Source organism: Bos taurus, chromosome 14 (assembly GCF_002263795.3).
Source record: "Bos taurus isolate L1 Dominette 01449 registration number 42190680 breed Hereford chromosome 14, ARS-UCD2.0, whole genome shotgun sequence".
In the NCBI taxonomy this organism is placed as follows: Eukaryota; Metazoa; Chordata; class Mammalia; order Artiodactyla; family Bovidae; genus Bos; species Bos taurus.
The window spans coordinates 80,684,978-80,823,630 of NC_037341.1; the positions used below are offsets into that span (position 1 = coordinate 80,684,978).

Below are 138,653 nucleotides of genomic sequence, written 5' to 3' on the forward strand. Positions count from 1 at the left end.
ATCATAAATGACAAGAAAAGAGGAGCAGAGGAACAAAAAATAGAAGTGGCAAAGAGAAAATAAATAACAAATTGACAGACTAAATCCAACAAAACCAATAATTACATTAAATATTAATAGACTGAACATGCCAATTAACAGAATTAAAATATCAAATTCAATTTTAAAAAAGGAAATCCCAACTACATGCTGGCTATTGCATACATAAACTTTAAAGATAAAGAACATGTAGACTGAAAGTAAATAGGTGGGAAACATAATAGATTGCTAACAGTGAGCAAGAAAAGACTGAGGTAATGTTATATCAGACAAAATATATTTCAAGCCAAAGTGTACCCTCTCTATGACCTGAGTGATAATAAAAATACATTATATGAAATAAGTAGGATGCAAATATTGCTGTTGTTGCTTAGTTGTGTCCAACTCTTTGTAACCCAATGGACTACAGCAAACCAGGCTTCCCTGTCCTTCACTATCTCCCAGAGGTTGCTCAAACTCATGTCCACTGAGTTGATGATGCCAACCAACCATCTCATCCTCTGTTGCCCCCTTCTCCTCCTGCCCTCAATATTTCACAGAATCAAAGTCTTTTCCAGTGAGTCAGTTCTTCGCATCAGGTTGCCAAAGGATTAGAGCTTCAGCTTCAGCATCAGTCCTTCCAATGAATAGTCAGGGTTGATTTCCTTTAGGATTGACTGGTTGGATCTCCTTGCAGTCCAAGGGACTCTCAAGAGTCTTCTCCAACACCACAGTTCAAAAGCATCAATTCTTCAGCTCTCAGCCTTCTTTATGGTTCAACTTTCACATTCATACATGATTACTAGAAAAATCATAGCTTTGACTATACAGACCTTTGTCAGCAAAGTGATGTCTCTCCTTTTCAATATGCTGTCAAGGTTTGCCATAGCTTTTCCTCCAAGGAGCAAGAGACTCTTCAGTTTCTCTTTGCTTTCTGTCATTAGGGTAGTGTTATCTGCATATCTGAGGTTATTGATATTTCTCCTGGAAATGTTGATTCCAGCTTGTGCTTCATCCAGTCCAACATTTCTCATGATGTACTCTGCATATAAGTTAAATAAGCAGGGTGACAATATGCAGCCTTGAGGTACTCCTTTCCCAATTTGAAACCAGTCTGTTGTTCCATGTCTGGTTCTAACTGTTGCTTCTTGACCAGCACAGAGCATACAGTTTTCTCAGGAGGCAGGTAAGGTGATCTGGTATTTCCAACTCTTTAAGAGTTTTCCACATGCAAATGAAATCATCCATATAAAGAAATGTTTAACTTTAATGCTTAATTTAAATCTAGTTTCTTAAACTTCTGCCAGAAGAAGCTAGAAACAGTTCAATAAACCAAGAATAAACAGAAAAAAGGAAAAAACAAACATAAGAGTGGAAATCAAAGAAACAGAAAACTGGCAATTGAGAAATCTCAAAATGCCAAAAATTGTTTCTTTGAAAAGATCAAAGAAATCTATCAACCCCGGGCTATACTGATTCAGAGAAAGAGAGACAGAATGCAAATTATCATGATCAGCTTTGAAAGAAGGCTTGTCACTACAGATCTAGAAGACATTAAAAGGGCAATAAGGAAATATTTTGGCTCAGCAAGTAAAGAATCCACCTGAAATGCAGTATATTAGGTTAGATTCCTGGGTCAGGAAGATTCCCCTGGAGGAGGAAATGGCAACCCACTCCAGTATTCTTGCCTGAAAAAATCCCACGGACTGTGGCCTGGAGGGCTACAATCCAAAGAGTCACAGTCAGACATGACTGAGTGACTGAGCCCTCAAGGGAAATATTTTGAATAAATGAATGCCAACAATTTGGACTAGTTGATAATATCTACTGTGAGAAGCTGTTGAAAAGAATAATGCATATAAGAAAATGTAATTTGGCAAAACTAATACAATTATGCAAAGTATAAAAATAAAATTAAAAAAAAATATATAGGAAAATGTATATAAAAGGCTTAGGTTACATTGGTGCCAACAATAACTCTCACACAGCCTCTTAACTCCATGGGCAGGAGTAATTCACTTAATAAGTGAGAAAAGAGGAACTTAAAAATAATAACTAATTTTCAGGTTTACACAGAAAATAAAGAAGAGTTGTTATTTGAACTCATTGTCTACTTGGCTCTAAAGTTTATGCCTTCTTTTCTTCCAGAAACATTTTAGTAAAACTTGGCTGTTTCCAAGAAACACCCACTACATGCCCATGAATAAAAGGGAACCATAACACAGCAGAAAATTTACCATATGTCTATGGGCTTCCTTGATAGCTCAGCTGGTAAAAACTTCACTTGCAATGCAGGAGACCTGGGTTTGATCCCTAGGTCAGGAAGATCCCCTGGAGAAAGGATAGGCTGCCCAGTCCAGTATTCTTGGGCATCCCTTGTGGCTCATCTGGTAAAGAATCTGCCTGCAATGCAGGAGACCTGGGTTCAATCCCTGGGTTGGTAGGATCCCCTGGAGAAATGAAAGGATACCTACTCCAGTATCCTGGCCTGGAGAATTCCAAGGACTCTATAGTCCATGGGGTCAAAAAAAGTCGGACGCGACTGAGTGTCTTTCGCTTTTCACTTTCACTATGGTTTAAAGAAAAGGAACTAGTGAACGCTCAAGCACCCCAGCAAACTCCAATATTAAAGTCACATTCTTTCTTAGGGGCTATTATTAGAATGCAAAAGTAGGAAGTCAAGAGAAGCCTGGAGTAACAGGCAAATTTGGCCTTGGAGTACACAGTGAAGCAGGGCAGAGGCTATAGAGTTCTGCCAAGAGAACGCACTGGTCACAGAAAACGCCCTCTTCCAACAACACAAGAGAAGACTCTACACATGGACATCACCAGATGGTCAATACCAAAATCATATTGATTATATTCTTTGCAGCCAAAGATGGAGAAGCTCTACACAGTCAGCAAAAACAAGACCAGGAGCTGACTGTGGCTCAGATCATGAACTCCTTATTGCCAAATTCAGACTTATTGAAGAAAGTAGGGAAAACCACTAGACCATTCAGGTATGACCTAAATCAAATCCCTTATGATTATACAGTAGAAGTGACAAATAAATTCAAGGGATTAGATCTGATAGAGTGCCTGAGGAACTATGGATGGAGGTTCATGACATTGTACAGGAGGCAGTGATCAAGACCATCCCCAAGAAAAAGAAATGCAAAAAGGCAAAACTGTTGTCTGAGGAAGCCTTACAAATAGCTGAGAAAAGAAGAGAAGCAAAAGACAAAGGAGAAAAGGAAAGATATTATACCCGTTTGAATGCAGAGTTCCAAAGAATAGCAAGGAGAGATAAGAAAGCCTTCCTCAGAGATCAGTGCAAAGAAATAGAGGAAAACAATAGAATGGGAAAAACTAGAGATCTCCTCAAGAAAATTAGAGATAAAAAGGGAGCATTTCATGCAAAGATGGGCACAATAAAGGATAGAAATGGTATGGACCTAACATAAGCAGAAGATATTAAGAAGAGGTGGCAAGAATACACAGAAGAACTGTACAAAAAAGATCTTCACGACCCAGATAATCATGATGGTGTGATCACTTACCTAGAGCCAGACACCCTGGAATGTGAAGTCAAGCGGGCCTTAGGAAGCATCACTATGAACAAAGCTAGTGGAGGTGATGGAATTCCAGTTGAGCTATTTCAAATCCTAAAAGATGATGCTGCAAAAGTGTTACACTCAATATGCCAGCAAATTTGGAAAACTCAGCAGTAGCCACGGGACTGGAAAAGGTCAGTTTTCATTCCAATCCCAAAGAAAGGCAATGCCAAAGAAGGTTCAAACTACCGCACAACTGCACTCATCTCATATGCTAGCAAAGTAATGCTCCAAATTCTCCAAGCCAGGCTTCAAGAGTACGTTAACCATGAATTTCCAGATGCTCAAGCTGGATTTAGAAAAGGCAGAGGAACCAGAGATCAAATTGCCAACATCCATCCTAAAGGAAAGCATTCCTGAATATCCATTGGAAGGACTGATGCTGAAGCTGAAACTCCAATACTTTGGCCAACTGAACCGATTGGATCATCGAAAAAGCAAGAGAATTCCAGAAAAACATCAACTTCTGCTTTATTGACTATGTCAAAGCCTTTGACTGTGTTCAGTTCAGTTCCAATCAGTTCAGTCGCTCAGTCATGTCCAACTTTTTGCAACCCCATGGACTGCAGCATGCCAGGCTTCCCTGTCCATTGCCAACTCCCGTAATTTATTCAAACTCATGTCCATTGAGTTGGATCACTACAAACTGTGGAAAACGCTTAAAGAGATGGGAATACCAGACCACCTGACCTGCCCCCTGAGAAATCTGTATGCAGGTCAAGAAGCAACAGTTAGAACTGGACATGGAACAACAGACTAGTTCCAAATCAGGAAAGGAGAACATCTAAGCTGTATACTGTCACCCTGCTTATTTATTTAATTTATATGCAGAGTACATCATGTGAAATGCCAGGCTGGATGAAGCAAAAGCTGGACGAAATATCAATAACCTCAGATATGCAGATGACACCACCATTATGGCTGAAAGCAAAGAACTAAAGATCCTCTTGAAGAAAGTGAAAGAGGTGAGTGAAAGAGTTGGCTTAAAGCTCAACATTCAGAAAACGAAGATCATGGCATCCAGTCCCATCACTTCATGGAAAATAGATGGGGAAATGGAAATAGCGAGACTTTATCTTTTTGGCTCCAAAATCACTGCAGATGGTAACTGCTGCCATGAAATTAAAAGACACTTTCTCCTTAGAAGAAAAGCTATGACCAACCTAGACAGCATATTAAAAAGCAGAGACATTACTTTGCCAACAAAGGTCCATCTAGTCAAAGCTATGGTTTTTCCAGTAGTCGTGAATGGATGTGAGAGTTTGAATATAAAGAAAGCTGAGCGCTGTAGAACTGATACTTTTGAACTGTGGAGTTGGAGAAGATAAGAGAGTCCCTTGGACTGCAAGGAGATCCAACCAGTCCATCCTAAAGGAAATCAGTCCTGAATATTCATTGGAAGGACTGATACTGAAGCTGAAACTCCAATACTTTGGCCACCTGATACGAAGAACTGACTCATTGGAAAAGACCCTGATGCTGGGAAAAACTGAAGGCAGGAGGAGAAGGGGACAACAGAGGATGAGATGGTTGGGTGGCATCACCGACTCAATGGGTATGACTTTGGGTAAACTCTGGGAGTTGGTGATGGACAGGGAAGCCTGGTGTGTTGCAGTCCATGGGTCGCAAAGAGTCAGACACTACTGAGCAAATGAACTTAAGGTTAGGGTCCTGAATGGACACTGACATAAAGCTTAATATGGACACTGAACTATTAAAGTCGAAGGACCTCTATGGAAGAACCTGTCCTCAAAGGCATTCCAGTTTGAGACTGTCGACTGAAAATTACAGCTGCAATCTAAAAGTAGAGAGTTATTTTATTTGGTGGGAATTTTTAGGACTCCAAGCCAGGGAGACAGTATCTCAGTAGCTCTGAGAAAAGTGCTCCAAGGAGGCTGGAGGGGGAGTCAGGCAATATACAAGTTTGCCACGAAGGGAGCAGGCAGTCTGGACATCAAAGATCAGGTATGGGGGAAGGAATTTAGTGTTCTCTGTGGGGGAAGATGCAAGCCGCTGGGCTTACTGGTTTCATTCCTTTCGTATGCACCACAGCTCAAATCCTGTTTCCCTGTTCACCCTAAGGAGTGGCCCAAGGCTGCTTCCTGCATTCCCCGGCTCCTCCGCAATCACCGTGCGGGTGGGATGCCAGCGTCCTCTGGATAGCAGTTTGGGGAGCCTGCATTCACAGTTGGAGACCAGACGTCCTGATAGCTGCGACATTTCTTATCTACTGATATGGCAGGAGATAGTTTCATTTCACAAGACTCAATTTCAGAACAATAAAGCCTATGCCTTTTAAATGATGTAACATGATGCTTTAGTAATAGATACAGTTTACCTTAGTGGATGCCTGTAAAAAATTACATCTAAATATTATTCTGTTTTCTTATTACCCCTAACGTTCTAGTTGTCAAAATTGTATATTGTGAAAATTTTTTTTAATTTTACTTTTAAATTTAAAAATACAGGATAATAATTTGCACTTTAAAATTCTAAAATTACAATTAAATTTTAAGTACTATGAACATAATAAAATAACCATAATCATAGTAACTTCTCTAGGTCAGGAAGTAGGTTTCATACAGCTTAATACTTGCTATTAGATAGTTAGAATAGGAAACAGGAATCCAGAATGGCGGTGGCTAAAAGACAAGGAAGGGAACAGCCCTCGAAAATAGAACAAATGAAGGTCGGAGGACCTAGTGCAGACCTCAGGGAGAACCAGCAGCACTCCTGGGTAGCCCCGTTTACACAGCGCAGGCCTAGCGGGGGAGGAAAAAACAGGCAGAAAGAGGCGCCACAGGGCCGGGGTCCCTCTCTCTCTCTTTCTCCCACGCTCTGTTTCTCTCTCTCTTCTCTTCTCTTTGCGTCTTTTGGGTCGGCACATGCCTCGAGGATGTATTTTCCTTTATTTTCTAAATAACACTGAGCTGTAACACGGAGCCATAACACTGGTCCATCCAAGGGCTGTAACGCTGGTCCGTCGCTTCCAATTTTTGTTGTGACGAGACAGAACCGAGGAAATTACATCCTCCCCTGACACTTGCCATAAAAATTCAGTGCCATCCAAATTACTTATTTATTTTTACTGGCATATAATTCCTTTACAGTGTTGTGTTAGCTTCTGCCGAACGACAAAGTGAATCAACCGTCTGTACGCACATAGCCCCTCCCTGGTGAGTGTCCCTGCCGCCCCCGCCCCATTCCACCCCCCCACCCGCCTCCCCCCTCCCCCCTCTTCCCCTCTCCCCCCTCCCCCTCCCCGGCATCACAGAGCCCGCGGCTCCCTGTGCCTCCAGCAGCTCCCCACCCGCTGTCTATTCACGCATGCTGGCATACACGTCAGTGCGGCTCTCTCACCCCACCCTTCCCCAGCTGTGTCCACAGATGCACCCTCTCTGTCTGCATCTCTATTCCTGCCCTGCAGATAGGTTCACCTGCACCATTTTTCTGGATTCCATAGATATGCTTTAATATATTACATTCAGTTTCCTCTGACTTACTTCACTCTGCATGGCAGACTAGGTTCTTCTACATCACTGCAAGTGACCAGTTTTGCTCCTTTTTATTACTGAGTAATATTCCATTGTGTATATGTACCACATCTTTTTCATCCATTCATCTGTCAATGGACATTTAGGCTGCTTCCAAGTCCTGACTACTGCAAATAATGTTGCAGTGAAAACTGAGGTGCATGTTTCTTTTTGAATTATGGTGTTCTTAAGGTACATGCACGGTAGTGGGATTGCTGAGTCTTTTTTAGTTTTTTAAGTAACCTCCATACTGTTCTCTAAAGTGAGTGTATCCAAATTATTTTTAACCAAATTACTTTTAAATTGTTAACTGCTATATATCTATACCCCAATGTATAGAATATAAATTTAATTCATAAATTTATAATTTGTATATAAATTAAATGGATTTAACAGACTAACAATGAATTTAACAGATTTAAATTATGTTTAATGGATTTAACAGACAAATCATGCTGAAAATGTAATTAATTACTTAGTTAAATTAATTACATTTCTAAAACATCAACCAAAAATCATCTGGGCTCAGATTTCTTATCATCAAAATTCTAAATGACAGTGGAGAAAATTTTCCATTTTCCATGTAAAATTGAAATATACCCTTACTTCTGAGGGTGAACCTAGAGCCTATTATACAGAGCGAAGTAAGTCAGAAAGAGAAAGAAAAATATTGTATACTAACACATATATATGGAATCTAGAAAAATGGTACTGATGAATTTATTTGCAAGGCAGCAATGGAGAAACAGACATAGAGAACAGACTTATGGACATGGGGAGAGAGGAGGAAAGGGTGAGACGTATGGGAAGAATAACATGGAAACTTACATTACCACATGTAAAATAGATAGCCAACAGGAATTTGCTATATATCTCAGGGAACTCAAACAGGGGTCTGTATCAACCTAGAGGGGTGGGATGCGGAGGGGGATGGAGGGAGGTTCAAGAAGGAGGGGCTATATGTGTACCTATGGCTAATTCATGTTGAGGTTTGACAGAAAACAACAAAATACTATAAAGCAACTATCCTTCAATTATTAATTTTAAAAATGCTAAATGATAATGGAGCAAATTTCCAATTTCTATGTGAAATTATATGCTCACTTCTGTACCATGGCAAATTATAAATCCAATGTGAATACAAATCCAAAATATTTTCAGATATTCAAGAACTTAAAACATCAATTGACTATTCTTTCCAAGCATGTGTGCATGCATATTCAGTCGTGTCCAACTCTGTGCGACCCCATGGACTACAGCCCAGCAGTCTTCTCTGTCCATGCGGATTCTCCAGGCAAGAATACTGGGGTGGGTTGCCATTTCCTCCTCCAGGGGATCTTCCCGATCCAGGGATAGAAGTGGAGTCTCTTAGGTCTCCTGCATTGGCAGGCGGGTTCTTCACCACTAGTGCTGCCTGGGAAGCCCCCAGATTTCTTTCCAAGAAACCCACTTAAATAAGAGTGGAAAATAAGAAAAAAGACTTGGGATATGAAATAAAAGCTTTCCCAGGATTCTGATAGAATGAAGTGCGAAAATAACAGCTGTGCAGCAGGTCTAGGAAATAAGAGGTCCAAATGAGAACAGGAACTTAGTGGGCTCTAGGAAGAAATTTGGATGTGAGAGTTGCACTGTGAAGAAAGCTAAGTGCCGAAGAATTGATGCTTTTGAACTGTGGTGTTGGAGAAGACTCTTGAAAGTCCCTTGGACTGCAAGGAGGTCCAACCAGTCCATCCTAAAGGAGATCAGCCCTGGATATTCATTGGAAGGACTGATGTTGGAGCTGAAACTCCGATACTTTGGCCACCTCATGCAAAGAGTTGACTCATTGGAAAAGACCCTGATCCTGGGAGGGATTGGGGGCAGGAGGAGAAGGGGATGACAGAGGATGAGATGGCTAGATGGCATCACCAACTCGATGGACATGAGTTTGAGTAGACTCCGGGAGTTGGTGATGGACAGGGAGGCCTGGCATGCTGCGATTCATGGGGTCGCAAAGAGTCGGACACAACTGAGCAACTGAATGGAACTGAACTGAACTGAGGAAGAAATTCCTCCTAAAGAAAGCCATAAGAAACAACACAGAAATGCAGTTTATGAAAAACTCATCTTTGTTATGTGAAGTCAATGACAGTGTGGTGTGATTTACAGAAATTTATGAAGGGTTGGAAAAGCTAACCCAGGGACTTCCCTGGCAGCCCAGTGGTTGACTCTGAAATTCCACTGCAGGGGCATGAGTTCAGTCTCTGGTCAGGGACCTGAGATCTCACATGCTGCTGTGGTACATCCAAAAAAAAGTGAATCCATTTGTCCTTAATCTTGGTGATATTCTTTTTCTAACCATGAAGTATTAACAGTGGACCTTTAGGAAGGAATTCTAGCAAGTGGTAATGATTCTAAAACCAAAAATATTAAAACAAAATTTATTTACAATCAATATATGAAAGATCCTAAAGTATTTATTTAAATATAGACAATACATGAAATATTTATCCAGATGTAGGCAAAGGATAGGGTAGTTACCTCAAGTCAACCTCTAGATTAACAGTGAAAGACCCCATTATGCTTGCAAAATCAAATATAAATATTATTAGTAATAATAATGTGTAAGTAAAACTATAGATGGCACAATTAGGAGAGGAATGATAAGGGTACTGACAATTATGTCTTATATTAGTGCAAAACCAAGAAGAATTACTGCCTGATTTTGCTGAAATAATAAGTGTAAGTTGATAAATAATGCTTAATGTTATGAAAGTGAAAGTGTTAGTTACTCAGTCATGTCTGACTCTTTGCAACCCCATGGACTTCAGCCTGTGGGGCAACTCTGCCATGGGATTCTCCAGGCAAGAACACTGGAGTGGGGGCAGCCGTTCCCTTTGCCAAGGGGGTCTTCCTGACACAGGAACTGAGCCCAGATCTCCAGCGTTACAGGCAGATTCTTTACCGTCTGAGTCACCAGAGGAGAGTTACTGTCTGGATTTGAGGAATAGTAAGGATAAGTTGACAAATAATGCTTAAAGTTGTAAAAGGAGCTAATAATACCAATAACAATGATTGAGAAAAGAGGAAGGGATGGAAAAATATGAGTTAAATACCAATCTTTCCTAGTAGAGGCAATAGAGTTGATATTTCAAGAAATACCTTATTATTTAGATGCATGGGATTATCCAACAAAAGATCTAATAACAGTTGAAAATGATTGTTTCTGACAAGGGAGTATAAAGGATAGAGCTTTTCATTATAAGCTTTTCTGTACTGCTGGAATTTTTAGCATACCCATTCTGTTTTGATTGCAACAAATAATTTTAAATAAAATATAAAACAAAGAGAAAGAGTATTTCACAGATAATAGCATATAACCTTGACTAACAAATGAATACTCTGAATATATTGCCATTGACATGAGCAAAAGAAGCCTATAAAGGCAAGAATAGAACAAATTTCTTTAAGAGGTAGACAATGGCTATAATTCATATAAATTATTCTAGATGCAATTTCATTAGCAATAAAACAAAAATTGATACAGCAAGAATAATTCTACTTCTAGAAGTTCTGCAAGCAATGCTCTTGTACAAGCTACAGGAAATGTCGAGTCACAACACTGCAGGGCAGCTTCCGGGCTAAGTCAGCCCTGAAAAGATCCAGGTCATCAGTAAATCAAGGACTGCAACAAATTCTTAATGGCATAAGAAGGTTTAACTCTATCCCAATAATGAGATATATAAATAATGAAAAATGTCGGCCAGAACAGTCTCCAGCAGAATTTCTGAGCCATCCACAACACTTTCATTAAAGTCTGACTGTCACCAACTAATATAACAGAGAAAACGTCTCCTTCAAAGCCAAGACCTTAGGCTCCAGAGGCCTTTCTCTTCACTTGCAGTCTTTCAGTCTATGTCACCTAAATGCCCAGACTATTTTAACAGTTTCAGAAACCTCAGACCCCAAACTACATAAGGAAGATGCAATGTAAAAGTTCACGATTTTATATTCAACAAGCGTAAATACTGAAAACACCAATTGTCTTACAGTCTTCTCAGCTTCAAACGAGTTTCAGCCAGCTCTGGGAGTTGGCGATGGGTTGGGAGGCCTGGCGTGCTGCAGTCCATGGGGTCACAGAGAGTCAAACACAACTGAGCGACTGGACTTCTCAGCTTCACCCCTTCTCCACGTGAACTGGATTCAGCTGTGAACACATCCATGACGCATCAGGTGCTTATCAGGACACACTTGTTCCCACCTGCTTCCTAAGAGTAGGTATTCTATTTCTGACCACAACCTTGAAAAATAAGCACATTTTCTGTACTCCACATCTGCAACTTGATTTCAGGGAAAATCTACTATTCTCACACAGTCATCTAGGTGCTACTCAATATCTTATGGTGAGTAGTATGGTCCAAAGAATCTTTCTGCTCTGAAATGCATTCAAGTAGATTCTGTTATGTTAGTTACTACAGGACTGCATGACCGGGTGGATCACACTGCTTGTGCCAAGACGGGGAAATGGGGCGGGAGATCTGTGTGTGTGTCTTTTGTTCATGGTCCTGGGAGGCCAGGCGTTATTAAAGTTACTAGAAGGAGGGAGCGGGAGGAGATCGTAAGTCATATTATGTAACATAACAGTTATAGTAACTGGTACTCCAAACAGATTCGTAACTTCTTATAAAGCACTGTAGTATGACTCAACTGCAAAGCTCCAACAAGAAACACGATGCAAAACCCAAGAAAGCCCGAGAAACACAGGCAGTAACAGTTAACAGTATCAACAATTAAACGACAAGTATGAGTACTTATGAATCATAGTTTACCTCTACTTACGTTTATCTATATTATCTTATTTAAGCTCAAAAAATCCTATGCACTGAGTGCTGTCACAACCCTTATTTCATTGATGAGGAAACAGAGACTTGGAAAGGATATCTAACTTGCCCATACCTCGCAAATGGTGTAACAGCGATTCAAATCCAGACAGTAGAATTCCAAATCTGACATGATTAAGCACTCAGCTCCTGCATAGCTCAAGGGGGCTTCCCTGGTGGTTCGGTGGTAAAGAATCTGCCTAAAATGCAGGAGACAGAGATTCGATCCTTGGGTTGAGAAGATCCCCTGGAGAAGGAAATAGCAACCCACTCCAGTATTCTTGCCTGGGAAACCACATGGACAGAGGAGCCTGGTGGGTGACAGTCCATGGGGTCAAAGAAGACTTAGCGACTGAACAACAACATGGGTCAAGACAAAGACTTACACATAAAGAGTAGACGACTGATTTTACTGAAGCTGAGCTAAAAGATACGCATTAGGGATCCAAAAAAAGGGTTATAAAGTAAAATAAGAAAAGGGGGGTTAACAACCTGTTGAGCTAGTACTAAGAAAAATTTAAAAGTGCCTTAATCTCTTTTGTAAATATATCCCAAAACTCAAGACCGATACAGGAAGTAGTTAGGTATAAATCACAATTAACAAAATATGAGAAAGGCAGAGGTAAGGTGAACATATTTTAAGAGTTTATTTGTAAGCAGTTTTAATTTAATAGCATATTTTAATAAGGGCTTCCCTGGTGGATCAGGCAGTAAAGAATCTGTCTGCAATACAGGAGACCTGACTTTGATCCCTGGGTCAAGAAGATCCCCTGAAGAAGGAACTGGCAACCTGCTCCAGTATTCTTGCCTGGAAAACTGCATGGACAGAGGAGCCTGGTGGGCTACAGTCCATAGGGTAACCAAGAGTCGGACACGACTAAGTGACTAATACTTTCACTTTTTAATAAAACAAGTTCAATTTATTTCTATGCATAAACAAAGTATTATGAAAGGAAAAGAAAGTATATTTAAAAAACTAACGGGTCTAATCTTATTTTAAAAAGACTGATATACAGCGATTTGTATGGTAAAGGGAGGTGATGAAATTATGAGGTTCAGTATTACAGAGGTTTAATAGGTCATTAATATCTATTTCTGTGTTCAATCTGACATTCGTTTTTCTCTTTTTCTGTAAGCGTTATGGCTGCAACTACGTTTTCCCTATTTGCTGAACTTTGAACCTGATACCCATAAGACCCTCAGTAGTCTTTCAGAAGAAGGAATTATCTAGCCTTTTGGAGAATAGAGTAAGCCCAACCTAATTGAAAAGACTCAAGATTCTATAACTCTGGATCTACTTTGGGACAGAAATTTTTTCAAGACCATTTGGAGTTGAAATATTCTTTGAGAATTTTGTTTTCTAAGAGTTATAAATACATTTAAATATTAGATTAATAGATGAATAGGTGAAAAGATAGGTAGGTAGGTAGGTAGAGAGATGGACTGACTTGATTTCTAAGAAAACTTGTGAACATAGAATGTAAACTATGATGTAAAAAAAAAAAACCCAAAAAACAGTGTAGTCAAAAGGAAAGAATTAAACTCAAAATTCTATCCAAAATAATTCACTTTTGAGATTTCTCCAATAAATTATTTACTCAAGTTACACAGACCAAATGTAATATTCTATGTCAGTGGGACACTTCATGGCTTGTCACCTTCATATGTAAAAACAACTTTTTAACTCTTTTTTCTCGAGTTGGCTCAGGTTCCCACAAGTTTCTCTCAGATACTGCCAGTTAGCACAGTGTGATTGCTACATGTAATACAATATGACAAGACTTCCCGTTAATGTGTTCTCTACAACACCCTGAAGTAACTGGCTTAATACAATATTTAGAATGGTGCAGTCAGCTGGGAAATCATGCTCTTGACTGTAGTGACTGCTGAGCACAGATTGTGGCATTTCCCTCCAGGCTTTCATCCCTGAGCTTGCAGGGGCAATTTGTTCCCCCTGGAATCAAGTGCTCCAAATCAAATAAAAGTTTTAAAACAATGTTTTCTTCTCTAGAGCACAGACTTTAAAAGAGAATAAAGAGGATTCTCCTGCTAAATTTACTGTTTTCTTCCTTTCTCTACAAAAACACTGGTCACACTCAGTCCCCATTAATTGCTCAACTACAAAGGTTATTCAGAACTTCAATGTAATTTATGTGGATTCATTACAACAGGAGAGGTTTTTCTAAACGTTACTTTTCCAAGCCTCATTTTTTTCCTTATCTAGTCAAAATACAAATGTAGGATCCACTGTTAAACTGCATTTCTCTAGCCATGGAACATAAATGTCTGTTTCTCTCCAGAAATCATCTATCACTTAAAACAGAATCTCCTGGGGAGTTCTCTTTATTTCAGATTTACTGGATCAGAATCTCTGAAAAGGAGGCAAGATAAATTGCATTTTAACAAGCTTCACAAAAGCTTTTTGGACATATTAAAATTTGAAAGTATTAAATTATAAATTCCATAATTCCTCATCTTGATTGTAGACTTATTAATCGAAGCTTTATTAAGAAGTGAAAAAATAAACATTATGTATATATATATAAAAATGTATGTGCACATATATATATAATACGTTAGTAAAATATTATAATCAAACTTCAAGACTTCAAACTCAGACCCATTAATGATATTTTTTTAATTTTCAAATAAAAAGGTAAGCCATACTAAATGAAACTTAAAGGGATTGAGATTCTTATTCTTTTTAACATGGATATGAAAATATCGAATTCAGGACCAAAAGTTAGGTCAATGAACTCATTGCTCATTCATTCTTTAGCTGATCCGTGTCAATCCTTCTCCTAAGTGCTGGAGATAGAAACACGAATTAGATATACTCCGGCTAGTAGAATAAACACAAAAAACAGATCTCTGTAACATAATGCAGTAAATATAGGCAAAGGTATATCAGAAGCACCAAAGAGTACAGCTATCTCTGGTTGGGTAATGAAGGGATAGTGACAAGAAGGCTTCTTGGACATGACTCATGGGTTGAGACTTCAAATAGAAGAATGAGTTAGATTGCTCAGGAGTATGAGTTAAGAGGATTGTAGGCAGAGACACCAGAATGAACAAAGATATGGAGACAAGAAAAAGCATGCTTTGTGAGATAAACTGTGAGTAACTCAGTGACCTGAAGAGAAAAACCAGTGTCAGGAATTGGTTTAGATTTGAAACTTGAAGACAGGCAAAAGTCAGATCATTAAATGCCTGGTAAGACATGTGAACTGCCTTGGATTTTAAATACTTTTTACTTTGCTCTTCCCTTCTCCCGGGACTCCAGTTACAGGTTTGCTAGACCGCTTGGTAATACCCCCACAGTCACTGAGATCACACACGTTTCAGTTTCCTCTCCCCAGGCCTCGCTGTCTGTGCTCTCTACATCCATATACTCAGGCTCACTGACCCCTTCTGCAGTGTCTCACCTGCTATAAAGTCAATCCAGGGGATAGTTTTCTGATTTTATTTTTATCTCTAAAACTTCCACCTCACTTTGTATCCTTTACTTCTCTTTATGCTCATTTCCTTTTTTCCGCTTTTTAAGCCTTTTTTGTATTGAAGCATAGTTGACTTGGGCTTGCCTAGTGGCTCAGATGGTAGAGAACCCGCCTGCAGTGCAGGAGGCCCAGGTTCACTCCCTGGGTGGGGAAGATCCCTGGAGGAGGGAATGGCTGCCCACTTCCTGCCTGGAGAATCTCATGGACAGAGCAACCTGGCAGGCTACAGTCCATGAGGTCACAAAGAGCTGGACATGACTGAGAGACTCAGCAGAGTTAATTTACAATATTACATTGGCATTAGGTGTGCAACAGAGTTATCAGAGTTTTTATAAATGTCAGGCAGAGAGAGACAAATAGTGCATATTTTCACTTGTAGAATCTAAAGAATAAAACGAATGAATGTAACAAAACAGAAACAGACACAGAGAACAGACTAGTGGTCACCACTGGGCAGAGGAGGAGGGGTGGGGCAAGATCGGAGAAGGAGAGTAAGGAGAACAAACTAATACGCATAACATAGATAAAATAAGAGCAGGTAATGCACAGCACTGGGAATATAGCCAATATTTTGTTCACATTTTGTTTTAAATCTCTGAGTGTATTTATAATATGATATCATTTGCTAATGTTATAATATTCATCCTTTTGTGCATGTTTTTATAGCCTGATTTTTCTCCTAGCTATGCTCACAATTTCCTTCTTCATAAGTCTGGTAATTTTTTATTTATTGATAGATATTGTGTGTGTTTTCCCATTTTTGGAGATTAGCTTTTGATCTGACAGGCAGTTAACTTACACGATACTTTTGAAATTTTTTTTTAAACTCTGCAGAGTGGATATAAAATACTCCTTCTCAGTTAGGTTTCTGCAAGAAAATTAAACCCTAGTGCCTAAGGCAATATTGAACATAATGAATTAATTTATATCTAATGTATTTAGAATGGTATTATATCAACCCTGAAAGAAACAAGAAAAGAGTTATTCAAACTTTTTTTCCACAGAATGCCAGTTGAGAAACACCAACGGTTCAGCGGCACCACCAAGGCATGACCCTTTCGAAGTTTCTCGGAAGGTCCAGGTGTTTAAGGAGGACTCCTCATTCGAACTAAAACTCAAATGTTTCCCAACCATGTGTGAATTCTGGAAACTTTTCAGCTTACAGCTTCATGGCTCTTCTTTGCCTGACCTCAAGCAGTTTCGTCATACACATGTACAACTTAGTATTTAGCAACAAATTCAAGCCCCTAAACAAATTTCTGACATTCTTTTCTCCATGCAGCCTCTATCTTCCTGCTATTTTGCTCCATAAATTCCAGATGCCTCAAGGTTCCTGGACAACAGTTCTGTCTACTCAGCTCAGTAATACCACTGTGCTCTGTTCAAGACCCCCTCTCTACACTGTAGTCCGGAAAGCGTTTGAAGACAGAATAACCGTAGGCTCATCTGGTTTCCCTTCTTTCATTATTGTGCCAACTATTTGACCAATGTCCAAAAATTGTTACAGCATATATATTGTCCGGTTTTATCATTATTTATGGGAGGAAGGTAAGTCCAGCCCCAGAACGAAAGCTTTATCTTGGACCTTAAATTACAGTTGATGGAGAGCCAACAGAGGATTTTAATCAGAAGACTGACATGGTTAGCTTTGTATCTCAGATGACTGTAGCCGTCCTGTGGAAGGAGAAGGTGAAAAAGATTAGACTGATAAAGGGAGAAGCTCCAGACATATTTAGCAGCTGAAACCATCAGGATGAGATGGTTCATTTTTTTTTAAATGTGAGAGGAAGGAGTCAGAAATACCTGTTAAGAACTTAAGCTTGGGCGTCTGAGTGCCATCAACTCATATGAGAAAGGGGACCTAGTTGATGGCGGTTTTGTTGTTCATATTGTCTAGGAGGCATCTTTGGAACACCCAAATGGAGAGAACCTTTGAAGACTTGAATACACAAACCTGAAACTCAGGGGATAAGATTTTGGTTGGAAGAAGTAAAATCATGAGAATGAGCACATAGTATACAGAAACTGTAGAGGAAATACTAGTGTTCAGGAAGAATATATGGACCCCTAAGACAACACAGGGGAAATAAGCACACTAACATTTAAGGATGAAAGGGATAAGGTGGAGCTGGAGAAGTCCTCTGAAATGAAGAGAACCAGGAGACTGCAGAGTTATCAAGGTAACGAAGACTACGATTTCAAATGAGAGCTCTAGCTAAGTAAAAGCTAAGAGAATGGTCATTTGCTTATGCAATTAAAGAAGCAGAGGACCATTACTCACTCAGTAGGTGAGTGTAGCCGAAAGCCAAATGCCAACAGGCAAAGAACATGAGGGGGAACAGAGAACAAGTAAAGCCGACTCCTTTAAAGGCTGAAGAAAGCTCAGGAAGACATGTGTGGGTCAGGAGAGAATAATACCTTTAGTATATGAGACTTGAATTCCTGAAAGCTGAAGAGAGGAACTTAAAAATACAGGAGAGGGCAGAGAAAATGGATTAAGGTCACAGAAGAGAGAGGCCAAGATGAAGTCAAGAACACAGAAGGATAGATTAGCCTTGATCAAGAGTCTTAATCTCCACTGGTGTCAGAGGAAAGAACATATAAATTAGCAACGAAGCCCATAAAGGTTTGTTCTGACCGAGGGTTCCCACCTGTTTCCAGAGCAGTGACAAGACCTTGATCTAAGGATAGACTGCTATAGAGGTTGGGAAGAGAGAGCAAGGGTGTCGGAAACTGAGGGCAAGGGCCTTATTCTGAGAGACAGCTTTCATTCAAAGCCTTTACAGTGCTTTCTTGTTGACTCAGTCAGTAAAGAATCTGCTTGCAATGCAGGAGACTGCCTGCAATGCAGGAGACCCAAGGTCAATCCCTGGGTGGAGAAGATCCCCTGGAAGAGGAAATGGCAACCAACTCCAGTATTCTTGCCTGGAGAATCCCATGGACACTACAGCCCATGGGATCTCAAGAGTCGGACACACTTAGAGACTAAACCACCACCAACAGCAGTGACAAAGACCCTGGTCAGGGACAGTCACTGACGGCTGTTGATGCGAGCTGTCACATAGCATGCCGAGAGTTCACATGCGGGCTGTCACATAGCATGCAGAGAGTTTACGTGCGAGCTGTCACATAGCATGCCGAGAGTTCACATGCGAGCTGTCACATAGCATGCCGAGAGTTTACATGCGGGCTGTCACATAGCATGCTGAGAGTTTACATGCGGGCTGTCACATAGCATGCCGAGAGTTCACATGCGAGCTGTCACATAGCATGCCGAGAGTTCACATGCGGGGATACACACGAGAATGTTAGTCACAATGATGACGATGAAAACATATGTCCTGACAGATACCTCTCCACCCCCACCCTAACCCACCCGCCCTGCGCCCCTACACACAGGAACTCCCTTCAGAACCGCAGTCCCCTGGCTGCCGAGAAGGCAGCGAACCCTCAAGGCAAGGGAATCTCTGCAGAAGAGAGGTGCCGTCCCCAAGGTGACGCTTCATTCCCTGCTATGGTCTGTATCCCATGACTGGTCAATGCAAGGACCCAGAAATCCGGCCTCTGTGCCCCACGGGCAGGCTGAACTGCCATTCCAGTTCCAGGTCCCTGGAGAGCCGTTGGAGGCCGTGGTCGCTGAGGACCAGCAGTCGGACCTCTCTGTCAACCCCCTCCCCTTCCTCCTCACACAGGGGCTTCACACACAGGACAGGCCTGAATTTCAGACAATCACGTTCTGAAGATTGCGTTTCTAATTAAAAAGTACTCATTGCTTGCCAGAAATTTTTAACTGCGCATCCTTTATTTTTACTTGCTAAATCTGGCAACCTTATCCACAGGTATTAATCCTGAGAGCACTTCCTAGTCAACTTCCTTCACACCAATTCCATTTCAGGGTTGGCCTCCCAGGGAATGCAACCTGCAATCGTCAGTGGATTCTGGAACTAGTTACCTACTGGACGGCTGGCCGTGAGGAACCCATATCTGGGCGTAGGCAGAGTATAAACAGTTCCCAGAAGTAGAGTGATGCATGCGTGCTAAGTCGCTTCAGTCGTGTCTGACTCTTTGTGACTCCATGGACTGTAGCCCGCCAGGCTCCTTTGTCCATGGAATTTTCCAGGCAAGAATACTGGAGTGAGTTTACGTTTCCTCCTCCAGGGGGATCTTTCCAACCCAGGGATCGAACCAGAGTCTCCTTCATCTCTTGAATGGGCAGGCAGATTCTTTACCACTGAGCCACCTGGAAAGCCGGAAATAAGAGACAGTGTTACTTATATCCTCCCAGGGAAGAACTTGGAGAATTTTTGCTTTGGGGCTCTATGGGTTGAGAAGTCCTGACTCCCAAAGCAGGAATTCTACCAGAGGAAACGACAAAAATCTCACTAAACGTTAAGCTCTGGTTATCTCTCTAGCACCTTAAGCTTCACATGACAAAGGACCAGCAGGCAAGAAGTTACCAGACTGGGCAGAGGCAGTTGGTCATTAGAAAGAGATAAAGCTACTATCATGTCCTGGAGGCAGGGGGAAATACGTTTGGCGCCCTTAGACATTGCTTGTTCCTCCCTTGCTCAGTTTTGATGGTAAGCAGACAAGTATAGAAATCATGACTAGAGAAGGCATAAATGACTAGGTACTTGACTATACGCCCTAAAACGTACTGTGGCAGGACAAGAAAAAATTAAAAGACAAAAGAATCACAGAGGAGTGTTATATAGAGGTCAGAACAGGCTTTCTCTAAATTCAGAGTATATTGATTTCTCCTATCATCTTCTCCTGATTTTCCAAGAATACAGATCTATTATCACTGAAAAAATTACTACATTATAGAGAATACAAATTAGTGTTTACTGAGAATCTGCTATATGTCAGGCAGTTTTCTTACATTATTTTCACATTAATTCTTACGACAACCCTACAGGTTAAGTCTTACTCTCCACAGATTGGAAATTGAGTTTTAAGAAGTGAACAGTGAAAGATATTTCTCTTACAGGATGCCCACCTGGGAAACTAATAGACCCTTGGGCTTCAGACAGACTGAACAGGACCATGGAGATTGAAAACAACACTGATATGGCCAGTATAAATGCTCAAAAGCATGACTCTGCAATGGAACTTTCTAGAATGATGGAAATGTTCAATATCTATGTGTTTTCTACCTCACATGGTAGCCGCTAGCCACCAGCAGCTAGTGAGCAATTGGAATGTAACTAATGCAACTGAGGGATTTTCCTATTTTATTTAAGTTTAATTAGCTTAAATTCTCATTTAAATATCCATTTGTATTTGTTAGTACAGATCTAAAGTACCCCAGGAATTTTCTTTGTGCTTCTAATAAAATATACCCAGGGGTTAAGATGGTTGTTACATCAACGCAACCCTGAATTTCCAGCATACGATTTCTGCTTTATTGACCATACTTTTCCTCTCCCTCAAGTTCTGACAAAATTGCACTCACGGCACTCCAAGCTCTAATTCTTAATACAGCAAATGTATCATACATATTATGGGCTTCCCTGGTAGCTCAGCAGTAAAGAATCCACCTGCAATGCAGAAGCCACAGGGGAGACTAGTTTGATCTCCAGGTAAGAAAGATCCCCTGGAGGAAGGCATGACCACTCACTCCAGTATTCTTGCCTAGAGAATCCCATGAACAGAGGAGCCTGGCGTGCTACCGTTCATAGGGTTGCAAAGAGTCAGACACGACTGAGTGACTTAGCATGCACACACGCATCACAGACATCAAATAAAGATTTTTTAGCAGCTACTGCTAATTTCAGAGAGACCCTATTATACAGAGGCTTCTCTGGTGGCTCAGACTGTAAGAATCTGCCGGCAATGCGGGAGACCTGGGTTCAATCTCTGCTTTGGGAAGATACCCTAGAGAGGGAAATGGCTACCCACTGCAGTATTCCTGCCTGGAGAATTCCATGGACAGAGGAGCCTGGTGGACTATAGTCCATGGGATCGCAAAGAGTCAGACACGAGCTACTTTTTCCTTCTTCATAATTCCTTAGCTAGATAAAGTCTAATTTTTCTTTCTCAAAAATAATGTAGATCTATATTAAGTTAAACAGCTGTTTTCTATTTTTTGTTGTTGTTTTTATGCCTGGTTTTGTTGAGAGGGGCCGGTTTTGTTTCGTTTTTCACCGTGTGACTAATCTTTAAATGTCTCCAATTTACTGTTTACTGTCTGTTCAACCTCCTTCTCTAGAGATTTAGACCAAATAGATTTTTCCTGATTAGGTTGCTCATCATTATTTTCTGAGCTTCCAATTAAGTATCATCTGGCAATCTGGCAATTTTGTGAAACATTAAGGCAGGCTGTATTCAGTTCTGCCTTTTAACGTTTAACTCTCATTAAAGAGAATCTATTTTGAGACCACTGCAGAACTGAGACCTCCAAATATTAATAAGTTTTGACACTCTGCCAAACCTACAAAAAGCTACACTCTGCTTAAAAGGATTTTTTAAAATCAAATCCTGACAGACCATTTACCAAATTGAGTATCTTTAATTTTCTGGCTTCTCTCATTCAATCTAGCGAGTCACATTGAAATTCTTAAGTTCTGGTGATTTCACAACTCCCACAAATGTTTTGCAATTAACACTGCCTTTCTACAGGTAAAGTATGAGGTGAGAGAAACACGTCCTTGAGAGTGTTAGCAAGGTATCTCTCCTGCCTTCATGTGAGTACTCACTTTTAGCACCTGCTTTTTTGCTGAGGTGAAAAAGGAGATGTAGATTTTTAAAACCTAGAGTGTACTACACATTAAAAAACCAAAAAGAAACACCAAACTTTTCCCCTCAAGTTCTTATGGCTTTCAAGTACCTGGCTAGATGATAGAGGCCACACAAGGAGAATCTAAGCGAATGCTCAGCTCTCTAAAGCCAGAGAACCTGAGTTTGAATCTTGATTCTATTGTTGAACATTAGACAATTATTGAACATGTCTGTACCTCTGCTTCTTCATCTAAAAAATAGGGATAACAATACAACCTACCCTATAATGTTGTTTTGAAAATTAAATAAGTTAACATCTGTAAAGCACTTAAAAACCATGCCTGGCATAAAGAAACCTAGCCTGAGTACATGGAACCATAGTATGCAACTGTTGCCTAGAGCTCTAGGTATTGTAAACTTTATGTGTATATTTAACACTTGCATGATCTTAGAAACACTTCTTACACATACCTTTGAGACTGTAGTATTTAGATTCTAGAAATAGCAGTAAAATTTTAAATGTTCATCGTAATTTTATACAAAGAGAATTCACAGAAAAGGGGTTTTCACTCAAATTGGAGATTGGTGTTGTGATACTTCTGTAATGGATACAGACAAGAGCTTTGTCTTCCTAATGGAAATGATGCCTACGATTCTCGTAGTGATAACAGTTATGGGCAGTGATGTATCTATGGGCACTGCACTGCATTATTCATTCTGAGCAAACTTGCTTATTCAACCAACCAATGCTCCTAAGTCACCTCCATTTCACCTCTTTCTTTTATTTTATTCACCTTTATTACTAAGTATGAGCAGTAACATTAGCACCAAAATGGCTTTCATGACATTTTATCCTTTACTCTAGTAAAGGATAAAGACATTAATAAAAAAAAATCACAGAAATGTGAAACTTCAACTGATTTATATGAATGTATTTGAGCATATTAATTGAAGATGTGATCTAGTCAGGAGATTAAGGAATTTTCCCTAGAGAAGAGAGGACTGAACAGATGCCTGAAGGTGTAAGGAAGTTAACCACCCTAGAAACAGCATGAGCAAAGTTTCATGGGACGAAGTGAAGAGAACAAGGCAAACGAGATCATCAATAAAGCTGGAATGGCAGGTAGAGAACAGACCATACTGCGAGATTAGGCTACGCTAAGGAAGCTTACCCACATCATACAGCCATAAAATCCACTGAAGGATTCTAACCAGGAGACGAGGAGGGAACAAACGTGATCAGGTTTGACTTCACAGCAAATTAGTAGGCCTTCAAGGAGAAGAAGACAGACAGCGAGAGAAGGAGGTAAAGTTAAGTCAGTCGGTAGGGAGACTATTTAAATATGCTGCCTTGAGCTCCCAGGTGGAGATGGAAAGAGGTATAAATTCAAGAGACACTTAGGAATCTTGATTCATTGGATGTGGAAGGTGAGGAAAAAGAGGGGTCAAAAGTAATTTCTAACTCTCTGACTTGCATAACTAGACCAGATTTAGGGAGGGAAAAATCATGAATTTTGAGGAGCGGGGGGATTACTGCATTTGAAATGCTTTTCTGTGTGTGTTGGTTTTTTCTGTTTTTTTTTTTTTAATTTGAAATACAGTTGATTTACAATATTGTATTAGTTTCAGGTGTACAACAGAGTGATTCAACATTTTTGTAGATTATAGTCCATTTAAAGTTATTATAAAATATTGGTTATATTTCCAATATTTTGTGCTAAACAATATATCCTTTGGCTTTACTTTTTTAATTTATTATTTTTAAATTAATTTTTGTTGGAGAATAGTTGCTTTACAATGCTATGTTAGTTTCTGCCGTACAGCAGAATGACTCAGCCATACATATACATAGACACATGCCCTCTCCCTTTTGGATTTCTTCTGTTCGGGTCAGTACAGCACATTAGGTGCGTTCTCACTCGATATCTACTCCAGACATATACCAGCAGTGCACGCGTGTCAGTCTCCAGCTCCCAGTTCCACCCCCTTTCCAAACCCTTCAGTTCAGTTCAGTTGCTCAGTCATGTCCGACTCTTTGCGACCCCATGAATCGCAGCACGCCAGGCCTCCCTGTCCATCACCAACTCCCGGAGTTCACTCAAACTTATGTCCATCAAGTCAGTGATGCCATCCAGTCATCTCACCCTCTGTCGTCCCCTTCTCCTTCTGCCCCTTGGTGTCCATATATTTGGCCTTCCCTGGTGGCACAGACAGTAGAGAATCTGCCTGCAATCCAGGAGACCTGGGTTCCATCCCTGAGTCGAGAAGATCCCCTGTAGAAGGGAACAGTGACCCACTCCAGTGTTCTTGGGGCTTCCCTGGGGGTGTTCTCTATGCCTGTGTCTCTATCTCTGCTTTGCAAATGAGATCATTTATGCTATTTGTACCTCTCAATTCCTACCTTATTTTGCCCCTCTCTCTTTCCCTCTCTTAAAATATTCAAATAAAAATATCAAGTTCACAGTGAGAAAATGTCTAATTTTAAGTTTAACAAATTAACTGGTACCAGTCTACTCTTCCCATAGTAAATGATTATAAAACTGACAAAATATATGAAATAGTATTTTCAGATCTTGGTCAAAAAGGCAGCACTGAACTCTAATCCCTGAGAAAGGAAATACACAAAAGAAGTCCCATGCTGCTGCTGCTGCGAAGTCGCTGCAGTCGTGTCCGACTCTGCGCGGCCCCACAGACGGCATCCCACCAGGCTCCCCCGTCCCTGGGATTCTCCAGGCAAGAACACTGGCGTGGGGTGCCATTTCCTTCTCCAGTGCATGAAGGTGAAAAGTGAACATGAAGTCGCTCAGTCGTGCCCGACTTCTTAGCGACCCCATGGACTGCGGCCTAGCAGGCTCCTCCGTCCCTGGGATTCTCCAGGCAAGAGTACTGGAGTGGGTGCCATAAGAAGTCCCATAACTGCCCTGAATTTCTGCCCCGGGGAAAACTTCCAGATTACACTGCAGGGAGGTGGAGTCCAGCAGAGCACGGCAATACCGCCGAGCTGGGGGATCGAAGCCTGAAGCTGCCGAAGAAACTAAAGTCCGTGGAGGTGGACATTGTAGACTAGGAAGCTGCATGGGAAAAGAGCTCACAAACTGACATAAGGATCATCTGTTATCTAGATATCTGAATGTATTACAAACTTTTGCTCTAAATATTTAGCAGGTCTTCAGAACAGACAAGCATTCAGATGCATCTTGTTTTCCCGTTTCTGGTGGCTACCAGTATTCTTTGTTTCGTAGCTACATCACTCCCATCATAAACACAGTCAGTAATGTTGTGTTGGTTTTTTTTTTTAATAAGAAACAAATTAACTCAAAATGACTGAGAAAAATGTTTTAACATTTTAGCCAATGAAATGCCAAGAAAATGCAAATTCCAGAATCTAAAAAGTACACTGGTGCCTCATGGACTGTCTCAAAGAGGAAAGCGGTATGTTTCCTCAGTCATTTCTTAAGGACAGAAATGAGCTCTGACTTTTACTCACACCTGGAGGTAAAGGTCTGTAAGTCACATCTCCAAGCCAACAACCGCCATAAAAGAAAAATAAAATAGGAATTGCACTTTAACATGATTTTATACCTACTCCCAGAGAAGGCGATGGCACCCCACTCCAGCACTCATGCCTGGAAAATCCCATGGATGGAGGAACCTGGTAGGCCACAGTCCATGGGGTCGAGAAGAGTTGGACACGACTGAGCGACTTCACTTTCACTTTCCACTTTCATGCATTGGAGAAGGAAATGGCAACCCACTCCAGTGTTCTTGCCTGGAGAATCCCAGGGACGGGGGAGCCTGGTGGGCTGCCGTCTACGGGGTTGCACAGAGTCGGACACGACTGAAGCGATTTAGCGGCAGCAGCAGCAGCATACCTACTCCCAAACCCTCAAAATTAACAGTAAAGGATGAAAAATATAATTCCACAAGAACACGGAGAACTGGAAGGTACAGACAGCAAATGAGAGACGTCAGAACTATCGCAAAATGTAGAAAACACAATCACGGTACAAAACGTGGTACAACTCAGCAGTCAAAGTATCGTGGATACCGACAGGGTAGGAAAACCAAGGACAGCGACAAACTACACCGAGAGACACTGGGAAGGAGAGGTCTTAGGTAACTAAGGTCAGTCCTTAATATCGACTGGCCGGAAAGTTTGTTTGGTTTTCCATACCACCTTACGGAAAAACCCAAACCAACTTTTCAGCCAACCTGACAGTAACAAGGTGCAGTAGAAATCTAAAATCAATAAACGAATAGAAGCAGCTTCTTTGGACGTATGAAGGAAATGACAGGAAATGCACAGAGAGAAGGACGCGCAGTCCCCCTTGAAGGGACAGGATCTGGAGTAGAGAGGAGGGATGTAGAAAACGGCTGCACTCAGTCGTAAGCTTTTAAACTGTGTGATTTTGAACCTACATATATTGGACTGATGAAAATTCAGATTGCTTTTCTAAAGTTCAATAAGGCTCAAAATAAGTTCAGTAAGTTTATCAAAGACGTCTTTTTTCAAATGTCACACTTTATTAAAAAGGACTCCAGTTTTCTCAGAAGATCAATCCTGTCGTTTTCTGACAGTCAGTCTCCTCTGTGTGTTACTGTTGAAGGTTGATGTGTATTAACCACTGGCACACGGCCCTAGAAAGAACCTTCATCTTACGGTAGAGAACTGTAAAGGATTACCACTTTACTTCTACATTTCTTCCATATATTAATCAATTTGCGAAATCTTCCCACTACGAACCTCCACTTGCTCACCGTCTGACGTGATATTTGAGGAGACGTAAGGACTGTTGCCTGGAAAATCCCACGGATGGAGGAGCCTGGTGGGCTGCAGTCCATGGGGCAGCACACAGTCGAACACGACTGAAGCGACTTAGCAGCAGCAGTAGCAGCAAACTGGAAAGAGAATGGAATTCGAAGCCAGATAGACTTAACTTTGAACTCTTGTTTTCTAACTTTCTAGCTTAAGTATATTTATTAATTTCTCTAACCTATATTTTCTCATCTATAAAATGATAGCAATTCCATTAATGTATAAAATAATGCACATAAACATCTTGTGGTGTGCATAGCATGCAGTAGGTATTCAATAAATGATGGATATTTTATTACATCCATTACATGATGGATTTCTATGGTGTCTTCATCAGAATTTTGTAATCCAAGTGCCCATAAATTCAAAGGCCTACAAAACAAGGCCATGTATCCTTTTAAAGTTTAAATTATCATGATCCAACTGTCCACAAGCTTTATTAACCAAAAAATGGTACCCCTAAATGTCCCCAGTTATTTGGGTCATCCAAAGAGCCCTGACAATTGTCCAGAAACCATCACTCCTCACTGCTCCTCAAGGTCCTGCCCGTGAGGTGCCTGAGAACCCTCCAGACCAGCTCCACCACCACTTCCCGTGACCTACAGGGCCTGAGGGAAGACTCGGGGTGAAGAGGCAATGGGGTGAGAGCGCAGAGGGAAAGGGGAGCCCTGTCCCACATCAGACTACAGACAAGATCTGCGAGAGTTATCTGGGGGCAGGGGAGGGGGATAATTTAAGTTAGGAAACTGAGAGTCAACTTTTTTTTTTAATGAGGCAGGTTTTTAGTCTGTGTATAGGAATTACTGCAGCTAGTTTATCTGCCTTTGGTAAAAAAGAGGAGCTAAAGCCATTCTAAATGCTTAAGACTCAAGTAGTGGGCATGTTTAGAATCAAAAAAGTTTCTTGAATCAAAGTAACTTTGTACCCATCTGAAAAACACAGTAAATCTTCATCATTCGCAGATTCTGTAGCTGCAAATTTGCCCACTTGCTTACAATTTATTTGTAGCCCCCAAATCCATACATACGGTGCTTCCGAGGTAATTCTCCAACATGGAGATGCTGAGAGTGGTGAAAAATACATCATCTGTGCACGTTCCTGGTGGGAGGCAGAGACGCTGTGCCTCCCTGATCTCACAGTGTAAACCGTGTCCTTTTAAACAAGTGTCCCTCTCAAGGGTACTTAGTGCCACATTTTTTACACATCGTGCTTTCTGTTGGTCATTTCCCTGTGGACCTGACCGCAGTGCTGAAGGGCTGGCTAGTGCTTCCAACCAAGCACAGGCGGGCTGTGATACATCTTATGGAGAAAACACACGCACTAGACAAGCTTCCTTTAGGCAGGGCTTACAGAGCTACTGGCTGCAAGTTCGCTGCTGATGAATCAAGAATATATATTAAATAAGGTTTTTTTAAAAACAGAAACACATATAAAAGAAGGTTACGTACTGATTGGTTGATGAAAATGCTGTGACTATAGGCTCACTGGCATCTAACCCTGTATTTCCCCCAGGGCAATGATTCCTCTTCTCTAATTCAGTGTTCCTGAAAACACCTCAATAACAGAAACGAATCTTAAGAATCTACCAGAGTCTGATTGATTATAGTTGAGGGGCCTCTTCTTTGGGCACTAGGGGAAAATAAGCCAGGGAGACGTAAGCTCACTGGGACAGGCTGGGGAGACAAGAACTAGTGAGGTTCTGACTCTGCTGTGACAGAAGTTCTTGAGAACGCAATGGGGGAAAGCTCCAAAGGTCTGAGCCGTAGGCTGCTACCGGTGGTATCGTCCATACCTCAGACGGACCCTTCTCCAACTCTCCTAGGACTAGAAGACGACGGTCAAGGCCATTCAGCAATGGTCCAGGGGAAGCCATCCGCACTGCAGCCACCCAGCTCATCTCTGCCCAGGGATAGGACGCCTTATTCCCGAGAATCAGCGCCGGAGCCAGAGGGGCAGAACGGGGCCTGGGAAGGACTCATTCCTAGGTTTTTCTGTTTGGGGCCTACACTTACTAAATGGGTTTCTTTTTCGTTTGTTTGTTTAAGTGCCCAGTGTTAAAAGGGTATTGATTTACTTGAACTAGGCAAGTAGACTAGAGTGAAATGGAAAAGAGATGGTAAATCAATAAAGTCAACCTTTAGAAGCTCTTCTGAAACACTCCAAAGTAACTCTGTTTGCTGTTCACAAGGTCCTGCTCGAGAGTCCTCTCAGCTTCTGACCATCGCCTCTTCCTGGCACCTCCCCACATCTTACTTAGAGCAGCAGTTCTGTTAAGTCTTTAAACACGGCTAATTCAAACCCAGGAAATCAGTCCTGAATATTCAATGGAAGGACTGATGTTGAAGCTGAAACTCCAATACTTTAGCCACCTGATGCAAAGAACTGACTCATTTGAAAAGACCCTGATGCTGGGAAAGATTGAAGACAGGAGGAGAAGGGGACGACAGAGGATGAGATGGTTGGATGGCATCACCAACTCAATGGACATGAGTTTGAGTACACTCCCGGAGTTGATGATGGACAGGGAGGCCTGGTGTGCTGTAGTCCATGGGGTCACAAAGAGTCGGACACGACTGAGTGATTGAACTGAACTGAACTGAATTCAATTCAAACCCAGTTTGTTTGCCTGCTTGGAAACAGATTCCAAACACTGGCTTCATTCTCAGCTCCTTTTCTTTCATATGCAACACACACACACAGAAGCATACCAACTGGTACAAATAAATACTGGTGGAGGCAGGTCTTACATTATTATTTTTGTAGTTTAGCTCAGTGAGCCCCAAATGGAGAAAAGAGCAGACAAAGAAATGCCCTGCCAACTAAAGACAACAGCAAGAACACAGTGCTTACCAAGAACTAGGGACAAAGTCTTACCTACAGTAATTCATTTAATTCTCACAACTCCATGAGATGGTGATTTTCATAACCCTCATTTGAGACTTATGGCAATCAAGGGGTAGAACAGCTGAGTAACTTGCCCAGAGTTGCACAGTGACGGCCTTGAACTCGGGCAGTGTGGCTCTACAACCTGCTTTCTGAACCAAAGCACAGCACTGCCTCCCCAGTTATCTGGACACTCCTAAAATGAGAGAACTTGTTTGGTTTTTCTCTAGCAGTTCCTAGCATGATGCGGTTACACCATTAGCTCACAAATACAAGTATCTACATGAGAACTTCTCTGAAGCTTGGGCAAGTTTTATAGTATGAAACTACCTTGAATGCTTTCAAGGATGTGTGATGTCCCGTGTAATGTTACCAAGGGCAAAACTGTTCCAGTTAGCAGGTGGTGCTGTTTTTCCCTTTCTAGAAAAACACAAGCTAATCTGAGGAGCAGCAGGCCTTTCCCCAGTTTCCCGTAGATAATCCAGTTCAGATCCAAGAGCATGGAGGTCTTGGTTAAAAACTAGGGTTATGGGCTTCCCTGGTGGCTCAGAGGTAAAGAATCCACCTTCCAACGCAAGAGACGTGGGTTTGACCCCTGGTCCAGGAAGAACCCACATACTGCAGAGCAACTAAGCCCGGGTGCCACAACCACTGAGCTGTGCTCTGGAGCCTGGCAGCCACGACTAAGGAGCCCGCGTGCCACAGCCACTGAAGCTCAGCACCCTAGAAGCCGTGCTCTACGACAGGAGAAGTACCGCCGTGAGGAGCACACGCCACAACTGGAGAAGGGCCCCTGCTTGCTGAGACTAGAGGAAAGCCACCAACAGAGAGCCAGCAGAGTCAGGAAGTAAAATAATAAATAAAAGTAAATTTAAAAAAACACAAAAATACAGTCATGGTTCTGTGGAGTAGGGAAATAATAACTTTTCTTGATTCTACAACAGCTGGAATATGAGATGAGAAAAAGGTGAGGTGAATCGGAGTTCACATACTCAGAGGAGATGGTACAGCGTTTATGACTAAGGATGACAAAAAAGCTGAGGAAGCGAGGAAAGCCTGTAAACCATGACAAGCAAGGCAGCTTCTGCTCTACTGAGACTGCCAACAGAAACATCTGTCAGCCTGCGAGCTCGGTGTCCTGTCAGTCAAATGTTCATCGACTGCTTCTCAGGAAGATGCTCAGTGGTAAACATTCTGCAGAGACAAACACATTATATAAATGCCGTAAAATGTGTTGGAGAGATTTCCAGCCACCGCTAACCTCATCTGAGCAAATCTGAACAGTTCATTAACATCCAGAGAACCATCCACATCTGACACTCCAGTCATTTTAAACCTTTCAAAAGTGAAAAGATTCAATAAAAATCACCAAAACAAAGTCTGTTTCCTACTGTTTGATAAATCAACAGTATTGTGTTTTTCACAAATATCTGACTGTAGACAGAACTTCAGTGTAGTGATCTGAACAGACTCACAAGCAATATCTTATTTCATTTATTTGAAGATACCTGTTGATTTCTTACATATAAACTCCCTAGTTGATTTGATTACCTCTAGGTAGTCCGGAACACCTTGTTAAAGTTGACCACTCTCCTTTCAGGCTTCCCCGGTGGTGCTAGTGGTAAAGAACCCACCGACCAATGCAGGTCAGACCTAAGAGACACGGGTCTGGCCCCTGGTTCGCGTAGATGCCCTGGAGGAGAGAATGGCAACCCACTCCTCGTCGGAAGAATCCCAGGGACAGAAGAGCCTGGCGGGCTATAGTCTGTAGGTTCACAAAGAGCCAGACACAACTGAAGTGACTTATCATGCATGCACACTCCCTTCTTTCACATGCCAATCTCTTTGAGATATAAAGATTTAATATCTATTAATAAGGCAACAATCATCTGAATTCTATATACATAAAAGAAGACATTTCCACAATAATGTCTCATTCTTAAATACTGGTCATGTTGTAACAGGATAATGTTGCCATTTATGTACTAACACAGAATTACTTTACACAGTAGGTATTGATTTTCAAACTGCTCTCCTGAAGCCCAGGGTTCTGGGATGTGTAAGGAGTCTATTTGAGTGAGAAAGATGAAGAGAACGAAATGGCCAAGGGAACTGGGTCCACAAGCATCATTGTAATCAATTTTTAAATCTATCATAAATTACAGTCTTATATAAAATATTTTGGGGAGAAAAATAATTTCTAGCTAAAAAAATAGGTAAATTACCTCTAATGGAATTCTGTTCTGCCAAAGGAAAATACTCCAAATCTAATTCTAGTCTTCACCCTGTAAAAATGATCATTATTTTTAGTGGTTTCCAAGATAATGTGCTTCAATTATGCTCAGCTATTGGTTTAGGTAATTTCATATTAAGTGAATCTCAAATGTAGTCAAATATCACAAAACATTTAAGTCACACTTTTAATCTAAAAAAAATCTAGATATTTAGACACCTTTTCCTAAAACAAATATATTACCTTTCACAATAACCATCAAAATGAGGTAAATTTTTCTTTTGTTTTTCATACCTATCAATAATGTTTCTTAGTTATTTGCACTTAAACTGACTATTTTCTCTCCAAAGTATTCTACTGTCTCCACTAGTTTATTTTTCTATTATTCTATGTGAATAAAAATGAGGCATTCCTATCATACAACAAAATTAAATTATGTTATATGCCTGAAGTTCAAGGATAATTTAATTTTACATTTATTCACTTGTGGTATTTCTAAATTTATTTGAAGTGCTATCTTATTGTACAGAAAAATGTTTCCATCTTTATAATGAAAAATACCTCAGTAATTTCATCAAGATTCCATTTAAAGTTATAGAGATAAGAAATAGTCAAAATCTCATCAACACAATTCCTTCATAAATGTCAATAGGTGATCAACATGTGTGAGTTGTGAGAAATGTTTTATACAGAATTAAACTGCATGTAGATCTTTTTTTATTCTTCATCACCTCCTTAAAATACGGGAAATTAATAGATTGACAACACTGGATAGAAACTTTGAAATTAGTTTATCTAACACATTGTTATATTGGTTAACATGGTGAATTTAAAGTCCCCCAAAACTCTTCCATCTAAAGCCCTTCCAATTACATCATCATAAAACAGAATACTATAGACAGTGGCATGCACTGAATGCAGCTGCATGTCAAGACAGCCTCCATGAATTCCTATCCTCCAACAGAAATTATAACAATAACCAAAGCACACAAGACATGTTCTATTTAAATATATTTACCAGAAGACTATAGGAATAGCTATTAACATAAAAATATAGATCAGTTCAGTTCAGTTCAGTTGCTCAGTCATATCCGACCCTTTGCAACCCCATGAATCACAGCACACCAGGCCTCCTTGGCCATCACCAACTCCCAGAGTTCACTCAAACTCAAATCTATCAAGCCAGTGATGCCATCCAGCCATCTCATCCTCTGTCGTCCCCTTCTCCTCCTGCCCCCAATCCCTCCCAGCATCAGAGTCTTTTCCAATGAGTCAACTCTTCGCATGAGGTGGCCCAAGTACTGGAGTTTCAGCTTCAGCATCAGTCCCTCCAATAACACCCAGGACTGATCTCCTTTAGGATGGACTGGTTGGATCTCCTTGCAGTCCAAGGGACTCTCAAGAGTCTTCTCCAACACCACAGTTCAAAAGCATCAATTCTTCAGGGCTCAGCTTTCTTCACAGTCCAACTCTCACATCCATACGTGACCACTGGAAAAACCATGGCCTCGACTAGACTGACCTTTGTTGGCAAAGTAATGTCTCTGCTTTTGAATATGCTATCTAGGTTGGTCATAACTTTCCTTCCAAGGAGTAAGCCTCTTTTAATTTCATGGCTGCAGACACCATCTGCAGTGATTTTGGAGCCCAAAAAATTAAAGTCTGACACTGTTTCCACTGTTTCTCCATCTATTTCCCATGAAGTGATGGGATCGGATGCCATGATCTTCGTTTTCTGAATGTTGAGCTTTAAGCCAACTTCTTCACTCTCCTCTTTCACTTTCATCAAGAGGTTTTTCAGTTCCTCTTCACTTTCTGCTATAAGGGTGGTGTCATCTGCATATCTGAGGTTATTGATATTTCTCCTGGCAATCTTGATTCCAGCTTGTGTTTCTTCCAGCCCAGCATTTCTCATGATATACTCTGCATAGAAGTTAAATAAGCAGGGTGACAATATACAGCCTTGACGTACTCCTTTTCCTATTTAGAACCAGTCTGTTGTTCCATGTCCAGTTCTAACTGTTGCTTCCTGACCTGCATAGAGGTTTCTCAAAAGGCAGGTCAGGTGGTCTGGTATTCCCATCTCTTTCAGAATTTCCCACAGTTTATTGTGATCCACACAGTCAAAGGCTTTGGCATAGTCAATAAAGCAGAAATAGATGTTTTTCTGGAACTCTCTTGCTTTTTCCATGATCCAGCGGATGTTGGCAATTTGATCTCTGGTTCCTCTGCCTTTTCTAAAACCAGCTTGAACATTTGGAAGTTCACGGTTCACGTATTGCTGAAGCCTGGCTTGGAGAATTTTGAGCATTACTTTACTAGCATGTGAGATGAGTGCAATTGTGCGGTAGTTTGAGCATTCTTTGGCATTGCCTTTCTTTGGGATTGGAATGAAAACTGACCTTTTCCAGTCCTGTGGCCACTGCTGAGTTTTCCAAATTTGCTGGCATATTTAGTGCAACACTTTCACAGCATCATCTTTCAGGATTTGAAATAGCTCAACTCGAATTCCATCACCTCCACTAGCTTTGTTCATAGTGATGCTTTCTAAGGTCCACTTGAAATATAGATAGCAAGCATTAAATGAGAAAATGACACACAAATACTAAGCCAACTGCTTAGCTATTTATCACAACTTTCCCATCTTTGGAACGTTTCTCTGCTCAGGCACGACCAAGGGGCAGATGGCTCCTCGGCGTCCCTCCCACTCTGGCCGAGGAGGCCTGAGCTCTCCCATCAAGCACTGGCACGCTGGCACCTTTACCATTTCCAGGGTTTGTTATAGGAAGCATCTCTAACTTTCAGAGAATGGTTTTCAGCAGACTGATGGAAAGTCACTCTCCTCCTCTCAGGCATGCTCAGCCGTGTTCACTCTTTGCAACCCTATGGACTGTAGACCACCAGGCTCCTCAGTCCATGGAATATTCCAGGCAACAATACTAGAGTGGGTTGCCGTCTCCTCCTTCAAGGGATCTTCCTGACTCAGGGATCAAACACACATCTCCTGCGTTTCCTGCACTGGCAGACAAGTTCGTCACCACTGTGCTCCCTGGGAAGCCCCCAGGGACAATCAGAAAGTCTAGCAAACAGACAAGATAGCACACGCAAAATTCACCCGGGACCGCAGGCAGGGCGTGGTGAGGGAAAACCACCTGGAAACTAGTAAAGAAAGAAATCAGTTTTAAAAGGGAATAAAAGGCTGTTTAATCAGAATTTGCTGACAACTGAAAAGAGACATGTATTCTCAAAAATATCATAGACTGTTATTTAAGGTGAAGAACTTTCGAGCACCCTAAGAAATAGGCAATCATTTGCAGGTACTCAAAAGACTGACTGTGTAGCTCAAGAGGGAAACGTTTGTTCATGGACAGTTGAAACTGATATTAGGCACTAGAGATATAGGCTAGCTATCAAAATGTCATTGACAGAGAACATAGCGGTTTCAAAATTAAACCCAAATCAATTAGGCTAACATAGTGGGATTACAAAATAAATCTCTATTACTACAATATGGGGAAATGAAAGCAAATCTAATCTTTCCAGTGAACCACATTCCACTGAGTAACAAGGAAATTTATACTTTCCAATTAATACTATCTCAGTCATTTCAAGTTTAACTTGTCTCCTTTTCATATACAACATTTCCTTTCAACTAACTGTGGTTCAAGGATTCTCCCTGTACTTTCCAAAGACTACCAGAATATCTCCCATTTCACCTTCTCTTCTACAATGTGACCTTACCACATACTATCAAGAAATGGGGTCTAATTTCTCCAAAGAAGATATACAGATGGCACATGAAATGATGTTCAACACTGCTTAGTGTTAGAGTAATGCAAATTAAAATTACAATAACTCGCACCACTTAGAACAGCCATCATCAAAAAAAAAAAAATCTACAAACAATAAATGCTAGAGAGGGTGTGGGGAAAATGGAACTCTCTTTTGCTGTTGCTGGGAATGTAAATTGGTACAGCTACTATGCAGAATAGTATGGAGGTTCCTTAAAAAACTAAAAACGGGACTACATTATGATCCAACAATCCCACTTCTGGGCCTATACCTGGAGAAAACCATAATTTGAAAAGATACATATACCAAAACGTTCACAGCAGCACAATTTACCAAAGCCAGGACATGGAAACAACCTAAACATCCATCAACAGAGGAATGGACAGAGAAGATGTGCTGTATACACACACACACACACACACATATACACACATGTACACACCCACATATACACACACACACATATACACACACACACATATACACACACACACATACACACACACATACACACACATACATACACACACATACACACACATAACATACGCACACATACACACATACACACACGTGTACACACTTACCCGTACACACACATATACACACTTACCCATACACACACATATAACACATACACACACGTGCACACACATACAGACAGACACACACACACATACACACATATACACACACATACACACACACATAACACACTCACACATACACATGCATACACAGACATACACATACATACACACACATACACACATACACATACACACATATACACATACATACACACACACGTATGCATACACACACATACACACACACACATATAATGGAATATCACTCAGCTACAAAAAAAGAACAAAATAATGAAGTGAGGCCATTTGCAGCAACGTGGCTGGACCTAGAGGTTGTCATACTGAGTGAAAAGAGTCAGACACACAAGGACAGATGTCATATGATATCCCTTATATGCGAAATCTGAAAAGGGGTACAAATGAGCTTAGTTACAAAACAGATGTAGAAATTAAATTTATGGTTACCAGGGAATAAGGGAGGGGGCCTAAACTGGGAGATGGGAGACTAGGATTGACACATAACACTACTATAGATAAAACACATAACTAATAAGAACCTACTGTATAGGACAGGGAACTCTACTCAATATTCTGTAATAGTTGATATGGGAAAAGAATCCAAAAAATGAGTGGCTATATGCATAAGTCATCCACTACGCTGTACCCCTGAAACTAACACAACACGGTAAATCAACTATACCAAAAAAAAATTAGTTTTGGAAACTGCACAAGGTGCCACCACACACCACCAGAATGGCTATCACCAAAGAGTCTACCAGTGACAAATGCTGAAGAGGGTGCGGAGAATAACGAACCGGCTCACACTGTTGGTAGGAACGCCAGTTTGTACAGCTAGTGTGGGAAACAGTATGGAGGCTTCTCAAAAAAATAAATCAATAAAAGTAGAGTTGCCATACGATCCTGCAATCCCATTCCTGGGCATATAGTCAGAAAAAACTATAATGTGAAACGATATTTTCACCCCAGTGTTCATAGGGGCACTGTTTACCATAACCAGGACATGAAAGCAAAATAATGTCCATTGACAAGTGACTGGATAAAGAAATGTGTGTGTAATGGAATACTGCTGCTGCTGCTGCTGCTACATCGCTTCAGTTCTCATTAGAAGACAAGTCTTAATGGCTGCTGCTGTTGCTTCTAAGTCGCTTCAGTCGTGTCCGACTCTGTGCAACCCCATGGACTGCAGCCCACCAGGCTCCCCCATCCCTAGGATTCTCCAGGCAAGAACACTGGAGTGGGTTGCCATTTCCTTCTTCAATGCATGAAAGTGAAAAGTGAAAGTGAAGTCACTCAGTCGTGTCCAACTCTTGGTGACCCTATGGACTGCAGCCCACCAGGTTCCTCCGTCCATGGGATTTTCCAGGCGAGAGGACTACTCAGCCATAAAAAAACGAAATAATGTCATTTCTGGCAACATGGATGGACCTACAGATTATTAGAGTAAATATAGTAAGTCAGGAAGAGAAAGATACCATATGGTATCACATCTATGTGGAATCTCAGATCGAAGAAACAAGAGCTACAGTCCACAGACTCCAGAGTGAAATAGTAAGTCAGAAAGAGAAAGATACCATATGATATCACATCTACGTGGAATCTCAGATAGAAGAAACAAGAACTACAGTCCCACAGACCCCAGAGTGAAAAACACAATCACAGAGAGCTAACCACACGATCACAAGGATCACAGCCTTCTGTGACACAATGAAGCTACGAGCCATGCCATGCAGGGCCACCCAAGACGGACGGGTCACGGTGGAGAGAGTTCTGACAACACGCGGTCCACTGGAGTAGGCAATGGCAAACCACTCCAGGATTCTGCCTCAAGAATCCCATTAACAGTATGAAAAGGCAAAAAAGATATGACACCAAAAGCTGAGCCCCGCAAGTCAGGAGGGATCCAATATGCTACTGGGGAAGAGTGGAGAAATGATTCCAGACAGAATGAATGAAGAGGCTGGGCCAAAGCGGAAATGACGCTCAGTTGTGGCGGTGTCTGATGAAAGTGAAGTCTGATGCTGTAAACCATATTGCATAGAAACCTGGAATGCAAGGTCCATGAATCAAGGTAAATTGGATGTGGTCCAGCAGGAGATGGCAAGAGTGAACATCAATATTTTAGGAATCAGTGAACTAAAATGGATAAGAAGGGGGGAATTTAATTTATGGCCATTATATCTACTACTGTAGGCAAGAATCCCTTAGAAGAAATGGAGTAGCCCTCAAAGTCAACAGAAAAGTTCAAAATGTAGTACTTGGGTGCAGTCTCAAAAACAAAAGAATAATCTCAGCTCCTTTCCAAGGCAAACACGCAATATCACAGTAATCCAAGTCTCTGCCCCAACCACTAATGCCAAAGAAGTTGACACTGAACGGTTCTATGAAGACCTACAACACCTTCTAGAACTAACACCAAAAAAAGGTATCTTTTCATCATAGGGAATTGGAATTCAAAAGTAGGAAGTCAAGAGCTACCTGGAATAACAGGCAAGTTTGGCCTTGGAGTACAATATGAAACAGGGCAAAGGCTAACAAGATTTTGCCAAGAGAACACACTGGTCATAGCAAACACCCTCTTCCAACAACACAAGAGATGACAGTGCATATGGACATCACTGGATCATCAATAATGAAATCAAACTGATTATATATTCTTTGCAAATGAAGATGGAGAAGCTCTATAAAGTCAGCAAAAACAAGACCTACAGCTGACTATGGCTCAAATAATGAACGCCTATTTCAAAATTCAGGCTTAAATTGAAGAAAGTAAGGGAAACCACTAGACCATTAAGGTGTGATCTAAATCAAATCCCTTATGATTACACAGTAGAGGTGACAAATAGATGTAAGGGATTAGATCTGATAGACAGAATGTCTGAAGAACCATGGATGGAGGCTCATGTACAGGAGGTGGTGACTAAAGCCATCCTCAAGAAAGAGAAATACAGGAAGGCAAGTGGTTAACTGAGGAGGCCTTACAAATAGCTGAGAAAAGAAGAGAAAGGCAAAGGAGAAAAGGAAAGACATACCCAACTGAATGCAGAGTTCCAAAGATAGAAAGCCTTATTAAACAAACAAGGTGAAGAAATAGAGGAAAACAATAAAATGGGAAAGGCTAGAGATCACTTCAAGAAAACTGGCGATACCAAGGGACCATTGCAAGCAAAGATGGGCACAATAAAGGACAGAAACAGCAAGGACCTAACAGAAGCAGTAGAGGTCAAGAAAAGGTGGCAAGAATACACAGAGAAACTGTATAAAAAAGATCTTAATGACTTGAATAACCATGACAGTGTGGTCATTAACCTACAGGCAGACACCCTGGAATTTGAAGTCAGGTGGGCCTTAGGAAGCATCACAACAAACAAATCTAGTGGAGGTGATGGAATTTCAGCTGAGCTATTTCAGATCCTAAAAGACAATGCTGTGAAAGTGCTGCACTCAGTATGCAAGCAAATTTGGAAAACTAAGCAATGGCCACAGGACTGGGAAAGTTCAGTTTTCATTTCAATCTCAAAGAAAGGCAATACCAAGGAATGTTCAAAGTACCATACAACTGCATTCATTTCACATGCTAACAAGGTAATGTTCAAAATCCTTCAAGCTAGGCTTCAACACTATGTGAACTGAGAACTTCCAGGTGTATAAGCTGGATTTAGAAAAGGCAGAGGAACCAGAAATCAAAGTGCCAACATCCACTGGATCATAGAAAAAGAACCACTCCAGGAAAACATCTACTGCTTTATTGACTACACTAAAGCCTTTGTGTAGATCACAAAAGAACTGTGGAAAATTCTTAAAAGAGATGGGAATACCAGACTGCCTTGCCTGTCTCCTGAGAAACCTGTATATAGGTCTGAGGTCCTTTACATTCAGACACTCAGGTCTTCGTCTCAACTCTGGGCCTCTGATGGGCCATTGACACGACCAGTCCCTCCACATCTCCTCTCTAGAGGATAAGGAACTTTCATTTCCTCACACCCCGTGCATACCCAGGAACTGAGAAGGCCGCCTACGCCATCCCTTCACCATGCCTGTGCTCTCTCCCTTGCCATATAGGTGAGACGTTCTCTGAATTTTCAGTCTCCCCTGAGCTCGCTTCTACTTGACCCTCTGACGTGGTCAGATTCTTCCACACACGCATGCACGTTTCTACCACAGACGCTGGGCTCCACTCCCAAGAGGAGAAAAATGAGGGCATGAAAACCTAACCTCCTGACCACATCTCTCTCTCTCTCTCTCTCTCTCTCTCTTTTTTCTCTTCCTAAATCCACATGTTCAGAAAAGGAGAGTATCCTACATATATTTTTCCCAAGCAAACACTTCTTCATTTTATCTATTGATAACTCCTTCCCAGGAGACATGAAACCTCAGTTCCCAGCCTCAATAATAGAAGAGGTGTCTTCTCTACACTAAAAGATCATATAATCTGAACATCCCAGGTATGGCTCTTCATATGAATGTCATAAAACTACTAGGAAAAAAGTCCATTTTGGCTTAATACCATGAAAATATCATTCCTGTTACAACATGGAATATTACAGTTTTCTCATCTTTAAATGGAAAAGTGAGCAGAAAGGGACCTGCTTTACCACTGAGTTGTTTCACTCTGGAGACATAATCTGACTGCAATATCTTGGGATCCTATTTTTTAAAGTACAGTGGCAGGCTTTGATCCCTTTGGATGTGGATTTCATATCCTTTGGATATGATCAGAGTGTAAGAGTGAAGACACCTCAGATGGTATTAATAAACACATAATTAGCAGGTGAAATGAAAATCCTTAACAATATGGATTCAAAGAGCATCTTCCTCTTAGTGTCTCTATGTCATTCTGGTAATTCCCAGAACTTCCATGGGGCAAATTTTCTAAAACAGTGAATATTTGCTTATTTTTGTCCTCGTTATCCATCAGTGTTGCCCATTTTTTAAACGAGCAAGATAATTTATATTTTTTAATCAGTTGTCCCCTCTGTACAGCACTAAAAAGCAACAGAAAAACTTCCCATCCCCAAGTCATATGTAAGACTACAGACAATAATGCCAATCTGGAATTGAATAAGAGTCAGTGCGTAGAGTGATCTCTCTAATGGACTCTTGGATTTAAGATACTTATGTCTGACTAAACCCTAGTCTATGTGTGATCAATACATTAACCAATTTTCTGTTGTTTAAAGTCAAGGGCAAAAAAAAAAAATTAAAACAAGGGCCAATTACTATAAAATAGCAACAATATGTTTATCACAATTTAACCATTAAGACTTGTCTTCTAATGAGAACTTTCAATCATATGAACATCAGTAAAATATGCTTCTGAATAAAAAAGAAAATATGGATATTTCATTATCCATCTTAATTAACCATTATGCCACATCTATGAAACTCTAAAGGAGAAAGCATTTTAAATTCACATAAGCCTTTTAAATCAGTAGAAGACAGGCACTCTACCTATCTTGCTCATCTCTGTATTTCCAACACTAGCATCTGGCACATAAGCATTCTGAATAAGTGAATGAGCCTAGACCAACCCTTTTATTTTACAACTAAGGAAACTGAGACCCAGAGAGGTCATACATTTTTTGCTATCGTCAGTAAGAACAACTAAGAGGCTGCTAAGATGCATCTGTACTCGGCATGAATGTTTCATTAATGTTGCTTATGTTAATGTATATGCCTATGGCTTATCACCTCCATATACATTTTTAGTATTTGCTCTAGTAATTTAGTTTAATATTGACAAGCACACTCAACTGCATTTAGGGTCTTTTTGATAAGTAAGATATAGCTAACTTTTGCTACTGTTTGTTGATAATAAAACAAGAAGAAAAAAGACAACAAGAAGAAATAATGTATATAAAATATTCAGTCAGTTTGGGACATATGGCTTCACTATACCCTAAGCTAAAACTTTTCTTTGGAGTGAAATATGTAAGAGACACTCAGGTGCAATAATATAATTTAAGTAATTCTGCATGTTACATATGGTCCTTTTGAAGAAGACCAAAAATCTTTAAAATTTCATAATATTGAAAAGTAGGTTGTAGCAAGGCTCTGCTACTGCAATTTATATTATTCATTATATATTATTTAGAATTTTTACTATTTATTGAACAGAAATATATTTATTAAAGGAGAAATACATTTTAATGTTGATTATTCCTAGATCCTTCTTCTATATCTTGAAATTTCTACTTAAATTCGTTAATATTTATTGTGTGCCAAGCAGAATTGCCCACCCTGATTGGAATTTTCAGTCTAAAAGGACAAAGGGGAAAAAATTAAAATATGATTGAAAAGTACCATTGTAGATCTCTATATACAATATTTTAAGGGTGAATATTAGAGATTATTAATTCTGCCTGGGAAATCCTTTGAGGTATTTTTTTAGAAGAGGTGATTTTGAGCCAGGCTTCAAGGCATATGGAGGAAGTCATCAGATTAAAGGAAAGAAATAAAGCTCAAGACCTGCTGGGGTCCAGTCCCGGCTGATCCAGGGTATTTGAAGGGGAGACGGCTTCGGCGACTATTTAAATATTCATCAAAGATACAAAGAGTAATAGAATGAGGATAGCTCAGTAGGAAAATTCAGTGGAGAAAAGAGGCTGAGTAGCTTGGTTTACGCGGGAGACCAATAAAACTTCAAGACAAGAAGCTTGCACCACTTAAGTAGGCCGCAGGCATCCTTCCGTTCTCCCGAAGGAGAGGAGACACTGAGGCCTCCCCGGTCGGATCTTAGAAGCCCAGGCATAATTAGTAAGCATGGCGGGTTCCACGCTCCAGATGGAGACTCAGCCAGAGTGAGAGAGAGAGCGACATGGGGAGACCAGTCTTTCGAGGAACTGATCCCAATTCTTTATTTTCCAGAGTCTGTTTTTATACACCGAGATGTTATACAAAAGTCACGTGGGGACAGCAGTCCTGACTTTTATTAAAGTCAGGTGCTTCATACAAATGTATACAGAGGTCTTAGGGGTGTTACATCATCTTCTGGCCAGGGGCGCCTGCTGACAATTTATGACCCTCTCCTTGTGACAGTGGTCAGTCAACCACAACACTTTTTTCTCCAAGGGTTATTATTCTTAAAACAGACGCCACCCAAATAAAGTTACATTCCTATAGGGTGAGGGTGTAGTGGGTTTTAGTTAAGGAAAGAATTTACTTAGCCTAAGGTCTAAGGTGATTTATATCAAAGGTTAATACTTATTTCTTCTATATTCATTAATGTGTGTAAGGGCAGGGGATGTGGAGACTTAGCAGCAAACATTGGCTCAACAAATGAAAAACCCTTCACCAATACAATTTCTAATCAGCCCATTATACTTATACTAATAGTTTTCTAACTTTTCTAAGGAACCTGTTTTTAGAAGGTTTAAAGCATCTCGTGCCTCTCACAGTTGGGAGGCTGTGAGCAATCACATGTGGCCGGACAAGCCTGTCAGGCAGGCTAGAGAACCTTCAGAGGAGTTTGTAGGTTAAAACACTCTTATCATGCCCAGGAATTATTATTAACTGGAGCTCTAAGTTAACTCCTTCTCCGAAAGAGGTGGTGGGAGACAGCCCCCCGTAAAGTCAGAGGTGTAGGGGAGAGCACAAAGTAGTAAAGTAGGCAGGCTCTGGTTATGGGGGTAGATGCTCGAGAATTTCCAGGGGGACTCCTGAGGCTCGATCCCGCATTTGCGTATGTCGAGCCTCCTTCCTCATGACCTTTGTCATGGGCGGAGTGCCTCACCCGGCCCCCAACAAAGACCTAAGGAAAAATATGCACAATTACACACAAAAAAGTGTAACAGCCGACAAATATAAGGCGCGTCCATTGGTGCTGTGTGAGTAGAACAGGGGACGTGAAGAACGGACACTTCCCCAGCGTGACTCTCAAAAGTAGAGCTGGGCTCAGATTATGAAGGACATGTTGCATCATGAGAAAGAGTTTAACCTCATCTCCCAGGTAATGAAAAGCAATTTCTAAGCGGGAAACTAGTATAATTTGCTTTATAGATTAGAAAGAATAACCAATTGGAATAATGGAGAGACTGAAGACAGATAATAAGAAGGTTATTTAAACAGGTCAAATTTGATGACAAGAACATTATCAGAAAGAATAGAAAGGAGGGAGCAGATTCTGGATACCTTTGAAGAGTACCTTCTAAAGCCCTTGGCGACTGATTAACTATGGACCTTAAAAAGACCTGAAGTGAAATTCCTCGGCTGAACAACTGAATGGATGCCTGGCAACTTTAACCCAACTGGAATGCACTAAAAAGAGAGTCAGGAGATCATAGCATTTGTAAGACACAACAGCAAGTACTCAAAATTTGAAAACTAAATAATTGATTGGTTTAATTTTCATTCAACTAGTAAATCAATTAACTATTTTCTCATCACAATGAAAAGCCATATGAGGCCGATAAAGGGCCTGTTTAATATTCTGCTCCTGAAAACATCATTAAGACATAGTTTGATATAGACACAAGTGAGACAGAAGACTTTAGCTTCCCTGACTTCTTGTAATGAAACCATGGGGCGTGCAGCTTATTTTCCAATCCTGATGTCATAGTCCATGTAAAGGATACTTGTTCAGCTTCACACTTATCTTTCTCCTCCCCCTCACTCAGTCTAGGGGAGATGGGCTGAATTACCTAACAAGTCACTGAGTTTGGAAACTAGTTAAGTGTTAGTTCAAGTCCTCCAGGAAGTCTATGCAAGATGGGATGAGACACCCAAGAGGTTACTGGAGGAAGTGCCCGTTAAGGATGAGGGGAGAGGAGACAGGGAAGGCAGAGAGAGCCTTCATAATGCAGTGCGGGTCTGACAGCTGCTAAGGAGCGTCAGTAACAGTCTCAGACCACAGTACCATTCCGAGAGTCTGGGCAAGGTCAGCGGGGCCCTCACAAGGAGGCTGCCCACGAAAAAGCCTGAGGAAGGAGTGGCACTAGTCCGCAAGCCCTGCTCAGTCAGCGGTGAGAACAGCCCTAGGAGTGGCCGAGCTGGCTCCAGAAAGGGCAGAAAGTGGGGCAGTCAGCCAATCAGGCTCCCAGCCACAGAAAACGCAGGCACCGCATCCGCCGCTCAGCACAGGAGAGACTGAGCATGCGCTGTCTCGCACCTTCCCCCTCCTTTTCTTGGGAACCAGACTCCCCACAAATTCTTAGACACTTTACTGCTCCAGGTCAGGACATAAGATCTACCCTATGGAGGGCAAGGAGTCCTGTGTTTATTTTTCAGGGAGGAAATATCTTTGTAACAGAAAGGAGGATGAATCTTTGGGGACCGACATACACAAGGAGTGATGAAGGCTTCTGGGGTAAGCCATGACCCATGACTTCAGGCTTTTTTGTTTGTTTGTTTACTTTGACCATGTTTAGAAATTATCAACCTTGAAATCTACTACAATTATGCATTTGTTGTTTTGTTTTGCTGTTCCTGCCCTGGCCTGAGAGACTGTGAGCTTCAAGCACAATGGCGTTTTTTCACTTGCCGTTGATCACAGCTTACAGAGGCGCTTTCTTTGGGAGGGCAGTGACATCTGCCCCAGGACTAACACGATGATGGCCGTAACAAAGGCGGGGTTGCGGCTTCATCTAAGGAAGATCTACAGCTGACTCAGGAGGGCTACAACAGGCTCAGGAGGAGGGCTCCTTAGACCACACAGGTATGGCTTCCTAGGCAGCCATGGCTGAGGCAAAGCTCAGCTTTAAGAAGCAGTCTTTTTACACAGAGGCCCTAAAATTGGACAAGAGACAGAACATTTGCTTCTCTTGTGCTTAAAGGATTTAGCTCATGCTAACCCAAGTTTTGCCTATGCTACACTACACTAATGAGTTTCCAGATTTAGATTTTCAATGTCAGGCACAGATAAACAGTACAAAGAAGACAGGCAAAAACTAGAGGCTTTGACTATGGGATGGAAGTGAGAGACTCCCTGAGATTTTCTGTCTGAAAATTTCTGTTCATCATTAAAAGTTTCTGAATTTTGAAAAGCAGCAGCCATGTCTCAAATGCAAGATCTGGAAGAGGACATGGTCCACAGAAGTGGATTTTGCTCCATGCTCAAAATTCTCCAAGTCAGGCTTCAGCAATACATGAACCATGAACTTCCAGATGTTCAAGCTGGTTTTAGAAAAGGCAGAGGAAGCAGAGATCAAATTGCCAACATCTGCTGGATCATGGAAAAAGCAAGAGAGCTCCAGAAAAACATCTATTTCTGCTTTATTGACTATGCCAAAGCCTTTGACTGTGTGGATCACAATAAACTATGGACAATTCTGAAAGAGATGGGAATACCAGACCACCTGACATGCCTCTTGAGAAACCTATATGCAGGTCAGGAGGCAACAGTTAGAACTGGACATGAAACAACAGACTGGTTCCAAATAGGAAAAGGAGTACATCAAGGCTGTATATTGTCACCCTGCTTATTTAACTTCTATGCAGAGTACATCATGAGAAACGCTGGGCTGGAAGAAGCACAAGCTGGAATCAAGATTGCCGGGAGAAATATCAATAACCTCAGATATGCAGATGACACCACCCTTATGGCAGAAAGTGAAGAGGAACTAAAAAGCCTCTTGATGAAAGAGGAGAGTGAAAAGGTTGGCTTAAAGCTCAACATTCAGAAAACTAAGATCATGGCATCTGGTCCCATCACTTCATGGAAAATAGATGGGGAAACAGTGGAAACAGTGTCAGACTTTATTTTCTGGGGCTCCAAAATCACTGCAGATGGTGACTGCAGCCATGAAATTAAAAGATGCTTACTCCTTGGAAGGAAAGTTATGACCAACCTAGACAGCATATTGAAAAGCAGAGACATTACTTTGCCAACAAAGGTCTGTCTAGTCAAGGTTATGGTTTTTCCAGTGGTCATGTATGGATGTGAGAGTTGGACTGTGAAGAAAGCTGAGCGCCAAAGAATTGATGCTTTTGAACTGTGGTGTTGGAGAAGACCCTTGAGAGTCCCTTGGACTGCAAGGAGATCCAGCCAGTCCATTCTGAAGGAGATCAGCCCTGGGATTTCTTTAGAAGGAATGATGCTAAAGCTGAAACTCCAGTACTTCGGCCACCTCATGTGAAGAGTTGACTCATTGGAAAAGACTCTGATGCTGGAAGGGATTGGGGGCAGGAGGAAAAGGGGACGACAGAGGATGAGATGGCTGGATGACATCACCACCTCAATGGACATGAATTTGAGTGAAATCCAGGAGATCGTGATGGACAGGGAGGCCTGGCATGCTGCGATTCATGGGGTCGCAAAGAGTCGGACACGACTTAGCGACTGAACTGAACTGAACTGAACACTAAAGGAAAAGTTAAACTCTTACTGATTTCTCCCATTTGATTTTACGACTTCTGGACCAATTATCAAGCCTGGCTTCACAGCAAAGCTAGATCAAGAATATTTTCTGTGATAGGCAGTTAAACATATGGCTAATTTATATTTTGGATGAGATAAAACCTGTAGGAGTTTAGAGAAAATAGTTATCAAAGAAAAATCAGGACAAGAGTCATAACATCAGAAAATTATCATTTGGAACATCTACCAATGAAGATCCTTCTTAAGTCATTTATTTCCTAATTGATAAAAATCTCTAGCTTAAAAAAAAAAAAACTTTTTATTTTATATTAGGGTATCATGTTCATGCTCAGTCGCTCAGTCATGTCCAACTCTGCAACCCCATGAAATGCAGCCCACCAGCTTCCTCTGTCCATGGGATCTTCCAGGCAAGAATATTGGAGCGGGTTGCCATTTCCTCCTCCAGGGGATCTTCCTGACCAAGGGATCAAACCCATGTCTCCTACATTGGCAGGCAGATTCTTTATCACTGAGCCACCTGGGAAGCCCTGAATTGGGAGATAGCCGATTAATCTGAGAGTTTCAGGTGAACACAGAAGGGACTCAGCCATACATACATGGATACATGTATCCATTCTCCTCCAATCCCCTCCCATCCAGGCTGCCACATAACACTGAGCACAGTTCCATGTGCTATACAGTAGCTCCTTTCTGGTTACCTATTTTAAATACAGCAGTTTTTACGCGTGTAGCTTTTTTTAAAGTCAAAATCTTCCTTTTTCATACTTCCAATGCTAGATTCAGCTTTGTCTTCTGGGAAAGCTTCAAAATTTAGATATTTTGGTTTCAGAGATTTTCTGAGGAATAAAGTTTAAACTAAATACATTAACAAAAATGAGAAAAAAAGAATATTTTTTTTCTGTGTTCCTTCACTTACATATCCTTGAGTCAGTGCTGTGGTCTTTGACAAACAACACTTACTTAGACTAGATCTTGAGTTCTGGATTCTGGAAATATTACTTTGCCTTGTATAACTGTTCTAGGAACTAGGGATTGGCTCATTTCACAATTTGTTGTGTCTGCCTAAAGCCGACACTTTCTGATGTGCATTTGGTCTCTTTAAAAAAAAGTGCAGCTCATAAAACAAACATTTGGCATTAGACAAATATAACTTCTGCAACTCTGAAGGACCTGCACCCATTGCAGGAGCAAAGAGTCCAGCCTGCAGCTGTTAAAAGAAACCCAACTCTGCCAAGGACTGAGAAATGACTCCAGCTGAGACTGAGCAGAATATTAAGTTAAACAGAATGGATTTTGCACTTAAATTTCTCTGGCATTCTACAACACAAGGGCAACAGAATTTGATTTTGGACTCTATTTCCTTCACGCTTTTTCTTAAACTTGAATTGATGAGCTGGTTCTTTTCTGCCTGCTCTCCAGGTCTCTCTGTATACTTCTTGCCCCAGAGGCGGCGCGGGTGCTTGGCCCTCTGACTCCCCACTGAACTCACCCCCAGGGAGGCACCAGCAGGACAAGAGGGAACTTAGCGCACGTGTTTATCCCCTCTGTTCCTCCCAGGCCGCGGTGAGTTTTTCTCTCTCTGTGTAAGGTGGCCCTCTCCATGCAGCTCCTTTCTCCAGAGTCTGAGGCTCCCCCGCTCCATGGGTCCCTTCAGGCCCAGGGTGGTATCAAGTACCCGCTCCTGATAACCCCAGGAGGCTGTTCATCCTTCTTCACTTCGGACGCCTTGTCTCCACTGCAGTCAACAGTTCTTTTATTAAACCCTTCTCTACTGCCCAGCGTGAGCTGCCATCTGCTTCCTACTAGAAGTTAATGGATACAGCCTGGAAGGGAGTTCAGTGGACAAGTTGTATTTCTCCCTGGGAATCTGGTAATAAGAAGAGGATTGTATTTTATGATTTTTCATTTGCTCTCTTTGAAGAACGTCTGATCGCCCCTTCTGGATATGTGGTTGGATACATTTGGGATGTGAAGTAACATATAAGTGAACTTCAGCCTTCAGTGCAGAGAAGTCTTGGAGGAGGTAATTTAACTGGTTATTGTTTTGTCCTAGAGCCATTTGAGTGTAAAATCTATACTGCCTACAAGTGGCCCCAGTGAGTACTCAAAGGAGCAGTAACCAGTATTCACGGAGCAGCCTCAGGAGAAGGGTCATCCTGAGAGATGCCTGCTCCCCTTTCTGGCTGACAGGGCTATAACTATGGCTGACCAAAGACTTAATAGTTAAGCCCCAGATGTTAAAGAATCTGCCTGCAATGCAGAAGACCCGGGTTCAATCCCTAGGTCAGGAAGATCCCCTGGAGAAGGGAATGGCAACCACTCCAGTATTCTTGCCTGGAGAATCCCATGGACAGAGGAGCCAGGTGGGCTACAGTCCATGGGTTGCACAGAGTCAGACACGACTGAATGACTACCACTTTCACTTCCCAATGGATTAAGGTGCAGAAGCTTAGGCAGTTCTCATGGTGAGAGAAGTTGAATGGCCACTCCCGATGTTCCCCTGGATGCAGAAGGAACCTCATTAGTGAAACGCTGCTGGCCTCTCTCTACCCACAGCCCCCCAGTTCCCGACCCCCTAAATGATGTCACATGACTGGTGAGTCCATGAGAAAGTGGGTATGAAGCCCTTCTTCCGGGCTGTGTGTTCCTTCAGGAAGCCTCTGCCGACAGTGAGCAGGCAGTCCGTTCAGCTCCAGCCACAGACTCCCACCCTTTGGTTTGCGCTGTGTGCGCAGAAGGCTGCCTTAATCCAGGCAGTTATGACTTCCAGAGTTCAGTATGAAGAAACATATTTGTATACAAACACAGGCCATATTCTAAAGTAAAAGCTTTATGTGGATCAGAGATAATATTTGGACTTCCATCTGCCTTGCTCCTTGGAGAACAGAGGTAGTATTTATTTGTCATCCTCCATGATCTCAAAAAAAGTTAAAAGTTTCTCAAACCAAATTCTGTATTTTGCTAACATGATTTCTTGGCATTTATACTAAGTAAATACTAATAAAGTTAATATCATTAACCTACCATCAAAGACTGGCTTTCCCCAGGGGCTCAGTGGTAAAGAATTCTCCGGCCAATGCATGAGATGCAGGTTTGATCCCTGGGTTGGGAAAATCCTCTGGAAGAAGGCTCAGAAACCCACCCCAGTATTCTTGCCTGAAGAATTCCATGGACAGAGGAGCCTGGTGGGCTACAGTCCATAATAGCATTGAAGAGTTGGATACAACTGAAGTGACTTGACAGGCATGCACCATCCAAGACTAAGTTGTGATTTCATTATTTGTTTCACAAGAAAGGTAAATGCTATAATTCCCAGCAAAAACATAAAGCATTAAATTATATAGCAATCAAGGGAAAACCAAAAATAATATATCTGCTATTGTTTGGAAGATTTCAATTTAGTAAGCCAAAATGAGCATGTAATTCTTGAAAAACCCACCTTGAAAACTGAATTAAAATAAATGGTGGAATTTTTCACTTAGTGTTACCTCTCCTGAGTCTTCCATCATTTTCTGTTCAGATAAACTACCAGCTTTGTTTCTTCTTCTTTGTCCTCAGTGTGGAGAATAAAGGTCAAAATCTGAGTGTGCATCTCTGTGGTAACTGTGACTGCTGATGAGGGCGTCGGGGAAGGAGCTGCTGACACCAGGTCAGTTAGAATGACAGAAAAAAGCGTTGCACTGATACGAGTCAGACCTTCCTTGTTTTGTGTCGTGTCTGATAGCCAGCGGAGCACACAGGGTAAGTGCTGGTTGACAAAGATACGCTATTATGTGAAAACTATCAGAGTTCAAACGAGGAAGATTTCTGCTTGGGAGGAATATTTCTGGGTTAAACAATTGAAGAGCTGCCAGAGCAGGCCACTGGAGGGCCATCGACAGCCCTGTTGAGAAAAAGACAAGGCTGGTGGGGAATTTCCCAACACGAGTCCCCATGAGCCCAGCACTGGTACTGGTGATTTTGTGACATGTCTCTCTGGTGGTGGAGTTCACTTCCTGAACAAACCCTTTTTTCAGCAAGGTTTGAGCCAGTCTGCACTTGATACCAAGAACACAAGACTGACTTGTCCCAGGAGGGACAGTAAGTCACAACACAAGCAGTGTGGACCAGAAGAAGAATGCTCTGAGTACACCAACGGACGATGCAGCTCTGCCAGGAGAACCCAGAGATTCATGGGAAGTTGTTCTACTCATAAACTACATCTTGCGAGGAAAGATGACTCATTGGAAAAGACCCTGATACTGGGTAAGATTGAAGGCAAAAGGAGAAGGGGGCGGCAGAGGACGAGGTTATACTGTATCGCCAACTCAATGGACATGAATGTGAGCAAACTCTGGGAGATGGTGATGAACAGGGGAGCCTGGCATGCTGCAGTCCATGGGGTCGGTCTCAAAGAGTCACACCCAACTTAGAGACTGAAAGAGAACAACATGGAAAAACCAATGTTTGAGGAAGGAAGGGGTATTTCACAAATGAGGAGTGTTCTGCATTACTGCATCACCCCGTGCTCATCAACCATAAACGTTCATCCAACATCAGCTCAGTGTCAGGAACTTTGCCAGGCAACGGAAATACCTGCTCTCAAGGAACAGTCAAGTTGAGGATACAGAACATATTTATGAAGTGTCAAACAACATAATAAAGTAGTAGATAACTACATAACAGGTCAGTCAGTCAGTTAGTTCAGTCACTCAGTCGTGTCTGACTCTGCGACCCCATGGACTGCAACACACCAGGTTTCCCTGTCCTTCACCAACTCCCAGAACTTGCTTAAACTCATGTCCATCATGTCAGTGATGCCATCCAACCATCTCATCCTCTGTCATCCCCTTCTCCTCCTGCTTTCAATTTTTCGCAGCATCAGGGTCTTTTCAAATGAGTCAGTTCTTCACATCTTCACAGTTCTTCACATGGTGGCCAAAGTGTTGGAGATTCAGCTTCAACATCAGTCCTTCCAATGAATATTCAGGACTGATTTCCTTTAGGATGGACTGGTTGGATCTCCTTGCAACCCAAGGGACTCTAAAAAGTCTTCTCCAGCACCACAGTTGAAAAGTATACAACAGGCAATAATGAAGAAAGCCAAATATCCCAGTTTTAGGGAAATATACCAATATCGGGCTAGTAGAATTATTTTAATAAGAGAATAGAACCAAACCAACATCCTTGAGTACTGGTATGGTTTTTCCAGAAAAAAAAGTTTTCCTGTGTCAATCATACAAAAAGAGGTTAAAGCAGAGAGCTGGGATGGGAAGGGGGCAGTAGGGAACTTGGGTATGAGGGACACTAGTCTCTCTGGGAAGGGGCATCTGATGTACAAAGACGACTGAGAATTCTGGAGTGGTTCTAACGGTGAGGCGTGAGTTGTCCCTGGTCAGAGGACACAGGCTGAGAGCTAGGCAAAGAATGAGGCTATAAGTGGTCAGAGGTGTGAGCAGAGGTTTAGGCAATGACTGTTAGGCATTCTCTAACTTAAACCTCCCTACTCTTCCTTTAACATGGTGCATCAACAAAGCCTAAGCAAGAATTACCAGGGTCTCAGTTGAGTTGAGGATCATTTAAAAAGACCTAGTACAAGCACTGTGGGAAAGAATGACAGGAATGAGGTTAGTTCTTCCCCACCCTGCAAAGGATCAGGAGGGGTAAGGCAGGGAGTCAGGGGGCTGGGCAATGTAGGAGCACCGCATGGAGCGGCTATCTCCTAAGTTATCAGTGGTCAGGAAGGCAGAAGACACCTGAGGATCAAGCTCTGTTCATGAAGAAGACTGAGCAGAAGAAACTGGGGCATTTGGGTCAGAACAGTCGAGAAACAGTATTCTTGGAATGGCCAGAGATAATTAAGGTTCATTGTGTGTGCGTGAGTGCTTAGTCGCTCAGCCGTGTCTGACTCTAAAGGTTCTCTTTAGTGAATCTCATTTTCTGTCACAGAAATTTATGGGAGATTTGCCATACCAATTTGCATATAAAGATAGTTTGCTGTGACTTGATAATAACAGATCTGATAACTTAGGGCTGCACTATTCAGAAGGTAACTGTCTGTCTCTTTGCCCAGGTCAGTCCTGATTTATGCCAGTTTTCCCAGCGTAATTATCAGTGGTACGCACTTTCACTATCAAGAGAGTCCCAGCTTGAATAATAAATACTGCAACTTCTCTAACTGAGCACAGCATCAGTGACAAAGAAAAGAAACACGCCGCTTCAGAAGAGCAGACGTCACTGAAGAATGGAGATTGGTTCTGAAATGCATCTTGAAGCAACAGAGAGCTGAAATAAAGGGAAAATGTAATGATTTTCGGGGAAAAAAAAGTGGCATGTGAAAATAATGTCAAATCTGGCATTTTTGCTGATATAATGTATTGAACTCTTTGCACGTGTCATGTATGGTTTTCTGTGATTTTTATGTAAGAACATTTTACTCCCCATAATAACCCTACATAGTAGATACTGTTATTAGTTCTCTTTTAGTGAGACATAGATAGTGTACTTAATTTACCCAAGCTATACAGTGAGAAAGTAGCAGAGCAGGAATCAAATACAGACAACCTGGTCTATCTAAATACACTGCCCATCAGGGAATAATGAGCAGATTTATTTTGGTCAAGTTTTTGATGGGAGAATAGCTGTAGATAAAGTTGGCAAGATGGATTAAAGGGTCTGCAATACCTAGTACAGCATACATACTTCATTCGCTACATGGCACAGACTTAGTGAGGGGTTTTGAGATATTGATTTGGGCAAGTCTTATTTTCAAAAGATTTATCTTTGAGAGAAGCATACAGAAGGAGTCAGAATTAGACTTAAAGGTTGTTTTAATTGTACTGGTTTATAATCTCTAATTCATTATGCTTGCTACCTTTACTCTACACATTGATATAAACGTAGGTGACATTTTTAAGAATTGCCTGCAACTGAGATTTACGGAGAATAAGATTAACAATCAGAATGTAGAAAAAGAAAGTTACCAGGGAGGGAGATACACACAGATATTTGAACATATAAATATTTCTTGTTTAGAGATAGGTATCTATGACAAAGCCCCAAAGCTGAGGGTGAAACCCTGTAGGAGTGGATTAAGTTAAAGATGAAAGGAGGAAGGAACAGTAGGACTATGAAATGAGATCTGTGTTTCAGGAAAGACTGGCATGCTGCCTGCTAGTAAAGTGAGCTCAATGGACAGAAATTTCAGTTCAAAACAAGAAAGAATTTTCAAAGAATCACAACTCCACAAGTGTGATTCTATGGGCATTTGTTCCCAAATTCCTATATTCTAAAAGTTAATCTACTGAATGTCACACAAAAATGGGAAAGAAATGTAACTGACAGAGCATATACATACATACACACACGCGCACGCACACACACACAGAGTAGATAGTAAATGTTTAGTAAAAGAAAGTGCAACATACACAGTACACACACTATAGGTAAGCTGGTGAGAGAGGGACAGAGATTCCTAGGATCCATGCGTGCTCAGTCGCTCTAGCCATGTCCAGCTCTGCAACCCTAGACTGTAGCCCACCAGGATCCTCTGTCCATGTGGACTCTCCAGGCAAGAATACAGGAGCGGGTTGCCAGGCCCTACTTCAGGGGATCTTCCCCACCCAGGGACCAAACCTGCATCTCTCATATCTCCTGCATTGGCAGATGGGTTCTGTACCACTAGCACCACCTGGGAAGCCCTTCATAGGATAGGCAGATATTAACTAGATACATGAACGTCCACGCAAATAGGCAGATAAGTATTATTACATTTTTTAACAAATTTCCCAATTTCCAAAATGTGAGAACCCAATCAAGACTCCAAGAGTGTAAGGGCTATGCCTGAATAATGATTTGCATGGTCCAGGTACCAGTAAATGGGAAAAGGAAAATGACTGAAGGCTTTCGTAATTATTTCTAACATCTGGATTTGGACAATTAGCATTTGTTATTGAGGTGAAAATTGGGTACTATTTCACAGTATTAAAAATCTAGTGAGTATTGGAGTTGGGGAGATCATTTTCCCTAAAAGGTAAAAAAAAAGTTAGAAGTATTCTTTCATCATGTGAGAAAAATGAATTCATCATGCTTCTTTTATAAGCATCAACATTTGGGGCATCCTACTACATCCAATGTAGTGCTTTTTCATGTACTGGGATTGTGTACGTGTGCATATGTATGATACAAAATGAAAATTATATTTCTGAAAAATTAAATTATATTCATCTCAAATAGTAAACTTAAAATTGTTAAAACTCCTATGAAAGCAACTCAGTTAAAATCATATGTATTTTATTTACCCTAATACATATGTGATATATATATAGTATATATACACATAGAGTCTCACCTCCTTTGCCTAGGTAGCTTATATCTCTTAGTAGCCCAAAGGAAAATTCCAGTACAGAACCAGACACTTGTCTTCTAATGGTAATATAAATATTATAATATAATATATATTATATATAATATACTCAAAGTAATATAAATATTACTTTAAAAATGGATTCTGCAGCAGAACAGGAATAAAAATATGTTCATTTTAAATCATTTATTTCAGTAGAAAGACAACTAAAGTTTTTTATTTATATTTTTAGCTTATGTAATGAAGTCATTATCTCCAGACAATAATTCTTCTGTCCAATTGCTTGAAACCACTGTCATAATAATTCGATTTAGATTGGAAAGAAACAGTCATAGTCACTTTTCAATTAAGAGATATTTCATTTTCCAATACCTCCATTTTCTTCATTTCTTCTAAAACTCATTATAAACTAAATTATTTCATTCAGACCAGGCAATTTCTGAAAACACAATCAAGGGTTACAGTATAAAATGAATTTTTAATTTTTTAGTTTATCTTTTTCTAGGGAACATTGTACATTAACAGGTAGAAGCTCCAGCTTTTGAAAATATTTCCCTAGGGCAGTACATTTGCAGTGAAAAACAATATTCAGGAAAACTATAATTTTTCTCCAGGATTAGCATAATATAGCACCATTAAAACATGCTTTGTAAGACACGAATGTTGTCAAGAAACAGTGATTGGTGTATGATCAAAGAGAGCAATTAAAAGGAAGTTAAAAAAAAACAATCCCAGGCGTGTGGATTTTTAAAGTCAGGAAAATAAAAATGTATTCTTCATATGCCTATGCATGTGTATGTATGTGTGTTAAAGCTATAAGTTCTGAAGAAATGCTACTCCCTGAAAATTAGTAATCAAGCAGGACTTTATAACACCATGTGGAAGGGCCAAAATAGAGCTTACATATTATAAATTTTTTTCCTTTCCTTTATCAAGTTTTTATTTAAAATATATTAAATATATTAAATTAAAATAATAAATATACAATAATATATTAATAAAATATATTATGTTGTTATATAATTAAATTATTATATTATTTATATAATAAATATAAATTAAAATATATTAAAAACTTAATAAAGGAAAGGAAAAAAATTTAACTATAATTCTTAGCTCCAAGAATTTCACCACTTTACATATGCAGTTAAGTCATTAAATCTTTTCAACAGTTCAGTAAGGAAGGTTGTTATCACTGCCTTTATTTTATGGATGAAGAAAGTGAAGCTGAAAAGGAAAAAAAGGAACAAATTACCCAAGATCATACAAATTGTGGCAAAGTAAAAATTTCAAACCAGATATCAATTCAAAATCCTTCTCTTACTGACATGAGGATTCTTTAATGTACTATACTATAATTTACCTAGATAATGTACAACAAAGTCAGCACTGAAAAGACAAGAAAATATTGATAGCCATTTAAGAGAGTAATGTGCTGCTGTTGCTAAGTCGATTCAGTCGTGTCCGACTCTGTGCGACTCCATAGACGGCAGCCCACCAGGCTCCCCCGTCCCTGGGATTCTCCAGGCAAGAACACTGGAGTGGGTTGCCAATTCCTTCTCCAATGCATGAAAATGAAAGGTGAAAGTGAAAGTGAAGTCGTGTCTGACTCTTAGCGACCCCATGGACTGCAGCCTACCAGGCTCCTCTGTCCATGGGATTCTCCAGGCAAGAGTACTGGAGTGGGTTGCCATTGCCTTCTCCGAGTAATGTGCTCGTAGCTATCAAAATTTTAAACATAAAAAAAGTTTATCCTTTTACCCAGTAATTCACTTTTAGGGAATTTCATTCATAAAACTGTGCCTACACCACAAAATTGTACATAACAATGTAAGATTATGGTGATTCTACACATACATACATAAAAAGATCTCTAAGATGTATCTTTAAGAGTAAAAGAAAAATAGAATATTACAAGTAACATGATCTTATTTATGAGTTATATCAAATTACAAATAGAATATTGATAGATAAATTGATAGACATATTGAGAAAGAGACCTTCTTACCATCCAAAGATCTTGCAATCTGATTTACCTTTATTCCTAGAAAAGAGCCCACATTACATTTCGAAAACCAAGAATTAAAATGTTTCCCTCACGGGTCTATTGGAGCTTCAGGACTGAATCCACGACTACTATATTCACTGTAAAATACATCTGACATTTACCATTTTAAAGCACTTTCGCTCAGTTCTCACAATATCCATAATCAAAGTATCCCAGAGCAGACAAAAGCCATGTTATACTATTCTGCCATTTTATGCTAATATAAACTCATATTTATTCATTTGACAAGCATTTATGGATGGTTTACTATGAGCCTACTCCTCATAATATGTGTTGTCAGGGTAGAAAGATGAATCAGATTGGACAAAGATCCTACACTGAATAAAATGAGCAACCAGAGTGTATGTGTTGGGAGAAGCAGTGAGTTACATGATACATGCACAAAGAACGTAATTTAAGGAAAAAGGGAATAGATGACATCAAAAAGGCACCAAAACATACAAACTACGGTCTCAATGATGTGCAAATCTCGAAGCCTAGGGGTCTTCTGTAAGAGTCAAAACTCCGAATTCAAGTTGTTCATGTCACTTTCTTTGCTTGTTTATTCACAACAGTTCTTTAAGATGGTACTGATCCCACAACACTCTACTCTGTGATAGAACCAAGGGACAAGCACACAAAGTCAGAGACAAGGGAGTCGGATCTGCTGAGGCGGCTCCACTTACCAACTGTTTGGGAGCATCATCTAAACCCTCCGAGCCTCCGTGTGGTAAACTGGATTTTATAAAAGTGATCGCACCACCACTTCTCTTCAGAACCTTGTCGCTTCTGTACCAAGAGGAGACGCCAGTCTCCCTGCCTTGCATCTGGGTGCCCCCATACTCACACAGTCACCCAGGGAGCAGAATGCTGCAAGCTGCACTGCCACTCCTTTCAAGGCTGCTGATACCAACGACCTCCCTCCGCCCCTCGCCCCTCTCCCTCCATCTCTTTCCATCTCGTCCTCCCTCTCCACTCCTAACGCTCACCCCTGAAATCCACCCACCACGCTCACAGTCCTCAGCATCCATCAGCACCAACTACTCAACTCGTCAGTGGACGAGCCTTCACATGACCACAGGCTCTGCTTTCCAGGCTTCCAACTGAGGTCTTGGACACTGTGGAATGGAGAGATAAGCCATCCCCATCTGAATTTCGTGTCCACAAATCCATGAGCATAACAAATGGTTGATTGATGTAATCTGTAACAAGGGTAGAGTAACTAGAACACCCAATTTCCTCATCAGAACAAAGTGAGGAGAGAGTGGGGGCAAGAGAGTGGGATGGAATTACGAAATACAAATACATAGTAATATATAAAATAGATAAGCAACAAGGGTATAACGTACAGCACAGAGAAATATACTCACCAATTTTTAATAACTTCAAATGAAATATAATCTATAAAAATATTGAATCACTATGAGGTACACCTGAAGTTAATAACATCAATAAACTATATTTCAATTAAAAAAAAAATTACTGAGACTTGTTTTGAGGCCTAACATGATCTATCCAGGAGACTGGATAGATCCAGTCTCTGTTCCAGTCCTCGATTCCAACATCCATTCCATGTACCCCTGATAGCAGTCTGAAGTTTTTGAGTGGCATATTCTACAGGTATTATGAAACACATCTGATCTAATGTATTGTTTAAGGCCAATGCTTACTGACTGATTTTTTGTCTGGATGATCTATCCACGGATATAAGTGGGCTATTAAAGTCCCCTACTGTTATTTACATTACTGTCGATCTCTCCCTTTACATCTAAAGTTACTATTCACTTTACGCGTTTAGGTGCTCCTGTGCTGTGTGGATAAACACTTACCAATACGATATCCATGTCTTGCTCTGACCTCCTTTATCATTATGTAATGGCCTTCTCTGTTTTTGGCTACAGTCTTTCTTTTAAAGCTCAATCTGTTTGATATGAATATTGGTACCCCAACTTTCTTTCCATTTCCATTTCCATGGAGCATCTTTCTCCTTCCCTTCGTTCTCAGTCTTTGCATGCCTCTAGATCTGGAGTGAATCTACTGTAGGCAGCATATCCAATCAGCCACCCTCTGTCTTTTGACTGGAGTGTTTCTCCCATTTACATTGAAGTGCTATTGACAGGTATTGCTTACTGTCATATTGTCAACTGTTGTTAGTTTATATCTGCTCCGTCCTTTTTGTGATCTTCTCCCTTGTAATTGGATAGCTTTCTTTTATGCTGTTTAGGCTCCTTTCTATTTTGTCCGTGTGAACCTATTGCACATTTTGGTTTGTGGTTTAGCACACAGTTCGTATACATCAACCTGTATACAGTGGTTTACTCTAAGCTAATAGTTGCGTAACTTAAAATGCTTTCTAAAGGCACTACATTTTTAGTTCACCTTCCCACATTTTTATGTCATATCTTTTTATGTCTTTTTAGTTTGTATCTCATGTACTTATTATAGTGGATTTTATGACTTTTGTCTATTAACATTCATACAACCTTTTTAGGTGGCTGAACCACTGCCTTCACTATATATTTGCTGTTACCAGTGAGATTTTTTTTCTTTCATATAGTTTCTTTTTCCAAGTTATGGTTTTTTCTTTCCTGCTTAAAGAATACTCTCTTAAATTTTCTTGTAAGGTCAGTTTAGTGGTTGTGAACCCCTCTAGTCTTTGCCTGTCTAAGAAACTCTCTCTCTCCTTCGATTCTGAATGATACTCTTGGCAGGTAGAATAATCTTGGCTGCAATTTTTTTCCCCTTTTAGCCCTCCCTTCTAGCCCGCCAGTTTTCTGCTGAGAAATCAACTGTTAGCCTTATGGGGGCTCCCTTGTATGGGACTAGCTGTTTTCCTTTGCTGCTTTTAAAACCTTCTCTTTAGCATGTGCCATCTTAATTATGATAGGTATCCATGTGAATCTCTTTGCCTTTATCTGACTTGGGACTTTGTGTAATTCCTCGACCTGGATATTTGTTTCCTTGCCCAGGTTAGAGAAGTTGTCAGTCACTATTTCATCAAACATGCTTTTTGCCCCTTTTTCTTTCCTCTCTTTTTGAGACTCCTATAATGCGAATGTTAGTATGCTTGATGTTGTCTCTGCAGTCCCTTAAACTACTCTCGTTTCTTTTAAGCTCTCTCTTCTTTTTGCTGTTCTCGTTGGGTGCTTTGCAGTACTTTATCTTCTAGATCACTGATCGATTCTTATCATTTTATATGCTGTTTATTCCCTATAGTGTATTTTTTATTTCAATTTTTGCATTTTTCAGCTCTGAATGGTTTTTTCTTTTGTTTTCTAAGTCCCTGTTGACATCTCCTTCTGTTTCTCCATTCTCCTCCAAATTTCAGGAAGCATGTGTATGACTATTACTTTGAACTCTTTATCAGGTAAATTATTTATCTCCATTTCCATAGGATTTCTTCCTGGGGTTTTATCTTGTTCTTCCACAGGGAACATATTTTCTGTCTCCTCATTTTGTCTTTCTCTGTTTCTACGAATTAAGCAAAACAATTACCTCTCCCAGTCTTGACGTGTGTGTGTAGGTGAGCCTCCTATGTAGACCACATGTGTTGGCTGGCGCTGAAGTGGGCGCCAGCTGAGGGTGGCATCCAAGAGTTGCCTTCACAAGACGGCTGGAGCTGGGGCAGGTGCAGACAGGGCGGGGAAGGGTCCGGGGTATGCCACGTGAGGCCCACCTTGGCAGGATGACTGCGGTGGGCACACTAGGGGGAGACCGCAGAGCATGGCACGCCAGGGCCCCCTCTGGGGGACAGTGGGAGCTGGTTTGAGCCAGGGCCCAGAGGCACATTGACAGGGCTCTGGTAGACCAGCCCAAACACTTTCCTGCTTACGCTAACAAAGTGGCAGGGGAACACAGGAAAACGGCATTCTGCTCACCAGTGCGTCTCGTCTGCCCAGGAGAGCTCCAGAAGACCCCCACCGACAGGCTGATGCTCCGGTTAGCACCAATGAGTGGACTTCCTGCATGTACAGTCCTCTCGCCCCGTACCCCAGCGCAGGCAACGCCGACAGGCCGATGCTCCAGAGTTAGCACCCATGAGTGGACTTCCTGCATGTACAGTCCTCTCGCCACGTACCCCAGCCCAGGCAAGTCTGCACATCGGCCCTCCCAGCTATGCCTTCCCCCTGGAGCTACCACGAGGAGGGGTTCCCACTGAGGCTGCGCCTCCACCCCTCCTACCCTCTGGAGGCAGTCTCTCTCTCCTTTGTTGTGCAGAAGCTGTTCAGCTAGGCCTTAGCGCTTCTTCAGGAGAAGCGGCTCTATTAAGTGAGTATAAATTCAATGGGTCCATGGAAGCACGTGAATTCAGGGTCTTCCTACACTGCTCTTCTTGAAGTGGAACCTACTCCCTTCCCCCCTGCATTTGTTCTCTACATAGTAACAAAAGTAATTTATAAAAAGTAAATTTGAAAACAAAAAAAGTAATTTGAAACTTCTGCTTTAAAAAGAAAAAGGAGATCTTCTTCCCCTTATTTCTGCCATGAAGTACAACTGAAAACCCTGGAAACTGTACATAAAACAAACATAAGAAGACTCTGAAAAGTGGAGAGAAGGCAAACTAGCTAAGTACATATGACAGAGGAACCAGAGAAGAGTTAACCTGTGTTCTCTTTTAAACTCATATGCCCCAGATTTGGAGGTGAAGAACTGGCAACTCAGAAATGCCAACAGACATACACAAACAAAAAGCCCAAACAGAAGCCACACATCTTTGGGGATCTGAGAGGGATAGATACACTTGGAAATGAGAGGGGAAGCAAGAGTCGGGGGAGAGGGTTTTGTTAGTGAGGAACAGCTGCCTGGGCCGCTGCCTCCCTTTTCTCCTCCTTTCAGTCCCGCTCACCTACTTCTTCCCCCAGACTAGGGTAGTTTACGCTTCAGATCCCCCTGCTACACTTCCAGGCCATCACCTCCCACTCAACTCCACCACTGCCAGACAGGGATCAGACTGTCGGATGAAATCTGGGAACAGGAATGAAGGAAACGAGAAACGGACAGACAGTGAGATGCCAAATTAACCTCTTAACTTCCAATAAATTCTCAAAGTGTCAGTGAAGAAGGAAAAAGAGAGGAAGCTCTACCAAAATGGAGTGCCAATTCATACGTCAGTACACATCATGAACACTCATTAAGAGCTGCAGACTCTTTACTACCACGTTCAATTAAATGGGGAAGATTTTTACGGAAGACATGAACATGTGAGAATCAGCTGAAGGAAGGAGAATTCAGTGAGTTGCTGGGATGTAAGAAAGAAACTTAGGAAAAACTGCGAAGGTGTCAACATAATAATTGAACCAAAAAGGAAATTTAGTATACAACTACTGTTATATAAATATATTAAAATATAAGTAAAGTGTCATTTTTAAGGTCCAAATCAGTGTTGAAACTGAGCATACTAGGAAGCAGCTGAAACCTTGAAACGAGCATTTTACATATAAATCCATTAGTGTTGTATGCAATATACTAATGAATCACTCTAGGCTTTTTGAATTCCCGATAAATATTTTTGGATAAAATTTTCTAATGTTAAAAGCAAACTGTATATATCAGAAACCATATCAAGTGACTTGCACATAACATATATTAATATATATTAAATACCTTTTGTTTTGCTATCCAGCAATTCCTTTTAAAGCTGCTTATAATTTTTTGCTCAGCATATATATTTATAACTGTGAAATGCTAAATATTACCACAAGGTGGCTCTTCTTATATTCTAAATTAACTGTATCATGTAAGTAGCACTGAAAAAACAATTTCCATAGAGATTATATTATCTCTTATATGTTCTTTTAAAATGAATACTATTGAAATAAGGCCAGTCTGGGAAAGGAGAAAAATATAATATATTCAACTACATACTCTTTCAATGATTTTGGTGTGTTCATGGTGGAGGAGAGAGGGCAACTGACTTGAAAATCCATGATTTAACCTTTCTCACTTGTATATTTCCAAGAGTGTATTTCCAATTCAATGTTGGGTATAGGATACAAAATGTCAGATATGAAATAATTTACTTGAGGAATGTCTTAACTAACATTTGAGAGAAGCCCAAATTATCAATACAAAACATTCATCCATGCAACAGTTATATATTGGTTCTGACCACACTCCAGACTCTGCAACAGTCAACGTAACAGAAGGGTTCCGAACACAGAGCCTGGAGCCAGACTATCAAGTTCCACTAGTAGTCTCTCCCACCTCACCATCTGTGTCTCAGAAACACTTAACTGCTTGTACCTGTGTTTACTCACATATGAAGTGGGCCCAGTAACACAAGCTATACAAGCCTCCCTTGGAGCCCAGTCGGTAAAATCTGCAAGCAGCGCAGGAGACGCAGATTTGATCCCTGAGTCAGAAAGATCCTCTGGAGAAGGAAATGGCTCCTACTGGAAGGAAACCCCTCCAGTATTCCTGCCCGGAGAATCCTATGGACAGAGGAGCCTGGCGGGCTACAATCCATGGGGTTGCAAGAGTCAGACACGACTTAGCTACTAAACCACCACTCACCAATACAAGGTTATCATGAGAATCAAATACTCAACATAAGTAAAAAGTATAAAAGAGCACTTTCTAAGTTTAGGTACTTAAGTATTAGCTATAAAATTAGGCACTGTAGTTAATTTAAATCACATCAGCAAATTCCTTGACACTCCTCCCATCAAAATTCTTATTTTCTTTTCTTTAGGTATGCTGCTGCTGCTGCTAAGTCGCTTCAGTCATGTCCAACTCTGTACGACCCCAGAGACGGCAGCCCACCAGGCTCCCCCATCCCTGGGATTCTCCAGGCAAGAACACTGGAGTGGGTTGCCATCTCCTTCTCCAATGCGTGAAAGTGAAAAGTGAAAGTGAAGTCGCTCAGTTGTGTCCAACTCTTCGTGACCCCATGGACTGCAGCCTACCAGGCTCCTCTGTCCATGGGATTCTCCAGGCAAGAGTACTGGAGTGGGGTGCCATTGCCTTCTCCCCTTTAGGTATGAGCAAGCCTTAATAAGGTATTCCCAACAAGCACAAATGCAAGGTTAGTTTAAGAAAGCAATACAACCTCAGCATGGTCCACTCTTTCTTAGGATGCTCACCCTTGGAAGCCAGATGCCATATTGTAAGGAAACAAGGAACAAGACCCAAGGAAAGTCCAGGTGGAGGTGTCCTGGGCAAGAGCCCCAACTAAGGTTCCAGGCAACAATGAGCATCAGCTGGCAGATGTGTGTGAAGGAGCCCACAGGTGACCCCAGTCCCACCTTCAAGCTGCCCTGGGCGTTGCTCAGTAGAACAGAGCCAACCTGTCTTTCCCAAGCCACGCCTGCTCCCTTTGCAGAGGCATGAGCAAAATAAACGCTGTCGCTTTAAGCCACTACATTTGCATGTTTAGGCACTCGCTAAGCTAATAGATAACCAGGACAGGCACTGAACCCATAAACAACAAGACACAGCTTCTTCCTTCAAAGAGGAGTACAGTGAGTACACAGGGACAGTGTGACCTACTAAGAAAAGGTGTGGACTTCGGAGTCATAGTCCAAAGTCTTAATCCTGTTTGCTGCCAAACACCTCTCTGAGCTCTGCTTTTTCACCTGGAAAATCAAGGTAAATAACAACCCTTGCCTTCAAAGGATTGCTCTATACCCTAGCAAATCACCCCCCTGCCTTGAGTCTTACCTCTCTATTTCTTCCAGATGCCAGAGACAGAGGAATCCACCTGAAATGCAGATGTGATCCTGGGACCTTCTCTCTGTCTGCCCACTGCCCACTCCCAAGAGGAAACTTCTGTTTCTCAGCCTTGCTTTCAGGGCCCTCTGAGACCTGGTCTTCCACCTTCTTGGCCCGGAAAACCCAAAACCAAACCACATAATGAGTCTTGTGAGCAAGCCACTACCTCTGAGCATTAGACCCTGTACTTCAAACAACACAGCAGACGTGGGAAGAGTCCTTTGATTTGTAATGCTGAGGCATGTTCTGTACCCTAGCTGGAATGAGGCTGAGAAAGCAAGGATACGGCAATCTAGAATTTGAGAGTGGGAAGTGGGCTCTGGCCTCTCACAGGGCAGGAATTCCCTAGATGCAGAAAGACACTCAGAGAGTTGGCGTCCGATGAAGTCCACTGCAGAACTGTTACAGGAGCTTCAACCAACTCAGCCACCCACGTGGATGACACTCCCTGGGGAAAAGAGGAGAACTTGAACAAAGCTCAAAGGGGGTGCCCAACTAACTCTGCAACACTTGGGGATTTAGGCAAAAGTGAAAGTTCTCCGTTTCAGCTGGCAGCAGACTGCTGCTCGGTGGGTCTCCTGTTCAGCGGGGCAGGGAGCCCTACGGGAAGTCCTCCAGCTGGCGTCTGTGTGAGAGCTTGGCTCAAGTGGCACCGAGTGTCTCACCTCTGTTCATGGAAAGGCTACTGCGGAGCTGTCGCTACAAGCAGGATTCTGCTGTTGGCAAAGCAGGGACAGCGGCTCACCCAGCCCTGAAGGGAGTAATAACCGAAACAGAGTCCCTGGCGCACAGAAGATGTCTCTCGGGGAGTTTAAGGATGAGCAGAAAAGGGAAAATTGACACGAGACTAGAATTCCTTAAAATGAAGTGGGAGCTTGAAACTAGCAAGACTGGGATATTAGTGTTAAAATCCAACATGTCAGAAACACATGGATCACATATGCAACTGCAGAAACATCTGGCATCTTACTTCTGGGACCAGAGCTCTTAGGAAAAGGAAGAAAGAGCGCTCTGGCTAAGTGGTTTCCTTTTTCCTCCTACAGAGCACGTGAGGCAGCCTTCCTAGAATGCTCTGCCTACATCCTCAGGTTTGTCAAGTTGTTTTCTTCTAGACGTCCAAATCTCAGCAATCAAGACACATGTTGAGAGGGGTCTGCTTCGATGCCTCAGTGGATAACTGCTGCGCCTTCCCCTGCCCCAGCGACTCTGATCATATGACTCATTCTATTGTCTTCAAAGAATATAAACCTAGATAAATTCTTAACACTTATTTCTTGTTACGTTTATTGTCCATCCCCACGTAAACATTTACCAAACGTGGACTCCATGAGAAGAGTGGTTCTTGATAACTTATGTTGTTCCTGATAAATTCGTAGAGGCTTAGAACAATAACTGGAGCGTACAGAAGGTGGGCAACAAAGCCCTGTCAAATGAAGAGGAGGGTGGGCTCCTCAGAGTTAAGGCTATTCAGTATCACACAAACATTAAAACTGCAGGTCTGTCTTTATTTCAATTCAAACAACTGTCTCTCATTATTAAAAAATCTCTGTATAAAATCCTCTACACCTTTTCTGCCTAGGATATTCCTCTTCCCAACTGCACCCCCTCCCCCAATTCCTATCCAGACACATACTCTACCTGCTTAATTCCTTCCCAATCCTTCTGGTCCATCCAATCTTTCACAAAGGATGAGAGAAGCCAGGGCTCAGAACCAACATAAACAGCAAATGAGAACAGGAGGGCATCTGAGGACAGGAGAGGCACAGGAGAACGTCAGTCTACCAAGACAGATCACCCAGGAGCCAAACCCAGGATGCGTGAATTATACTACAGCTGGGTAAGAGTCAAAGAGAAAGATAAAAGAAACGAAATCACTCGGGTCAGCTCCCATAGTGTTAAATGAAGTGGGACCCCATGCGTTTCTGGAACTAAGTCTAAAGACTTCACTTTCAATCTCTGTCTTGCCAAGGATGGCCTTCTGAGGGGCGAGGCTTCATCCCATGAGATGACAGAGAGAGGATGGTGGAGGAGAAATCTGAGCATGGGCTTCAGAGACAGACAGAATCGGGCTTGAGTCCTTTAACCTTTCCAAACAAGGCTGTTCTTGTGGCTTAACTGCTGAGTCGTGTCTGACTCTTTGCGACCCATGGACTGTAGCCCACCAAGCTCCTCTGTCCATGGGACTTCCCAGGCAAGAATGCTGGAATGGGTTGCCATTTCCTTCTCCTCCAAACAAGATAAATTCTCAGAGAATAACTTTTCATATATAAAGAGCTGCTATTTGGCCTCTTAGAGACTCAGTCTGGAAAGAATCAATCATAACAACACTATCTGACTCATGGGATTATTTTGAGGGTTAAATAAGTTAATGTACATAAAATATATAGTGCAGACCTCTGTTCATAGTTAACTACTATTCAGTCATTCATTCAACAAATATCTATATTCATTACTATCAATACTGTCTATCTTCTTAAAGTAGTTGAGCTACCCAGTTGACCCCAGATAATCATATCTATTGTTCATTTTGCCAGGTACTGTGCTAAGCACTTACCAAACAAGATCGATTTTTTTTTTTCAAAACAACCCTATGAGGAAGGACTATTGTCATCACATATTACAGATGAAAAAAAGCTAGAAGTAATCCAAACAAAAGACCATGGATAACCCAGATAATTTAAGCCCTCACTGAAGAGGTTAATACCTCACCTGAAAGATGAGCAGGAATCTTGGTGTCGATGGACCAAAGACTTGCTACTTCTTCCAACACTATAGTTTTTCCTTGAATACATTTTTTCCCTTTTTTGGAAGGATCTCTTGCATGGTGGGATGTTGAAACCTGGAACTAGGACCTCAGAATTCCTTCTCTATGTTTATCCCAGGAATTGCAGTACATCCCAAACTTAATTAAGACAGAGACTTAAAAGAACAATAACACCTGACTCATTGGTCTGTTTAATTTCATAGTTCAGCTTTTTTGCATTTCATTTGATTTTTGCTCTGCCTAATGAACTTGATAGATCTGAACCAGGCTGTGATGTTTGTTTCAGTATCTCCTTAAGGTTTCAAATGATACTCATAAACTCATAAAACATTAGATCTGAAGTGGACCTTGCTGCTGCTGCTGCTAAGTCGCTTCAGTCGTGTCTGACTCTGTGCGACCCCATAGACGGCAGCCCACCAGGCTCTCCCGTCCCTGGGATTCTCCAGGCAAGAACACTGGAGTGGGTTGCCATTGGAGATATCTATCTAATGCAGTGATTGACAAATTACTCTGGGCAAATGAAGGGATCCTTTCTCTCTAAGCAGAGTTGTTTCACTTTGGTTCACAGACTAAATTTCCCTTTTATGTTTCTTTGAAATCAAATTCCACTGAGAATGTGTGCATGTGTGTTTGCTTGTTTCTATTAAACTACCGAGCTGATCCAGTAAGAAAACTGTAGTCAGCTGCTTTCATTCATGTATTCGATATAGCCACAGCCGATGCTGGAGGTTCTGTAAGCCAGTGAAGAAGAAAAAGATATGGTCTCTGCCTCAAAGAGTACACTTTCTAGTCAGAAAGGCAGTCATACAGCGATAACCACATTCAACGGGGGCAAGGCCATAGTAAAAGCTTGAAAAGGGGACTGTGAGAACATGGTGGAGAGGGAGTCAGGCCAGCCTTTGGAGAGCATGGCACCTAAAACTGAGTCTCAGAAATGGGACAAGAGAAGTAGAATTCCAGGCCAAAGCTGTAGGAAAAGCTAGCAAACAGAAAAATAAAAAGCTTAGAATGGAAGATAATTATTGATAAAGCTGGACTTTGAGATGCATTGCATATGATAGGTACTCAATAAATGGCTGGAAAATTAATTAACTAATTAATTCATCTAGAAGAAATAGACCATAAAAGAGATAAAAGTCATTACTTGAAGGGACTCATGGACCTACTCAAAAATTTAGATTTTATTCTCTAAACCAGGATTGGAAAATGTGTAAATCTAGAAGAGTATTATAGGAAATGTGCACCAGTAAGATGAGCCAGGTATTTTAAAAAGTACTTATTATGGAGACTATACCCAAAGTACCTGCCTTATTCGGGTACTATATAAGGTCAGTATCAGATCAGATCAGATCAGATCAGTCGCTCAGTCGTGTCCGACTCTTTTTGACCCCATGAATCGCAGCACGCCAGGCCTCCCTGTCCATCACCAACTCCCGGAGTTCACCCAGACTCACGTCCATCTAGTCAGTGATGCCATCCAGCCATCTCATCTTCTGTCGTCCCCTTCTCCTCTTGCCCCCAATCCCTCCCAGCATCAGTCTTTTCCAGTGAGTCAACTCTTCGCATGAGGTGGCCAAAGTACTGGAGTTTCAGCTTTAGCATCATTACTTCCAAAGAAATCCCAGGGCTGATCTCCTTCAGAATGGACTGGTTGGATCTCCTTGCAGTCCAAGGGACTCTCAAGAGTCTTCTCCAACACCACAGCTCAAAAGCATCAATTCTTTGGTGCTCAGCCTTCTTCACAGTCCAACTCTCACATCCATACATGACCACAGGAAAAACCATAGCCTTGACTAGACGGACCTTTGATGGCAAAGTAACGTCTCTGCTTTTGAATATGCTATCTAGGTTGGTCATAACTTTCCTTCCAAGGAGTAAGCGTCTTTTAATTTCATGGCTGCAGTCACCATCTACAGTGATTTTGGAGCCCAGAAAAATAAAGTCTGACACTGTTTCCCCATCTATTTCCCATGAAGTGATGGGACTGGATGCCATGATCTTCGTTTTGATGTCCAATACACAATCCTGGCCCTTATGCTGTACATTTAATGAAAGTCAAAGTGTTAGTTGCTCAGTCATTTCCAACTCTTTGCAGCCCCATGGACTGAAGCCCGCCAGACTTCTCTGTATATGGGATTCTCCAGGCAAGAATACTGGAGTGGGTTGCTGTTCCCTTCTCCAGGGGATCTTCTCAACCCAGGGATCAAACCCGAGTCTCCTGCATTGCAGGAGGATTCTTTACTGTCTGAGCCACCAAGGAAGTCCTCATAAATAATGCAATGACTGCCTCCACTCATGTACCAAATACAAGGCACTCACAGAGGCTTGTATAAGTGCTTACTTAATTCCATCTGAAGAAAGCAGGAAGGTATTACTAATGAAGTTATACTTGAGATGGACTTGAGGGATGAGTAGGAGCTCGTATCTCTATTTCCAGCTACATTCAAAGGCCCTTCAATTCAATCAGGCTGGTCTCCGCAGTGTTTCACAACACTCCACACAGTTACACCCTTTCTCGAGTTTTTTACTTTGCCCAGTGTGCTCTGCCTGGTGGCTCAGGCCATAAAGAGTCTGCCCATAATGCAGGGGATCCAGGTTCGACCCCTGGATCAGGACGATCCCCTGGAGAAGCAAATGGCAACCCACCCCAGTATTCTTGCCTGGAGGATCCCATGGATGGAGGAGCCTGGCAGGTTGCAGTCCATGGGGTCACAGAGTCAGACACAACTGAGTGACTTCACTTTCATTTTCGTTTTTTGCCCTGCCTGCATCCTTTACTTATTCAATTCCTAGCACCCTTTAAGCCCAATGTAGGTCCTCCTCATGTACAAAATCCATGAAGACTTCCCAGGCATCAAATGTTAACTGAGAACGTACCAGGGGCAAGACACTATGGGAAGGATGACAGACATTTAGGACCCAAGTGCAGAAGTGCTCAGAAAAGGGCATCTTACTATCCCGGATAAGAAGCTTATCCGTTTGAGAACCAAGAGTTCATGGGCGATGGAAATGATTACAAGCAGATCTTTTAGCTTCTGTTTTCCTTTCAGTTTTTGAGGAAATGAAAGAGTCATTTTAGAGTCGTTTTAGAGTCTCGGCTCTAAAATGGAGACTTATCTTCAAGATCATTATGGTCCCTTTCAGTTCGAAGACTAACTGTGATTCTGTGAAGCAATTTGGTCTCTTTGTTATATTTCCAGGAGGATTTCCACACATGCTTTCAATGTCTTTCTTATGTAATAGGAGTAGAAAGATCACAAATCCATGCTAGTAGTATGAAAGGCTCTTCTCTGTGCCATTATAAGTGCCATGTAATTCCTACCCTGGATTTAGGATATTCCACAGGTCACAAATTCACTGTAATAAAGTTGGCTATCATTTTGCTCCATTGCTACTTTGGTCACCTCCTGTCACTCTAAGAACAGAGTACCTATAGTTCCTTTTCTGAACTTTTAAAATTTCATGACAGGGAGAAAACAGAGGGCAGGTGGAGTTCAGATCCTGACTATTAAGATTATAGAAACACTGCCTATGGAAAACAAGGAATCCATAAAATTATACCAAAGTAAGACTGCAGCCATGAAACCACAAGACAATTGCTTCTTGGCAGGAAAGTGATGACAAACCTAGACAGTGTGTAGAAAAGCAGAGACGTTACTCTGCCAACAAAGGTCCATATAGTCAAGGATATGGTCGCCCCAGTGGTCATGTATGGTTAAGAGCTGGACCGTAAAGAAGGCAGAAAACCAAAGAATTGATGCCTTCGAACTGTGATGCTGGAGAAGACTGCTGAAAGTCCCTTGAACAGCAAGGAGATCAAGCCAGTCAATCTTAAGGGAGATCAACCCTGAATATTCACTGGAAGGACTGATGCTGAAGCTGAAGCTCCAGGATTTGGGTCATCTGATGTGAACAGACGACTCACTGGAAAAGTCCCTGATTCTGGGAAAGATTGAGGACAGAAGAAGAGGGCATCAGAGGATGAGATAGCTGGATGGCATCACTGATACAATGAACATGAATTTGGGCAAACTCCAGGAGATGGTGACGGACAGGGAAGCCTGGTATGTTGCAGTCCAAGAAGCCCCAAGGAGTCTGACACAACTGGGCGACTGAACAACAACAACAATAATTGGAAAAGAGTCATTTTATGTTATTTCAGTTATTTCAAATCATTGATAAGGGATTGCTTGTATTTTATCAACTTTCACTTTGCGTATTCAGTTTGTCTCATTTCAATGTGCCATATTAGTTGTACTCTCAGTTATAAGCAAAATAACCAACTCAGGTTAGATTTAAGTAAAAAGCAAATCTACTGGAAGAACATTAAGGTACTCATGAACTCCAAAAAAAGTGGATAATGGGGAAGAACCAAACCAACTCCAGGGACCTCAGCCATGGGACTTTATGGACCTTCACACAAAACTTCCTTAATCTGCCTGTAGCTCCTGTGACTTCCAGGCTGTATGCTCACCTTCCCACAAGACAGTAGGAGAGAGCATCGTTTGGACAGAACTGGGTCAAAAGTCCTGTTCAGACAGAATCAGCTATGACAAAACAACTTCTGTTATAAGAGTGGCATATTATGAACATGACCACGAGGACCCATCCTTGTAGAAGAGGGACAAACTTCACAGAAGGGGGAAATGTTGGGATCTGAGAAGCTACGCCTGTTGCACGTACCTTATTCTGCTGTGTTTTTTTTTACATTCATTCTCCCTCCTCCTTAAACCCTCTACCCCTATGTACCAATATCTACATATCACTGTATAAAATCATACCTTGAGCGGGCTCCATATGTCCTGCTACGTGTATACGTTTTATACAAAATTAAAATGATGAAAGGGCAGAAAAAATGGTCTTCTGTTACTTTAAAAATTAAAATGAATGCAATTCAATTTGACTGTGTGCACTGTATAAAGTCATCATAGCTCAAATAAAATATTCCATACACAGAGACTAGCCCATTAGATGCTATCTGTGTTAATATAACTTTTATTTTGACAATCGCAGATATTCTTTCTTGATTGTTAAGGATGTCCTGGAGCTCAGAAGTAAACCCATATGCATATGGCCAATTAATTTATAACAAAGGAGCCAAGAATAGTGTTAGTGTTGTTTTTCAGTCACTAAGTCATGTCCAACTCTTTGTGACCCCATGGACTGCAGTACATCGGGCTCCTCTGTCTCCACTATCTCCCAGAGTTCACTCAAATCCATTGACTCAGTGATGCTGTCTAACCATGGATTCCTCTGTCACCCCTTTTCCATTTGCCTTTAGTCTTTCCCAGCATCAGGATCTTTTCCAGTGCATCAGCTCTTCACGTCAGGTGGCCAGAGAATTGACTTAAAGCTTCAGCTTCAGCATCAGTCCTTCCACTGAATATTCAGGGTTGATTTCCTTTAGAGTTGACTGGTTTGATCTCCTTGCAGTCCAAGGGACTCTCAAGAGTTTTCCCCAGAACAATTCAAAAATATCAATTCTTCATTCTCAGCCTCCTTTATGGTCCAACTCTTACACCTGTACATGTCTACTGGAAAAATCATAGCTTTGATGATATGGATCTTTATCAGCAAAGTGATGTTTCTGCTTTTTAATATACTGTCTAGGTTTGCCATAGCTTTCCTTTCAAGGACCAAGCATCTTTTAATTTCATGGCTGCAGTCACTGTCCACAGTGATTTTGGAGCCTAAGAAAAAAATCTGTCACTGCTTCCACTTTTTCTCCTTCTATTTGCCATGAATTGATGGGATTGAATGCCATGATCTAAATTTTTTTCATGTTGAGTTTTAAGCTAGCTTTTTCACTCTCCTCTTTCACTTGCATCAAGAAGCTCTTTAGCTCCTCTTCACTTTCTGCCATTAGAGTAGTATCATCTGCGTATCTGAGGTTGTTGATATTTCTTCTGGCAACACTGATTCCAGCTTGTGATTCATCCAGCCCAGAATTTCACATGATGTACTCTGCACAGAAGTTAAATCAGTAGGGTGACAATATAAAACCCTGACATACTCCTTTCCCAATCTGGAACCAGTCAGTTATTCCATGTCCAGTCCTAACTGTTGTTTCTTGACCCACATACAGGTTTCTCAGAAGACAAACAAGGTGGTCCTGGTACTCTGGTCTGGTATTTCCACAGTTTGTTGTGATCCACACCGTCAAGGGTTTAACATAGTCAATGAAGCAAAAGTAGATATTTTTCTGGAATTCTCTAGACTTACTATGGTGATTGCTTCACAATGAGTACAAATATTAAGTCATTATGCTGCATACTTGAAACTAGTATAATTTATACTGTTAATTGGAATCTCATTAAAATATTTTTAAGAAATGTTCGGTTCATTTTCTAAAAGTAAAATCCAGACATTCATCTATGCCAGATATTCTGGAAGACAAAGGATACATATAGTATGCATGTCCTGTATGCGCCTTTCAATAATTTGTGAAGGAGGTTCTTCTTGGACAATTCCAATGATCTTTTCTAAATCTTTTCTCTATCCCTAACTGAGGTATGTGTATACTTTGCTTCTTGAAAGTTTAATATTCCTTTGCTTCCTGGATATTAGATTATAAGATTTTCCATTTTCAAACTTATCTTTTGCTGCAGTCCTGACAAGTGAGGGAAATATTCCAAAGCTCCTTTTTCTTTTCTACACATTTATTAACTTACAGAACTCAAGGATATATCTGCCACCTCTCAGCCAAGGCTGCCAAGTCTATCCTGAAAACTACCTCATGTTTTAGTCTACCATCTCTACAGAATTCTTTTTTATATTTCAATTTTATTTATTTTTTCCACTGTAGGAGGCAGCATATGGGATCTTAGTTTCTCCACCAGGGATGGAAACTTTGCCTTCTGCACTGGAAGCACAGAGTCTTAACTACTCCACTGCCAGGGAAGTCCCTAGAATTCTCTTTTTATGTCTCATTCACACTGAAAGAGCAATATTATCAATCGAAAACCATCAATATGCCACAAGCCAGATTATCTTCCTATGTTCACTTTGAAATTACAAGTTATCATGTTTTCCCAGTTTTGGGACTATTCCAACGCCTTAGAACTCATTGAATGATTTTTGTATCAAATTGCTCAATTCTAATGATAAATAGGCCTGCAGAGAACATCCGCTGGATCATAGAAAAAGCAAGAGAGTTACAGAAAAACATCTATTTCTGCTTTATTGACTATGCCAAAGCCTTTGACTGTGTGGGTCACAATAAACTGTGGAAAATTCTGAAAGAGATGGGAATACCAGACCACCTGATCTGCCTCTTGAGAAATTTGTATGCAGGTCAGGAAGCAACGGTTAAAACTGGACATGGAACAACAGACTGGTTCCAAATAGGAAAAGGAGTTCTTCAAGGCTGTATATTGTCACCCTGCTTATTTAACTTATATGCAGAGTACATCATGAGAAACACTGGACTGGAAGAAACACAAACTGGAATCAAGATTGCCGGGAGAAATATCAATAACCTCAGATATACAGATGACACCACCCTTATGGCAGAAAGTGAAAAGGAACTCAAAAGCCTCTTGATGAAAGTGAAAGAAGAGAGTGAAAAAGTTGGCTTAAAGCTCAACATTCAGAAAATGAAGATCATGGCATCTGGTCCCACCACTTCATGGCAAATAGATGGGGAAACAGTGGAAAACAGTGTCAGACTTTAGTTTTCTGGGCTCCGAAATCACTACAGATGGTGACTGCAGCCATGAAATTAAAAGACGCTTACTCCTTGGAAGGAAAGTTATGACCAACCTAGATAGCATATTCAAAAGCAGAGACATTATTTTGCCAACAAAGGTTCGTCTAGTCAAGGCTATGGTTTTTCCTGTGGTCATGTGTGGATGTGAGAGTTGGAGTGTGAAGAAGGCTGAGCGCCAAAGAATTGATGCTTTTGAACTGTGGTGTTGGAGAAGACTCTTGAGAGTCCCTTGGACTGCAAGGAGATCCAACCAGTCCATTCTGAAGGAGATCAGCCCTGGGATTTCTTTGGAAGGAATGATGCTAAAGCTGAAACTCCAGTACTTTGGCCACCTCATGTGAAGAGTTGACTCATTGGAAAAGACTCTGATGCTGGGAGGGATTGGGGGCAGGAGGAGAAGGGGACGACAGAGGATGAGATGGCTGGATGGCATCGCTGACTCGATGGACGTGAGTCTGGGTGAACTCCGGGAGTTGGTGATGGACAGGGAGGCCTGGCCTGCTGCGATTCATGGGGTCGCAAAGAGTCGAACACGACTGAGCGACTGATCTGATCTGATCTGATCAAAGAACCATTTTTCTGATAATCTTCAGGTCTTTAGACAAGCACGTCTAACAAGCCTGTGTGCTAAGTTGTTTCAGTCCTGCCAACTCTTTGCGACTCCATGGACTGTAGCCCACCAACCTCCTCTGTCCATGGGAAGAAGAACACTGGAGTGGGTTGTCATGGCCTCCTCCACGAGACCCAGGAATGGAACCAGGGTCTCCCCACAGGCATGTTCTTTACCATCTAAGACACCAATGAAGCCCCTAACAAGCCTAATACTATATTATTTGAATCAAAATTTCTCTCGAGATAATAAAAAATAAATAAAATTAAAAAAACAAAAAACAAAAAACACCGCCACACTGAACAACTTCAGGAGTTCTCTGAAATTACTCCTCCTCCTTGGAGGAATTACTCCTCCTCCTTGGAGGAATTACTCCCCCTCCTTGGAGGAATTACTCCTCCTCCTTGGAGGAATAGTGAGGAACAGTAGGACGAGGAACAGGCTGTAGTGAAGCATCCTGCGCCCCCCTGTTAGAATCAGCTGTCCTCCCCTGAAACGCGGCTCCTTTTGGAAAACAGCCTGTAACCCGGTAGAACCAGCCCCGCAGGGGATGACTACGAGTCCCACGACGCAAAGCGAGCCCCGGCCCACATTGGCCGCAGTTGCTCCCGGGAATTGTAGTCTTCCCATCACCTGTCGTTCAAACCAGGGACCGTAGCCTCCATTTCTCAAAAGTTAACTGATAAAAATAAAGCTATGGGAAAGAAGGTAAAATCCTTACCACAAAACTAGGCTCGACCCAGGCGCCGAGGACCCTTGAGACCACAACTCACGCCCCTGAGGCGGGCGCCCTCCGCGTGACGTCATTTCCGGGAGCGGCGGCAGCCCAGCCCCTCCCTCCTCCTGGCGAGGACCCTGGGCCCGCGGCCCGCGCAGAGGCCGGCGAGGAGCCACTGTTTTCTGGAAGGGGTCACGTGAGTTCTCCGGGCGCTGTGGGTGGAGACGGAAAGCTGCGGTGAGGCAGGGTCGGAGTTAACCCTCCCGGGGCAGCGCGCCCGAGCGGGCTGAGGTAGGGAGCGGGCTGAGGAGGGGATCGCGCTGAGGTACGGAGCGCGCATAGGTGGGGAGCGGGCTGAGGTAGGTAGGAAGCGCGCTGAGGTGGGGAGCGCGGTGAGGTACGGAGCGCGCTGAGGTGGGGAGCGGGTTGAGGTAGGTGGGGAGCGCGCTGAGGTAGGTAGGGAGCGCGCTGAGGTGGGGAGCGGGTTGAGGTAGGTAGGGAGCGCGCTGAGGTACGGAGCGCGCTGAGGTGGGGAGCGGGTTGAGGTAGGTGGGGAGCGCGGTGAGGTAGGTAGGGAGCGCGCTGAGGTAGGGGGCGCGCTGAGGTGGGGAGCGCGCGGCAGCTGACACCTGCGCCCCAGTGGCGGGCGGAGGGAACTCCCACGGAGGGCCGGGAGTGCGACAGAGCCCGGGCGGCCGCCGGCTCTGCCGCGCGCCGGGGCGGAGGCGGGGGCGTCTTGGGGCCCCCGGGAGCCCGGGAGCGGGGCTCGCCGTCCCGAGCCGAGGGGCCCTGGCCTGCTCAGACCGGACCAGACCGTCCTGGGTAGTCCCGGCTCTGCGCTGCCAGCATGCGCGACCTGTCTCGCTCGCCGAGCTGCTCTGGCCACCTCACCTGCCCGTGGTCCTCCAGAGGACCGAGAAGTTCTTCTCAGAGCAGGTCGAGGCCGCGGCGCGAGTCCCGCTTGCTGTCTTCCCGCCGGGCAGCGCTGAGGGCCTCGCGAGCTCAGAGGCTGTGCGGGTCCGGTGTTCCCTGGCCCTGAGGCCTCAGGTGGTCGAGTGGCCGAGGGCAGGGCGACCCCGCCGGCCGTCAGGAGGCTGAGAGTTCAGGCAGTTATTTACTTCTTTGGGGGGAAGCCGTCGGGCGGAACCGAGGAGCGGTGAATCAGCAGCTCGGGCTTCCCGAGTGCCTGATGATGGGGAAGGGTGCCCAGAGCCACGTGCTGGGTTAGAAATGTCTGCGCGTCTCTCGGACTCTGAGCGGCTTGTCTCTTTACCTTTCTCACCAGTAGAGTTGCGTAGACGTAGTTGGATAGGTAGACCCGTTGTTATGTGCCATTTCCCGGATCTGTAATTTACTGCCATTTCGCAGCCTATGGGAAACCTTTTTTCCTGTATCATTGTGAAATTATGAGACAAGATAAACTCCTCCTTTTGACAGCAGAGCTTATGAAGTATGGGTTTTGAACATTTGTTCAGTACCTGCATTTTATGGTGTAGCGGAATTAGGGATGGTCTGGAAACTACGAAGAACGTTTAAACTTGTAATCGTTTAATCTTGTTTGATATGTTTAACGTTCATTGCGGTTTATTTTGGAGAAGGCAATGGCACCCCACTCCAGTACTCTTGCCTGGAAAATCCCGTGGACGGAGGAGCCTGGTAGGCTGCAGTCCATGGGGTCGCTGAGGGTCGGACACGACTGAGCGACTTCACTTTCACTTTTCACTTTCATGCATTGGAGAAGGAAATGGCAACCCACTCCAGTATTCTTGGCTGGAGAATCCCAGGGACAGGGGAGCCTAGTGGGCTTCCGTCTATGGGGTCGCACAGAGTCGGACACGACTGAAGCGACTTAGCAGCAGCAGCAGCAGCAGTTTATTTGATTAATTTAATGTGACCAAGTTTCCCCTCCCCCCAAATCCGTTTGATCCTGGTTTTAATGAACTGTTACTTTAAGAACTGTTTATTATTTACCTTACAAGCTGTCTAAGCTTCTGGTTGACTGTCATTACTCTGGGTAATTTTTTAGTTTCCCTAGTTAAATCGGAAGGAAGTATAAATAATTTTTCTCCCTTTCTTTCCTTCCCTTTACCCTCCACTGCCTGTACGATATTTAGTAGTGTCAGGATCATAATAAAGAGAATAAAGTTTCAGGACCATCTTTATCACTTTTCCTCTTTTCAACTCCTTTATGTCCATGACGTCAGGTTACAATGACCCTTACAGCAATCCATCACGAAGAAAGAGAGGGAAAAAGGATAACATGTAATATTAGGATCAAGAAAAAGAGTGTAGAATACTTCTGCTCTCCTCATCTTGCAAACAGGAGTTCTTAGAGGTGATATTTGTGGATTAAAGAAAGAAGTTTAGGGTGTGTTTTCTTTCTAAACAAAATAATACAGTGTCACAAAATTAAAAGAAATGGATATGAGCATTTTGTTTTCTTTTGGATAATGCTCCTGATCAAATACTAATCTTTCATGTGTTCCTCTCATTTTTAGAGAGTGAATTCCTACGAAGAAAATAATGCATTGCTTATTACTTGTTCTCTAATTGTTCGGACTCAGAAGTGTGCAAGTTTGTTACAAAAGCCAAAAGAAGATGGCAACTCCTTATGTTCCAGTTCCTATGCCCCTAGGGAACTCTGCTTCCAGTTTTGCAACCACCAGAAACCAAAGAAGTTCTTCTTTTGGGAGTATCTCAACAAGCTCAAATTCTTCCAAAGGCCAGTTAGAAGACTCAAATATGGGTAATTTTAAACAGACCAGGGTATCTGACCAAATGGAAAGCACTTCATCTGTCTGTAGCAGTCCCCTCATTAGGACTAAATTTACAGGTGCAGATTCTTCCATTGAGTATTCTGCTAGACCAAGAGAAAGTGAAGAACAAAGTCCTGAAACAGTGAATATTGAAGATAGACCTTCTACACCTATTATCCTGGGTTATGAGGTGATGGAAGAAAGAGCTAAATTTACTGTGAGTATTGACTTCTGCTATCCATCATTAGATGAAAGATTTATTAACCGGTACTCTAAACTTGTGTTGAATGATGTTAGCCTATACTTGTAATTTCTTGAACATAAAAGTTAGTTGGTTTATACCCCTTAAGTTGGCATGCTGTTGGTATACTTTTGCTTTACTTGAATGAATTTTTGCAAACCAGACACAGTTGTGAAACCAGCACACAAATCAAGAACAGACCATTACATCATGAAGGCCTCCCCTCATGCTCTGTCAGTCAATACCCACTCTCCTGATGGCCTAGGTTAATTTTGCCTGTTTCTGTACTTCATGTTAGTGGAATTATGGAGTATTTACTCTTGGATATGGTCTCTTCAGCATACGTTTGTAAGATTCGTCCTTGATCTTGCATCTAATTGTAGGCAGCTCACTTTTATTACTGATGTTACTCCTTTTTGTGAATATACTACAGCTTATCCGTCCTACTGCTGAAGGGCATTTTAATCATTTCCAGTTTGGGACTTTTACAGATACTGCTGCAAACCTGTTAGTACTTGTCCCTCAGTAAACACATGTACTCACTTCTGTTAAAGTCCTAAGAATAAAGTATCTGGATCGTCTGCCCAGATTTAGAAGATACTGATGAACATTGTACCAGAGCGGCCATACTAAGTTATACTCCTTTAAGCAGTGTATGAGAATTCTAGTTATTCCACATCTTCCCAGTTCAGTTCAGTCACTCAGTCGTGTCCTCTGTGACCCCATGGACCGCAGCACGCCAAGCTTCCCTCCATCACCAACTCCTGGAGCTTACTCAGACTGATGTCCATTGAGTCTGTGATGCCATCCAACCATTTCATCCTCTGACGTCCCCTTCTCCTCCCACCTTCAGAATTCTAGTTATTCCACACCTTTCCAACATGTAGTATTTTTTTTTTCATTTTAGTTTTTCTAGTGAGTAGAATGATACATTGTGGTTTTAATTTGCCTTTAAGACTTTTTTTTTTTTTTTTTTTGCCCATTTGAGTATTCTCTTTTCTGAAATGTCTGTTCAAGACTTTTGTTCATTTTTCTTTTGGGAGGTCTTTTCTACTTTGATTTATAGTTTCTTGTGCATTTTGTACATAAGTCCTTTTTCAGAACATGTGTTGTGACTATCATCTCTCACTCTGTGATTTGCCTTCCTTAATGGTTCATTTGATAATCAAGAGTTCTTAGTTTTAATATAGTCCAGCACATTAAATTTTTTTTTACAGTTAGCCCTTTTTAAAATCTGCCTCCTTCCTACAAGTATGTTGTCCTATGTTTTCTTCTAAGAGCTTTATTGTTGGACCTTTCATAGTTAGAGCTATAAACTGTCTGGAATTGATTTTTGTCCATGGTATGAAGTAAGAGTCAAGACACATTTTTTTCTCCCTAAAATCAGGTTTTTATTGAAAAGACAACTCTATCTCCTTTGCATTTGCTTTGTTGCCTATGTCACAATCAGGTGACCATAAATGTATGGGTCTGATTCTGTGTTCTATTTCTCCCTTCTTTACTGGTTTCACCCTGTCTTAATTACTAAGGCCCGATGGTAGTCAATACTACCATCTGGTAGCTAAGTACTGTAGCTTTGCTGTTCCTCTTCAGGGTTGTTTTGGCCCTTTGCACTGAGATTGTATTAAATCTATCTAGAGAGAACTGACGTATTTATAGTACCGAGTCTGAATCTATGAACCTAAACCATGTCAGTAAGTCTTTAACTTATTTAAATAATACTTAATTAATTTTAAATAATTTTAAATAATATTTTAATAAGTTATTAAATAATATTTTAAATAATAGTTTTCAGGGCAGAAATCTTAACCTCTTTTGCTAAGGTTGATTACTGGGTATGGATATTGTTTGATATTCTCTACATCTTTTAATGTTTCTGTTTCTTCATTGCTAGTTTAATCTATTTTGTCCTCATTATATATTACGTATTTATATATCCAATGACCTTGTTAAATCCATGTATAAGCTTGTTCTTTGAAACTGTTTCTTCTTTCTCTTGGATTTTCTGGAAGTAATGATTTCATATTTACTTCAATATTTCATGTTGTATAGTTAATGACAGTATGGAAGGATCTTCTAGGAAAAAGAATATTGAAATTATAAAGAGGCAGTTTTTAGAGTTAAAATATTATAAGACATGATATGGATGGCAAATCGGCATGGATCTGACTTTTTTGTGAGTGATTTTTGGACATTATAATAAATCGGTAGCTCATTTCTGTACGGTGACCTACCTTCTCTATGCAAGAATAAGCATTCACTGAGGTAATATTGTGAAAAGTTTGTATATAAAGTCTTTCAAGACAATACAGAGGAAGAAATAAATGACACATATAAAATCAATCATATTCACCTATTTATTAATTTAGCGTTTTTGGAGTACGAGTTATGTGCCAAGCCCTCTTCCAGGTAATAGTGGTACAGGAGCTCAACTGAACATATGAAAGATAGATAAGCAATTTTATTCTTAATATTAGTTTGTCACATGGTGATAAGTGCTATACAGAAGAATCAAAAGGGGGAAAGAAATAGTTTCTTGAAACCAGAGTTGCAGTTTAAGTGGCACTGCCAGTCATGGCCTCACAGGAAAGATGTAGCACTAGGAGAAAATGACAGGGACAGACAGGGAGGCCTGGCATGCTGCAGTCCCATGGGGTCGCAAAGAGTCGGACACGACTGAGCCACTGAACTGAAGAGAAAATGAGCCATGACAATACCCAGGACGTTGAAAGGGGAGGGAAGGGGCTTCCCAGACAGGTGGTGTAACTGCCGAGACCCTCATGGCTAACAGCAGGATAATCAGTGGGGAGAGATGTAGGAACTGAGGTAACAGCAAGGGAGTGTGACCCCCAGTTCAAATAGAGCACAGAAGCCTTTATAAGGCCTTTAGAGTTTCCCCCATTTTGAGCTGGGAATCTCAAAAAGATTTTAAAAGGGAAAATCAGATGATCTGACTTAAGCTTTTTAAAAGCTCCTTCTGGCTGCTGAATTGAGACTAGATTTTGTGGGAGAAAAAGGAAGGCAGGAGGCGGTTAGGTTCTTGCAGTAATCCATGGGACATATGGTGGTGTGCACCAGGTGAGGGAAGGGGGCCTGAGAAATTGTCAGATTCTGGAGATGTCTTGAAGAGAGAGCCTTTGGATGGGGGAGATGGAGAAAGCAAAAATGATCCCAACGCTTCTCACCTAAACAATGTGAAAAGTAGAGTTGCCATTTAATGAAATGGCAGATTTTGAGGGAAAGACCAGAATTTGTTTTTGCACATGCTAGGTTTGAAACATTTGTTAGACATCAAGTGGAGATGTCAGTTATGTGTGTGTATATATGAGGGTGTACACATGTATATATATTTTATCTCTCTCTATATATATATATATTCAGTTCAGTTGCTCAGTCAAGTCCGACTCTTTGCGACCCCATGAATTACAGCACGCCAGGCCTCCCTGTCCATCACCAACTCCTGGAGTTCACTCAAACTCACGTCCATCGAGTTGGTGATGGCATCCAGCCATCTCATCCTCTGTCGTCCCCTTCTCCTCCTGCCCCCAATCCCTCCCAGCATCAGAGTCTTTTCCAATGAGTCAACTCCTCGCATGAGGTGGCCAAAGTACTGGAGTTTCAGCTTTAGCATCATTCCTTCCAAAGAACACCCAGGACCGATTTCCTTTAGAATAGACTGATTGAATCTCCTTGCTGTCCAAGGGACTCTCAAGAGTCTTCTCCAACACCACAGTTCAAAAGCATCAATTCTTTGGCACTCAGCTTTCTTCACAGTCCAACTCTCACATCCATACATGACCACTGGAAAAACCATAGCCTTGACTAGACAGACCTTTGTTGGCAAAGTAATGTCTCTGCTTTTGAATATGCTATCTAGGTTGGACATAACTTTCCTTCCAAGGAGTAAGCGTCTTTTAATTTCATGGCTGCAGTCACCATCTGCAGTGATTTTGGAGCCCCCCCAAAAATAAAGTCTGACACTGTTTCCACTGTTTCCCCATATGTTTGCCATGAAGTGATGGGACCAGATGCCATGATCTTCGTTTTCTGAATGTTGAGCTTTAAGCCAACTTTTTCACTCTCCTCTTTCACATTCATCAACAGACTTTTTAGTCATATATTCAGTGTACACTTTAGGGGAGAGGTCTAAGCTAGAGTTACAAGCTTGAGAGTGTTAGATTTGTCAAATAATTTCACCTTGGTATATTTCTTTGAATTGATCTCTTAACTGAAGAAAGTTTAGGAAAAACTGGCAAGGTCTTATATATAGAGAGAGTGTCACGTCTTTGAAAAGTGATTAAAAACAAAAAGTAGGGAGGGGTGGTGAGCAGGTTCCAGAAAGAGTCACGGCATGGACTTCTTTGGTAATGTTTTGTTTCTTCCTCTTTTACTCGGTACATGGTGTGTTTACTCTGTGAGAATCCATTAAGTGGTATACTGAAGTTTTTGTGCTTTTCTGTATATATTTTATGATTAGTGTATGTGTCTACATTTGTTTACTTAAAGCACAGGCTACATAAAACAAGAGTACAAAGTGTAGTATACACTAAGTTTCAAATAAAGGGTAGAGACAATAACTGCTATTAGAATTTAGAGGAAGCAATGATCAGTATTGTACATAGTTTTCATTGAAGTACCACTTAAACAAGTAGATAGGAGAGCTTTCTAGGACAAATAAAGCAAAAATCTATCCTGTGTTTTTCCTAGAGAAAAAAGGAGTGTTTAGAGACCACTGTGAAGGGTAGCAGTTAGAAAAGGCTCATTTTTTTTAAAACAGAAAAAATAAAGTCAATGTGTTTTGTGTACAGTTGAAGTAATTATCATATGAAGTTGACTTTTATCATGCATCAGTTATTCACAGTCAAAAGTATTAAAGTCAGTTTATCCCTTTTTGAATTAGTAACTTCTAAAAAGAATATTGACTAGTTTTCTGTGAGTATGGTTTCAGTGTGTCTGCCCTCTGATGCCCTCTTGCAACACCTATGATCTAACTTGGGTTTCTCTTGCCTTGGGCGTGGGGTATCTTTTCACAGCTGCTCCAGCAAAGCACAGCCATTGCTCCTTACCTTGGACGAGGGGTATCTCCTCACCGCTGCCCTTCCTGACCTTCAACGTGGGATAGCTCCTCTAGGCCCTCCTGCACCCGCGCAGCCACCGCTCCTTAGACGTGGGGTTGGTCCTCCTGGCCGCCACCCCTGGTCTCGGGCGTGGGGTCATGGTGGAGAGATCTGACAGAATGTGGTCCACTGGAGAAGGGAATGGCAAACCACTTCAGTATTCTTGCCTTGAGAACCCCGTGAACAGTATGAAAAGGCAAAATGATAGGGTACTGAAAGAGGAACTCCCCAGGTCAGTAGGTGCCCAATATGCTACTGGAGATCAGTGGAGAAATAACTCCAGAAAGAATGAAGGGGTGGAGCCAAAGCAAAAAGAATACCCAGCTGTGGATATGACTGGTGATAGAAGCAAGGTCCAATGCTATAAGAGCAATATTGCATATTTGGAATATTGCTCAACCTGGAATATCAGGTCCACGAATCAAGGCAAATTGGAAGTGGTCAAACAAGAGATGGCAAGGGTGAATGTCGACATTCTAGGAATCAGTGAACTAAAATGGACTGGAATGGGTGAATTTAACTCAGATGACCATTATATCTACTACTGTGGGCAGGAATCCTGCAGAAGAAATGGAGTAGCCATCATGGTCAACAAAAGAGTCCAAAATGCAGTACTTGGATGCAATTTCAAAAACAACAGAATGATCTCTGTTTGTTTCCAAGGCAAACCATTCAATATCACAGTAATCCAAGTCTGTGCCCCAACGAGTAACGCTGAAGAAGCTGAAGTTGAACAGTTCTATGAAGACCTACAAGACCTTTTCGAACTAACACCCCAAAAAGATGTCCTTTTCATTATAGGGGATTGGAATGCAAAAGTAGGAAGTCAAGAAACACCTGGAGTAACAGGCAAATTTGGCCTTCGAATACGGAATGAAGCAGGACAAAGACTAATAGAGTTTTGCCAAGAAAATGCGCTGGTCATAGCAAACACCCTCTTCCAACAACACAAGAGAAGACTCTACACATGATCATCATCAGATGGTCAACACCAAAATCAGATTGATTATATTCTTTGCAGCCAAAGATGGAGAAGCTCTATACAGTCAACAAAAACAAGACCAGGAGCTGACTGTGGCTCAGATCATGAACTCCTTATTACCAAATTCAGACTGAAATTGAAGAAAGTAGGGAAAACCACTAGACCATTCAGGTATAACCTAAACCAAATCCCTTATGATTATACAGTGGAAGTGAGAAATAGCTTTAAGGGCCTAGATCTGATAGATAGAGTGCCTGATGAACTATGGACTGAGGTTCATGACATGGTACAGGAGACAGGGATCAAGACCATCCCCATGGAAAAGAAATGCAAAAAAGCAAAATGGCTGTCTGGGGAGGCCTTACAAATAGCTGTGAAAAGAAGAGAAGCAAAAAGCAAAGGACAAAAGGAAAGACATAAGCATCTGAATGCAGAGTTCCAAAGAATAGCAAGAAAAGATAAGAAAGCCTTCCTCAGCGATCAATGCAAAGAAATAGAGGAAAACAACAGAATGGGAAAGACTAGGGATCTCTTCAAGAAAATTAGAGATACCAATGGAACATTACATGCAAAGATGGGCTCGATAAAGGACAAAAATGGTATGGACCTAACAAAAGCAGAAGATATGAAGAGAGGTGGCAAGAATACACAGAACTGTACAAAAAAGATCTTCACGACCAAGATAATCACAATGATGGGATCACTGACCTAGAGCCAGACACCCTGGAATGTGAAGTCAAGTGGGCCTTAGAAAGCATCACTACGAACAAAGCTAGTGGAGGTGATGGAATTCCAGTTGAGCTATTCCAAATCCTGAAAGGTGATGCTGTGAAAGTGCTGCACTCAATATGCCAGCAAATTTGGAAAACTCAGCAGTGGCCACGGGACTGGAAAAGGTCAGTTTTCATTCCAATCCCAAAGAAAGGCAATGCCAAAGAATGCTCAAACTACTGCACAATTGCACTCATCTCACATGCTAGTAAAGTAATGCTCAAAATTCTCCAAGCCAGGCTTCAGCAATACATGAACCATGAACTTCCAGATGTTCAAGCTGGTTTTAGAAAAGGCAGAGGAACCAGAGATCAAATTGCCAGCATCTGCTGGATCATGGAAAAAGCAAGAGAGTTCCAGAAAAACATCTATTTCTGCTTTATTGACTATGCCAAAGCCTTTGACTGTGTGGATCACAATAAACTGTGGGAAATTCTGAAAGAGATGGGAATACCAGACCACCTGACCTGCCTCTTGAGAAACCTCTATGCAGGTCAGGAAGCAACAGTTAGAACTGGACATGGAACAACAGACTGGTTCCAAATAGGAAAAGGAGTACGTCCAGGCTGTATATTATCACCCTGCTTACTTAACTTATATGCCGAGTACATCATGAGAAATGCTGGGCTGGAAGAAACACAAGCTGGAATCAAGATTGCCAGGAAAAATGTCAATAACCTCAGATATACAGATGACACCACCCTTATGGCAGAAAGTGAAGAGGAACTAAAAAGCCTCTTGATGAAAGTGAAAGTGGAGAGTGAAAAAGTTGGCTTAAAGCTCAACATTCAGAAAACGAAGATCATGGCATCTGGTCCCATCACTTCATGGGAAATATGTGGGGAAACAGTGGAAACAGTGTCAGACTTTATATTCTGGGGCTCCAAAATCACTGCAGATGGTGACTGCAGCCATGAAATTAAAAGATGCTTACTCCTTGGAAGGAAAGTTATGTCCAACCTAGATAGCATATTCAAAAGTAGAGACATTACTTTGCCAACAAAGGTCTGTCTAGTCAAGGCTATGGTTTTTCCTGTGGTCATGTATGGATGTGAGAGTTGGAGTGTGAAGAAGGCTGAGCGCCAAAGAATTGATGCTTTTGAACTGTGGTGTTGGAGAAGACTCTTGAGAGTCCCCTTGGACTGCAAGGAGATCCAACCAGTCCATTCTGAAGGAGATCAGCCCTGGGATTTCTTTGGAAGGAATGATGCTAAAGCTGAAACTCCAGTACTTTGGCCACCTGATGCCAAGAGTTGACTCATTGGAAAAGACTCTGATGCTGGGAGGGACTGGGGGCAGGAGGAGAAGGGGACGACAGAGGATGAGATGGCTGGATGACATCACTGACTCGATGGACATGAGTTTGAGTGAATTCCGGGAGTTGGTGATGGACAGGGAGGCCTGGCGTGCTGTAATTCATGGGGTCGCAAAGAGTCGGACACGACTGAGCGACTGAACTGAACTGAACTAAAGAAGAAAATTTACTTTTCATTCCCTGCATGACTATTTTACATCAGGACTTTCTGGATACTTTACAGGGCATCTAAATAATCTCCATCCTCACCTTTATATGTTGCAAAGATAAATTATTTACTTTTTACTTGAAAACTAAAGAATCCAATCTAACCCTTGCTGATTCTCTCCCTTCAAAGGGAGAAGAATCAAATGGTAAGGATGATCAACAATCCCTAACTAATAAATTGTCTCTTGATCATCCACTAGAATTTTGAGTCATACTTGTAATTTAAAATTTCCTTATTTTTAGTGTTAAAAAAAGTAAAAAGAAACTGATGAAATTATATTTAGTAATGTATTTTGTTTAATATATTTAAAGTATGATCATTTCAACATGTAACCAATATATAATATTTTTAATGAAGTATTGTTACATCTTTTTTCATACTAAGTCTTTGAAATCTGGTCTATATTACACTCACAGCATGTTTCAAAGTCACATTTCAAGTATTCTATAGCCACTTGCAGCTAGAGTGCAGCTCTAGAACTACAATTGAAAGTTATTCCACACCTTAACTTGAAGGAAAAAAGTTACTGTTTTTAAGAGTTTCACTCATTCAGTAGATAGTTATTGAGTACATTTTGTGTGTCACGTATTTAGCTTAGCTCAAACCACTGTACCAAAAACTACTAGGAGTTGTTTCTCTGAGATTCTGTTGTAAATAGTATTTCTTCGCAATAAACTCTAAAATTATCCTTAGAAAATATAGAATCTAGCTTTCTCTTAAGTACCTTTTAAAATATTGACTTGCTGCAACCAAATTTTTCTATTCAGTAGCCTAGAAAATTGTACATAATTATAGAAATGTAAACTTTCATCTAATACGGATATTTTCTACCTTGTATTTCATCCTTGAAGATTAAAACATCTAATTTATTAGAAAACTTTGCTTGGCAGTTATTGAGTTTAAAAATTAAATTGACTGTGTAAGACAATAGTGGCTACTTTTCATATTAATTTTAGAACATATTAGCGTAAAATATCGGAGAAGGCAATGGCACCCCACTCCAGTACTCTTGCCTGGAGAATCCCAGGGACAGGGGAGCCTGGTGTGCTGCCATCTATGGGGCCACACAGAGTTGGACATGACTGAAGTGACTTCAGCAGCATAAAATATATTTTAGAGGCTGATGAGTTTATTTATTATTAGTGTGTTTCAGAAAAGCATTTTGCCTCAAATTTGTCAGTCCTGAGAAAAAAATCTTTGCTTTTGGTTCCTACATTCGATTGAACATTTGATGGCCTAAATAATTTCTGAATTTTTTAACATAATAATTGTTACCATCTGCCTTTTCAAATGTTTTAAAATTATTTGTCTTAAATTTTAAAATATTTATAGAAATATATTTTAAAGCTCTCTGTCTCTCACTCTCTCCATAGGTATATAAAATATTAGTAAAGAAGACCCCAGAAGAAAGCTGGGTAGTTTTTAGAAGATACACTGACTTCTCTAGGCTTAATGATAAAGTAAGTACTTTAATAAATCTAAACCTAACTTTTCAGTCTGGAATTATAATCTGTTCCTGGAGTTCTCCTGTTGTTACTTGTTTTTTCTCCTTTGTTAATTATTTAAGTGAAGTCAAATCTTTGCTATTTCCTAACAACTGTTTCATTTAATTTTAAGAGTCTGAATTCCCATCTCTACATATAACTTCCTTTTGTTGGAAACAAAAAATTACTTTTAATATTAAAAAAGTGAAAACCTTAAAATTGGCAACAGAAATATGGTTATTTACATAATCTTATAACTTTGAAAAGATGTATGTGTATAAGACCCCCAAAATCTTATGACTGTAGAAGAATGAAAAAAAAATTTAGCACATTGTGGTTAGTTTTCTTTACTGTGTTACAAATTATCACAAACTTTGTGGCTTAAAACACACCTCTTCATTATTTAGAGATTTGGAGCGCTCAGCTGGGTTTGCTGCTTAGGGTCAAACAAGGTCAAAATCAAAAAATTGACTGGCCTCTTATCTGGAGGCTCTGGGAGGGAATCAGCTTTCAGTATCGTTGTTGGCAGAGTTTGGTTTCTTGTGATTGTGAGACAAGGTCCCTGTTTCCTTGCTGGTTGTCAGCCAAAGGTTGTTCTTGGCCCATAGATACTATTCTTCAGGTCTTGCACACGACCCTTCCATCTTTAAAGTCAGCAAGAGTTGGTCAAGTTTTTCTTGTGCTAGAATATCTCTGGCTTTCTCTTTTGTCACCAGCCAGGAAGAAGCTTTACCTTTATAGAGCTTGAGTGATAAGATTAAGCTCATGTAAATAGTTTTCCTATCTTAAGGTCAACTCAATAGTAACCCTAATTGCATGTACAAAATCTTTTTTGCTGTGTAACAAGGAAACACAGAGGCTTCACCAGGGGCAAAGGTCATGGGTCCATCTAGAATTCACATATGCCCACTGCACATGTGAAACAGACAAAGAAAAGAATAATAAACCGCAGTACATTAAGTACCCTTAAAAATAAGTAACAAGAAGCACCCCAAAATAGAAAATTCAGCAATTGATATGAACAGTGTAATCCCCAGAAGAAAGACAAATGACCACTAAATTTGGAAACCATTTACTATCACAAGTACCCCATGAAAAGAAAATTAAGACACTATTTTTCACCTGTTGGGCTTCCCTGGTGGCTCAGTGGTAAAGAATCCGCCTGCCATTGCAGCAGACATGAGTTCAGGCCCTGGTCTGGGAGGATCCCGTACACCACGGAGCGGTTGAACCCGTACACCACAACTGCTGAGCCTGTCTCCTTAGCCCGGGAGCCGCCGCTGCTGAAGGCAGTGTGCCCTGGAGCCCGCGCTTCGCAACAGGAGAGGCCGCCCCAGCAAGAGGTTCACATACTGCCATTGGAGAGCGGCCCCGCCTCTCTGCAACTAGAGGAGAGTCTGCACAGCCATGAAGACCTAGCACCACCAATAAGTAAATAAAATTACAGTTAAAGAAAAGAAAGAAAAACTATTTTAATTTTCACCTGTCAGGTTGACAGCCTTTAAGTGGTATATCTATTGTTAGAAATATAAGTCTTCCTAGAGGACATCCTAAAGCTATACATAATTTGACATGATAATTACATTTCTGGGATTTATCCTATATAATAAATTATTGATATGGGCAGGATATAGCCCTAAGGATACTTCTAATGATGTTTTTTTTTTTTTTTTTTTTTTATTTATTTATTTTTTCCTCTAATTTTATTTTATTTTTAAACTTTACATAATTGTATTAGTTTTGCCAAATATCAAAATGAATCCGCCACAGGTATACATGTGTTCCCCATCCCGAACCCTCCTCCCTCCTCCCTCCCCATACCATCCCTCTGGGCCGTCCCAGTGCACCAGCCCCAAGCATCCAGCATCATGCATCGAATCTGGACTGGCAACTCGTTTCCTACATGATATTTTACATGTTTCATTGCCATTCTCCCAAATCTTCCCACCCTCTCCCTCTCCCACAGAGTCCATAAGACTGTTCTATACATCAGTGTCTCTTTTGCTGTCTCGTACACCGGGTTATTGTTACCATCTTTCTAAATTCCATATATATGCGTTAGTATACTGTATTTATGTTTTTCCTTCTGGCTTACTTCACTCTGTATAATAGGCTCCAGTTTCATCCACCTCATTAGAACTGATTCAAATGTATTCTTTTTAATGGCTGAGTAATACTCCATTGTGTATATGTACCACAGCTTTCTTATCCATTCATCTGCTGATGGACATCTAGGTTGCTTCCATGTCTTGGCTATTATAAACAGTGCTGCGATGAACATTGTTCTAATGATGTTTTATGTATTGTTTTTCTCTTTTTTCATTTTGTTTTAAATAGTTAAAAATTTTAGAACCAACCTAAATTTCTAACACTAGGGAACTGATTTGAGTAAATTGCAGTAAGATTTCAGTAGAGAAACAGCAGCTGAAGTGTTCACAGGGCTGGAGGAAAATCAGGTAGGACAGATAGGGGTAACTGGTATTTAAGAAACCAAGAGAAAAAGCATTTTTCCAAAAGAAGCAAGCAGTTTATGATGCTTCGGAGAGGCCAAATAAGATGACCTTGGACCACGGATTACTCCCTACTTTTGATAGATGTTGAGTAGAGGGAACTTCATGGGTCCTACTTTCCCACCTGCCGTATTTCCTATTGCTTTCTTGGACTCTCAAAACTTCTCAAGTTGGTATGTTCTTAAAACTTTTGGTGATGGGAAATTCCATTTATGTGACTTAGCAACTGCTAGGATGCCAAAAAGCTTCCACCATTCTTAAACCTCAGTTTCAATGAAAAGGTAAAATATAAAATGCTAAACTGTTTTATTCTTAATTAAGGTATTGTTAAGATGACTTATTGCAACATGTCAAAGTACTTAATATTATTTCTAAGATATTTACATAATATATAAATTTTATTTTCTGTACCTGAGTTTTTATTTTACATGGTTGATTTAAAAACCTGTAATTCTTTACTTCTGTTCATCTTTTTAAATAGTTAAAACACACAAGAATACCAAAGTGATTCATTAAGTTACCACATACTTCAGTGGAATTCTTAGCTTTCTTATGAAATTGTTATAATTTTTGTTTATGCAGACTCATTTCTGACAGTCTCAGTTCAGAGCTATTTCATCCTTTATGACTTTTGTTCTCCTCAGGACTCAACTGTTATTTAGTGTTTGCTTCCTTTTATCTCTCTGGATTCATCTTTATTGCCAAAATATTTCTTGCCTTAGGCAAGCTGGGATTTAGATTGCTCTTAAGGTTTTGAAAAAAGATGTTAATAGAAGTTTAATTTAAGTCTTGTAAATATCTCCTTGATACTCTTAAGTTGGGCACTTAAAATTAATAAGTGTATATGTCAGTCTTCTAGGTACCAGAAAGAGCTCCATTCATCACCTGATTTTACTGGCAAGAGTCAAAAATGTGTGTCAGACAGCAGCAGCCACACAGTTTAAATGGTAGTTATTATTTTTATAATTGTTAAAGTAAAATCTTAGCATCTTTAAATCATGAAATTTTTGAGTTCATCACTGTGCTAGGAATTTGGTATCATATAGAAACTATACAGATCTGATTCTAACTTTGAGGAGTTTACATTTTCCATTTTTCTATAGCAGTGAGAAAAAAATAGCCAGTTGACAATGTGAAAATCATTTTAGTTAAAATAACACTGTTTAGAAAGAGAAATTTTTTCTTCCTCTTTTTTTAACTTACTGGGTTATAATCTGGCTTCAGCTTCTCTAGGAGTTTTTAAGAGCCTCTTCTGAGAAAGTCAGAGGGCAAAGTCATGAGCAAGGTCTGGAACACAGTTCTCAGAGTTGCGGCATCTGGCAGAGTTGTAGAGCAGACTGGTGATGAATAGTTTGCAGAAATGTGGCCGTGAGAGTGGGGTTTTCTTTATTTTCTACTAGAAACCTCACTATTTTCTACTTCCAGTTTGCAGAAGCAGTTTAAAGCTGAGTAATTCTCTGAGGTAAAATGATTATTCTCAATTGGTTCCACCCAGCAGAACATAGAGAGGAAGCAGAACCATTATCAGCCCACTGTCAAGACAAGCAGAGCTCATATGAAAATCTGGGCTAAGCTCAACCAAGCATTCAGTCCTTCCATTAAAAAGAAATTCATGGTAATCTTCAACTGTCTGTCTCTTAGGTCACACTGTCCTGAACTGCCCCAAACTGACTGACATCAGGCGGTTACAAAGCTGCCTTTCACTATCTTTCTAGGGTTTGTTCACTTTTTCCGTTGTTGGGTTTTGTTTCCTTTGTGTTGTGTCTTCTTTCTTGGATCATGGTCTCCTCGTGGTAGAACTAACCCTTCAGTGGCTTCTTGAGGAAGACCACATGGGAAGTGGTATCCTTCAGACCCCACACATCTAAATGCTCACTCTGTTTTCACACTTGGTTGAAATGTGGGCTGGGTATAGAATTCTAAGTTGGAAAATGTTCTTTCAGAATTTTGAAGACATTAAGCTATTTTATCTTGTTAGTGTTGCATATTGCCCTTGAGAAGTCCAAAGCTGTTCTTGCTCCATATCACTTGCATGTCACCTGTTTTTTTCTTCTTTAGAAGTCTTTTGAATCTTCTCTGTGTAATTAATCTGAAATTTCACAGTAACTTTTTTTTTTTGCCACCTTCTAAATTTATTTTTTAATTGAAGAAAAATTACGTTACAGAATTGTGTTGGTTTCTGCTAACCATCAACATGAGCAGCCAATGGGAATTTGCTGTATGACTCAGGGTACTCAAACCAGGGCTCTCTAACAAGCTGTAGGGTGGGTTGGGGAGGGAGGTGGGAGGGAGGTTCAAGAGGAAGGGGACACACGATGACTTTTTGTGGGTTCTTTTCTTGTATTAACTTAGACACTCTGTGGGCAGTGCATGTCTTTCAGTTCAGAGAAGTGTTTTTGAATTGCTTTAGTAATGAATTCCTCCCTTCTGTGTTCTCTCTGTCACCTTGTAAAACAGACCTTTGGGCTGATTCTATATGATTCTGGATCTTTTCCTCCCCGTTTACTATTTTTTGTTGTTGTTGCTATTTTGAAGGCAATTTTCCTTTCTCTTTCTAAGACCATCTTTTCTCTGAATGTCCTCTCTTTTGGTCATCTTATTCTTATTTCTTAATGTAGTATCTTAATCCATTGACTGCATTAGTGATTGTATTTTTATTCATACTTTTTCCTCTTTGTGTTGTCTTTGTTTTTCTCCTTGTGATATTTGTCTTTGTCTTCCATGTTAGTACTAGTGTGTAGTAATTCTTTGTTGTCTGCTCATGATTAAAAGTTGGGTACTAATAACTGATTGGAATCTCTTACTTCATGGTAGAGTCTTGTGTTGACTTCAAGATTCACTATATAATGGGAAAGGTGGGCTTTTGCTGGAGAGCTTCTGATTTCAAGACCTTAAAGTCATTCCTGTTGAGTTGATCGGACTCTCCAGAGGTGTTTTCCAGTCTCCTGCCTTGAGCTGCCAGTTTGTGAGCAGTTTGAGGTCTCTGTAACTACAAACTTGGAGTAAGTTTTTCTACACCTCAGGTTTCTTGGCTCTCTTGAGTCTTTGCTGCTCTCCTCGGTGCTTTTTAGTTTCCAATATGTTGTTTTAAGTGTTTTTCCTCTTTACTATAATATTAGCAGAACTCAGAAAGACAGAATTAGATGAATGTGCTCAGTTCTGCATCTTAATCCCACAGCATGTGTGTCATATTTTTAAAGGGTTTTTTATAGAAATATCAAATGCCTATTTTGATGTCATTTCACAGGAAATTTATTAAAGTTTAATGAAATATAAAAGCTACCATTTATTGGTTATTTCAAGCTAATGTATAGTTCCCAAATTGTACTTTGTTCAAAATAAAGTTATTGAATAAGCACTTATAAACACTTTGTGAAGGCCTAATTATGAAACAACTCACTCTTTTCTGAGGATTATATTTTAAGGGGAAAAAAAATCTAACCATGCATGTGGACATATGTTATGTTTAAATTTTAAAGCTTAAAATTAATTTTTTTAAAAAAGACTTTTTATTTCATCCTTACAGCTTTTATTACTTTCAAACAGTAAAAAATCAGACTCCAAGGCCAAAAATATTTACATCTTGAAATCAAATCAGAATTTTTAGTATAGAAATGTTGACAGAATGTTTTATATTTTTATTTAGCTTTTTACCCTGTGAATTTTTCTCCTTTGCTAAGTTTTTTCTTACACTGTAATGTTTTGTTTTGTATTTAAGTAATGTGAATGTACGTGGTTCCATTTCATTCATCCATTTATTGAACATAGATTGTTGACTACTTGTAATGTAGCAGGCATTATGTTAGGCATTGGGGGTGCAACTGTGTGTAAAATGGTTCTCAGTCTTAGCTGTACTTTGCACTTCCCTGGAAAGCTTTTTAAAATTACAATGCCCAGGCCATATCCCAACCACTTAAAATCCAAATATGTCAGAGGTAGGACACAGTCATTAATATAAATCCTGATTAATTATCTTCAGACAAAAGGGAGCTGTTCTACAGTGGAGCCCTCTCAGAATCTGTGTGAGTTCCTACTCAGAAGTTCCTTGGGTGATTCCAGTATGCAGCCAACATTTAGAATGAGAGTCCAAAATTAAGTAAACATTACTTAATTTGCCTCATGATAAATATCATTCAAAAAATAAGTGAAGGATTTGACAATGTGTGGCAGCTTGTGTTTTCCAAAAATGTCTGCAGCAGCACTCTCAGTCCCACATGCTTTCCCGGAATCTTGCCACTTACCATCAAGGGGTAGAATCTTGTCTCCTCTCCACCTCGAACATGGGTGAGCTTATGCCTGATCTAACTAATAGAGGACAGTGGAACTGATGCTGTGTTAATGAGGCTAGATCATAAGAAGTATATAGTTTCATCCTGGCTTTCTCTCTTGGGATGCTCCCTCTTTGAAACCCAGTCTCTATGTGGTGAGAAAGTCCACGATACATGGAGAGTCCATGTCAGGCTTGTGATTGACAGCCCCAGCTAAGGTCTCAGCAGCAAACAGCCTATTCCCGTATAAATACGTGGGAGTGAACTTCAGATGCTTCTCAACCTCAGGTGTCCAGCTGAAGTTCTAACTCATTGTGAAAGAAATAATCCATCCTCACCCTGCCCTTTAGGAATTGCCTAAAGAGTCCATGGCCTAATAAATGATTATTTTCCACCACTGAATTTTGAGGTACCTTGTTATCCAGTTATGTTAATATAGTCAGTTAATCAGAGTGTATAAAGGGAAATCTCACCCAGCTTAGAAGGTGGAAAAGCCTCCCTAAGAAAGTAAAATGTAAGCCAAATATGCAAAATGGATTATAAGCCAAAATGTAAACGTTAAAATTATGAACGTCTAGGAAAAAACATGGAAGAAAATGTTTACAGCCCTGGAGTGAGCAAAGGTTTCTTAGATAGTATCTAAAACAGCATAAATCAGAAAAGGAAAAAAAAAAAAAGGATGAGTTAGGAAACAGTAAAGATTTTTAAATGTACTCTGTTAAGAATAACATGAAAAGTCAAAACATAGTTTGGGAGAATATGTTCATCGTACCTGTACCTGACAAAGGCCTTGTAGCTAGACTATATAAAGAACTCGGACAACTTAATCCAAAGACACGTACCCAGTTTTGTGAAAAGCAGGGGGTTCAGAAGATCTGAATAGATCCAAGCACATAAGAAGATACTTAACACCATTTGTCAACAGAGGTATGCAAATTAAAGCCACAATGAAATGCTGCTACACACCTAGTAAGATGGCTAACATTAAAATGATGGACCATACCAAGTGTTAGCAGGGACAAGGAGCACCTGTAATTCCTGTGCATACGCAACTGGTAGAAATCAAAGTAAAACAGTCAAGGCGTAAAAAGCATATCTGAATTTAAATCTTTTTTTGTAAGCTTGTTTTATGAATAGTTTCATAGAGTCGACAGGTTAGATTTTGTAGAATTCAAGTGATTTAGTTGAACATTGTATTTTCTTTTTTCTTCTTTTTCAGTTAAAAGAGATGTTTCCAGGCTTTCGATTAGCCCTTCCACCAAAACGCTGGTTTAGAGATAATTACAATGCGGAGTTTTTAGAAGATAGGCAATTAGGATTACAAGCGTTTCTTCAGAATTTAGTAGCTCACAAGGACATTGCTAACTGGTATGTAACAAATTGAATAAGAGTTTATGCATTCCAATAACTGGTTTAAACTAGAGAATAAATCTAGGACCATATTTATTCAAGCACAAAAAATATAAGGTAGGAGTATAATTACTTATCCTGTCTAAAAGCAGTAACTGTGATTTTCTTGGCTTTTTTTCAGTAAGGACTTATTTGGTGTTTGATTTATATTAACACTTCCAAAAAGTGTAGCAAAGTTAGACTTTGTATGCCATATAGTCAAACCATCCACTGAGCTGTAAACTTGAGTTCAGTATTTTAGTAATAAAACAGTAGCTAATATATTGGTAGATTTTTGGTAACTATGACACTATATAATTTTGACAATATTTTTAATTCTCCAAAGTAATACAAAAATCTTGAAATCAGGTTAATTTATACAGAGAGTGAAGTAAAAATACCAGAAACTTTTAGAGAAAGGATCAATATCCTTTCTTTATTTTTTGTATCTGAATATATTTACAAGAAAATTGCTATATGATCTGATTGCATCTGGGTATCTAATCTTGGCACTTACATTATCAGATAAATTAGAACCATTTTGAAAAAAATTAGCATTTACAGCTTCCCAGGTGCATCGGTGGTAAAGAATCCACCTGCCAGTATATGAGACAGGGGTTGGATCCCTGGGTCAGGAAGATCCCCTGGAGGAGGAAATGGCAACCCACTCCAGTGTTCTTGCCTGGAGAATCTATGGACAGAGGAGCCTGGCGGGCTGCAGTCCGTGGGGCTGCAAAAGACTCAGACACAACTTCGTGACCAAACAACAGCAGAGAGCAGTTACAGTGCAGCAATAGCATGTTGTGTAGAGACCTACTTTTGGAACAATCTTCAGCATTCTTCACCCTGTTTCCTTAGTCTTTCTTTTATTTATATCACCTCACATTGCAAGACACTCGTACTATACAAACACACCTTGCTTCCTAATGTGCGCTAAGCTCAGTGACTACGTGAGACTTCTGCCACCCTCCTCACTTTCCTCTAATAAGGTAATTGCAGGCCGGACCCCTCCTCCCGTTCCCAGACTCACTGCTGCGGTTGCCTCCCTGCCGTCTCCTTCAGACGTCTCAGTGTGACCTCAAACCTAGAACAGACGTCACAGCTCATTGTCTCACTTTCCCCCAATATTCAGCTCATTGTCTACCCAAAACCCAGTCATCTGGACACATCCCTGTCTTTATACAATACAACTCAAATCTGTCAGCTTTTCTCCATCCTGCCATTGCCACTCTAGTCTAAAGGGTTGCCTCTCACTTAAATCACTCCTTTCCACCACTGTCTTCCTCATCCACTCCTATTTCTGTAGCCCACTGGAGCCACAGTGTCCTTTTGTAAGGCAATTTAAGTCATCCTTTCTGGGCCCTGACTACATGTCTGTCTTTCCAACCTTATGTTTCATTATTCCTCCCTGCCCCTGTTCTCTACATCAGACAGAATTGGTCTTGTACTTTTCACAGTCACCTGTTCCTTTTTTAATAAGCTGTTCCTAGAAAGGCATTTCACACTACTGCCCTTGCTCCCACAGCCCCAGCCTAGATGACTCTTTCAGGCTTCAAGCAGACTTCACTTCCTTAGGTTGGTCTCCTGACCAACCCCTCATCCATCACCACCACTAAAAATTAGGTCAAGTCTTTCTCATAGTATCTTCTCTGCTGGTTCTGAAAGTCAGTTCCTAATGCCTTAAGACACCCGTTGCATGTAACTAACTTCTCTCTAGGATAATACTAGCCGTATACCACCAGTCTTAAGAGAACTGAGAAAATAGTCACTCATATCATTGGCAATAGGATTTAATCCTCATGTGGAGTCCCAGTCGAAAAAGGCTGGTTGGAGCTTTACTTTAGTAGCCTTTCAGTTTGTAACTATTTCTGTGATTATTTGATTGTGTTCTCCCACCAGTCTGAAAGGTGCATACACAGGAGTAGGTCATGAGGCTCTTTGACCCACCATTCAGTGTGCAGGGCCTTTTAGCACAATGCAACAGTCCATGTCAAAAAGTCCTTGTTGAATGAGTGGCAGAACTGTTGATAGTTGTTATTATACTGTTTATAAGAAAAAGAGGGTGAAACAAATATGATCAAACTTAGCAATTGTGTGTTCTTGTCTAGGTGGTGGGCAGATGGATGCTCCCTACTTTTCTGTATTTTTTTTTAATATCTCTCCAAAGGGAAACAAACTCTAAAATCATAGAGAAAACCTTGAAGAAAATATATTTTATACCATACCATAAAAGACTTTTATCTCTAAGAAATCAACAAATCCTATCCCTTTTCTCTTACTCCTTATTCAGTAAACCTTTATATATTTGTATTGAAAATATGGCAAATTAAAATTGAATTTATTCTATGACTACATCATCTTTATTTAATGAAATATAGTATGAACCACTTGATAAACTCATGATTTATTGATTTTTTTAAACATTAAAAGTGTATCTTAGTTGAGCTGTATCTTTTTTTAATTATTGGTACTAGATCTCTGTAGAGTAAACATTCAAGATCCTGTTTCTAAAACTGTCCTTAGAACAGTGATAGTGGTCTTGTTCAGTTCACAGATAGATGTTTTCAGGAAAAGAAAGATTTCTTGGTCAAGTAAGTTGGGGAAAGGTTTCCTTTGACATTCCTAGAATATTAAAGGTTCTAAAGTCTTGCACAAAAACCTATAGTGTGCCTCACGCTTACTTGCCTGTGTATTTTGGTCATATATCTGAGATACTGAAGGAATTTGGTAAGATAATTTAAGTAGAACTCTATAAATAATGTATGTGTTGTTGTTCAGTCGCTAATTCATGTCCAACTCTTTGCAACTCCATGGAAATAAGATAAGTGTAGAAACCTTATGTTTGTTCTAGGGTACTGTCTTTTTCGTGAGTGATGAGTAGCATTTTTTATTTCACATTTTAAGCAGTTTTTTAATTAGTATTTAAAACATGACTTGGCAGAGGGAAGAGTTATTAATCTATATCTTAGGAATTTGTCCCTTTTCATACTAAGAAGGGTATAACAGAAATTGAGGATCTATTTACTAATCTTAATTCCTTTGAAGACTAGGCTTCTCTTCTAACAAAATAAGGGAGATTATAAACTTCTACTTGACATGATACAGATGGTGAAAGTAAAAGGAATTCAGAGAAGGGGAAGATCAGTCCTGTTTGCAGTGAACCAAACAGCACTGCAAGTAGGGAGTGGGGTTTGAGAACCGTGAATGATAGATTAAGATTACAGGTCCGTCTATGAATTTCTTCTAAGGGAGGAAGAGGGAAAAGACAGAATCCCAACTCTTCTTTATACAAACATGAAATTGCATATTTAAGAATCACTATTTAAAGTGTCAGTTAGTTTACATTACCTATTGGTACGCCTGTTAGCATCCTGTTACAGTTGGAATGGCAGCACAGAAAGTTACTGTCTTTATATGGCCAAATAATTATTTGAGATTAATTCTTTATGCGGTTCTTTCACTTTGCTTTTTGATTCCTTAGCACCTCACAACGCAGTTGAGATCCAAGGGATATTAAGAATTGTTGGTTTAAGTGTTTTAAGAGAATATTTTCAGATACACTTAGAGAATACAGAATAAAACAAAAATGTTAATATTTTCCTGATAAAATCTTTGGTTTTGTTTGTTCAATAAATGTTTATTTAGGTCTTTTATGGTATATAAAGTATTGCAGCTACACAAAGGTTCATTAGATGCTAATCCTTTATTTAAGAAAACTAAATAGGAAGAAAAAAGACACACCAAAAAACTAAAAGTTGGATATCTGTCTTTTTCAGAAGGGGAAGAAAAGAGAAAAATTTTAACTGGAGGAGTTAGAGGAGGCTTCCTAGATGGTGGTATTTAAGCTGGGTTTTGAAGAATTACTGATATTTAAACTGACAGAGAGAAAGTAAAGAAGGACTTACCAAATGAAAAGGAATACTACATCAAAATGCAGAAGCAAGCAGGCACAGTCCTGTACCCGAAACAGCATCTAATTTAGCTTGTCAAATGTGTAAAGATGGATGGAGGGGGAAGGTCTCTCATAGCTGTATAATTAAAATATAGCTATTGTTTTATCCTAGCTTCTGCTATTTTGAAATAATTACATCATTTAATCAGCACAGCAAATATCTTACTACTCCATGTTTTCAGAATTACTACACATATATCCTGATTACCATATTTTTCTTCTTAATGCTTTAAAATGCAAGAATTAAAATTATATATATTTTCCTTATATTACCATTCATCTACAAGAGGTTCAGTGCCAGAATTCAGTGTTTTAAACTCTACATCTATTTTAAAAGAAAAAAGTCCAGGTATATCTGGATTAACGGAAGCTCATTATTTAAAACAAATACTATCCAAACATTTTACATGAGGAATCAATTGAAAGAAATGAGACTCTTTACCCTTTGAAAAGAAAACTTACTTGGAGAGACATGGTAACCATATTCAGGTGTTTGAAAGTCTTGTGATGGGGAAAAGAATTAATCAAATGAGGACTTCCCTGGTGGCTCAGTGGTAAAGAATCCTCCTGCCAGTGCAGGAGACACAGGTTCAATTCCTGATCCGGGAAGATCCCACACGCCTCGGGGCAACTAAGTCCAGGGACTGCAGCTAGTGAGCCTGTGCCCTGGAGCCTGGGAGCTGCAACCGCTGAAGCCCACCTGCCCCAGAGCCAGTGCTCCACAAGAGAGACCCCCACACCCAGAGTAGCCCCTACTCTCCACAGCTAAATACCACGCAGCAGGGAAGACCAATCACAGACAAAAATGAGTAAATAAATAAACATTCAGAAAAGAATTAATCAAATGATAGTTAGCTCTAAAGCCAGGCTTCTCCACTGCCAGGCACATCATGTTCAAACACAGATTCTGAATTAGCAAGGTCTGGAGTGGAGATGCAGTGTTTCTAACCAGTTTCCCAGTGATGCCGATGCCGCTGGCCTTGGACCTCATTTTGAATAGCAAGACAAACATGTAAAACTCAGAATAAATGAGAAGTTAGAGGAAGCCCCCAGTAAACTCAGATAAAAAAGTTACATGTCCTTTCAAGCTGTCTGGTATAGAAATGTGTTCTGCCTTTTGAGTAAGTGAGTTTACCTTAAGTATTAGAAGAGACTAGGCTAGGTAACTACCAGTGGTATTAAAGAGGGAATTATTACATGGGATATATTGAATTAATGACTTCTTAGGTGTCTCTTCTAGTTGTAAAAGTCAATAAATTATAATTTTTGAGCAAGAACATCTAAAGTAACTTTTTTATACATTTTCATATCTTCTCATGTGTCTAAGTTTTTATATATAAAGAGACTGTCACGAGAGGTTGAGTTAACCTTAGTGTTTTTATAAAATGAAGGAATTCAGTTATATAAGCAATAGCTTATATAATGCTAGCTCATGAGAATGAACACGTTATTGCTAAGGTTGGTTGGGTGATTTTTACACAAAATATTAGTTTGGTAGACATTTAATTATGGACAGTTTTCCTTTTAATGCATTAAAGCTAAATATGTTGTATTCAGATACATGTAAACTCTTACCTAATTGGGTCTCAAAGATCTTACGCAAAATTCCGTTTCCTGAGCCTGGTAGTGAAATAATTTTAAGCAATTACTTAACTGATTTTAATCAGTGTCTCCAATTAGAAAATGAAGTAATTAGACTAAATGTTCTCTGAAAATATCCCCTTTGAGCTCTAAGTTTCTTACTCTTTTTGTTGTGCTTCTTTATAAATCTTGAAGTCATACCATCAGAAGCAACCAAATTCTAACCTTCTTTTAACTCTTAAGACTTTTGGTCTTACATTTTGCTGTCTAAGCTTACTTTCACATGAAAGGAGGAATATCTGTTGAAAACTAAAATCCATCTCAAATTTGAGAGTTCTGCTGTATTATTTATATACAGCAGTGGATAGAAGTTTGTTCTGATGCTCTTAAGAGTTTCATTCCTTTTTTTTTTTTCCTAATTGCATGGCTCTTACAAACAAATTCATTATTTTTGAACACTAACTCTGTGCTGTGCTAATTAATTGGTTCAGATTCTTACAGTCCTGAAACTTGTCATCTACTTTTTGGTGAAGCAGAAGACTGCTTGGTTAAATAGATAATGCTAATAAGACTGTGTGGAAGTCCTGTGAAAGGGATGTCTTCAAGGTGGTGTCATAATGCATGTAAGAGCACTGGGCCTGGTAGCGTGTGGAGGAGAGGGTGGACCAGGATAATAACGGCAGGCGTGAGACGACACCATTTCTGAAGTGTCAAATAAGGAAGGCCGTTAAAGTCTGAATGTGCGCAGGTACTTTATGCCAACGCCAAGACCTCAGCTTTGTTCCCTCTTGTTAGAGGACGCACAGATGGGTTTCAAGGTGGGTTTGACATAAAACATTTGTTCTGGAAGCATTTCATGTTAGAAGGAATAAAACTGAAGGTCGGGACACAAATGAGCTGAAAGAAACCAGGTGAGACATAATCAAGGTGTAAACCAGGCCCACACATCCGCCACAGGAACGGAAGCATGAGCCCTTCAGCCCCACACCCACCAGCCCAGCTCCTGCACGGCAGCCCTCACCGCCACCAGCCTTGAGAGTCCCTGTCCTCAGGGCTACAGTCAATGTCAAATTTTGTTATTTTCTTTTTACTAGTTGAGAATACTGAAGAGAAGTAGTAACTTATAAAACATTTCTATCTGAAATCCCTCATTAATTTTTTCATGCAGCGACTTTTTGTGCTTAATTTGGTTTTGACAATTAGTATCTAGTATTTTAGTACATTTTTTACCTAGCTCTTTATTGACCTTTTAATGAATTGTAGGCATTAGTTTTAGCTTTTTTTAATATAAATTTTGAGATAAAGAGCATATTTAGCTTTAAATTACTGGTCTGTTAGAAAACTGGGATGTAAACAAATACATACCCATGAAAGAAAAAAAGATACATTATGAAATACAAGGTGAAGATTCACTGAGTGAAATAGTTTTTTAAGAAATTTGAAAATTACAGTGAAACTCTTCTAAAGGAAACTTTTTCAGGAGACTCAAAGGAAGAGTCTAAGTTACAGGACAAATTTGCTCTGATAAAAAGAATGCTGAGGGATACCATCTCTGGTTTCCTTATCGTTGGGCACATTAAGTCAACAATTGATCACAATTTTAAAATAGGGATTTCCCAACCACTCTTTAACTCTAGGTACTAAAGAGAGCAGAAAGGTGGTCTTTTCTTACCTTTCAATTCCAGATTATTGGATTTTCTCTTAGATAGATTTCCCTCCTATCCTGATATTACCTTTATTATCAAGGTCAAATGAAAAGTATTAAGCATTGAATACAGAAGAGAGATTAGGGGTTATATTGAACTTATCAGTGAACAAGTAAATAAAACTTGTTTAAAAGAATTAACTTTTATTTAGTCCATAGGTCATTTAATAATATAGACCCTTTGGTACTTATACTTTATTTGAATTTACTTGATTTGTTTATAAATTATACATTGATAATGTATAATAAATCACTGAGCAGGCCATGGCACATATAGGCAATCAAATGTTTATCAAATCTAAGTAAAGTTCTCCAGTCAGTGATTCTCAAGAAGGGGTAAGAGCTTGATTTTCTAGACAGGAAAAACATATCAGAATTTTTGATAAAGCAATTGTTTTCTCAAACACTACTCTCTGTCAGACATTCTTATCTGCCCCTTTTCTTGGATAAGCAAGAAAGCTTGAGAGTATTAACTTTCTTCCTCCATCAAGTGAGTCCTGTTGAAACAGAAGAAATGTATTGAACCCTTTAAGTGTTTTGTAAATTACAGTTGTGATGCCAGTTTTAAATTTCATTCTTATGCCACAGATTAAACAAAGTGGGACATAGAATATAACCTTAGAATTATAGTGGAAAAAAAATTAGAGAATCCATTGGACTTCATTTGAGTAGAACTCCTGTTTAGTCGCTAAGTCATGTCCAGCTGTTTGCAACCCCATGGACTGTAGCCCACCAGGCTCCTCTGTCCAGGGGATTTCCCAGGCAAGAATACTGGAGTGGATTGTCATTTCCTTCTCCAGGGGATCTTCCTGACCACCTCCTGTATTGCAGCTGAGTTCTTTATTGCTGAGCCACTGAGGAAGCCCAGTCATACTTTTTGAGTATCCACATTTTTAACACACACACAGAGCTGTCTCTAAATCCCAAATTACTTTTTAGAAAGAGGAATGTCATATAACAAGTTCAGTTTTTACCTTCTTAACCTGTTTCTGATCATTGAAAAGTATAAATATAACTATCATTTCATTATTTTGAAATTTTTGGTAATTCATAAATGGGATGATCAGAATTCTTTTTCTTGAACTCTCTAGAGAAAATACTTAAGTAAATTAATATAATAAACATAATTGCAAGAAAAATCTTTAATTTGTAATTACTTTAGAATCATCTCCTAAAGAGGGAACAATGGTGTATAAATTAGAAATTGTATTTCTTCATAACAAGATAATGGCTTTTTTAGACTAGTTCAAATAAACATTTCTCTGAATGCTATGCCTGTTCACCATTTAAGTTGCTCTCTTGTACTGTTATTCAGATTTATGTTTTATGTCATATAAACTATGTAACAAATTCAGAATGTCTGTTTATGTTCGTAGGACCTTAGAAATAACCTAAAATCTTTGTATCTTCTATAGATTTTATATTTGTATTTTGTTACCTGTGTGAAAACACATAAGCCATCTTGCTTATTTTCTTGCTTATCAGAACCAACTTACTTAAAACACCATAGCTTCGGAATGACTTTTGCTTTCTGCTGTCTTTTGTAAACGTATTTGTACCCCAGCTTTTTTTTTTTTTTTTTTTCTATGAAAGCCTTGCAGTGAGAGACTTTCTTTGTCTGGATGATCCACCAGGTCCATTTGATAGCTTAGAAGAAAGCAGGGTAAGTGCTGTATTATATATCACATGAAAAGAGGAACAAATAATACCATACAATAACTTCATTGTTTCTTGAATGGAATAGCAAACAGCAAAATTATAATTTCAGACTGGTAGTTTTGCACAGAAAGCTTTTAATGTTTGAGTCAAAGCTTTCTTTCACTGAAGTACATGGACCTAATTCAGTAAAAAAGTAAAATTTCGTACATATCATATAGTCAGTGAAGCTCGAAAATTAAATCCTACATTTATTCTCTGTGTTTTTACCATTTCAGAAAACAAAAAGAAAACTACTTGGAAATTTATTTTACATTCAAAAGCAATATGTGTATGTTGAATTTTCTTCCATCCAAGTATCAAAGTAAGGAAACTGCATTTAAAATCAAATTTAAAAAACCAATCTCCAGAAGTTGAAGTTACTATCTTGTTATCAGTTCAGCTCAAGCTTGATGCTACTCAAATTACGCTAATTGACGTTTAGAGTGGCCTATTTCTTGAAGAAATTGGCTAGATTCACAGATTTGGTAATAATAGATTAGCTAGGATTTTATGCAAGTTTTTCCCTAAATGTTTAATGATTTTCAAGTGGAACAGATTTAATTGTTAATGTTTTCAGTTAAACTGAGTCAGTTTTTTGTGTTAGAAGCATGCCATAGCTTTTTTTAAAAACAGCTTTATTGAAGTAAAATTTTCATCCATAAAATTTGTTATTTGCTATTTCATTGTAAATGTACAATTTAATAACTTTTAGTAAATCTTTAGAGCTGTGCCTTCATTAACATACTCCAATTTTAGAAATTTCCACGACCTCAAAAAAAATTCTACAAGCCATTTTGCCATCATTCCTCAGTGCCAGCCTCAGATGACTACTGTTCTGCTGTCAGTCTCTGCGAATATCTTTTCTGGTTATTTCGTATAGATAGAATCATATCGTGTGTATATAGTGCTTCCCCAGTGGCTCAGCAGTAAAGAATCTGCTTGCAATGCAGGAGACACAGGTTCGATCCCTGAATGGGGAAGATCCCCTGGAGGAGGGCATAGCAACCCATTCCAGTATTCTTGCTTGGAGAATCCCATGGACAGAGGAGCCTGGCAGCCACAGTCCACAGGGTTGCAAAGAACTGGACACTACTGATCGCACAGAGTCGGACACGACTAAAGCGACTTAGCAGCAGCAATAGCAAAGCAACTTAGCACACACGTGTGTATATAAATATATATCAGTTCAGTTCAGTCACTCAGTCATGTCCAACTCTGCGACCCCATGGACTGCAGCACACCAGGCTTCCCTGTCCATCACCAGCTCACATGCTTGTAAATGTATATGTGTCTATATAAATACATAATACCATATGTACAATATGCATAGCATATAAAAAAACAGATGCAAAGATTTTATATAAAATCTTTGCATTTTTTTTTTAATTTAACATAATGTTTCTGAGCATCATCCATGTTATGCATGCTAATAATGTGCTCAGTCATGTCAGACTCTTTGTGACCCCATGGACTGTAGCCCCCCAGGCTCCTCTGTCCATGAAATTTTTCAGGCAGAAATACTGCAGTGGGTTGCCATTTTCTACTCCAGGGATCTTCCCAACCCAGGGATTGAACCCAGGTCTCTTGCATCTCCTGCACTGGCAGGCAGATTCTTTACCACTGGGAAGTGCCACCAGCGAAGCCCATCCGTGTTACAGTCTCTCAGTGTTTCATTACTTTTTATTATTGAAGGGTTTTCCGTTGTATACATAAACCACATTTTGCTTATCCAGTCACCAGCTGAGGGATATTTGGATTATTTCCAGATTTGTACTATTACGAATAATGCAGCTATGAACAATTTCAAGAAGACTTTCTGTGGACAGATGTCTTCTTTTCTCTTAGGTTGGTTCCTGAGAGTAGAATGTCTGGTTATATGACAAATCATGTTTGCCATGTAACCAGACATTTATGTTAACTTTAAGAAGCAGAATTTTCTCAGGTGGCTACACCATTTTACATTCCCACTTGTCATGTGTGAGAGTTCCAGTTTCTCCACATTCTCACAGGCATTAGATGTTGTCTGTCTTTTGGATTATAGCCTTTCTTGTAGATATGTCATGGTATTTCATTAAACTTGGAATTTTATTTCTGTAACGGTTTTCATGTTAATTGCTTTTTCATGTGCTTTTTATGCCATTTGTATGTTTTCCTTGATGAAAGCTTTTTGCTTATTTTTTTAGTTGGATTGTTTGTCTTACTGAGTTGTAAGAATTCTTTAGATACAAGTCCTTTATCAAATATGTTTTGCATATATTTTCTCATAGTCTATGTGTGTCTTTTTATCTTCTTAATGGTATATTTTGAGGTACTAATGTTTTTAATTATTAAGATATTCATTTTATCACTTTTCTATTTTGGCTTATGCTTTTGGTATTGTATCACAAGAACTCTGCCTAACATATGACCACAAGTATTCTTTCCTATTTTTTTTCTAGAAGCTTTATAGTTTTAACTCTTACATCCATCCGGAGCTAATTTTGTATAAGGTGTGAAATAATGATCTTGAGTTTCTATAAATATTTACTTGTCAGTGCCCTGTGTTGAGTTATGTTGGCACCTTTATCAAAAGTCAAGTGAATGTGAAAGAACAGGGTTCACTTCTGGACGGTCTTCTTTCATTGACCTCATTAATTATCCTTATGCTGCCAGTACTGCACAGTAGAAATGAGTAAATGACAAACACATACGAGATGTTAATGAGACAGCAGGGGAGGAGGAGAAGAGGGGAGTGGAAAAGACTAGGCTACCTGGGTCATACAAAGCAGTGAAATGCCATGATCTAAGGCCTGCCTGGTGGATTTGGTGGTTAGGGATTAGGAGGTAGAGCAGATGTTCCCTTGGATTCTAACCTACTGTTGGTCCATCCAGTTGAAGAGGACCAATAGGCATATGAATGACAACTGTGTACTCAGGAAAGGTCTGGGCTGGAGATTAGCAGGGAAAAAAAAAATTGATAGCAAATAGTATAGGTTATAGTTGAAGTGGTAACAGTAATTGCCCAAGGATGTCATATAGAGCAAGAGAATATATAATCAAGGACAAAACTGTGAATGCCCACATGCAAAGAACGAGTAGAAATCTCGCTGTAAAGTTAGGGGAACCACGGAGTTTCACAGATGCCTTTTTTTTTTTTTTTTTTTACTTTTTAAGTATAGTGACATGCGGTGTAGTTGAGAAAACCAGCATTTTGGATTTGACAATTAGAAGTCATTATTAGCATTTGCCTTGGCACAGCTAGTATAGAAAAGAGAGTAAGACTCTTAGTGAATTTGGCCATAGGTAGGGATGGGAGGGAGGAGGTAAATTTGGAGGATAAAAAATTTCATCCAAAGGGTTCTGGGAGGGTAGCATTTTTTTTCTGGGATGGGCATAAAGATCATCTGCTGGGCTTGGGATAACCAGGAGTAACATACTGTAGGAAGTTTGCAGGAATGAAGAATTCAGTCACACGGGAGACAGGGAATGATAGATAACAAGAGATCATTCAAAGAATTGATCAGCAATACTGAAAACCTAAGTGCGTAAGTGACCCAGATTTTTTTCATGACATCATTCTGTCAGTATGATTTTAATTTTTATTTCAGTACTTTAGCTTCCTGGTATAAAGGATAAAATGTCCTTGCATGAATATAGTGAAAGGAGAAGTAAGGGGAAATAATATTGAAGGTACTATGATGGAAATTCTGATTATCGGATATGTCTTCTGAGCTAACACAAATGGGATCAATAACCAGTTTGTTTCCATTTTGTTTTTTAAGTATAATCATCTTAGAGTGGGCAAAAGCAGACTGAGTAGAATAGAAACTAAAACAGTGGTTATTGGTAATTTTTTCCAAGTTGTACACTGGAGACATATCACATATTCATTTCTGGCACCCTGACTTACTATTTAATAATTCTCAGGAAAAGGGACTTGTATTTATTTATGATTTCCCCAGTAAGTGAGAGCTAAGGTAGCAGAAACCTAAAAAGATGAGAGTGGAGAACAAAGCACCTGGGTTGTATCCATATTATTTTGATTATCTGAGTTCTTGAACTCTTCAGTTACACTCTTCAGAAGTGTACTGCATAAGTAGTTCATGTTATTCTCATTCTGCATGTGGTTTTTATTTGCTGTTTGTTTTTAAGGCTTTCTGTGAAACTTTAGAAGAGACAAACTACCGTTTTCAAAAAGAACTACTTGAAAAACAAAAAGAGTTGGAATCACTGAAGAAACTGCTCAGTGAGAAGCAACTTCTTATAGACACTCTAGAAAACAGAATCAGGTATGTGCTGTGGACTGCATTTTCAGTCCACCAAGTTCAGCTCAGTACTCTGGACTAAATACCTTTTGTCCATTAATATAATTTAGGAAATTTCTGACTCCAGAAGTCTTAGGCTCACGGTGTACATCCTCATAGATGGGGAAAACTGTTGTCTGATTATTTATTTAGAAGGCTGAAAATTTGAAGGGTAGGAAATACTGGGAAAATAAGGCTGTAGCTGTTCACCAAGGCAAACATTATCTATTTTAACCTATTTAAATGATATGTTTGTTTCTAGTCATTTATACCAACTCTTCACATATTGAAACTTCTAATTTGCCCTCTTGTCAGCATATATCAAATTGATGTTAAAATCATTTTAAACTAATCATAAGTACTGATTTCACTATTGACACTTAGAGTCAACAGTTTATTAAGTATATGACTCCACTTAGAGCAGCTAAAAGCTGCTAAAGCTACATGCATCGACAACAATAAATATATACCTATTTTACTCATAAAAAACAACTTGTCACTGTACTTTACCTCTAGGACATTATCTCTGAAACCTGAAGAATCACTGCTCATGTCAGGAACAGAAGGCAGACAGACCCTGAAGGTGGAGCCCTCTGCGCTTGAGGTTGATCAGGGTGTCCTGGATGAAGAATCTAGGTATATAATGTTTGGTTTACTGTAGCCTAATCATCTGAGTAATTGGGGGGAAATAGTCATGCTCTATGGGGTCTTTTTTTATGAATTCAGTATCACTGTATCATGAATCTGATGAGCAAACACAGGGAGACTCTACATATTCTAGGCTGTCCCTAAAAGTGAATCTTTGGCATCCAGGCTATACAATTTATTACACTTATTTTGAAGATATGTCTGAATTAACAGGGGTGTGACTCGATTAATTCATTGATTTTGTAACCTTGACAAGTCACTTTAATCTCTCTCAGTGTCAGGCTTTTCCGTGCAAAAAGTGGGGCACTGTGATAGAATCCAGCTTGTCTACATAATAGGAATCATGAATAGTATATTTGAACACAGAATTTTTATTGCATGTAAATCCAAGGTCATCATTAATACTTCAGTGATGGTCGTTAAGCTTATAACCATGAGAACAAATTTTATGTTGGTAAAGGTCATTACAAACTAGATTTTTATTGAAAAATAATAGGTCAGAAAGCTGAAAGAGTTAAAAATACATCCCCAAAGGTGTTATCTGGCAATGATAACTTTATTAAATTTCTGATTGAATATTTAGATATTCTTTTTTATTGAGTATTTTTCCATTTAATATTCTCTACAGGAGGTAAAAAAAATTATAAGGTAATAAGTGAAGAAGTGTGCATCTGGTCTCTTCATTGTGTTTCTTTTTTTGCAGGGCTGATAATAAGCAATACTCAAGTTTTAGTGAACCTAAAAATTCCATATCAGACATAGAAGTAGCAGAAGTGGCGTATAATGCAGAAGACTAACGCAGCTCCAGCAGTCCCTTCCATTTTTACGTTCCTGTGAATTTAGAATAGAGTGACAAATATTTAAAAAGAAAAAAAAAGAGACTGAAGCATCTACATTAAACAGCCAGATTGCACATGTATAAAGTTTACATAAAGGAAAATTTAAGTTATTGGTGTAGGAAATATATTCACGGTTGCTTTAAATTGTCTTTTAGACAAACTTTGTATTTAATACACTAAAAACAATCTAGTTAAGAGTTCTGTCATCAAGGCCCACATCCTTAAATACTGTACATAAATTATTTTGGTATTTTGCCAATATATTGATCCAGACTAACATGGGTGAGCACACTGTGTGTGTATGTGTTTAAATCACCAGTTGTATTAGTTCAGTGCACATAAATTGCATGTTGCTGTCTGTTGAATATATACTTCCTTGTGTCTCTGACCTGATATATTTTTATTAATGGTTTAAATGAGTGGTAAAGATGAGTTTAAATATTGATGTGTTTATTATCTCTAAATGAAAGTTGCTTATTTGGAATGTTACTATTTACAAGAAGAAAACTTTCTAGTACCAAAGCAAAACTCTGAAAGAGCTGTAATAACATAGCTAAAGTGATAAAGTAGCTTTGATTTGAAAAGCAAATCCATTAATATCCAAATACTATAATAAGTGTACCAGTGTATTATATGTTACACTTATTTATTTTCCATGTAATCTTTATCTTAAGTCTCTACCTATAGAATCAATGGGTTTGCCTTTTTCAGAATACTACCTCTTTTAGCTAATCAGGGCATACTCTTTTGAAAATACAGATTCTAAGCAAATAGGCAGTCATACAAAAAAAGAGAGAAAAAGCCATATATCCTGCAGAGTTCCTATGTCAGCTCCTGGCATTGCGTTTTTATTTCTGTATATGTAAACATGATGCTATAATGTCTTGATGCTGATTTTCTTCTTAATATATTTAGCTAAGTGATGCACTTTATGATAATTAAACTCCTTTGTGCCAAGTTTAATGGGTGAATTTCTTTAGTAAGTGGAGTTAGGAAAAAGAATTATATACTGCCTTCACTATTTCACCTTTTACAAAAGTCACCTAGAGTCCTGTGAGTCTGCTTTATGAAAAAGATATTTATTTCAGCTTTGCATATAGTTGTCAAAAGTGCCTTGTTTCATTTTATAGTATGAAGTTACTCATTTTAGTTTTTATTTCTACTGTTTTGCATATTGCTCTTAATAAGCATGGTAATAATTCTAGCATTTTGAAATTCCAGTTGGTATATTGAACTGCATATGCTTTCTAAAAAGTGAAGGAAACTTATTGGGGAATTAGAATAACAATCTCCATTTTTTCCCTCCTCTAAAATTAATCAGTGTCTTGATGTACAGCATATTAAGATGCGGTTGTTTAAAATTCTACTGACATAGATAAACAGATACAATGGCTGTTGTTAGTCTTTGACCTGAAAAGGAGACTGCTTTTCACCAAAGTACCAAAACTTTTTTAAAGTTTTCATCAAAATGGACAGGTATGCTTTATCTCAGAATATTTTTGACAAATTGTATTAGAAATATGTTTGCTATCCTGGGAAACAGAAAGAGTATAATAAAATGGTCTACTTGTTCATTTCAAAATGTTTAAAAAGGCTTAAAGAGAACAATCATTTAAATTAATATCGTTTTCAGTCTAATAAAACACGATAATAAATTTCAAGTATTATAGTGCTACATGTATGTCTGTTTTAAAATGAACCATACACTTTCAAAATCTGGCCTTTCAGAAGATTGTATTTAAAACTTAAATGGGTGAAGAAAAACTCTTGTTAATTAGGGAAATCACTATTATTTATATATATTTAGAATTTAATTTTTTTACTTTTATAATGCATTTTATTCCCAGTATTATATTCATTTAATAAATTATTTTTTCAGTAAATATTAGCTGTCTTGTCAGATCGTGAATGCCATTTTTCCCCTCCAGTTTCTGTGTTCTTGTTGTCCCTACAATTTTTGTAAATCAAATTGTAGGTATTTGCATTCCTCTTCTTCGCCACCTCCAAAATAAGAGATGGGGGAGCTTGTTTTCTCAGCTCCCCTTGCAGCCAGGTTTGAGTCTGTGACATATATAGTCAGTGACACATGTGGACGTTCGCTGGTAGCTGCGTCTGCTGCATTTCACAGAAGGGGACTGAGTCTGAGATTTTCTTTTTAAGTTTATACTTTATATTACTGGTCATTTTAAGTATCTGTGAATAGGTGCAGTGCACTTCAAATGTAACCAATATTAATAAAAAATTTGAACATAACTGAAACAGAAAACATTCTATGAATGGTTTTTTAACCTTTTGAAAATTAAGTCCATGTATAAGAAACACAACCATAAAATTCAGCATTTAGAATGTGTTCTTCTATCTACTAAACTTAGATTAGCCATTTAAAGCACATTCATTTAGAAAACCATGGTCGGGGACATCCCCAGTGGCTACAACTCCACACTCCAGTGCTGGGTCCTGGGTTCAGTCCCTGGTGAGGGAGCTAGCTCCCACACGCCACCACTAAGAACCCACGTGCCGCAACTAAAAGGCCCCGCCCGCCACAACTGAGACCATCACAGCAAATCAGTAACGACTATTTTTTTTTAATCAACAAATGTTTATTTAAAGGAAGAAAACACGGTCCTGAGAGAAATCATGTAGTTTACTACACATGTCTGTGAGATTAGAAGGGAGCAGTGGCCTTAGGTCCAAGAATAATTAGTCTGGTTTTGAAATGGGTTTTTATTACTTCCAGTGATATTAAAACAAGTTTGTGTTCCCAACTAGTAAAGAAAGGAATCAATTTTCTGGCAGATTTTCAAAGAGCTACATACTTGGTCCACATTTTGATTCTTCATAAAAGTAGTTTTGTTCTGTTGCTGTTTGTTTCGACACTGTTGGCTTGTACTGGCAAAAACGGTCACCAAAACTTACATTTTCAATACATGTGTGTTTAAAACTGATGTCTTCTCTGTCACGTTGTGTACCGTTTATGAGAACTCATGGGAGAGAATTCTCTTAGGTCTCAGTTCCAGTAAAACCTGTGCTTCTAAACAAGTGATTTGTTTTTATCTTAAAGACTATGTTACTGTCTTGTTTTGTCTTCTGGGCAGCTCTAAGCCAAATTGTGGTTCACCTATAGCTACTGTATAGAAGCTTATGAGTTACGCTTTTGTGTAGTGAATATGACTTTATTTTTCTCTCATTTTCTCTTAACTCCAATTTTCTTCACTATTTAACTTATTCAATTAGAGCAGATGTATTTTTGTTCCAGTAAAGTCTCAGATCTGAATATTTTAGACTACGTTAGATAAGAACTTGCCGTAGCCTGCACTGAAGCAATTACTGCACCCTTAAGTGATACCAGTAACTATACAAATTACTTTAAATGGTGCCTTTAAGTAAAATCGGTAAACATGAGTGCAAATTTAGACATGCTGTCTGTTGGTAGCTGTTGGTAGCTTCTTGGCCAGAGCACAATATTAATAAACTCAAGTTATGGTTTTAACTGTTGCCTCAAATTAGAACAGATGCTACTTACCATTTTGATATTTATCACTGACAGAACAGTGATAAATATCAGAAAGTGACAAAAGTGATCTTCTCCATAAGATGTTACAGAAAAACCTGAAGGAAATTTTGGGCCAACCCAATAGAACAGTGTTGTGTTATCTCCAGATAAAACAAATAATTAAAAATACAGCCAGTGCGTACTCAGTAGGTGAAAGGTAGCATTTTAGATACAGGGAAGATTAGATGCAGACTTCACACGTCCTCGTGTAATGTTTGCAGCCCAGCTAATTACAGTCAGAGGGCCACTAGTGTTAGTCCCTGAAGCCCTTTGCTGCAGTGCGGAGTACAAAACCCGTCTCGGGGAGGTTAAGCTCACAAGCAGAGAAGTCAGGAATGACCTGATCCACCAGTCTAGTTTTCCAGTTCCCTATATAACAAATATGCAATGACTAACCCAACAGGTATTTCCGTTCCTCTTCTTCGCCACTTCCAAAATAAGAACTGGATAAACTTGTCTCGGCGCCCCTTGCAGCTCGGTTTGAGCCTGTGACACATATAGTCAGTGACACTCACGGGCGTTTGCTGGTAGCTTCTGGAAGATGGCTCGCTTTTCTTGTAAGAAGGTAAACGTGTCACTGACCTAGCCTCTCCAGCTTCCTCCTGTTTTGACCTCAGATGCTATCCAAAGGTATCACGAAAACCACATTGCAAAGGAGGTGTGTGACAAGCGTGGGGGAAGAGGAAGAGAATCACAGAGACTCCAGCTACTTGTCAAACCACCCTGAGATGTAGCTTTTTGTTAATTATGCCAAGATAAAAGTTATATTAAATTTGGATTGTAGGTTGTGGCTTCAGGAGAAGATAAAAGCCCTTCCTGTGATGATACTGTATATCACCAAAGAAAAAAAGGAGAAAAAAGTTTTGAAAGCTAGAGGAAAGATAAGAAGTCTATTAGACATATCAAAGGTCACTTTACATTTGAGGCTCCTTTTGACAAATCAAATATGGATGAAAAGATCTATTATTCTATGTATAGATATTAGTCTGGTCAGGTAACTAAAACAACAGCACGGACTGGATGGCTGAGACAGTGAATTACAGTGGAGGCTGGGCGCCAAGATCTAGGGGCCAGCAGCGTTGGTGTCTGATGAAGACTGTCCCTGGGGCTGCAGTCAGCTGCCTTCTCACTGTGGCCTCACGTGGCCCTTCCTTAGGGTGTCTCTCGTAAGTACAGTAGTCCTGTTGGATCGGGGCCTACCCTTGTGACCTCGTTTAACCTTAATTACTCCCTGTGAGTATGCGTGCCTGTGCGTGTGTGTGCTCAGGCGTGTCTGACTCTCTGCAAACCCCCGGACTATAACCCAGCAGGCTCCTCTGTCCATGGGGTTTCCCAGGCAAGAATACTGGAGTGCATTGCTGCTTTCTGCTCCAGGGGATCTTCCCAACCCAGGGATCGGACCCACGGCTCCTGCACTGCAGACGGATTCTTTGCTGCTGAGCCACTTCAGAAGCCAGAGGCTCCATTTACAAACACCGGCAACACTCGGGAGGTAGTATTTCAATATATGAATTTGGAAAGAATGTAAACATTCAGTCCCGAACAGTACAGAATGAATATGACATCATTACATGTCTACAAAGATTTTTCTCAGTTCAAAAGATAAAAGGAGATACACTAAAAAAAAACGAAAAAAAACAGCCTATTCTTTCATTTGTTTATTCAACAACACTGAGTATTTACTGTGTATCTTCTCTGGGTTATAAAAATTGTTGAGAAGTATGTGATCCCTCCCAGGAGTTTAGAGTGAATGGATTTTTTTTATAATCTATAGCGGCATGAGGTAAACCTGATAATAGAGATACTCGTGATGAACTGCGGGAATGAGAGGACTGGAAGGGGGCAAATAGTGGCCAGCAGCACAAGTCCAGTGCCCTAGCTGCTGCTTCACGTGGAACGCAAGGGCACACCGAGCGCTGGTGTCAGCCCAGCCTGCACGAGACACAAGTGTCGGCCCTAATTCTCCTCCCTCTTCCCGTGCCTTAGATACGGCTACGAAATGCAAAAGTCCACCTCCCTGATGTAATAGAGACACATGCTGTGATACACATGGTAACGTTTTGAGGTAGGGCATGTACTGCATATCCATTTACCAGTGTTCTAACAGCGGTTCAAACTTTTACTTGGTATGGCTTCACTAGGATGAGAGTTTCTGGTTCTCTCTTGATAAGCCACACCCCTAGCGCTTTTGTCTGAATCTTAGCTTTGGTTTGGAATCTGTGACGTGAAACATATTTTCTTACTGTTTTTTCAATCCTATACTGTTATTTTGCCTTTATTTTACCAAGTGTCATCTGACCTGGTTCTTCCTAGAAATAATTATTTATTCTCATATTTCACTGTTTTATATACTATTAGTAAATATATTTAAACTTAGTTTAAGTACGGCTGATACACACAGTTTTGAAAACAAAACTGATAGTTCGGTTATCAGTCACACAGCAGTGCAGGTGTTCTAAGCAGTCAGCCGTGACCATTCAGCTCATCACGAGTGTTGGTGAGCCCATTCTATAGAGAACATGGAAAACTTGAGTGGCTGAATTATGTCTGTCTTCTGAGCTTGGAGGTGACAGCGGAGCGCTTGTCTTATGCCTTGAATCTGTCCAGTTCTCTTCGTCTCCACTGCCATCGCCCTGACCCGAATCACAAAAACACCTCGTGAAATACAGCACTGGGAGGGTCCGTCAGCTTCCACCTTTGCCCCACTTTAATCCAGTCTCCCAGAGCAGCCTACTGTTCTTTTTGAAAAACATTAATCATACCATGTTTTTCTCTACCTAAAAATTTTCAAAGATTCCTCATCACTTTTAATATTAGAACAGCCAAACCTCTCTCTGTGGTCTCCAAACATGGTTCCACTCTGCCAACCCCTCTCCTTAACGCCCGCCACGGGCCACCTTCCGTTCCTTGACGGGTTCAGGTCTGCTGCTGCCTGACCTTCCCATAACCCCTGACTAGAGAGCCATACCCCAAGTCCTAACTGGCTCTTCTCCTCCAAGTCTCAGGTTAAATGTTACCTCAGGCAACCTAAAATAGTCCTCAAAACAGTCCTGAGGCAACCTCTTCAGGCAACCTAAAATAGTCCTCAAAACAGTAATTTCGATGTCAATTTTCTTCTTATTATCTGCTCCACTTGCCCGCCTCCCCACAGCTTGCCCCAAAAGGCAAGGCTTTGCCTGTTTTCCTGTAGTCCCTGCCTGCCCCACAACTACCAAGCTTAGGAAGAAATGGCAGATGCTCAAAATATTTATTGAATAACCTAAATTAGGACAATAGTAGAGAAAATAGAGGTATTTGAAAGGAAATTTTAAGTCTTGGGGATTGATACTTCCTGTGGGTTGTTGTGCTGCCAACTGAGGAAGAGAATAATGCAGGAAGAGGGGGGTTTAGGGGCTAGATTCAGCTTGGGACACACTGGATTTGAAATAGATAGATCATCCAAGTGGAGCTCTCGAGCAGGCATCCAAAATTCAGAGGAGTGGTCTGCCTTGCAGAACTCAAGTCAGATTCACAAGGATTAACTGTTCTTCACACCCGTTGCCTAGTCTACATTGATCTAAACCCCGTCAGGGCCTCGTATGTTAGCAGTGCTAAAATGAACACCAGAAGCGCATGATCCCAGGTGTACTACTGTGACAGGCGTCACAGAAACACACTTCATGGGCCCGGCTGTCTCATCCAGGTAGTTTGTTTTCCATTCCAAAAGTAATTTGTAACCAGGGAGAACTGTGTCCTCTTCTTCCTTTAGAGGGGATACAGTAAGGGCACCATACCACAGTTTGGTCTTGTTTTGGCTAATTTTATTACTTAGCATTTAAAGTAAAGGTTAAGAAAAATTCAAATATACAGTAAAATTTAAATCCTTCAACCTCACTAGTAATCAGATATAGTTGCTATTTTTTTTTTAATGTATTTTCACTAGAGTTGGAGTAATGAAGTCTGTGTATTGCTGGTAGGAGTGTGGACTGGTTCAAGAATAGCATTTCTGGAGTTGATTTGACTACATACAGCCAAACTACTAAAAATGTTCATAGCCTTCAATCTAGCAATTACACTTTGAGGAACTTATACAAAAGAAATGTATATGATGTTTAAAGGATATAATACATCACATTTATCTTGAACATGTCAGCCAGTTTCCAGTACTGAGGGGATTCTGTCAAATATTTTATGATAGATAAAAAGTGGACTGCTTTGTACCCAATAAAGCAATGTTACAGAAGATTTAAAGATATTCATGATATAATTAAAAGAAGCAGACTTCAAGATAGTATTATCTCACTTTTAGAAGTAAAAAGGTGTTCAACATTTATGTATTTGTATACAGAAAAAAATAAAATCATAGTCATGGTTATCTACTTGATGGAATTATGAAGGAATCTTATTCCTGTCATGAATCTGTATTCTCTCTCTTTTCTATAATAAGCACGTACTGAAAAAAGTCTTTGTAATTTTTAAATTATTTTCAAACTAATAGTATGTGTATTGCCCCATCATCTACAGTGTGTTTGCCTCAAGGCCAGTTCCTTCATCTACTTCGCTCCTACCAGAGGAAGACAGTGCCGTCCACACTGTGGCACTGTGGTGGTCCAAACGGAGTGTGAAAATCCTCAACTCGGTCTATCCCATAGTCAGTGCAGTTCAGTCGCTCAGTCGTGTCCGACTCTTTGCAACCCCATGAATCGCAGCACGCCAGGCCTCCCTGTCCATCACCAACTCCTGGAGTTCACTCAGACTCATGTCCATCGAGTCAGTGATGCCATCCAGCCATCTCATCCTCTGTCATCCCCTTTTCCTCCTGCCCCCAATCCCATAGTAGGCACGTGTAAATGAACAGACTCTGACAAACGACCCCCTGCACCGAATAGCATCACCTTGGCCCTTCAGGGGTCTACCTGTGAGCAGGAAAAACCTTGGAAATCCTTTATTAAACTGACATTGGTGGACAGACTGAAAGTCATTCGTTAACTAACCTTGTTATCCCATCATTTATCCTATATTGTACATTTTGAAAGCTTGAGTAGGCTGTCTGGTTTACAAATGGTTTTTGTTCTAACCATGCTTCGCCATACTTAATCCGTTGAGACTGCATGTTAAGTCCCTCAGTTGTGTCCGACTCTGTGCGACCCCATGGACTGTAGCCCTCCAGGCTCCTCTGTCCTTGGGAGTGGGTGGCTTGCCATGCCCTCCTCCAGGGTATCTTCCCCACCCAGGGACCGGACTCACCTCTCCTCTGTCTCCCGCGTTGGCAGGTGGACACTCACTAGCGCCACCTGTGGTAAACGATGGTCTTTCAAATTAATCTTAAAATGCCTTTCAATATATAAGATAATGGAAATCTGCATAATGATTGCAATGGGACAATTTATAAAGTTTGAACTGGTGATTAAGCACGAGTAATTTAAAGCAAATATTTGTGTGGACAAACAGGGCTTCAGGGGGCTTCCCAGGTGGAGCTAGTGGTAAAGAACCCATCTGTCAACACAGGAGACATAAGAGACTCAGGTTCGATTCCTGGATTGGGAAGATCCCCTGGAGGAGGGCATGGCAACCTGCTCCAGTATTCTTGCCTGGAGAATCCCATGGACAGAGGAGCCTGGCGTGCTACAGTCCATGGGGTCACAAAGAGTTGGACAGGACAGAAGCGATGTAGCACGCATGCACAGGGCTTGAGGAAAGCAGATTAGTTAGAGATGAAAGGTAAGTGGAAACTTTTGTAAAGAATCCAATGGGAGATTTCCAAGTGAGCCAGGCCAAGCACAAAGAGATGATACAGATTTGGAGTCTGCTCAAAAATGACACGTCGGGCCACCTCAACTAAATGGGCCCACAAGCAGTGCAAACGGTTTGCCAGAAGGATACAGATCACTTCCAAGCCAGCCTCCAGCCTGGCGACTCACGCAGCACACTCGAGGCAACAACCGCACGAAGTCACAGAAGCAGAGAAACTGCCGGTTCCCGCCCTGTATTCGGTCCACCAGCTGAAGTGGAGCCACGTCAGCCCACCTACCACCATGCAAGGGAACCCCTTGCCGCGCCACCATTATCTGACGGCTCGTTCTATTTTTTAATGTCTTCATGCATTCATGTTTCACAAAAGTCTATCAGTCACCAGCTCTAATTTTATACTCATTAATCAAAATAAGGGCTGTGCTTCTGCCTAAAACGGATTAATAATGCTTTGATTATGATAAACAGACAGGAATTGGAAGACCCAGGAAGAAGTGAAAGATGGCCCGCGGTGAACTAACGAAAGCATGCATAAGGAGGAGCAAGTGATAACAGCATACGGGCCCATGCCCCAGGAATAAAGGAAAGGCGAGCAGAAAAGCGTGGTGGATAAGAGTGGGACAGACAACACAGGAGGGCACTCAGTGTGGGAGGCTGATCATTCAGTTTCAGACCGCAACCCTTTAGCTAGTCCGTCAGTGATTTATTTACAGGATCTTGGGGACGCTGGTCTTATAGTACGTGAATGGCTTTATGTGCAAAGTAACATTTTACTGTATGTGTTGAAAGATATATGTGTAGAAATGTCTTCCAGCTTTTAGCTAGGCCATACATTAATTTCTCCTTTATGGAGGAACCTTTGTGGGTGATACAGCTTGTGTGTGTTTGTGTGTTAGTCACTCAGTCGTGTCTGCCCCTTTGCAACCCAATGGACTGTAGCCCACCAGGCTCCTCTGTCCATGGAATTCTCCAGCCAAGAACACTGGAGAGGGTTGCCATGTCCTTTTCTAGGGGATCTTCCCTTCTCAGGGATTGAACCCAGGTCTCCTGCATTGCAGGCAGATTCGTTACCATCTGAGCCACCAGGGAAGGCCCTGATATAGTTTACGTGGATATATTCATAATGCCATCCTCAAAGTATTTTGTAAAAATCTGTGGGGTTTGCTTTTCTGAATATGTCATATCTACAAAATGTTTCCTTATTTTCTCCAGTTCTTGGAACCCCAGAACCTTCCAAGTGCACTTATCTCTTAATCCGAAGCTAGTTAAGAATATACTTTAAAATTAAACAGACCTAAGCTTGGGTTCTTGCTTCTTACCAAGTAAAGCAAATTGCCTCAGCTCTCTGAGCCTCAGCGCTCATTTGGAATAGAGATAATGGGAGTGCTCACCAGCTCGTTTTGTTGAAAGGAGGACACCTGGGAGGGTGTGTCAAGCGTGCAGCTGCGGACCTGGCATTACCCGTGGCTTGGAACCAGCAGCGGAGCCCAGGGCAGCAAGGGGCTTGCACAGGTGCCCAGTGTGCTCTTTTGCACACACTTCTGCCTCACGCAGTGCCCACCAAGCTGTGTCCCTGAGAGGTCGCAGTTTAGCCACAGCCGGAGAGTTAAGAGGAGCAGAGAAAGCTCCCTGAAATGCTGAACTGTCCATATTCCTACCAGTCACAGTTTTCTTTGGTGATGGTGGGATCTCTGTTTGAATACATTCACGGACATGCACGTTTAAGGCACCTTGGTTGACAGTTAATCTGAGGTCACCTCCTCAAGGTCGCCTCTCACGCTGCTCACTTCTTAGTCATACTAGCCTTTTCAGCACCTGGAATGTTCTACTTGCCTACTGCAAACCTTCAGGGACAACATTATCGCTACATTTTCTTTCAATAGAAGGATAAAGCCAAAACCTACGGAAACCTCAACTTCCTGCTTCTGCAGTCTGCCAATAAGTCTTGTTTTATGAGTGATGCTTACAAACTGTTCTGTAAACATTGAAATTTTAAATGTAAATATAAATACATAAAGCAAATAGGCATATTGTTTAAGGACACAAAGAAATAGGGAAATGAGAGAAGTTGATCTATTTGTTGTCAGATATCAAATTCCTTCAAACATTCTTGGAAGCATTTTTCCTTCGGTTTAGTCTCACCTTTCAAATATATCAGAGGAATACCATTGATTCAGTGTGCTGTCAAGGCGTAAGAAGCTGATACGGAAGTCACTTCCTGAATTCATTTTCAAGGCACAGAACGGCCACCGTGACCAGACAGACAGTATGCCTTGTGCCTTGGTCGGTGCCTCACTCAACTGCATAGAGAGTTTTTCATTCTAAAATGCTTGAAAGCAAATATCATTTGAGTAGTGTTGTTCCATTCTTTGTTCACAAGCTTCTGCTGAGAAGTGACATCATCTGAGAAATTTGTATTTTGAGATATGTAAATAAGAATTTCCTTGTGTACAGTGTACATGCTAAGTCGCTTCAGTCGTATCTGACTCTTTGTGACTCCATGGCCCGCCGGGCTTCTCTGTCCATGGGATTCTCTAGGCAAAGATCCTGGAATGGATTACCATTTCCTCCTCCAGGAGATCTTCCCGACCCAGGGATCAAACCCCCATCTCTTATGTCTCCTGCATTGGCAGGCAGGTTCTTTACCACACGCCACCTGGGAAGTTCTAAGAATTTCCTTAAATTTAACCAATTTAATCATTAAAGTCTTGCCCATGTCTATAGCACTTCTGGAAAAATTATGGCAACAAAAGCACAATCTATGCTGGCCTTGGATTCTGTCTACAGAAATATCATAGGAACATTTCAGACTTTGCTCTCAAGTACCCAACATTCTGTGGTCTGTATGCCCACCTGAATGTGCCTGTGCTTGACATGTGTGCAATGAACAAGGCACTTCCTGACCCAGCTACTCCCGCAGGCCCCTCTGAGAGCCCTCGACTCCAGACATGCTGTCTTCCAGCTCTGCAAGGCATGTATCCAGCAGGACGCCCCGGCAGGTGGGCCCCCAGCACCGTGTGCATGCCTCTAGTAGGGCACTTACTGCTTTGGGTTGTACTTAAGTCCATTCCCCATGTAGACGCTAAGCATACACACGCCAGAGGCTCTACGGATATGTGTTTCATATGAATGGATGGATTCATCTTAGAAATTAAAAAATAAGTTAAAAATAAGGTATTTGAACCTCTTAGCCCTCAGACAATTAATACCTTATGATTAAAATGGACTCAGAGGGTTTATTATAACTAGAAGTACTTTGAGAATTGGCTGGTTTAAACTGACCCTCAGCACGAATCCCGTAGGTATCAAATCTGCCTTTCCCCCAGAAGCTACTGTGATTCAAAAAGCTCTTCCACAGCGGTTGAGGGGTGCAAGTTTGCAGACAGACTCTATTTCATTAGGTCCGAATCCTAGGACTTTCATGCCTGATGGAGCCCATCAAGTAAGTCTTCTGCTCCAAACCCCTCATCTTACAGGTAAAACCTCACACCAGGAAGATTATCTGAATGTTGATGGAGCAGTAGAACGCTGTGGAAAACAGGTCTCTTTGGTTCCCAGCCTGGTGCTGTTGTGTTTGGTTATATCCACAAAAATGGCATGGATATTGGATCATAGCCACTATCTGAGTGTTAACTTTTTCACAGCCACTGGAGAGAGGTTCCCAAGTTTGTCCTGGATTCCAGACTCCAGTTCTACCTTTCAGGCTTACGTCAGTTGGAGAGGTTGGTGAAGAAAGGTCATGCAACATATTTTAAGTAATTACTTATTTAGTTGGAGTGTAGTTGCTTTACAATGTTGTCTTAGTTTCTGCTGCACAGCAAAGCGAATCAGCCATATATATATATGTGTGTATATGGGATAGACTATGTATGTACGTATATATATACCCTCTTCCTTGTATTTCATGCAGCACATTTTATTCTTTTTAATTGGAGTGTAGTTGCTTTACAATGTTGTTAGTTTCTGCTGTGCAGAAAAGTGAATCAGCCACATATATATATATATATATTCCCTCTTCCTTGGGTTTCACGCATCACATTTTAATACCAGTAAGTGTGAGTGTGTGCGTGCTAAGTTGTTCCAGTCCTGTCCGGCCCTTTGCGACCCCGGGGACTGTAGCCCACCAGGCTCCTCTGTCCATGGGATTCTCCAGGCAAAAACACTGGAGTGGGGCGCCATGCCGTCCTCCAGGGGATCTTGCAGACTCAGGAATGGAACCTGCGTCTCTTACGTCTCCTGCCTTGGGAAGCGGGTTCTTCACCACTAGCGCCCCCTGGGGAGCTCAGTATTCATAAGCAGGGTCAATAGCGTCCAGCCTGAGCCTGGATGCATGCATTCTATCCTCCTTCCTGATGGCTTTGAGAATCGCTGCCCATTCCAACGCTGGAAGCTCGCAGCTAAGCGCTTAGCTGTTGAGCCCTCAACTGCTGTTGCAATCATGCCGTCCTGATTCCTCTCTGCCCCTGAGCCGTGAAAGCCCCGCCCCTGGGAGCCGCCCGTTGGAGAAGTTACTGGTGCCTCTCGCATGGCTGAGCAAGCACGTTGGCTCCTATCAGTTCCTTGAGAAGCAGTCAGCCCAGGCGACCCCCAGGGAGCGCAGTCGCAGGCCCCTGTGCTGGGGAGGAGCCCCCAGCGCTCTCACAGCAAACTTGGGGTGGTCACCGGCCGCCTCGCCTCACTGGTGCACAAGACGGAGCGTGAGATGAAGCAAAAGAGGTTCCCAAAGACGGCCGACTTTCAGGCTCAGTTAAACCATACTGCCAGGCTTGTTGCCTAGGTTATAAAGAAGCAGTATCCGTTCTAAAGTTTCGATGAGTAAAATACAAACAGCATTTTTTCAGGAAAGGAGCTGCTTCTGGCCAAATTTAGCCAGAGGCTCCTCTTGGCCTTGGCGATGAGCTAGGAGGACCGCCTGGTGGAAGGGGCGCCGGTGGGAGGGGCGGCGAGGGTGGTGGTGGGAGGGGCCTGTGTGGGAGGGGCGGCGGCGGAAGGGGCTGGTGTGGGAGGGGCGGCGGCGGGAGGCGGGGCGGCGGGAGGCGGGGCGGCGGGAGGCGGGGCGGCGGGAGGCGGGGCGGCGGGAGGCGGGGCGGCGGGAGGCGGGGCGGCGGGAGGCGGGGCGGCGGGAGGCGGGGCGGCGGGAGGCGGGGCGGCGGGAGGCGGGGCGGCGGGAGGCGGGGCGGCGGGAGGCGCGCCCGCGGCCCCGGGTAGCCTCGTGGCTCCCGGGGAAGCGAGCTGAGGCTCGGGAGGCCTCGAACTTAGGTCCGCGGTCTGGGCCGGACTGCTGTTCCAGGGTCTGTCTGACCTAAAGGAGGTGAAGCCCAGGAGGCTTTTCTTGAGTGACTGTCTCATCTGAGAAAACGGGGCCACCATCCCATCCAGACCTCCAAGAGCAAAAGAGGAAGGTATTTCATTTACTGTAGAATTTTTGGTGAATTGTTGTTACCTTCACAAGGTAGGAACATAAAATTGATTTTTGCCTTACTTTTATATTTGAAATTCCAAAAGTCATTATCAACTACTTTTTCACTGTAGCAAACTTCAGACTGTCCGTTTGTATTATTTTACCTGTTTTTCACTTAGGATGCCAGCCACACAAGCTTGAAAGTTGTCTGTTTCTAAAAGTTTTTTCATAAGTCTACTCCCTATATTAGCTTTTTCGTTTTCTCACATTCTCTTTATTCTGTTTTCAAAACTTTTCTTGGGCTTTAGCTCCTTTTTTACTCAGCTAGTATTCTAAACATTGTATGCTTGACAACTTTTCTCACCTTATTTTGAAAAAATGAAATTCTTCCTCTTTACTCCATTTCTTCCTTTTGAAGGAGAAGTTGACATTCAGAACGAAGTGGCTTTGTTCAAATAATTAAAAGACGGAAAGCTGCTTCCTACTGCAAGGAAATAGGACGTTTTTCAACACTGTCAAAATACACGGTAGAAGCTAGAAAGCCTCCTGGACTTTCCCTGCTCCCATTCCTTCCTCCGTTGGGAGTCCCACCGCCAGGCTGTTGGCCGGTCCTCTCCCAGGAGCCTCATCTTTCCCCACCTGCCGCCTCTCACCTCCCCTCCCAGTGTGCCGGTCCCCCTGGAGCCCAGCATTCTCTTTCACAATGCCCATCAGCAGCGCAGGCCAGACCCTTCAGCGGTCAACCAGGCAACAGCTGGTCCAGAAGGCCAGCCCAAGGCAGCCAAGCAACGCTGGAACCCTTACACATCATACTGGGCTGCCTTAGGTATGCCAGCCTCCCCTGACCACACTTGTTGAGGGCACGGAGCTGTGCTTACCCGTTTCTGAAAACCTAGTGCCCTCCAGAGCGCTGGTTGTATGCACTGGAGAAGCTGTGAGCAAGATGACAATGGGGAATTTTTGCAACATCTCGTGTGCCGGGCACAACACGGATGTTGTTGCCTATATTGTTATATTTAATCCTAAATTTGACCATGTAAAGATATCTTCAGTACTCATCTGACACATGAAGAAAAGGAAGATCAACAAAGTTCATTGATGGAAGGTCACTGCGGTGGAAGCTGTCAGGTAACTTCCGAATCCCCTCCAGCAGAGGACTGACGGGCTCGCCTCCTGGCAGCGTTGCCTGTGGCTCTCCTCACCCCAGGACCATGCCCTCTGCCAGGCAGCCGCACTCTGAGTGAGAGCCGCGGGGTCGCCCGCACTCAGGCGCCGCTTCCTGGTCCCCTCGTGGAGTCAGTAAGGCCTCCCGTGAGACCACACTGCCCCTCAGCTTCTCTGTGTAATCCCTCCCTGGGGCATTGATGCCAGTCAGCCTCATTCAGCTTCCTGATTTCTTTTCTGTCTCAGTCAGCTTCCCAGGGAGCCTCGCCGGGAGGAGTCTGGCAGCCAGTAATTGATGGACCCCGGGGACCAGACCAGCGGCCCACCTCAGCGCTCCGCTTGTGGTTCCCTGGACTGCACCCCCTCCTGTGATAAACAGGCCTTTCTGTTCTTTGTATCCCCGGGACTCAGCGCAGGTACTCAACAAGTATCTGTCAGTCAGCCTCCGCTCTGTGTTCTGGCTTGGTTGCTTAGGCTCCTTTGTTGACAGTTCTCGCCCTGGGAAGCCTCACAATGAAGTCTGCTGCCTCGAGGGGGCAGGCAAATGATCTTCTAAACTCGTGATTCAGGATCAGGTCAGAAGTGGTCAGTGTAGTTGCTTCAAGCAATACCCAAACCCTCTAATGTTAGACTTTGTTTTCTTTATCAGTGTTTTCAGAAATTCAAGCATTTAGCAATTACATTTCTCCTCCTTAAATAACAAGGCTGATCCAAGTCTTATTGATGTTATTAACTAAATATCTTTAAACCTGTTGAGAACGGAATGTTTTAAGAGGAGAGAGAAGTCACGAGCGCTGACCCTGGGCCTGGAGGGCGTGTGCATCACACGCGTCCTGTCGTGCACATTGTAACTGGCACTGCAGACGTCAGAAGCCGCGGCGACGGCTCCGTGCCCCAGATCCTGCCCACTGGCATCTTCAGAAAAGAAGTCAGAGCCAAAGCAACTCACGTGCCTTTGAGCCTTCATTGGAAAACATCATCTTGAACTTGTCGATCTTGACTAAGAACTACAAAAGGGCTACATTTTCCAATAGGGACTCAGGGGACTCAACGTTTGAGCTATTATTGGCTCAGTCTTCTCAGCTAAAGTTTGCTTTCTTTCTCTGCAAAACGCATACATGTTCATTAAAATAAAAACTCTGTTAGAAAAATAATTAGTATTAGAAATGCAACCAATCTGGCCCAGTTTCCCAGGAGCTTCTGATAGTTTTAGGCTTATGTAATTTTGTTATTTTGCGCTGTCCCAAGTAAAACAATCTTCTTGTTCTGGTTCAGTTGCTAAGTCATGTCTGACTCTGCAGACAAAATAACCTTCCTGGAGATGTGCTAGTGGGACGCCTGCCCCTTTTTTCTCAGTTTGGACCTCTGCTGCCCTCTACAGCCAACGAAAGACAACGAACGGTCTTTTCTTAGGTTCTACTTGTCTGGAACGATTTTTTTTAAGGATTTTATGCCTGTGTCATCTTGTGAAGGAAGCACTTGTATCAGCAGAAATACAGGGAAGAAATGAAGGATGTAGGTATTGAACTAAGAGTGTTAGTCACTCGGTTTTGCCAAGTCTCTGCAGCCCCGTGGACTGTAGTCTGACCGTCTCCTCTGTCCATGAGGTTTCCCAGGCAAGAATGCTGGAGTGGGTTGCCATCCCTTCTCCAGGGGATCTTCCTGACCGAGGGATGGAACCCACATCTCCTACGTTGCAGGAAGATTCTTTACCATCTGAGCCACCAAGGAAACTTGATTTCAAATTCTTCATTCTAATTAGCAATTGTATGACCTCAGAAAGTTGCTTCATCTTTTTGAGCCACTTTCAGATTTATTAATGACTACATATATCAATTAATTAATATCTAATTCAAAGCCATGTTTTACAAACTAGTGATATACTGAATAAGACCTTTTGCACTCAGTTGGCATAGAATTAGCACATGACAGATGGTGACAAGTGTTACCTAAATTGCCTCTGTTGCTTTGAGAATTGGCAAGAGGAGGAAGAAAGTAAATTATTAAGCATTAATTTTGTACCAGGTACTGTACTAGTTTTACATATATATTCCCGTTTAATTTTCATGATAATCCAGTGATGTCAAGGATATAGTCTTCCTATTATATCATAAAGGTATTTCAGCCTCAGAGAAGTTAAGAAACTTTCCCAAAGTCACAGAGCTGGACTGTGACCTACCTAAGAGCAGGATCTGTGTCTTGCTTAAACTGACAATATCTATCATTAAGTAGTCTTTGGTGAAAGAATATATGAAAAAGTGAATAATCTGGGGAACGCTGAAAGTAAATGCGAACCTTATTGCCCATGCAGTGCAGCTGGGCATGTGTCACACTCAAGCAAACAGGAGTCTTGCTGAAATGTTAACAAACCACGTGGCCTGTTATTCTGCTCTCATAAAAGGCACAGAGAGAGCGCTGCCCACCACTTTGTGCAGGATATTTTGTGTTATACAACATATTTTAGTTCCAAGTACTTCAGGAAATCTGCGTTCAATTATTAACTGACTGCTAACGGAACAGAGACTTCACTGGACACACAGCAGAGACTGCAGACAAAAATGAGTTCAGAAAAGTAAGCAAGCAAGCAGACAAGTTCAAGGAACAACAAACACTACGGGAAGGACTATAACATTCACATGTATGATACCAGAATGCCCTGTTTTCAACAACAACAAAATAATACGACACACACAAATAAGACAGTGTGCTCCAAACACACGGGGAGAGCAGCCAGTGTCCCCAAAACAAACCAGATGCTGGGCTTATTAGATATTTTAAATTGGCTATTTAAAATATCTTCAAACAGCTAAAACAAACCATTTCTAAAACAGTAGAGGAAATCATGAGAATAATTTCTCACCAATAGGAAATATCAATGAAGAGAGAGATTTCATGAAAAAATACCTAAATGGAAATTCTGAAGTTGAAAAACACGATATAATAACTGAAATGAAAGTTCACTAGAGGAAATCAGCAACAAACAAGCAGGCAGAGAGAAGGAATCAGTGGACTTGAAGACAGATCAATTAAGATTATCTAGTCTGAAAATAAAAAAAAAATGGGGAAAAAAATGAACAGAGCATAAGAGACCTGTGTGAGACCACCAAGCAAAGTAACATGTGTAATTGGGTGCCCGGGTAAAGAGAAAGAGACGGAAAGAGGAAGAGGAAGGGGCAGAAAGAATATTTGAAAAAATAATGACAAATACTTCCCAACTTTGATGAAAGATATGAATCAACAAATCCAAGAAGCTCAATGAAACTCAAGTTGGAAAAACTCAAAACATCCACACACATTTTAATCAAATTGTCCAAAGACAAAGAATCTTTAAAGTAGTAAGACAGAAGAGACTCATCACATACAAAGAATCCTCCATGAGATTAACAGGTGTTTTCTCATCAAAAACCACGGTGCCCAGAAGAAAGTAGCATATTCAAATTTTTAGGAGAAAAAAATTTTTATCCAGAATTTTTAACTAGCAAAACTGTTCTTTAAAAAAAATGAAGGAGAAATTAAGAACTCCCTAATAAAGAAAAACTGAAAGAATTCATTGTTAGTAGACCTGCCTCACAAGACACGCTAAAAGGAGACCTTCAAGCAGCAATGAAGGGCACCACACAGCGATCTGCACCAACGCAGGTAATAAGGAGCAGCAGCCAAGGTGACTGCGGAGGGGAGTGCTAGCCAGCCTGAGGATTTTTAGTTGTAACTCCTCTGTTTTCCATTTTATTTAAAAGACAAGCGTAATCACTTTAAGTCTGTGTTTACGGGCCCACATGCCTAAAGATGTAGTTTAGGCACCATAAAGGGGGATGGGAGATATATAGAAGCAAATTTTATATAACATTGAAGTTGTTTGTATTAATTTGAACTAGTTTGTTATAAAGTGTTATTTGTAATCCCCAAGGAAAGCACTAAGAAAATAAATTATATAGTGAAAGGAGCTGCAAGGGAATTAAAATAGTACACTAGAATGTATTTATTTGTTATTTATTAACTTTTTGAAAGAAGGAAGTAATGGAGAAATTAAGGGAAAAAAGACGTAAGACATAAATTATAGAAAACAAGCACCAAAACGGCAAATACAGTAAATACATCACATATGAACGATTAACCTCTCCAATTAAAAGGCAGAGATTGGGGAATGGATTAAAAAAAAGAAATATCTAATTTTATGCTATGTACAAAAGACTCACAGTGATTCAAGCACAAATATAGATTGAGAGTAAAAAGATGGGAAAAGATATTCTATGCAAAATGTAATCAAAAGAGAGCTGAGGAGAGTAGCTATTACAAACACCAGACAAAGTAGACTTTGAGACAAAGATGTCGATACGGAAGTGACGCCAGGAAAAATAAAGTGAACCTCTGGCCTCTAGCTGACTGGAGCCTGGGATAGAGGCCACAGCTAGATATAGAGGCCACAGCTAGATATACATGCAACTGCAGCACTGCCCCAACTTTAATCCCCATACTGACTCAGAGCTCAGAGGACAGTGCTTAGTAAATATCAGTTGATTGAATGAATAAATTCATATGAGCAATTTAAGTCATTCTCTCATAGAAAGGATAGTTGAAACTATAATTTTAAATGATACCTACGAATAGTATAGAAAAGAGAGAGCAAATAACTAAATTATTAAAAATCTGGGAAAGATTCACATTTATGAGTCAGGAAGAAGACTGAGCCCTCCAACGAGAAAACGATGCACGAGCTGGGACTGAGGGAGCACAGGAGAATCGTGGCGGGCAAGAAGCCGCAGACTTTCCCAAGCTGGAGAAGATGACCCGCTCCAGTGTTCTTGCCTGGGGAATCCTATGAACAGGGGAGCCTGGTGGGCCACAGTCCACAGGGTTGCAAAGAGTCAGACACGACTGCAGCTATACGTGTCTTAACACACGTGTATAATTTGTACATGAGCATATATGATCCACTTAGACACATTTCAGATATATAAACATATTACATAAAAGCATGCCACACGCCACCCACATGTCACCCTTTCGGTGCTTCACAGAGAAATCTGAATTGGAGACTTTGTGGATGCTGAAAAGGAACATTTAACCCTCCTGATAGCATAAGTAATAGTGTATAGACAGCCTTCAGTAGCCTGTGAATATCAGAAATGTTCAGGAGAAGGATTCACAGAGGCACTGCCTACTTGCTCAGCGTTTGAACACCTCTCTTCTGAAGAGCAGTTTTACTGTTTTGCCCTGTCTGTACTCCGTCAATATACACTGTCTTCTTTTTCCAAAACAGTAGCTCCGATGTCTTGTATAAAGTGCAATAAAACTTCTGGCCAGCCAGGAAACAAATGATGTAAAGCAAATTTGAAGTTGGAGTATTTTAGCTAATTTAAGAAATACTGTGGATCACAACAAACTGGAAAATTCTTGAAGAGAGGGGAATACCCAACCACCTTACTTGTCTCCTGAGAAAACCATATGTAGATCAAGAAGCAACAGTTAGAACCAGAAATGGAATAACTGACTGGTTCCAAGTTGGGAAAGGAGGATGACAAGGCTGTATTGTCACCTGCTTATTTATTTTATATGCAGAGTGCGTGCTAAGCCACTCAGTCAGGTCCTACTCTTTGCGACCCCATGGACTGTAGTTGCCAGGCTCCTCTGTCCATGGGATTCTCCAGGCAGGAACACTGGAGCCGGTTGTCATGCTCTCCTCCAGGGGATCTTCCCAGCCCAGGGATCGAACCTGAGACTCCTACCACTCCTGCATTGCAGGCAGATTCTTAGCTGCTGAGCCATCTGAGAAGCCCATTTTATGCAGAATGCATCATGCAAAATGCCAAGTTGCATGAATCACAGGCTGGAATTGAGATTTCCCAGAGAAATACCAACAACCACAAGTACGAGACATACCACTCAACGGCAGAAAGCAAAGAGGAGCTAAAGAGCCTCTTGATGAAGGTGAGAGAGGAGAGTGAAAAGGCTGGCTTGCAACTCAGCATTCAAAAAACTAAGATCATGGCATCCAGTCCCGTTACTTAATAGCAAACAGAAGGGGGAAAAGTGGAAGCAGTGACAGATTTTATTTTCTTGAGCTCCAAAATTGTTGCAGATGGTAACTGTAGCAATGGAATTAAAAGACACTTGTTCCTTGGAGGGAAAGCTGTGACAAACCTGGACAGCATATTTAAAAGCAGAGACGTTACTTTACTGACAAAGATCCCTGTAGTCAAAACTATGGTTTTTCCAGTAGTCACGTACGGATGTGAGAGTTGGACCATAAATTAGAGGGCCAAATGCTGAAGAATTGATGCTTTCAAATTGACGTACAGGAGAAGGCTCTTGAGAGTCCCTTGGACAGCAAGGAGATCAAACCATTCAATCCTAAAAGAAATCAACCCTGAATATTTCTTGGAAGGACTATTGCTAACGCTGAAGCTTCAATACTTTGGCCACCTGTTGCAAAGAGTGACTTATTAGAAAAGACCCTAATGCTGGGCAAGATTGAAGGCAGGAGGAGAAGGGGACGACAGAAGGCAGGATGAGATGGGTGGATGGCATCACCTAGTCAATGGACATGAATTTGAGCAAACTCTGGAAGGTGGTGGAGGACAGAGGAGCCTGGCATGCCAAGTCCAGGTCAAAAAGAGTCAGCCATTACTGAGCGACTGAACAGCAATAAGAAATACTTCCTCCAGAAGAAACATCAGTTTGTATCTTAAATTGAAGAAACAAAAAGAAGTAGAGACATGAAGTAGACTTTGACCAGCAGTTCATAGGCTGGCTCCACTGGGCTGTAGCGTAACGCGACCAAGGTGTCCCTATTGGTGCTAGCGTCTCTGGAATTTTTCCTTTCTCTTTTTCTTCCTTCTTGCTGGACTCCTAACTTTAACAGATTATTCAGTTTGTTTTAGTAAGACATATAAATTGTGGTGTGTAAAGTATCTGCTACTCCAGTTTCTGCTAAATAAATCAGTGCTCAGACTCAGCGTTTGCCAAGGAGGAGGAAACGCTGCAGCCCCAACATACTCATCCTCATTGCGTGCCTGGGCATTTGCTGTTTGAGGTGGCATTTTAGATCGAGAAGGCCAACATCCATTCCGTCTTCTTCAGGTAAGAGAACCTTGATTACGCTTTAGCAAACCTCCCTTCCTGCTTCTCAGCTCGTGAGGATCCAGGGAGATTGGCCAATTAAATATTCTGGCTTTGAAATTTGATCCTGAACAGAATAACAGCTTCTTCACAATGGCCGCAGCTTAGCTTTCCTTGCTGTGGGGGACTGAGAAGATGGAGTCCCTTAGTCTGAGCTCCAGAGTCTCTGGCTTCTAACATTCCTCTGATTTGCATTTCCAGCATTTTCTTTGATTATGGGAACTATCCAAATCACTTCTAAAAAATCATAAGTTACGCTGAATGTGTTGCATGCACGCAGGCTCAGTTGCTTCAGTTGGGTCCGACTCTGCGACCCCATGGCCTGTGGCCCTCCAGGCTCCTCTGTCCACGGGATTCTCCAGGCAAGAGCACTGGAGCGGGCTGCCAAGCCCTCCTGCAGGGGATCTTCCCGACCCAGGGATCAAACCTGTCTCCTGCACTGGCGGTGGATTCTTTACCGCTGAGCCATCAGGTGTTCCTTATAACCAAAAAGAAGGAGAAAAACCTGAGGGATATATTGGAAAACACTTTTTTTTTTTTTTTAAATTTTGGGGCCGGGCGCGCCGAGTCCCCAGCCAGGCGCAGCCTCAGAAGCAGAATTTGGGAGCCACCGCGGGAAAAAAAAAAAAAAAACACCCAAAACCCTTTGACTGGTCAACACCCACCCCCGGCCCGCGGAGAGACCTGGAAAACACTTTATTTAAAAATACAAGACAGCCCTGACCAAATGAGATCCACCCCTGAGGTGCCAGTGAGTCTCAGTGAAGCCAGGTCTCAGCAAACATCCCGGACTTTGTGACTTCCAAACAGAAGCTTTTCCATTCTAAGATGCCTTGCTGGAAGCGTATGTAGCTGACTGGTTAGTACCTTTATTCTTTTCAATACCTCTTCAATCTAAGGATGGTTTACTTTTATACCTTTTCCCTCACGTCTTTCACTGCTTCCTTATTGTCAACAGAGGGGCAACATTATGATTTTATTTCAATGTATTTTGTTTCTTTTCAGAATAAGAGTCACCTTCTACAAAATTTGTTTTTATTTTGAACACAGGCATTTTAGTACTTCAAATCTACCTGTGCACTCATTGATAATGAGAAACTGGTCTTCTTGCCCAAGGCTAACCAATAGAAATATAATGTGAACCACATATGTAATTTTTAATTTCCAAGTAGCCACATTTTAAAATGGTGAAAAGAAACCGCTGAAATTAATAATATATTTTACTTATTACATTTAAAACAATATTTCAACATAAACTCTATATAAAGGTATTAATAAGATTTTCTACATCCTTTTTATACTCAGTCTTTGAAATCCAATATATGTTTTACACTCAGAGCACATCTCAATTCAGATGCAAATTTTAATTAGAAATACTCGTTCTGTGTAGGGCTTCCCAAGTGGCTCAGTGGTAAAGAATCTTCCTGCCAATCTGGGAGACGCAGGAGACCCTGGTTCAATCTCTGGGTTGGGAAGATCCCCTGGAGGAGGAAATGACAACCCACTCCAGTATTCTTGCCTGGAGAATCCCATGGACAGAGGAGCCCAGCAGGCTACAGTCCATGGGGTCGCAAAGAGTCGGACACGACTGAGCGACTGAACTGAACTGAACTGAATGAGGCAATATCCTTCCAAGGACTCAACCTGATACCCCTTGGTAGGAGGTCTTCCCTGTGGCTGATGGAGACACGTTCCCCTGCCCTGTGTGAGCTCTCGGGACTGACCTGCTTCTTTCCAGCGGTCCCTCCTGTGACAGTCACTTCCTCAGACGTGTATACAGATCAGTTCTGAGCCAAAAACTTTGAAGGGGCGGCTCTGCGGATTTCCAGCACGCTCTCTCCCTCTCCGTGTAGCAACCTCCTTTCCAGAAATCTCCCCCTTGGATTTCCTCCCTTGGTAAGCCCACCAGGCTCTGTGGAGGCAGCGAGCGGGAACCACAAGTCCGCGTCTCATCTGTCTCCCTCCTCTGCTGCCTTCTATCCAATGTCTGAAAACCTCTGCTTCATATATTCTGTCCAGCTTTCTAGTTGTTTGACAGTAGAAGGTAAATCCAGTTCCTGTTATTCCATCATGACCCAAAAGAGGTAAAAATAGTCTTTCATGTAATATTGATAAATCTTTATTAAGTGACAGCTGCATGAGAGAGGCTGTGCAGAGATACGCGGTTGG

At 40.9% G+C, this 138,653-nt stretch overlaps 2 protein-coding genes across 7 annotated transcripts; one reads left to right on the forward strand and one right to left on the reverse strand.

The window, feature by feature from the left end:
- Nucleotides 1-14,629: 14,629 nt before the first annotated feature.
- Nucleotides 14,630-79,966, reverse strand: LOC112449552 (uncharacterized). The gene is made up of 5 exons (XM_059874383.1): nucleotides 79,860-79,966; nucleotides 79,053-79,139; nucleotides 77,774-78,864; nucleotides 17,307-19,743; nucleotides 14,630-17,177 (listed from the first exon to the last, which is right to left on the reverse strand). The coding sequence occupies exons 1-3, from the start codon at nucleotides 79,964-79,966 to the stop codon at nucleotides 77,856-77,858; spliced, it is 1,203 nt and encodes a 400-aa protein (XP_059730366.1). The 3' UTR covers nucleotides 14,630-17,177; nucleotides 17,307-19,743; nucleotides 77,774-77,855.
- Nucleotides 77,883-116,462, forward strand: SNX16 (sorting nexin 16). 6 transcript variants are annotated; one of them, XM_025001894.2, is made up of 9 exons: nucleotides 77,978-78,129; nucleotides 80,269-80,516; nucleotides 80,604-80,743; nucleotides 90,534-90,620; nucleotides 98,642-98,790; nucleotides 107,643-107,712; nucleotides 111,879-112,015; nucleotides 112,547-112,666; nucleotides 113,382-116,462. In XM_025001894.2, exons 2-9 carry the CDS (start codon nucleotides 80,369-80,371, stop codon nucleotides 113,473-113,475), a joined length of 945 nt encoding a protein of 314 aa, XP_024857662.1. In that variant the 5' UTR covers nucleotides 77,978-78,129; nucleotides 80,269-80,368; the 3' UTR covers nucleotides 113,476-116,462. The 6 variants fall into 6 exon arrangements, with proteins under 6 accessions (XP_005215767.1, XP_024857662.1, XP_005215771.1 ...); XM_005215714.5 differs by having other exon boundaries at nucleotides 77,978-78,061; XM_005215710.5 differs by lacking the exon at nucleotides 77,978-78,129 and adding an exon at nucleotides 77,883-77,966 and having other exon boundaries at nucleotides 80,269-80,743.
- Nucleotides 116,463-138,653: the final 22,191 nt, after the last annotated feature.

Coding starts and splice junctions, on each gene's coding strand:
- LOC112449552 (XM_059874383.1), bottom strand. CDS start 79,966: ATGGACATAAAGGAGTTGAAAAGAGGAAAAGTGATAAAGATGGTCCTG. Junction 79,140..79,859: donor TATCGTACAGGCAGTGGAGG/GTAAAGGGAAGG, acceptor GGTTTCCCATAG/GCTGCGAAATGGCAGTAAAT. Junction 78,865..79,052: donor ACGTCTACGCAACTCTACTG/GTGAGAAAGGTA, acceptor CTGAACTCTCAG/CCTCCTGACGGCCGGCGGGG.
- SNX16 (XM_005215710.5), top strand. CDS start 80,369: ATGGCAACTCCTTATGTTCCAGTTCCTATGCCCCTAGGGAACTCTGCT. Junction 90,621..98,641: donor TCTCTAGGCTTAATGATAAA/GTAAGTACTTTA, acceptor CTTCTTTTTCAG/TTAAAAGAGATGTTTCCAGG. Junction 107,713..111,878: donor ATAGCTTAGAAGAAAGCAGG/GTAAGTGCTGTA, acceptor TTTGTTTTTAAG/GCTTTCTGTGAAACTTTAGA.